This window comes from Macrotis lagotis, chromosome 1, assembly GCF_037893015.1.
Source record: "Macrotis lagotis isolate mMagLag1 chromosome 1, bilby.v1.9.chrom.fasta, whole genome shotgun sequence".
Taxonomy (NCBI): Eukaryota; Metazoa; Chordata; class Mammalia; order Peramelemorphia; family Peramelidae; genus Macrotis; species Macrotis lagotis.
This window is the reverse complement of record NC_133658.1, coordinates 799765351-799898811: the sequence shown is the minus strand read 5'-3', so window position 1 is coordinate 799898811 and position 133461 is coordinate 799765351. Positions and strand designations below refer to the sequence as shown.

Genomic DNA, 133461 nt, shown 5'->3' with positions numbered 1-133461 from the left:
GGGTTGGATTTCTGTTAAGAGGTTTTTTCATATGATAGATGGGGAAAGATCAGGAGACTTTAGAACTGTGCCTGTATTCTCTCCGCCATCTTGGCTGGAAGTCCAATAACCTCATTTTAAATGGATCAAACAAGAAATTATGGAAAGAATTATTTTATCCTAGATAATCACAATAATGAAATAACATACCAAAACTTATGAGATATGCTCAAGGCGGCTGTCAGAGGATATATTATATCTTTAAATGCTTATATGAATAAATTAGAGAAAGAGGAAATCAATGAACTAAATGTACAATTAAAAAAATTAGAGAAAGAACAAATTTAAAAAACCCTGTTAAATACCAAATTAGAAATTCTAAAAATTAAAGGAGAAATTAATAAAATCGAAAGCAAGAAAACTCTTGAATTAATAAATAAAACAAAGAGTTTGGCTTTATGAAAAAAACAATAAAATTGATAAACCCCTGGTCAACTTGATTTAAAAAAAGAAGAAAAACAAATTGCTAGTATCATAAATGAAAAAGGTGAACTAACCAGCAATGAAGAGGAAATTAAAGTAATAATACAGAATTATTTTGCCCAACTCTATGCCTAGAGAATCCCAAAAAATCATCTAAAAAACATCTAGAAATAATCAGCAACTTTAGCAGAGTAGCAGGATATAAAATAAACTCTCATAAATCCTCAACATTTCTATATATGACTAGCAAGATGCAGCATTAAGAGCTAGAAGAAGAAATCTCATTCAAGGTAACATCAGACAATATAAAATACCTGGGAGTCTATCTGTCAAGGCAGACTCAGAAACTTTTTGAAAACAATTACAAAATACTTCAAAATTTCAAAAAATTAATGAGTTAGAAAAAATTATAGGTAAATTCATATGGAGAAATAAAAAGTTGAGAATCTCCAGGGATCTAATGAAAAAAAATGCAAAAGAAGGTGGCTTGGCCCTACCAGATCTAAAATTACATTATAAAGCATCAGTCATCAAAACTGTCTGGTATTGGCTAAGAAATAGAGTGGTGGATCAGTGGAATAGACTAGGTGCAATAGCAGAAAATGATTATAGTAATCTTCTGTTTGATAAAATCAAAGAGTCCAGCTATTGGGATAAAAACTCTCTCTTCAATAAAAACTGTTGGGAAAATTGAATGTTAGTATGGAAGAAACTTGGATTAGACTAATACCTCACACCCTATGCCAAGATAAGATCAAAATGGATACAGGATCTAAACATAAAAAAACAATATTATAAGCAAACTAGGAGAACAAGGAATAGTTTACTTGTCATATATCTAGAAAGGGAAGCAATTTATGACCAAGGAAGAGGTGGATAACATAATTAAAAATAAACAAGATAATTTTTATTACATTAAATTAAAAACCTTTTGCACAGACAAAATCACTATCCCCAAGATCAAAAGAAATGTAGTAAATTGGGAAACAATTTTTACAACTAGTGTTTCTGACAAAGGACTCATCTCTAAAATATACAGAGAACTGAGCCAATTTTTTTTAAAAATACAAGCCATTTCCAATTGACAAATGGTCAAAGGGTGTGCAAAGGCAATTTACAGATGAGTAAATCAAAGCAATCCATAGTCATATGAAAAATTGCTCTAAATCACTAATTATTAGAAAAATGCAAATTAAAACATCTCACACCTCTCAGACTGGCCAATATGACCAGAAAGGACAATGGTCAATGTTGGAAGGAATGTGGGAAATCCGGGACACTAATACATTGTTGGTGGAGCTGTGAACTCATCCAACTTTTCTGGAGGGCAATTTGGAATTATGCCAAAGGACACTAAAAATGTACATAACCTATGATTCAACAATACCATTCTTGTGTCTATACCCTGAAGAGATTATGAAAAAGGGCAAAAACAGCACCTGTACAAAAAAAATGTTCATAGCAGCTCTGTTTGTGGTGGCAAATAGAAACTGAAGGAATGACCATCAATTGGGGAAGAGATTAACAAACTGTGGTATATGTATGTGAAATAACACTATTGTGCAATTAGAAACCAGGAGGGATGGGAATTCAGGGAAGTCTGGAAGGATTTGCATGAACTGATGCTGAGCAAGATGAGCAGAACCAGAAGAACATTGTACACCCTAACAGCAACATGGGAGTGATGATCAAATTTAATGGACTTGCTCATACCAACAGAGCAACAATCAGGCATAATTTGGGGATATCTGCAATGGAGAATACCATCTGTTTCCTGAGAAAAATTGTGGAGTTTGAACAAAGACTAAAGACTATTACCTTTAATTTTTTTAAAAATGTTGTCTTATGTAATTATGCCATATCTCATACTATATGTTTCTTAAGGATATGATTTCTCTCCCATCACATTCAACCTTAGATCAGTGTATACTATGGGAATGATGTAAAGACTAACAAACTACCTTCTATGGGGGGTAGGGGGAGGGAAGCAAAATTGGGGGGGAATTGCAAAACTCAAAATAAATAAAACCTTTCTAACCAGGCCAAAGTGTTAGGATTGTATTACTCTTACAACTGTCTATCCTGAGGGTTGGGAAGAGATGACATGGTTTTCTGGAAATCATAATCATTGGGAGCATTTATATAGTGATGTCCTTAATATCACAATGATATCTTTTTTAATTGAAATTTTATTTTATTTTTCCAATTACATGCTATGGAGTTTTTCATCCTTCACCCTTCCTTCCCCCCTTTCTCATGGCAGCAAATAGCCTGTTTAAAAAAATGTACATGTACATTTGTGTTAAACATATTTACATGTTAGTCATTTTGTGTAACAGGAATTACAACTAAGGGAAAAAATAAGAAAACCATGAGATAGGAAGGGAAAATATAGGAGAAGATTTTAAAAAGTAAGCACTGATACCAAAAAATAAAAAGGAAACATTGTATGCATTTTAAAAAAAGTAAGAATAGCATTTGTCTTCTCTTACTTTTCCAGTTCTGCACAATCTTTCAAAAACTGCTGGACATGGCTCAGTAATCTCATATATCAGTTCTATCAGTACTCTAGAATTTAGAGTGTTAGGAGGAGATGGGGAGATGATGGCACACAGGTACAAAGGGACTAAGAGGGCTAATCTGAGAAACCATGCCAAGCTATAGGACAAGCTATCTCAATCATCCATCAGTGTCACGGAGCAGCCACTGAAACCATTTGAACTGTGAGGTTGGTGATTCTTCATACTTCTTCATACTTTTTCCCTGAGAAAAGCATACCTCTTCTCTGTAGCTCTGATTTTTAAGAGTTGGGTAAACATAGACAAGTAACTATTGCTCTCCATCTCAGTTTATCATCTATAAAAATGGGAATTGTATGGGAGCTTATTCTCGACAATACATAGATCCAAGATCATCTAAAAGCACTAATGATGAAACATAGTTTCTGCCTCTAGAGAAAGAATTGATAATGCTTGAATACAGACTAAAGCAGGCTATTTTTCATTTTCATTCTTTTTCTTTTATTTGAATCTTCTTGTACAAAAGGACCAATATGGAATGTTTTACATGATTGCACATGTGTAACCTATATCTAATTGCTTACCATCTGGGGGAGAGAGAAGCAAGAGATAGAATTTGGAACTCAAAACTTTTTTAAAAATGTTAAAAAATATTTTGAGATGTGATAGATAAAAAATAATATATTAAAAATAAAATCTAAAAGAATAATAGCAGCTGTTTCACAAGATTACTGTGAGAGTCAAAGGATATATATGTAAATGCTCCAGAAAGTTCAGAGTACTATATAAATGTATGCTAATATCATTATTACACTGCTGAATTAGCTTTAATCCCCAGTCTCAATTAATTTGTAGCAAAAGCTCTTTTGACCCTATCCTTGCAGGTCTCTCTCTCATTTTATATTCATCTTCTATTATCTGCTCTTCCATTCATCTTCTTTGTTTTTCTTAAAAGTTCAATTTTTGTTTCCAATGTCTTATTTTTGAGACTCTTCTGATCTGAGTTTTCCTGAAGAATTTCTGAAATCTGCTTACCCCAAAGCTAGTTTGCCCAGTTTTCATTTTCTATTTTACAGTAAATTCTAAGATGGAGTAAAAATTTATCACCAAACTATCCTCCCCAATCCTGAATTACTGAATTTCATCATATAAGTTACCCTAGTAGAGAATCTCTTTATCATTATATATAAATATGTGGCTATATATATCTTTTCTTTGTGCCTATCCAGTTCCTTCTAAATAAATATATTCTTCCAAATCCATATTCACAGAATCCTGTATTTTCTGAGTTCCTGGGGGCCTCAGAGCCTGTGGTCAACCCTTAGTTGAATAAGAATCCTTTCTAAACTACCTGACTAGGATGCATCTGATTTTCCTGTAATATCTCTAGGGAGGTACGCATTACCTCCCAATACAATCCCTTCCCTTTTGTTCAGCATTATTAGTATATGTTGGCATCAAGCCCAAATTTATCTCTGCAAGTTCTGCTCATTTAAGATCTAAGATAGTAAGTCACCTTGATTGAAAACATTCCTAAATCCTCCACTGATCCTCCACAGAGACCAAAGACCACAGAGACCACCATGGATGCCCTCTTCTGGCTATTTTGCAATGTCCTTCTTAATATGTCAGATTCCTTTAACAGACCCCAAGTTAAAGTAATTATTCCTGTGGAGTCAAATTTTACATATTTTGTGCATATAAATATGAAACTATGGAAATTTTTTTAAAACCCTCTAGTTTCAAGCTCCATAAATCACATCTGACAAACTGACTGTTCTAAACAATAAGCCATCCTTCACTCTTTGTTGGAATCTTACAACCTTCATGACTGCCTGTGATAGGGAGGGAGAAGGGAGGTCATCTCCCTTCCTATGACATTGATGGTGGGCAACCAAAAAAAGATATGACTGCACAAGAACCTACCTTATAAAGCTACTGACCCTCACCTGCATCTCTGAGCATCCCTTATGAAGGATGGAAGACTCAAGCCCACAAACACACCAAATAGGGTAAGTGACAAAAAATCTGCATGATATGGATGGGCCATTGCAGTCTCTCAGGACCATCATGATCCATTTCCTCTTCCAACTGCTACTCAAAGAACTTCATATCCAAGTTGCACAGCTTCCCTACTTGTTTCCCTGATTGCCCCCTACACACCTCTGTGTGTCTCACAACCTTGTGCTACCTCTCAGGCAGGTTAAAATCTTCCTGTAATCAAGGTCTGTTACTTCAACCATTACCAACTGGTCTTCTTTTATGAAAATCTCTAAATCTCAAATCATCCACAACATACTGGCATGCAATTTGGTAGTGGGAATTAAGTTTATTTTGCAAAAGGTCAGCTGTGCCTACTTTTCCCATTCTTTTTCTCTGCCCCCACCTTTATCTAGGGCCTCCTAACATGTTTGCTGTTGTCTTGATCTTTCCCTTCCTCTTCTGCCTTTCTCCCTTCTTCTTTCTGCCCTCCTCTCTCTTTTCATACTTGTGTGGGTTCATTTGCAATTCTATGGTATTTCACAAAGAAAAAGCAAAGTTTCAGACCCTAATGATAAACCTTCCATAGAGAGTCCAGAGGTAATAAGTTTCGAGGTCTTCATAAAAGCTCCATTATAATGGAAACTCTGACCTTCTACCTTCAGTCTTCTTTGGAGTCTACAAAATGCAGTCCAAATATTGATTGCATAGGTTGCTAACTTAACAATGTTTATGGGTTGGGAGACCTTATTAGGTCTTTGCCTGGTTCTGATTTCTTTACATTCCTTTCATTCCCCTCTCCCCAACTCAGGTGTCTCCAAATAATTTTGTTTGGAAAAATGTAACATCTGCCAAGAATGGGAGCCCCAAACCTACTGGCAAGCAGGAAAACATAAAGTTTTGGTTCCTCTCTTTGTGATAAGGGTCTGAGTCACTGTCAACCTGATATTCTTGTAATATGAGATTTGGGAAAATACCGACTCTAGATGTTTTTTCCTCCCTGCTTGAAGAACTATGCAGAAGAAAGATCTTATTATGTAGAATTTATTATGCTTTTTGACTCTGGATTTTCTACTGGATTGGATACTTCTGTAGCACATGAGCGCATGGCTTTCTAGGTAAGCTGTTATCTGGGATGGGGTGACCACCTGTTGTTCCTCCTTTCCTTTGGTGCCAGATCTCATGAGACCTCAAGGTTAACAATTCCTTTCCCCAAGCATTTCAAGTTGTGATCTATCAGTTACTGTAGCAATTGCTGCAAAAATATGAACAGTGGCAAACATAGCGGAGAGGGGAAGGAGTTGCCAGAGAAAAAAGCCTACTTGATGTCTGTCTGTCTATCTTCAGTGAAAATGAGATGCAAATTAGCCATCATAAAAGAAACAGTTTGCAAATATTCCAGTGAGGGTTGAATTTTACCAGCCACTGAAATAATTGTAATTCTTCTATGATTTCTTTATTGTTTACCATTCCCTTTTGAAATAAAATAGCTTCCACCATAGCTAATCCATGTTTGTTTTCTGTATACTTTTTTTACTTCTTCCCCACCTTAAAAAGAAAGACCCCTGAGAGAAGAGTCAATAATAGAATATAAGGGCTGAGAATTCTTGGGAATATTCTTGCCTTATAGACAGAGGTACCTCCAAAGCAATGAGTGAACTCAGGGCAAAGCAGGTGAGCAAGGAGAGAACAGAAATTAGCAAAGGTCATCAGCCTCTGCCAGTATTAGGCTAAGGGGCTACCTCATTAACCACTGCACTAAACATCTACTTTAGTCACCTTTCTAAAGCAATGTGGCATGGTGGAGAGTCAAGCTCCAAGCCAGGTTCAAGTGCCATCTCTGATGCATACTGACTGTGTGATCTTGGACAACTATCTTTAATTTATCAATGCTACATCAAGTCTAAGCAACTTTGCTAAAGACGCATGTTGCAAATAAGATGCTAACTTAAATTGGTTAGAGATGAAGTTATTTCACTGGAGTTCCTATCTATGCCAGTGAAGTCAGACTCATTGCCCATTCCCAGGAAAGTTGTTAGGAATGATTACTGAAAAGGGAATGTGCTACTAAATCAGGTACAACTCCCTTAACCCTCACAAGGGGAAAAAGCTTAGTAGGCTATTCATTCAGTGCTTGTTGAACAGTGGTGGACAGAACATTGGGTCTGGAAGCCCTGACTCCAAATCCAGCCTCAAAAATCTCCTAGCTGTGTGATGCTGGACAAATCATTTAACCTCCATTTCTTTAGCTGTAAAATGGAAATCATAAGAGGATCTTCCTCCCAGAGTGGTTGTGAGAAACAGATATTTGTAAAACCTTTAGTTCATAGCTTAGTTCCCACTCAGGAAAGATATCCTGGACCTAATCTTTCACATTAATAAAAAAAAGCATTAAGGGACATTGAGGTCTTGTAACTACATTATTTTAAAGATCCTTGCAGCCATCTCTACAAATATGTCATCTTGAGTTCCAGGTGGCAAAGAATCTGACAGTGAGGGATGTTGCTGACCAACGCTAAGGTGTACCATGTGAGAATGTAGAGAAGTTTCAGGGAGGGATGGAGCAGCACTGAGGAGGACACTGAAGAACTACAGATTCTCCCTAAATATTTGATTTTTCTTCCTCTTCCTTGGTACCTAATCTCTGTGACTAAGAGGGTTGTACACTTGATCCCAATACACCAAAAATCAGTACTTGAAAATGATAGGAATGTTCCTGTTGGCTTTCCTTCCTGTCTTTATTATTTTTATATGGACAAGTTTAATATTATGGAGAGACACCTCCATGTCTAGTTAACCCCATTCCCCTGAGGATGAGGACTGGTTCTCAGTTTTGTAGGGTTGTCTTAAGACACAAGTATGTATAAGTGCCTACTATGAGTCAGGCAATGAGCTAAGCAAATTCTACTACAAATACATGTAAAAAGACAATCTCTGCCCTCAAGGAGCTTACTCTGGGATGGTCATTCAATGAGAATTTATTATGCACCTACCCTATAATCCGGACACAGTGCTAAGTGATAGGGAAACAAAGGTCAAAAAAGTCCCTTGCTTCAAGGAGTCAGAGAAGAATGAGAGTTTATCAGATGAGATGGAATGTGGTCATCTGAAAAACCTATTGTAAATGTGTATGGTGGGGGTTAGGATTTATCCATAAGCCTTGTGTGTTAGAGACTTTCACTGTAATATTCACAACTTTACTGCTTAAAAACTCCATGTTTGCAATCAACATCATCCCCTGATCCCAGTTGATTAATCAAACCTGGTCTTTTCCATAAAACTCTGACCCTTTCCCCTGACAAACTCTGAAGCATCCTTAGCTTTTCTTCAGCTTACCTGAAAGCACCATGTAGAAAATGCAGCAACATCACTGGCTGTGTCTTTTACCTTGTGCCTTCTTTTGCATTAGTTTAAATATGACCGTCTCAAAATAACCAGAATGATCTGAGGGCAAGAATGGGTTTCAATTCTAATTCCTTCCTTGGATTTTGTGCATCCCTACTGCTATTTTTCCTGCATGGTAGCTACTTTCTGTCTATCTAAAGCAGGTTTCTCCATTCCCCTCTCCTTCCTCCTCCATCCTTTTGATTTTAAAATCATTTTTATTAGATTTCACTTTTTTTTAATAGCCCTTGCTAATATTCTTGTTCAGGAGACCATAATGCCAATATTTTAAGCTATGATCTGGAATGCAAAAACCCATTCTCTGACACCATCTTACTAACCAGATGTCTGCTTCCCAAACCTAACTTTCTCTTCTTAAGTCCTTGCCTTTAATCAGCAAAAACTTCAAAGTCTTTAGTAGTGTTTTCTAGATTCATTGTGAAAGTGTAATGATTCATGATTCACCAGGTACCCAGAGGAATCAAATAGGAGGTTCTGTAATATATGTCCTGGAAAGACAGCAGACTGTATTTCAATATCACAGAATTTTGGAGCTTTAAAGGACCTCAGGGCATCTGGTTGGTCCAACCCATTCCTAAGCAGGAATCCTACTTAACATCCCTGAAGGTAGCCAGAGCTAGGGGATTTGTCACCTCCTGAGGCAGCTCATTGGTCTCTCTCTGAATTCTGAATTTTGTTGGTGATATTTTCCCAATAGCAATATCTACAATATCTTCCTGTTACACCATTGTAATCCCTTTCCCACATGAACCAGAGCAAAAATCAATGTGAGTCCCCTGGGGTTCTGTTTGGAAGTGCCAACAACCATGGGGCATACCTCCTTCCCACCTCTGCTGACCCTGAAATCACCTCTGTTCATCACTTGACTGCCATTTCCTTATCTAGTTACCACCATGCCCCTCTTGGGTACCCACCTTTTGCTAGCACAATTAGAAGACACTAAAGATCATGAGAAGTATGTATTTTGGGGGGATCCAGACCTCCACATCATTAATCAATTATCTCCCATTGGGGTCTTTATACCTCATCATAAAGTTGGACTCTGTTCCGGGGTCCCCTAGTGCTGATAAGTGAACTTTTGCCATTATCTTGTGTGTCCAGGCCTCCATAACTTTTCTGGTCATCACACTGTGCCCTCTAGGTATCCTCCTTTTCCAACCCTTTTGTAACACCCCCTTCTTTATGTTCATTCCATTTGAATGTAAATTACTTGTGGGCAAAAACTGACTTTTTTATTTTTGACTTTAGTGCTTAGAACAGCACCTGACAGTAAAAATATTGAATTTATATAATTCTATAGCTATATAGAAATTATATGATAGAATAGAAATAGAATAGATAATAGAATTTATATAAAATCCAGTCACCACCACCATCAAGGCACCAAATGTCCAGAGCAGCCACTACCTGGGGTATAGTACTCCTGTCGTTTTCCCTTTACCTGGGCTGCTTGACTGTTTCCAAGGCTTGAATGAGATGAAAGTCAATAATTCCTTTCTGATGAGATGTAGCCTTGCCACATCCTATGACCTGCCCTGCAATTCCCAACCCCAAAAGACCAGGTTGAGTGGTGCCTTTGGCAGGCATGTAGGTGACCAAACCACTATTAGACTTCTAGAGCTACAAGTTCTCTGAAGCAACTACTTGCTATATAACTACCTTTGAAAAGCAGTTGTTTAACTGATAGTCAGTAGCCCTTTAGTTGCTACTTAAGAAATAATGTATGGTCAAAGTGGCTCTTTTCATCCAAATATATCTCTTGTGAGTGGAGTGACGCAAAATGACCCTTCTAAAAATGTGGTTGTTGTGCTAAATTCTCAAAGATCATTAAAGTATCACTATGCTGAGGTAAAGGTCCAATGTATCTGATTGTGGTTGATCAGAACAATATGAGCTCAAAAGGCTCCACCACAGGTTAGGCACAAATAGTTCCTAAGAACATTTGGAGTGGAGATGGTTCTACATTTCCTTTGAGCTAATACAATTCTGCTTGTGCCCGCTTTGATGCAGATGATCCTGACTTGAGATGAAAATTGGTGACATGACTTTTATCAGGAGATTAATGTAAACTATTCCCAATATGGCATAGCTGGATGTTAGTCCTTAACTTTTCTCTCTCACATTATTCATCCTTAGTACTGCATTTCATCACTGCTTTCCTTCTACTTTACTATGTCCTGTGCCGGTCTTCTCACATCCCTGAGATCAGAATGACAACTCTGTGATTAACCAAAGGGATAATGTTTGAGTTACTGATAGCACATTCTAGTCACCTAGAGACTCACAGGCCCTGTGTGGAAAGTGATAGTCTTGGAGGATACCTTTCTTCAGTGGAAGTCCCCAAACCCAGATACATTTGCATATGAAGATGAGGACCTCATCTACCTGAACCAGTGCTATACCCCCTGTTGATTTGCTTCTCCTTTAAGTGACTAAATAAAACATTTTGTTTGAATCACAAAACTGGAAACCTAATCCCACCTGAATTAGGACTAGTCTACATCATATCATTTTACTTCCTGTAGCTTCCTGAAGGAAATCATTGTGGGTTGGATACCTCCTAGGTTAACTCACAAAAAGATAAATGCAGAGAAAATCAACTTTAAGGCTTCATGTGTCTTCATGTGAGAAAATAGTTCACCGAGTTACACTGTTTCTCTCTGAATATAGGTCATGTTTAACAAACATGAGAGACCTTAGAGGGAAGTAGGGGAGAATGTAAAAAAGCTGAAGTGACCCATGATTGGTTAAATTTTTCTTTTCTTTACCAGCTAATGCCTTTGCAGGGGCTCTTTTGCCAATTGAGAACTATCCTTCCCTTTTTCCCACCTCCCTCATTCTCCTCTTTGCTGCCTCTTCTCCTGACATATTGTTTTTGGGGAAAGAATCAAGAATCTCAGCATTAGCAGAGATCTCAAGTCACCTCATCTAATGCAGTCAGGTAGTACAGTGATTAGAGTGCTGGATCTCAAGTCAGGAAGACATGACTTCAAATGTAACCTTGGACACTTACTAACCAGCTATGTACTAATCCTGGACAAATCACTTAACTTTGTTTGCTTCAGTTTCCTAATCTACGAAATGGGGTAACAATAATAACACCTGGGGAGCATAAGGATCAAATGATATATTTATAAAGTAACTGGCACATAGTAGGTGCTTCATAAATGTTTGCTCCTTTTCTTCCCAATGCCTCCTCCTCCCCCAAAATCTCTAATAAGTGGTCATTCCATCTATTCCTAAAGAACTCCTGTGATAGGGTACCCACAGTAGCTCATTTCATTGATGTACAGCTCTCTTTGTTAGCCACTTTCTTTTCCATTGGGGCTAACTGCTTCTCTACAATGTCCTCCTCGCATGAAGTAGAGTATTTTATCCACCTAATGACAGGGCATCTGTGTTGCTATGGCAAAGACAGAACTAGGACATGAAAAAATGAGTCCCTCTATCCTCATATGGTCCTACTTTCCTTTTGACTTGGGGAGAGGAGTGGAGGGAGATGGACAAAACAATTTGTCTTATTTCTGCATGCTTTACAAGTCCCCACCTCTAGGCTGTATAGCCTGCCAAGACCCATGTCTTGAGCTATGGTCAAAGTCCCACTTCTGCAAAAATGGACTACCAGTTAGGGTCACCATGGGACTCTTTGGTGCTTTGGAATAGCACCTGGAGAAAATTTGGTGAGATAAGAAGCAATATAATCTAGCTTGCCATTGTACCTCTTTGACAAACACCTAGAAAATTTTACCAGACTGAATAATGATTGGGAAAGCTAAGAAAAGTCACAGTGAGTCATTTTTACAGACCCGGAGCAAAATAGAGAGGTCTGTAGTTGGACTCTAGGGACAGAAAGAAGCCAGGAGGCACTCACAGTAGGACAATTGGCAGGAAATACTCTGGTGTCCAGGGACAAAAAGGGGGCCAAGATAGGATGCCATAGCAAAAAGCATCAGGGCAGAAAGATATCAGGAGATCCCTGAAGAAGCTCTGCATACAGGAATAGGTGCCATCTGGAAGTTCTGTTGTCCAATATACAGTTCCAGTTCATAGATCCAGACTGAGAGAAGTGATTTATTAGCCCCTAGCTGTGTCCCAAACAAGGAACAGGATCCAGGGAGCAAACACTACCTTTGTAGCAATGATCCTTTCCAGGAGGATAATAGTGGTTGACTCCCAACAATAAGCAGCCGAAACTTTCAACCAAAAACAAGCTGATAAATTCAAACTTCAGTCAGAAACTTGCAGAATTAAAACCAAGAGGACACTGAACAGACTCCTCTAATCACACAACAAGGAGGCACTGAAAGCTTGCAATCTCCCTTTAAGGAGTCATGAAAGTAGCAGAAAACTGTAAAAGGAAAAAAAAATTCAGGAAAGAAATCTCTTCAGAAGTGCACATAGCTCAGTGCTAACAAAGTTCAAAGTCAAGAAGTCAACTGAAAGAATAAGTAAACAAAGAACCTGAGCAAAGAGCTACTAGGATGACAGAGAAATGCAAGACACACACACACACACACACACACACACACACACAATCTACAAACAAACTCTCAAAGAAAAATGTGTTTTGGGCATAGGTCCAACAAAAATTTGTAGAAATGTCAAAATTTTTTTTAAAGAACTAAAAAAAACTAAAACAAGTGAGAGCTGCAGACAGCAATAGAAAACATTGCAATGGATTCCTTTCCACAAAATCCTTAATCTTGAAATACATCTGACTGAATCTTGTTTGTAAAATTCATGAAAACTCAAAATGAGTCCTATGTCCAGCCCAGCTCTGCACAGATAAAGTCTGTAGATATTGAAAAAGAGTAGGGTCAAGAGGACACAGAGAATAAAGTACCCCAGCAACCAGGGAGCAGTTGTATAACAAGGCAAGAGGAACCATATCTGGGGACCCCCAGACCCTCAATTGGGGCACTGTGATAGGGGACTACTTAGTTCTAGGATGAAGATCCAGGACAAAGTGAAAGGGGAACCTGTACATGCTAGTGATGTTCTGGGTAGAGAGATCCTGAGCAGTGTGTGAAGAAAGGAAAAGGTTTGGAAACCACCACTAGCAGTGGTATAGTTCAGACCACAGGCGTAAAGTCTAGCCCAGGCTAAAAAGGAATAACTATAGAGTGAATCCCAGACCAAAAAGAACCCTATAATTCTGCTCTGAGCCAACAGAGCTTTTCAGTTGGCAGATCAGAGTGGATTCTAGTGGCAGTCTACTCCTACTCAGAAAGGAAGCCAGGTCAGAAGTTTGCAGTGTTCAGATCAGGGGAGTGCTGTAAGACTTTGCCCTCAAGCAGACTACTTTGAGAGCACTGAAAGTTTGCAGAACCCTACTCTGCTCCTGAGATCCTAGAAAAATACAACACTCAATATCTTAAGAAAGCAGCACAAGACCAGTCCAGACTTTCCCTCAAGCAGAGCCACATAGTTTAGTCCTAATATCAAGCCCAAAGTCAGGAATTAAGTTGGATAGGCAAACAAAAAAAGAACCTTATCATAATGAGATATTGTTGCAACAGGGATGCTAGATACAAATGCAAGGGAGAATGATGCCAAAACATCTATATCTATTACCTTAGAAGAAAACACAACTTTGGCACAAACTCAACTAGAATTCCGAGAAGAAATGAAGCAAGAGTTAATTAGGTTTAAAAAAAATAAATACATGGAATAGGAAATAATTGAAAAAAAATAAAGGAGATCTAAGAAAAAATTGGAAAGAGAATAGTTTGGCACAAGAATTGCAAAACTTAGTCCAAGCAATAAGCTCCCTGAAAATTCATATGGACCAAAGGGAAGCCCATGATTTAATTAGGCAATAAGAAATAATAAAACAGTCAAAAGTCTGAAAAAATAGAACACATAGAGACTTCCAGGGCAGAGCCAAGAGAGCAGTATGAAGCTAGCATGCTCTTGGAGCTTTCCCCTACACAACATTAAATAAAGTCTCTACACAGAAATTAAAGCTCAAATCCCACCAAAAACAGAACAAAATAAGTTCTCAACTCTAGACATTGTGGAGGATCTTCAGTAAAGGTCTGTCTCTATAGAGGAAAAGGGAAAGTATAGCCCAACTTAATGGGACAGGGGGAAAAACCAGTCCAGGTTCTGGCAGCTAGACAGCAGCTCAGGCCCCAGATCAGCTAGGCAGCAGCCCAGGCCCCAGCTCAGCTAGGCAACAGGCCAGCAGGAAGGTCCCAATCCCAGACAAAGTCTGAGTCCTGGGAACACTGGAACAACAGACAGTCCTAGGTAGGGAACTGTACAGGCAAGGCCTAGACATAAAGAAACAAATTCTGCATAGGCAGCACCTTGGCAAGTGATAAGCCAGGGACCAGACCCCAGCCCTAGCGCAAAATGCTCAACTATACTCCCTATAACCCAGAAGCAGAGCTCAACTATCAAAAGGAGGAGGAGGAGGAGGAGGAGGAGGAGGAGGAGGAGGAGGAGGAGGAGGAGGAGGAGAGAGAGAGAGAGAGAGAGAGAGAGAGAGAGAGAGAGAGAGAGAGAGGAGAGAGAATTAACCAAAGAAAACTATTAAGTAGATAGAGATTAAAAAAATGTCATCTCAGAAGAAGAAAGTAGTGACAAATTACCTACATGGGAAGCCTCAAAGGAGTTTATGAATTGGACTCAAATCTAAAACCTTATGAAAGAGCTTAAAAAAGATTTTAAAAACCAAAGAGTAGAGGAAGAAACAAATGGGAAAAAGAAATGAGAACCATGTAGGAAAATTATGAAAAAATGACCAAAGAAATAAACTTTAAAAGTAAGACTAACCAACTGGAAAAGGAAAACAACTTATTTAAAAGTAAAATTAACTAATTGGAAAAGGAAACACAGAAGTTAACTAAAGAAAATAACCCCCCCCATTAAAATTGGACAAATAGAAACCAATGATTCTATGAGACAAGATTTTATCAAATAAATTCAAAAGGCTGAAAAAAATTGAAGAAAATGTAAAGTACTTTTTAGGGAAAACAAACAACCTGGAAAATAGATCCAGGAGAAATAATACCTGCAGAAAGAGACCCCAGAATAAAAACTCAAAGGAATAGCACAGGCAAATACCAGAATTCTCAACTAAAGGAGAAAATACTGCAAGCAGCCAAAAAGAAGAATTTAATTACAAAGGAAGCACAATCAGAATTACACAGGACTTATCAGTTTCAACATTAAAGGATCTGAGGACCTGGAATATGATATTTTGGAGGGCAAAGGACTTTGGATTAAAATAAAAAATTAACTATCTTGCAAAATTCAGCATATTCTGTCGGGGGGAAAGATGGATTTCCAATGAAACTGAGGACTTCCAAAATTTTCTGATAAAATGATCAGAACTGAACAGAAAATTTAATCTTCAAATACAAGAGACAAGAAATGCATTAAAAAGGTAAACAGAAAGGAGGAAAAAAACACTAATCAAGAACATTAAACTGTATACATCCCTACAAGGGAAGATAATATTTATAATTTTTGAGAATTGTATTTCTCTTAAGATAGTTAAAAGAATGAATATAGTTGAAAGGATTTTTACTCAGAGGATATGGGTATAAATGAAACATGAAGCAATGCTGATTATGAGGGTGGTATTTCCTTTAGAGATAAAGGGAGCCTCCACACATAATTAAATCATGAAGTGACCTATTTTACTAGGTATTGTTTTTTTTGCTTTTGCTTTTTTAGCTTTTGCAAGGCAATGGGGTTAAGTGGTTTGCCCAAGGCCACACAGCTAGGTAATTATCAAGTGTCTGAGACCAGATTTTAACTCAGGTACTCCTGACTCCAGGGCTAGTGCTCTATCCACTGCCCCACCTAGCTGTCCCTACTAGGTATTGTTAAGAAGGATTGTAGAAATATAGGGATAGAGGGTGGGAATGTACTTAGAAAGGTAGGACATAAATAGATCAGGAAGTGATTTTGCCTTAATCCATACTTTAGGTAACAGGGTTAGAGTGCTATGATTGGAGTGCTAAAAAGACAAAGGAAGGTTGTGAGCTATGGGTAAAAGGAAAAATAAAGTTAAAATGCAAAAGATAAGTTAAAGGGGAAAGGAAGCAAAAGATTGGTGAGGAGGAATAAGAGGAAAGGAAAATGTATAAACGGGGAAAGATAGCATGGAGGAAAATACAGAATTAGTAATCTTAACTGTAAATGTGAATAGGATGAACTCTCCCATAAAATGGAAGCAGCAGAATGGATTAAAAATCAGAATTCTACAATATGCTGTTTGCAAGAAACACATATGAAGCAGAGAGATACACATAGGGTAAACATAAAAGACTGGAGCAAAATATATTATGTTTCAGTGGAAATTAAAAAATCAGGGGTAGCAATCCTGATCTCAGACAAAACAAAAGCAAAAAGAAGCCTCATAAAAAGGAATAAGGAGGTAAACTACATTTTTTTTAATGTTTTTGCAAGGCAAATGGGGTTAAGTGGCTTTCCCAAGGCCACACAGCTAGGTAATTATTAAGTGTCTGAGGCTGGATTTGAACTCAGGTACTCCTGACTCCTGGGTCTGGTGCACTATCCACTGTGCCACCTAGCTGCCCCTAAGAAAGCCATTTTTAGAAATAAACATTTTTTAAAAAGAATAAAACAAAAGTTATCATATCTAATTTTTAAAAATTACTGGTGTCATAGTGACTGATTTTTGGTAACTAGAAACTTAGGAGCCACAGAGAAATTAGAATAGTAATAGGAACATATCACCTCCACATTACCATTACCCCAGGACCCTGAAATGTAGTATATTTCTGCAATGAGGCACACCCACCCCTGGATACACTAGACCTGACAAAACAAATGCAGAATCTATATATCTATATCTATATCTATATCCACACACAAATAATTGTGATACAAGTGAAGGAGGAGTAAATGCAAGGAAGAAACCTAACCAAAGTATTATTTGAAAAGAGAGTATATTTTTCATTTAGAGAGCCAGGGGAGGCTTCATGGAAAAGGTGGTACCAGAGGCACACCATCTTAGTAATTTGTTGTGAGAACTAAATATGAGACTTTCTTGTTGGCTACATGAATCTGTGGCTTTGTACATTTTTTCTGAGGAAATAGACTTAAGAACTGCCCACTGGCACCTTACTGCTTTTGAAATAAAATCCAAACTCATTTGCCAGTCACAATCTGGTGCTACACTACCTTTCAAACCTTCTCTATAAAATGGATTACTCTTTGCTCCTAGAAACCACCTGTACTCTCCCACCTGGAAGCTTTGCTCATAGTTTACTGTGTCTTAAATGTCTTTCCTCCATTTCATTTGCTGAATTCTTACACATCCTTCTCCAGGAGGTCTTTACTCTTCCCTCTTCGTTAATGCTTTTCCCTCTAAGGCTTCCATTTATTATATATGTGTCCTTTAAGTACTTATACATGTTGTTTCCTCACATATACGTGTGAGCTTCTGGAGACTTGCAGGTAAAATAGTTTCTAAAAGTAAGGCAGATGAGGTCCCACATACTTAGTTAATCAAAAAACCTAAAAATCAAGACTGAATAACAATAAAAAGAACCCCAATGAAAAGCTTTCATTGGATATGTGATTTTTGAAACCCAGAACTTTCCTTAAAGTCAACCAGAAGCCTACAGCAAATAGAAAAGGAAGCCCAGAAAAATGAATGTCAATACAAAGACGGAAGCCCACCAGAGAGATCAGAAACACTAAAGGGCTACTGCAAGAACACCCCAGGTTAATAAGACACCCACAATGGACCTTGGAAATGAAAGGGTACAGCAGCAACCATTGAATTGCAGCAATGCTTGGACCGGGACCACCTCAGAGGCTCCAGGTTTTGAGTTAAGTTTGAGGACCCTGAAAATCTAGCACTCAAAGACCTCAAAGACTTAGGGAACCCTAACCCCAGGAGTGGAGATTAGTGCATGAACCTACATAGCTAAAGTCCAGGCAATCACAACTGATCTCCACACCCAAAAGTGCAGCACAAGACAGAGCCTGATGCTGGCATAAAGCCCTAATTCAAGAAATAAAATTGTAAAGATGACTAAGCAGAAGACACCAATAGCAACAAATTATTGTACATGCAGAGACACCAAAACTATCATTCAAAAGGAATTTCCATAGGGGGTGGCTAGGTGGTGTAGTGGAAAAAGCACCAGCCCTGGAGGCAGGAGTACCTGGGTTCAAATCCAATCTCAGACACTTAATAATTACCCAGCTGTGTGGCCTTGGACAAGCCACTTAACCCCATTGCCTTGCAAAAAAAAAAAACCCCTAAAAAAAAAGGAGTTTCCATAACTACCACAAAAACTGATGGGGGGGAGGGAAGGATTTTAGAAAAGGAGCAAGGAGAGAAAAGGAAGAATAGAAGAAAGAACAAAAGGGAAAGGGGGAAGGAGATGCAAGGAACTTTGGAAGAAAAAATGGAAGGAGAATAGCTGAGAACAGAAAATAGTAAGAATTATGCTTAAATAATGGACTACCTAAAATTAAAATAGATCTTATAGAAATTAATGACTCTAAGAGACAGCAGGAAATAATTAATTAAAAGTAGAGGGCTAGGTGGCTAGGTGATGCAGTGAATAGAGCACCCTCCCTGGAGTCAGGAGGACCTGAGTTCAAATGTGACCTCAGACACTTAATAATTACCTAGCTGTGTGGCCTTGGGCAAGCCACTTAACCCCACTGCCTTGCAAAAAAGAAAAAAAAGTAGAGGGCTGATAATGTAAGATACCTGATATAAAAAATAGCTAATGTAGAGAAAAGGGGGCTCCCTGAAAATCATGATTAAAAAAATATGAGACTATATTTCAAGAAATCACAAATGAAAACTTCCCAAATCTAGTGGAACTATGAATATATCATTTTGAAAGAAACTCCAAAAGGGAAAGTTTTGGAAATTTCATATTCAAAATTCAGTTTCATATCAAAGAAAAAATATTGCAGGCAGTCAGAAAAAGAGTCCAAGTACTTAAGATCATCATAAATAGCTTTCATCTAGAAAATACTACTCTAAAAGACAAAAGATATAGGCTTACAACTAAAGATAATTTACCCTGTAGAGCTGAATATAATCCAACTGGAAGGGGGAGGGAAGAGGCTTTTAATGCAATAGAGGACTTTCAAGCATTTCTGCTCTAAAGACCAGAGTTCCGTAAGAACTTTGAAATTCAAGACTCAAGAAAAAGTTAGGAATGTTTAATTTACTTTAGCAATCTGGGAGCTGTGAAGTGATAAAGTGCTAACATTGTAATAGGGATAGATAAAACAAAGTATCCCTTCAGAATCTTAATGCTGAGCTTCAAATGCCTTCAAACATAATCATCCAGAAAAAAAAGTTAAGGTAATTTAGTTAAAACAGTAGGTAAGGGGAAATATCTTTGGATCTATTCTAAGGGTTCATGGGGGGAAGATAAAGGATGATAAAAGAAATGCATTGATGGAGAAAAAAGAATTAAGGGAATTTGCTATTTCAAATAATTGGAGTATATGAAAAGAATTTACAAACATGGAAAAGGGGGAATGATTTAAAAAAAAAAACTAGAACCTCAATTAGAGAAAACTGCGACTGGTGCCCATCAATTGGAGAATGACTGAATAAATTTTGCTATAGAACACATATGCAATGATAACAAGAATTTATCAGATGCACTTTCAGAAAACCCAGCGTATAAACTGAAGAAGACTAAAGTGAACAGAACAAGGAGAACAATTTATAAAAGGACAAAAACACCAAAGAAAAACAACTTTGAAAGGACAAAAACACTACAGAAAAACAATTTTGAAAGATTAAAGAACTAAGACCAAAGTAAAGACCCACTATGACTTCAAAGGGCTGATAATGAAACATTTAAGATACAGAAGTGATTTATTCGAAGTGCAGAGATATTTTAGGACAAGGTCACTGTGTAGATTTGTTTTACTTATATTTATTAAGACTTTTTTCCTCTTTTTAATGGGAGGGGATGGAAGAGAGGAACAGTTGCAATAATGATACCAAAAGAGTTTTCTTATTTTTCAAATTTGCTCTTTGAAGGGGTTAAGGGATGATGGGGATTACATTAAAAATAATAAACTACTTTTTAAGTGGACAGAAGAGAGTGGAAAGAATTTTGAAGAGAAGCAGACACAGTACAGCTTTAAAAGTAACATGATGAATTTATAAAGTTTTTGAAAAGGAAAGAGATATAAAGCAGAGAATGATTGTTTCATATACAACCATCTTTTGTTTCTTGCTGTTATGTGGAAATGCTTATTTTTGTTGGTAATTAAGTTCAGAACAAAAATAAAATTTAAAGAATGTAAGCTATGGAAGGGAAAAGATTTTTGCTTTTTCTTTGGATCTCTAGCATTTACAGAGTTTATGTACCAGGCTCAATTAATGCTTGCTGTGTCCTCTGAGTGTCTCAACACTGTGAAGCAGGTATAGCTGATATAAGCCCCAATTTACAAATAAGGAGAGGTTTCCAAAATATGCATAATAGAGAAACTAGGATTTAAACACAGGTTGCTGACTCTAATCCAACTTGTACTTTTTGTGTTTTACACACACACACACACACACACACAGATCTGTAGATAGATAGATAGATAGATAGATAGATAGATAGATAGATAGATAGATAGATATGAAATGTAGCAGCCCTGGTCAGGAAATCCAAGAGAAAAATCAAAATGACTCATTTCCAGCCCAAGTAAAAATAGGGAAGCAAAGAGGTCTGTGCATACTTGGGGTGAAGGTCTGGTCAAGTCATGTTGAGAGGGTTATCCCAGAACACAGGAACTAAAAACACACTAAGGTGGTACACCATGGCAAGAAGAGATCTTTGAGGGAGGACCTTGAAGTCCCATTTTGGAGGATATGAGAATAGATGCCAACTGACCGTTCTGTTGCTCACTATCCATTTTCAGGTAAGATCCAGAGAAGACTGAGCAGACCTGCAACTAGGGATGGCATCTCCATGATGAGTGGTCAAGAGACTTGAACTATGTACTGAGCAAGGAAGAGCCTACAGGCTCTAACTGTAGGAGCTGAGTGGGGGTCTCAATTGTTTAATCTAGAATAAAGCTTGTATGGGAATCCTTAGTTCTGACTCTTTACATCAGTAAAACTTTCCAGTTGGCTGACAGTGGCTGAGGCTAACAGCAGTCTACTGGAAGTCCCAACCAGGGGCAAGTCAATGGGAGTGTTGGACAGACCCAAACTCAGTTCAGGAACTTATAGAGCTCAGATCAGAAAGGCAGTGATCAGACTTTGCCCTAGATCACTTTAGGAGTACTGAAAGCTAGCATCAACCTAAGTTGTCCCTGAGAATCTAAAAGATAATACTCAATACCCCCTAAAAGCAGAAGGACCCAAGAGGACAACTTTGCACCATCATAATGCAGAAATATAATTCACTGTTGACTTCTAAAATCTCAAAATGAAATCTCCCAGGAACATGATAGTCAAAACACAGTTTCCAAGTCAAAGAAAATAGTGCTAGCAGCTAACCAGGAAGACTAAATTCAAGTTCTAAAATGTCACAGTCATGATTACACATGATTTAGGAACCATCATTATAATGGAGAAGGGAACTTGGAACATGATATTCCAGAAGGTAAAAGATATAGGCTTACAATCAAAATAATTTATGCAGGAAAACTGATTATATCTGGGGGGGGGGGAGACAATGAAAAAAGAGGTCATCAAGCATTTCTTTTTTTATTAGGGTTTTTTTTTTTTTTTGCAAGGTAAATGGGGTTAAGTGGCTTGCCCAAGGCCACTCAGCTAGGTAATTATTAAGTGCCTGAGGCCAGATTTGAACTCAGGTACTCCTGACTCCAGGGAGGGTGCTCTATCCACTGCACGACCTAGCTGCCCCACTTCAAGCATTTCTGATGAAAAGATCAGAACTGAAGAGAAACTTTGAAAATGTTGGACAAAGGCCTCATTTCTAAAATATACAGAGAACTGAGTCAAATTTAAAAAAAAAAGCCATTCCCCAGTTGACAAATGGTCAAAGAATATGCAGACAATTTACATAAGGAGATCAAAAATGATCCATAGTCTTATGAAAAATTGCTCTAAATCATTAGAGTAAATGCAAATTAAAGCATCTCTGAGGTACCACCTCACACCTTTCAGACTGGCCAATATGACCAGAAAGGACAATGATCAATGTTGGAAGGGATATGGGAAATCTGGGACACTAATACATTGTTGATGGAGCTGTGAACTCATCAGACCTTTCTGGAGAGCATTTTGGAATTATACCCAAAGGGCAACAAAAATGTGCATACCCTTTGATCCAGCAATACCACTACTGGGTCTATACCCTGAAGAGATGATGAAAAAGGGTAAAAACATCACTTATACAAAAATATTTGTAGTAGCCCTGTTTGTGGTGGCAAAGAACTGGAAATTAAGGAAATGTCCTTCAACTGGGGAAATGGCTTAACAAACTGTGGTGTATTTATGTGATGTAATACTATTGTTCTATTAGAAACCAGGAGGGATGGGAATTCAGGGAAGCTTGGAGGGATTTGCATGAACTGATGCTGAGTGAGATGAGCAGAACCAGAAGACCATTGTACACCTAAAAGCAACATGGAGGTGATGATCATCTTTGGACTTGGTCATTCCATCAGTGCAACAATCAGGGACAATTTTGTGCTGAGATGGAGAATACCTTCTGTAGTCAGAGAAAGAATTGTGAGTTTAAACAAAGACCAAAGACTATTTAACTTAGGAAAAAAACTCTTATCTTTTTATATAATTTTGCTCTCTCTTATACCTTATTTTTCTGCCCAATTTCTCTCATCATATTCAACTTAGATCAATGTATACCATGGAAACAATGTAAGGACTGACAAATAGTCTTCTGTGGGGGTGGGGGGAGGGAAGCAATAGTAGGGGAAAAATTGTAAAACTCAAAATAAAATCTTTCTTTAAAAAATGGAGTCAAAACTATTTTCACCTAGATATGCAACCTAAAATATTCTAAAAATGAACCAATTATAGGATGCTTGTTGTGACATTTGAATGTCTCAACTTTGAAGCAGGTATTGCAGAGATGAAATGGGCCTCAAGATCATCCAATTCGAGCTTCTCAATTTACAGATGAAGAAATTGAGATGCCCAGGGTGTCTAAATGATTTAGTAAAGATAGTAAACATCTGAGACAGGATTTGAATCCCAGTCATTTGACTCTAGAACTAGCAGTATTCTTTATCTTTCTCCTTAAATTCAATTCCTGTCCCTAATTTTTCTGTTAATCTTACCACAAATCTCTCATAATTGCAAGCTCCAAAATTTGGAATTATCTTCAATTCCTTTCAGCTAACCTTTACTTCATAATCCCATTGCAACTGCATTACTTCAGGCCCTCATTTTAGTGTCTTTTTACTAAAATAGTAACTTTTCTGCCCATTTCTTCTGTGATGCAAACTTCATACTTTTTCCTAAAGTGTCTCATTGTCTTTAAAATGTAAATTCCTAACTGGAATTTCAGGTGTTTCATAATCTGATTCCAGATGTACACTTGTGTTTCCTCAACTGAACAAGATGATTAATTTCCCTCTAGTTCTATAATTCATCAATCTTCTTACATAGCCTACATCCCATATACCCTAGCCTACCTCATATCTCATTTTTATCCTGCCTTCTCCAATCTTTCTGCCTTCCCTCACAGTCTTCAACACCTGAAATGAACTTCTACCATGAATCTTCCCCATCCTTCACTTCAAATTAAGTCTTCCACCCAGTTACCTTAGGGCCTTCCTTCATGAAGCCTTCTTTGCTCAAGAAATCTTTAGTGCTTCCCCATTGCCTCTAGGATAACACAAACCACTGAACATGGAATTTAAGTCCCTATACAATCTGATTTACATCTATTTTTCAGCTATTTCATACTACTCCCCATTCATAAATTTTACCTTCTGGTCAAACTGAACAATTAAGTATATTCCAAACTTGATACATTTTTGCAGTTAAGTTACCCTGTTCTTTATCCTCCTGTAACTAGATTACATTATCTTCCTAATACCAGCTACTCAGAATCCTTAAGAATCCTCCTCCAAAAAAAATAACCACCCCCCCAAAAAGAATCCTCCTCCAAGACTCAGTTCAAATAAGCTCAATTGATCCATGAAGCCCTCCTAAATCCCTTCAGTTGTGTACTCTGCCCCTCTGCAATTTTCTTCACTATATTTAGGCATAGGTTGTAACAACATAGAGTTCCAGGGCAAAGACTTTTGCCTCTATGTACAATGACAACACAATGCCCAGTATCTTAAACAAAATTGGCACTTAAGATGTTTCAAAGAATAATCCTGCTCAGTTGGACCAAGTGACTCTTGAGGTTCCTTTGAGTTCAAATTTGTTAAACTGAATGGTAAAGTGATTCTTCTTTCCCCTCCCAAATTTCACATTGCATTTTTGCATGGCTCTTTTGCATTTCTCCCTTCCATATTGCATAGGTATTCATGGATTTATTCTTCCTCTCTTGGATTATAAACTACTCCAGTGAGTTTGTCTCATACTCATCTTTGTATCCCTCCACCCTTACAGACCTTTGCAAATAGTAGGTGTTTAATGGCTAAAAGTAACTCCCTGAGAGAAGCAATGTGGAGTAGCAGATAGTTAACCCTGAAGCCAGGAAAAACTTGGAATTCGAGTTCTGTCTCTGACACATCCTGCCTTCTCCAATCTTTCCAGCTTTCTGATCCTGGAGAAATCACTTTCCTTCCCAGTAAATACATGAACAGACATTGCAGTAGCTAATACTAAACAAAGGCTGAGCTGAAGAACAGAACTAAGAACCCATTTTCATTGTCCCTCCATGAAAAGCCTTGTCATGGCTGCCCCTGATTTGAGCATGGTTTGCTTTCAAGAGTTTGTTTTTCTAGAGTTTATTCAAGCCCATCCCCCAGCAGGAAAACAAATATTGAAGAATGTACTTTGGTATAGTTTGTATAAACAAACATCTTTGTACACCTGGTACTCTTGGACAAGGTCAACCAATTCTATTTCATAACCAAATTTCCCCTACAGAGTTGAAAATAGCAATGTCTGATTACCGATAGCAGAGACGCCAACTGTAGTTAGATTCTTAGTGACTGTTAAATGGGAAATGATTTGAACTGGGAGTCAGATGTCCCAATTCATCTCAACAGTTAACTGTAAACAAATGATCAGCTCCTCACATCTGTCCTCTGTGAAGAGAAAGTGGTAGATTTGATAGCCTTCTAAGGGTGGTCCTAGATCTAATGTTTAATGTCCTGAATTCCATTCTAACTTCAAAGTTATATTTTCTTCTAATTAGAGATATTCACCCTCTCAAAATGCTCATTTTGGTGGCTTACAAAGTAAGGGAATAGCATCAAGTGGAAGAGAACCAAAATTCTCTCCATTCCAAATTCAGGAAATCTGATAAAACTAAATATAGTTTTTCCACATTAGGGGGATGTAAGTGGGGGAAGAGGTCAGGAAGAAAAATGTGACATTACATTTATTTAAAAATTTGAGAATGAAAGAAAGTCAGGTAAGCAAAATTCCTTGGAGCTAAATAACTTCCTATAGTTCAGTTATTTCAGTCATGTCCAATTCTTCTTGACCTCATTTGGCCTTTTCTTCATAAAGATACTGGATTGCTTTGGCATTTCCTTCTCTTGCTCATTTTACAGAAAAGGGTTTAATGACTTGCCATAGGTCGCATGTAAATGTCTGAGACCAGATCTGAACTCATGAAGACAAGTCTAGGCCTGGCACTCTCTACTGTGCCCAATAATTGCTCCGAATTAACTTTTTAGTTATGTAGAATTTGAACTCAAAGGAACCTCAAGAGTCAGTCCAAATGAGCAGGAATCTTCTTTGAAACAACCTTTTTTCCCATTCCTTAAACTAAAAATCAGGGGCAGCTAGGTGGCGTAGTGGACAAAGCACCGGCCTTGGAGTCAGGAGTACCTGGCTTCAAATCCGGTCTCAGACACTTAATAATTACCTAGCTGTGTGGCCTTGGGCAAGCCACTTAACCCCATTTGCCTTGCAAAAAAAAAAAAAGCTAACCCCCCCCAAAAAAAGTAAAAATCATCTAATTTCAGCATAATTCAATACTAGTAAGGAAGACTAAGCTCAACAAAAATTGTTCAGGTCATTTTTTTTCTGAATGCTAAGAAAAACTTGAGTGGTTATTACCTCTAGCATCAAATAAAGTACCTTGTTGGGTATTAAAAGCTTTCTACACTAACCCTTGCTTACACTTTACCACTCTCCACATATTCTATGATCCAGTCATTCTATTTTACTTGCTGTTTGTATCAAAGAACATATTATTTCCGGGACTTTGCAATGGCAAATGCTCGCCTTCCTCACTTCACCCCTTAAAAACCCCATTAAAGACTCAATTCAAATATCACCTTCTACAGAAGGATTTTTTATCTCTTCAGGTGATATAGCCTTCTCCTCTACAGTTACTTTTAATCTATTCTATATGCATTTTATATGAAGCTATTTTTTTGTCTCTCCACTAGAAAGTGAGCTCCTTAAAAGTAGGGGCCCTTTTTTGCCTTTTTATCTATAGCATCTAACTTGTTGGTTGTATAATAAAAGGACTAAAGTTAAAAGAAATATTGATGACTAAATTAGAACTAATCGACTTTACTTGGCTATTGTTTCTTTCCCAAGTGGTATAACATTTGTGGGGGAGGGTGGCACTGGGGTGGGGGGAGAAGCCTGGGACAATGACTAATCATAGAGTTGATAACTAGTAAAAAGATAAGAGAACCTGGCTGCCCTCTATGAGTTCAAGTCGCTAGGCATAAAAGAACTGAAAGACTGGGCAGATGTAACTACAATATACAATCTTTGAAATATTGGAAACAACTGAGGTGCTTACAGATCTGAGGTTAGAGAAATATTGCTGACTTACAAAATGAGAAGAGATTGGAATCTGTAAGCTATAGACCAGCCATCCTCACTTTAATTCCTGGATAAAATCTGGTACATATTAAGAATAGGACTAACTTCATTTGTTTGGGGGTGGGGTTTGGTTTGTTTTTGACCAGATAATTGGTAGATTAAGAGGGTGCAAAAATATAGCTTATCTAGATCTTAGCAAGGCATTTAACTAAGTCTCTCATGCCTTCCTTATTGAGAAGAGGATTGTGAGCTACCAGACAATAGGACAATCTGGGGGATTTACAACTGGTCCAATGACCAGATTCATAGTAATCATTAATGCTGATGCTAAGTTGACAAAGTCTTTATAAATTTTCAGAATCCAATTCTTGATTCTGTGCTGCTAAACAATTTGTCAATAACTTGAATAAAAACATCAAGTTTATTCAATTTTCAGATATTTGGGATTCAAAAAGATCTTGACAAACTAGAGCACTAGCCAGATATAAGATAAAATCTATCAGAGAGAAATGTGAGATTTTATATGTGGATTCAAAAATCATGGCATAGATTATTAGAAAAATATTTTGAGTTTTAGAGAACTAGAAATTCAATGAGTTAATAATGAGATATGTCAAGTAAAAAAAACCCCAAAATTCAATTTTAAACTACATTGAGAGGCAGTGTCTAAAACATAGGAAGTGATGTTTGCACTTGAGACTGATTAGCTCATGTCTCAATATTGTGTTTAGTTCTCATTATTAATTTTATGAAGGACATGTATTAAGATGAATCACATCCAGGGAAAGGCAACAATGATAGTAAAGAGAACTGCCAAAGATTTGTAACCAATTTCTGATCACAGGCTGTTTACCATCTTACTACCTAGAAGGCTTCTTCTCTAGTTAGTTATTTTATAAGATGCATGACAGATATTATTGCATTTTATCCTTAAAACCTCCTGGGAAGTAGATGCTATTTTCCTCTCTTTTACAAATGAAGAAACTGAAGTGAAGATTAAGTGACTTGCTCTGGGTCACACAAGAAATATCAGGGCCCAAATTTAAATTCAGGTTTTCCAGACTCCAAGTCCAAGATTCTATCCATTTAAGTCTTGCTGGTGTGTTCTTATGTGTCCTAAAACAGCAGATTCATTTTAATACCAGTCAAAACTAAATATAACTGAGGGCTTAAAAGTCACACCCATACCATACACACACACACACACACACACACACACACACTCCCCAAAGGCAAAAGGACTTGGAGGGATAACCCAAGGTTAATCTAGCTTCTGACCTGTCATTCAACTGAAACTGCACTCTCAAAATTTATCAAGGATCTCTTAATTGACAAACCTAAATTTTACCACAAACTTCACCTTTTTTTGAGCTCTGTAGTCTCTGACATGGGTCAATCCTACTATTCATTCCTGGTTCTTCTTTTTGAGTGCTTCTTCTTGTCTACTTCACTTCATCTTCATTGAGGTTAAGGCCACTGATGGTAGGCAAGCCCTCTTCTCTTCCTTTTCACAACTAGCATACTCAGCAGCTCTCATTGATTCTGTGATCATTTTTGTGCAAATCATTTGCACATTTGTCTCTTTAACTTTTAGTCTCACATCTCCAACTGCTTTTTGGATACCTCAACTGAAACAATCTCCTATCCCCGCCCCACCCCACCCCCACCTTCCCTAAACCTTTTCCCATTAATTTCTCCCAAGGGTATCACCATCCTCCCAATCACCTAGGTTTGACATCTAGTTGTTATCTTCAGCTCATTTCCTTTCATTTCCCCTGGTACCAGGACCATTGCAAAGCCCTGTTGATTTTCATCTCTCACAACTGCTCCCTTCTTTGTTTTGACACAGTCACCACTGGTGCAGGTTTTCAAAACCTCCTGCCTGGGACTATTGGAATTGTTTGCTGATTGGACTCCCTGGCTCAAATTTCTCTTTACTCCAGACCATTTTCCATTTCACTTTAAAGCTCTTCTTAAAGTACAAGTCTGACCTTGTCACTCTCATCAACAAACCCCAGTGTTTCCTATCATCTCCAAGAGTGAACAGAAAAATGCTGTTTGACATTCAAAGTCCTTTTAGACCCACTCCCCTCCTATATATTTCATCTTCTACCTTACTTGCTCCCACCTACTGTGATCCACACTGCCCTACTTGCTGTTAGTTCCTTACACATTTTTACTGGCTGACCCCAATCCAAGGCTTTGCCTACACAGTAGGTACTTAATGCTTATCTAGTCAACTTTCATTTTTATCCCCATTGAATACATGGTAGGTGCTTAATCAAATTTTTTGAAAAGTTCTCTTTACCAGCAGAAAGTTTTGAAGGGAAATCACTTGATTTCTTCCATTTTTAAGAGGTTAATTATGAAATCTGAACCTGAAAATATGGCAGAATGAAAAAAACCCAAACTATTATTTGAGAATGAAAATTTTGATTGGCATCCTGGATTTACAATACATTGACTATGTGGCTCTCAAAGCCTTAGTTTCCTCATCTGCAAAACAAAGTGTCCAAAGGTTCTCTTCCAACTCTAATATTCCATGAGAACCAACATGTCAAAATTGACTGGAAGATCTAGATTTCAGGAAACCTGCTTCTCTTACTAGCTATGTGATCATGGCCAAGTCATTTAATGTCTCTGTTTCTTCATCTATAAAATGGGAGACTATCTATAGTACCTACTCTCCAAAACTAGTCATAAGTTCAAATAAGATAATGTACAAAAACTGCTTTGTTAACATTAAAGTGTTATCTATAAATGTCATCTGCTATTATGCTGAGGTCCTGCCCAGAACCAAGATGAGATCTGGGGTTGAGTAATCCCAAAGCTTTAACTGACAAGATGTACACAGATCCTGGACAATTAGGATAGCTTAGAAGCAAATCTCCATGTGAGTCAATTACTGTTGTAATTTTTTTTTTTTATGTTTTTGCAAGGTAAATGGGGTTAAGTGGCTTGCCCAAGGCCACACAGCTAGGTAATTATTAAGTGTCTGAGACCAGTTTGAACCCAGGTCCTCCTGACTCCAGGGCCAGTGCTTTATCCACTGCACCACCTAGCCGCCCCTGTTGTACTTTATTTAGCTGAACAAAACCAGGTTACTGGCTCACTATAATGACCCACAGAAATCAGTGACATTTTTTTTCCCACTCTCAACATACATATGAGACTTAATTTCTTACAGTTGAATGCCAAAGGAAGAAGTCAGGAGTTACATATAGATGACATAATGAAAAGATAGGAATAGGATGCCACTGTTATGGAAGCTATTCTAAGTTTTTGCCTTTACTCCAATATGTGGTCACTTGAGTCTTAAAATTCTGAAAACATATCATCAGTCCGGGGTTATTTTTCAACTATTTCTCCGAGACTTGCAAATAACTGACCTCACACTACTTGCCAGCTTCTTCTGTAGAATCTCAATAACTACCATGACAGATCCCACATGGTTCAGTGTGCTTATGTAATTCTCTTTATCAGACTTTACTGCAGTTCTTGCTGTTCCATTTTTGGAAGCCAACCTGTTAATGTAGCAATCCTCAGCAGTTTGGACAATACCTTTAAGTCATCTGAAGAAAAATTCCATTCTTTACTGAGAAAAGCACTTATAACACCAAGAGAAACTTCCAAATAAAATCAAAGCAAATATTTATTGTGCACCTACTATGTGCAAAGCGCCATTTAATGTCCTTAACCGACCCATTCAGGATCACTCCTATGAAAGAATGGACTTTCCCCTAAGATGATCCACAAACTTTCTCTTCATAAATACATTCAAAAGCTGAAGAGTACAACTTTCAGTCAGGCAAAATGTTGACAGTCTTATTTGTTGGGATTCAATTACACAACAATTAAGCAGCAATAATCAAAGAAGGACATTTTTTCTTTGGGTCCAATTAACACATCTGGAGATAGTATTTATAAGGAAATTTCTTTTCAGGGTATGAAGGAAAATCAAGCTGCTTCTTAAAGGTCTGCTTGCCTGGCTTAGGGAAAGAAAAAGTGGAGAGACCAAAGACTGGGCCGGTAACAGAACACCTAACTGCCTGATTCAATGCTAGCCCAACAGGGCCCTAAATGACTTTTTCCAACATATACAATCAACAGGTCATGGGCACTCTCCCCAATTATCTTACCAGTTGTGACCAGTGAGGCACCTTCTTATAAGTCTGGACTTCTAATCAAAATCATCCCCTACCCCCCAATCAGGAGCAGAGTTAATAGCAAAGGGAACAAATTCCTGTTGATGTGTACTTTTTTCATTTCTGGTTCATAAAGTTCCCCATCTTCTGATTTTTATTTTGTTAACTGAGAGTTCGGGGCAGCAACTCAATTTTGATGCAAATTCACAATAAACCAAATGAATGAGGGGCAAGTTTCAGAAAGGAAATAGTTCAAGCTTCAGCTTCCAAGGAATTTTTTTTTAAAGGTGGAGGGCAATATAAAATACAGACAATACTGAGACAGGGTCTCTTGGTTGTTGTGTTCTTCCCATATTCCCATCCCCCCCCAAAGCTAAGCAGATATAGGGAATAAAATCTGTTCCTCAAATGATACTGCTCTTCATACTAGTGGGGAACTCTCCTCAGTAGTTCTGTTTCTCAAACTGTGGATGGCCATAGTATTTCTAAGTACCAGACTGGGAGACCACACCAGGGCCTGAGGCATTAGCTTAACAGGAAATAGTTCTGCTAGCTATAGGCAAAACTATTATCTGTAGTCATTGCTATGAGATTTCTAAAAATGAGTGTCAATTCAGGGAAATATTGAAAATATATAGCTTTATCTATTAAAAATATTTTCTTTTTATCTTTTTAGTTTTTTCTCCTTTTTTTATAACAAAAGTGAGTCCCAACTGAAAAGTGTTTTCAGATTTTTGGACATATTGGAAAGAAGTGATAAAACGGAAAAATAAGTGTCTTTGCTGCTACCAACAGAGTTAACCTTCCATTAATATTCATAAATGGCAGACTGGAAGTATACTAATGGCAGTAATTGATGGCTTTTTTTAAGTAAATATGTGTGCTGGGGTTGGGAGTTGTAAGAGAGGAGAGAAGGGACAACTTTTCTGTACTTTCTAGACCATTTTTAACACTTTTGCTCAGGTAGTCATTAAAAAGGCATGTCATGAGCAATCAGTTGGACCTAGATCATACAAAGCATGACTATAAAGTAATAAACCTGAGTTAAAAAAAACCATTAGACTAGAATTTAGGCATCCAAATGAATAAGGTCCTTCAATTTAGTCCCTTTGGAAGGTTATATATACTTATTCCAATTAAATTGCCATGGCTCTTGAGTTTTTAGAGTTAATTTTCAAGCCACTCAAAAACATTAATCTCATTCCTTTCTACTGTGATTATTCAACTCTGCCACCCATCTAATCTATCAGATTTGGCTGTAAATGACTTTTAATTATTTCCAAAGATAAAATTCACTCTCTAAGAATGAACATATGGCAGCCATGAGAATGGGGGGGGGGGGGGGAATCTTCTATAGACTCTAAAGGCAATTTCCAGAAGAGTTCCATAAAATATTGAATAATGTCAGCATCTCAAAGGCTTTGTTTTAAAGAATGATAAAGACTTACTTGGATATGTTAAGTTTTTTAAACTTCGGTTAAATTACTTAGAAGTCATACCTTGTATGTAGATATGGAAAACAAAGTCCTCTGATGACCTGAAAGAACATACTAATCCCTAAGCTTGGCTGAGTCTTAAAGGGAAGAAGTACCAGCTAATATGAGGGAGGAAATCAGTACAATGCTTCAGAGAAAAAAAATCTCTAAAAGTTTACAGAGATCAGAAATCTTGGTTATATAGCCTAATCAACTTTTTTGTTCCAACAGTTCACAATGAGAGCTCAATAAATATCATTGTCTGATTTTGATGCAGCATTCTTATTTAAAAGTCTAAATTAAATCAACCTTGCAAAGAACCAAGTGTCATGGCTCTCAACTTACAGAATAACAACACTGGAGGTTGGGAATGCTGTGAGGCAGTATATTTTTCATATTTACTCTCAATGTTTAATTGTGAATGATTCTTAGCTAATCTTTGTTGTTCACTGGATGTTATGAAATCATCGTTTATGTATAAAGGAAATATCCAGCCCTACATGATTATAAGGGTCTTTGAGGGATAGGGACCATTTGTCTAAACTTTTAGCTTCCCTAGCCAAAAGACTGTGTTCTGTATATAGTAGTGCTTTAAAAAAACGTTTACTACTGATATTTTAGAATTAGCCAGAGCCAACACAATTAGAAAAGATATACTTTTGAGTATGGGAGGGAGAGGAGAAGTCTCAGGAGGGAGGGAAATTTTAAATTATGAGTTTCAAGATCAAATAGAAATAAATTATCAATTAACTGCTCAGGACAGCATTCATTCCATTTGTAAGATTGCTTTAAACAAAGCAGGGTTGAAAAAGGTTAGGTGGTCTGGTCTATAAGTTTCCACAAAGCTAACCCATTTTCTTTACTTGTTTTTGAGAGAGAGAGAGAGAGAGAGAGAGAGAGAGAGAGAGAGAGAGAGAGAGAGAGAGAGAGAAAGAAATTGGGGAGCATGGCGAAGGAGAGGATTGCAAACTCTGGCCACAGGCTCCTGAAAATGGCCAGCCCAAGGCTCAGACCAACCTGGCCCTGCCAGCTTTGGCCCCAAACACCCTCTGTTTACAGTATGGAGGGTATCCTACTTGAAAGGACTTGATCATGGAAGAGGGCAGGGATAAGGAATCCCTTTGACTGTGAACTATAAGGCCCTGGCTCAGATCCACAATCAAAGGTTGTTTTCATTAGCCAACCTAACTGAAGAAGCGAACTCAAGGATCTCTGATCGAACCTATTGGCCTCTAGGAAAAAGGCAACATTGTTCATAAGTGCTACTTGGCCCCTGTAGTGCTGTTGGATCTTAGGAGATACTGATCAACACCTCCTTTCCGCCTGCTTACTGTCCTACTCTCATTGTCAAACATGTGCTGGAGCTGAATTGCCAGCTGTCGATCTTCTTCTTCCTGTTGTAACTTCTGCTCCATCTCCTGAAACAGTGGGTCCCCAGGGGTCAGGCCCACCTCACCTATGCTTTGTCTTAGTTTCTTAAAGGAACCATTCTGCTCTAAGTGCTTGGTCTTACAATGTCTTTTCCGACCTCGGCGCAAGGGAGGGAGTGGTGTATCACCAAGAGTTTCCACCATATCACGGGTGCCATTAGGCAGCTCAAAATGATTCACTGTCTTCAACTGCTTTTTTGTGGTTTTGAGAACCACACCAAGAGTGTTGTTCTCAGGCAGTGTTGGATTAATAGTCTTAATTTTCCTGGTAGTGACTTTCATATCAGTGCTCATCCATGATTTGTCTAGGTCAGAGTTTGTGCTTGTCTCATATTCAAACCCCTGACTGTCCAAAATGGCTCCATTTGCTCTCCCTTTGGATTCCAAAGAATAGTCAGTTTCCAAGAGGATCTTTGCACTGCTCTTCTTACAAATTCCCCTTTCTACCTTTACTTGACTAATTGAGGGAAAGTATTCCGGCTCTGGGATGACAAGTGTTGGATGATCTGAATTTACTTGCTCGCTGAAGAGTCTCACATGTAAAGCCAGCCCTGGCTGCTCCTTGTTGGAATGGACAACTTCAGGAATGAGAAAGTCTTCCCCTATTTCAGAAGGCATGGAAGTGAGAGTTGCTTTTGAAAGGGTCTTTTTTATCTGCCGCTCCTGGAAGATCTGTTCCCACTTCTTGAGGATCCGTGGGCTAGCCTCATAAGAGGTCTGCTTCTGTAAGGTTCTGGTTAAATTTCTGGGTGTTGATTTGATGATCAGTGGGCTAAGTACTCTGCCATCAGGGAGTCTCTTGGGAGGGGTACATGGTGAGCAGACAATGGGTTTGAAATGATTCAGTTCTTCTGAGATACTGTCATTGCTCTCAGGACTAATAGATCTCTCTGGTTTATGCAAGGAGGACAGAGATGAGAGGGAGCTGAATGGTAGACGTTTTTCCACAGTCAGATCAGGGGCTGAGAGGCATCGGTTGTTTTGAGTTGACAAGAGAACACCAACAATGGGGTTGGAGACCGGAGTCACTGCTGTGGCCTAGAAATGAGATGAGAAGATTTTTTTTTTAATTCATGGTTGTGATTATTAAAAGTTCTGTATTTAAAGTCTTAAGAAGGGGTTTTAAACCTTAAATTTTTTTTTTTGCATCATGGAACCTTTAGGCAATCTGATAAGTCTATGGATCCCTTTTCCATATAAATATTTAAATGTCTTCAAATAGCTATTTGATAATTATAATAGATTAAATGTCTTCATAATACATTTAAATTTCTTCAAATACATATCTGATAATCATAATAGATAACCAAAGAAACTAATTATATTGAAATACAAATATCAACAGTTTTTTATTTTTGTTTAAATTCACAGCTTTCAGATTAACAATTACTCATCTATGGAATTTGAACAAAGACCAAGGATGTTAACCTTTAATTTTTAAAAAAATGTTATCTTATTATGTAATTCTGCTATATCTCATACTTTATTGTTTCTTCCTTAAGGATATGATTTCTCTTTCATCACATACAACTTAGATCTATGCATACCATGGAAACAATGTAAAGACTAACAGAATGCCTTCTGTGGGCATGGGGGGAGGGAAGTGAGATTGCAGGGGGATTGTAAAATTCAAAATAAATAAGCAAAAAAAAAAGAAAGAAAGAAAGAAAGAAAGAAAGAATTCCTGGTCTGTATCAAAATATATCTTGGGCAATTCTGAAAATTTGTACTCCTTGTCTCTTAATCAACATGTAATAATATAGATATCCTACTCTCTATGGGTCCTGTTCTATCATCCTAGAAGGCAGGAGGATCAGATGGCCTTCAATAACTGTTGTGGTCGTTGGGAACCAAGATGGTGGCATGATGGCAGGAACTCCAGGAAACTCATGCCTCAAAAAAACTCCAAAATCGTCAAATTATGACTCTAGCCAAAATTTTAGATGGGCAGAAACCACAGAAAGGCTGAATGATATAATTTCCCAGTCTAATACAACTTAGAAATTTCACTGGGGTGCCTAGGTCCATGGCAAAAGGGGTGGTTTCCAGACCTCTTAGCCCAGGGAATCATCGGGGACAGCCAGAAAGGGCGGTGAGAGAACTCTGTTGCACCAGATTGAGTGTGGAGCAGAGCTCCAGACTCAGAGCAGCCCTGCGGTGTGAACCTGAAGCAGGAGTTGACAGAGTCACCCAGCACATCCAGAGCTCTCAGTCTATAGGCGGTAAGGGGGTTAGGGGAGAATGAAGAAGTCTCTCTGCTCTCCCTGGGGCAAGACTCAACTGTTTGCCCACACCATCATAGCTGAACAGGGAACCTCACAGCTCTGGGGCAGAGAAAAGGGCCTGAACACAAGCAAGGGAATAGTCAGCGCTTCTCATAAGACCTTGGAGGAATTAAGGACCCTGTGGGTTGTCCCAAAAACTCCCCAAAGCCTTGAAAGTTTGGTAAATCAGTCACAGGCTGAGGAAATGAGCCAACAACAGAAAAAGAAGAATCTGACAACAGAAAATTACTTTGGTCCCATGGAGGATCAAAATACATACTCAGATGACGACAAAATTGAAGTTTCTGTATCCAAAACCTCCAAGAGAAATAGAAAATGGGCTCAGGTTATAGATGAGCTCAAAAAAGACTTTGAAAAGCAATTAAGGGAGGTGGAGGAAAAATTGGGAGAAATGAGAGTGATGCAAATAAATCATGAAAACCAAGTCAGCAACTTGGTGAAAGAAATACAAAAAATACTTTAGAAAATATCATTTCCATTTGGCCGGTTTAGGCCAAATGGAAAAAGCAACACAAAAGGCAAATGAGAAGAATGCCTTAAAAAGCAGAATTGGCCAGCTGGAAAAGGAGATCTGAAGAAAATAATTCCTTCAAATGAAGAATGGAACCAAAAGAAGATGATGACTTTGCAAGAACTTAGGAAGAAAGAAAACTATACAACAAAAAATAAAAATTAGAAGAAAATGTGAAATATCTCATTGGCAAAACAACTGGCCTTGAAAACAGATCCAGAAGAGATAATTTAAAAATTATGAGGCTACCTGAAAGTCATGACCAGGAAAAGAGCCTAGACTTCAGTTTTTCAAGAAATAATACAGGGCAGCTAGGTGGTGTAGTGGATAAAGCACTGGTCTTGGAGTCAGGAGTACCTGGGTTCAAATCTGGTCTCAGACACTTAATAATTACCTAGCTGTGTGGCCTTTGGCAAGCCACTTAACCCCATTTGCCTTGCAAAAACCTAATAAACAAACAAACAAAAAAATAAATAAATGATACAACAAAATTACCCTGAGATCCTAGAAGCAGAGGATAAAATAAAAATTGAAGGAATTCACTGCTCACTTCCTGAAAGAGATCCCAAAAGAAAAACTCCCAGGAATATTATAACCAAACTCCAAAATTCCCAAGTCTAAGAGAAAATAATAAAAGCTGCCAGAAACAAGCAATTCAACTACCATGGTTCTATAGTCAGGATTACACAGGATCTGGCAGCATCTACATTAAGGACTTGGAATATGATATTCCGCAAGGCAAAAGATTTTGGTTTAAAACCAAGAATCTACAACCCAGCAAAACTGAACTTCTTCTTTCAGGGGAAAAGATGGACTTTAAAACTCTCCTAATGAAACAGATCAGAACTGAACAGAAAAGTTTGAACTCTAAGTACAGACCTCAGGTGAACCACAGAGGGGGTGGATGAGAAGGACTAATTATGAGGAATTTAATGATGTTGAACTACCTGTATTCCTGCATGGGAAGAAGATACTGATAGATCATATGAACTTTCTCATTTTTAAAAGCAGTTACACGGAACATATATAGACAAGGCACAGGAAGGAGATGAATAAAATAGTATATAGATGGAGCCAATGGATGATAAAGCAAAGTACTGGGAGGAAGAGAAAGGAGAGGAAGAAGGGGCTAAGATACTTCACATAAGAGTCAAGAAAAGGTTTTTACAATGGAGTGGAATGGGGAAGGGAAGGGGGGGGGGAATGAGGGAGCCTTCATTCTCATCAGAAATGGCTCAGAGAGGAAATAACATACATACTTAATAGGGTATAGAAATCTATCTAACCCTAGAAAAAAAAATGAGAAGGGATGGGATAAAGGGAACAGGGGAAGGGAAGGGGGGAGTAGGTGAGAGAAGAGAGGGAAAATTGTGGGAGGGGGGTACTCAGATACAACACACTTCTGAACAGGGGCAAGATGAAAGGAGAGAGAAAAATGGAATAGATGAGAGTGGGGAGGAATAGAATGGAGGGAAATATAGCTAGTGATAGCAACTGTGGAAAAAAATATTGTTCCTTCTTAAATTCCCCCCGTTCATGGTCTTTGATCATCCTAACTCCATACTAGACCTGGGTTGTTTACTTGTCCTTCATACTGCTCTCTCTATTGCCCAACTCTTTTAAGTTCTCTTCATGCTATTAATGATCTCCCTCCATTCTGCTCCCCCCCCCCATCCCTACTATGGTCTCCTCTTATTCTACTCTCTTTGGCTTCAGGTAAGCTTCCTACCATTCCACTAACCCTGGTCTCTAGTGAATTTATTTGTTTATGTATAAAGTCCTTTTCTATCTATGATGCTTACTATCAGTAAGCATCAGAAAGACCTTATTTGAATCACTTAATTTCCATCTTTCTTTTTCTATAAACTGAATAACTTTAAATTAGATAATCACTCAAGCTAATAAATTCTATGATCAAAAGATCATATATTTGGGAACCTAATGAATCATCTAGTCCAGGGATGGGGAACCTTTTTTTCTGCCAACTGCCATTTAGATATTCATAACATCATTTGAGGGCTATGTTTGGTCAAATATTTAATTAAATTCACCCTTAAAAACCTGCTAGATTTATTGACTTTTGCAATGCCACACCATACAGTCCATTGGCCAGAAGTTTCTCACCTCTAATCTAGTCTAACCCCAGATTTTACAACTGAAGAAGGCTGAGGTCCTAGGAATGGAAATGCTTTATTCAGAACAAGTAGTAAGCATCAGAGGCAGATTTTGAACCCAGGTCCTCCAACTTCAGCATCATTGTTCTTTCCACTATAACACAAAGTTCTAGTCACAAATATCTGTTAATTCCCAACTTTTCCCCAGAAGGTCCACTTTGGGATTTAGCAGGTTAAGCAGAAGTAGCCACAAGTAGTTAAGTATACTCTTCTCATTTGCAAGTCTGGATCAACCTGTAGTTAGAATCTCTGAAGAATTCTGGGAATGTTTTAAGAGGACTGTGAAAGCTGAACTATAACTGCAAGAAACTATAAGAAAAATAGTGATGACAAAAAACTTTGAACTGTAGAAATAATGATGTATCTTCCTGTTTTTTATGTCTTCCTTCTTATCCTTTAAGAACATTAGTATTATTAAGGAGGAGAATGGAACAAAAGAACTCTGTGGGAGAGAAAGTGATGGAGACCCCAAAGTTATGGAGTTCTTCAAAGGGTTCTAAGAAGAGAGCATCAAAGAAGTCCTAGTTTAAGAAGGCACACTATATTTACAAGACTTAAAATATAACACAAATGAAATATATCTGGAAACAGAAGAAAACTGAAAATATATACCGAAACTGGAAGGTGAGGGAATAAATTTATACTTATTATGAAGGTCAAATAATACTTCTAAATAATGTTGCCTTTTTTCTACAGGACAACAGACTTGACTAGAGTTTCTTGCATTCTCTTTTTTGATTGGTTTAAATGATGAAAACACCCCGGAGCTAAAGTTTTGACAATGCAAATCAACTGATGCTAATTCTACCTACCTATGGACCTATCAGTCCATCAGAATGAGGTTTTCCCCCTCAACTGTCTGCTGGAATCCCCACCAAAGCTAGTATGAACAAGACATATTTTGTCTTTTTATGGTCTACCTCTTGCATATAGAAAAGATACATTCAAAAAAGAAAGCAAATCAACAAGTCATATTCAGAAGTGACCTGTTTTTTTTTTAAAAAGTGCTGACGCAGAAAGATGAGGCCTCTCAAAAGTAGTACCTTTGTTTTATTGGTGGGAACTGATCGAATTCTGCTTTTTGCTCTGTCCTGGGCTGTGTCATTACAACTCTGACTTCTCTCCACTCTGGAATTCAGGTTTCTAAAGGAAAAAAAGTGGAAACAAAAGTAACATTAACTAAAAATAGTACATATAGCAGTTAATAGTATGAATAAATCAGGAGTTTTAGAATCTGTTCTGAAAGGAGATTAAGAGTTGTGGAATGGATAATAGACTGGAAGTAAAATAAAGTTCTAGTCCCAAGTCTGTGATCTTGAGCAAGTCACTTTGGGGCCTCAGTTTCCTTGTCTATAAACACACATCACTTGAAGCTTCAGGATGATCTTTCTAAGATTCCCTCTTGTTCTTTTAATCTACCTGAATTTTTTATTTAGGATGAAATTACTAGCAACATACACTGGACAACATAAAAAAAATTAGTACAATTATTTTCTTTTCAATTAGCATTATAAGATAAAATAATGTAAAAGGCTGAAAGGAGTATCAAGAAGCCCTCTAATTCAAACTCTCATCTACCCAATTGAACTAGGCTTAAATGACCTAAGATGAATGGATGACTGTCTAATCCAGGTTTAAATCTTTAGGGGCACAAATTCTACTATTTCCATTACTTCCACATTTTAGGCTTTTATCCCCTCTAGATGCAAGAAGTTCTTCAAATGTCACACAAATTTCATAAGCAATTTGAACTCCCGAACTAATGATATCTGCCATTTTCAGGCTAGGAGATAAAAAATTCAATGCCATCCCTGATTTGATGAGACTTATAGTTTTAGTAGGGATCTTACCATCTGATTTAAGCCCACTGCTCCTAAATGTGTGCTTTGGGGGATGAAAGATAAATATATATGCACACAAAGATCTATGATCATCCTAACCAAAGGTTTTTAAAGTGGAAAAAAATATATAACTATCAAAAGAAGTTGGTATTGGTGGCACATTGGTTTTCACAGATCTGAGATGTCCAGTTATAAAAACACAAACAAATCAAAACAGTTTAGTCTGCTAGTTCTCAAAGAACAATCAGGGCTTTACTTCTTCCTCCAACCAGGATAGGCAGCACTAAATAGTGGATAAAGCCTAGATAACTTGGGTTCAAGTCTTCCTTTGACACATACTGTGTGACCTGGGGCAAGTTACTTAACCTCTCAGTATTCTAAGCATTTCTCTAAGACCCCAAGTTGTAGAAAAGGTATGTACCAGCCAGCATTGACAATATTATTCCTTCTCATTACTCTTAACTTCAGTCTCTCCCTCTACTGGCTCTTTCCCTATTGCTTATAAGCAATCATCTCTATGCTAATAATTCTCAAATCTATCTGTTTCCTCAATCTCTCTGCTGATTTCCTAACTCATACTTCTAATTGCCTTTCAGGTATCTAGATGTCCAATAGAAAGCTTAAGACTTAGATGAACTTTTGCAAAGTGAAATAAGCAGAACTAAGAGAACATTATTCACAGTAACAACATTATTGTAATGATCAGCCATTAAAGACTAAGCTTTTCATCTCGAGACAATGATCCAAGATAATTCCAAAGGACCTATGATGAGAAATGTTATCCACCTCTAGAGAGAGAACTGATAAATTTTGTATAAATATTTTATTTGTTTTCCAACTATATACAATAGTATTTTCTTCCTATCATTTCTTAGTAAGGTTTTAAATTTTACACATTTTCCCCTACCCTACCTTCCCTCCCCCCTCTTCCCACAGAAGGCAGTCTGATAATCTTTACATTGTTTCCATGCTATACAGGTGATCAAAATTGAATGTGTTGAGAGAAAAATCATATCCTTGAGGAAAAAATAAAATATTAGGGATAGCAAACTTATGTAGTACATAAGACAATTTTTTTTTTAAATTGATGGCAATAGTCCTTAGTCTTTGTTTAAACTCCACATAGCTCTTTCTCTGGATAAAGATGGTATTCTCTGTCACAGATACTCTAAAATTATCTCTGATTATTGCATTGATGGAATGTTGCTGTTAGGGTGTACAGTGTTCGTCTGGTTCTGCTCACCTTGCTCAGCATTGAGCTAATGAATTTTGAATGCAAACTGGAACTCTTTTTTTTTTAACTATTTCTCCTTTATTTGGTCTGTTTTCTTTTGCAATATGGCTAATATAGAAATATGTTTTACATGACTGCTTTCAGGGCAAGAATTCAAATGTCTAACTGATGGCAAATTGCTTCCCTTCACAAGGAAGGGGAAGGAGTGGGAGGGAGAGAATTTGAAACTCAAATGTTAAAAATGAATGTTAATTTTTTATATGAGAGAAATTAATGAAATAAATAAAACTATACTGAAAAATATTCAGGACTTTGTTAACTGCCATTTTTTTAGAACTCTATAAACTATTATTTTATTACTTTTATTTCTTTATTTACATGGACATGTAAACTTTTTTTTTAAGGTTTTTGCAAGGCAAATGGGGTTAAGTGGCTTGCCCAAGACCACACAGCCAGGTGATTATTAAGTGTCTGAGACCGGATTTGAACCCAGGTACTCCTGACTCCAAGACTGGTGCTTTATCCACTACGCCACCTAGCCACCCCTGACATGTAAACTTTTGAAGAAGATAAGGGTGGCTATGCTGATACAATAAAATCTTAAAGCACCAAAAGAGAGCCAATTTCCCAAATTCTTTTGGGTTGTAGAAGGAATGCTGATCTTGGATATGAATACTGGCTTCAATCAATTAAGCAGTAAGATACTAAACTCCTAATATGTGCTACTGTTGTTGTAGTTGTAGTCTTCTTTGACCATGACATAAGAGAGGTAATGCCATGACATGCATGTGAATTGAATTTAAGTGAGGGGTTGCTGTGCTAAGTCACCAGCCTCACTTTCTCCTGCAGAGTTATCTTGGTCCAGTAGCCAGATATGAATCAGAACAAGTGGAGATGGCCCTGGATGCAAGATAGTCAAGGTTAAGTGACTTGCCCAAGGTCACACAGGTAAAAAAATTGACATGGTTAAGACTTGAGAGTTAGAAAAAATCATTTTGACAGCTGAGAAGTGAAGAATGACTTTGAGGCAAGGAAACAAACAGAAGGCTAGTGTAATAATCAAGGAATAAGACAAAAGTCTTCACACTGAGGAAGTGACTATGTAAATGAAGATAGGTGACACATGCAAGAGATGTTAGGAAGGTAGAAATAACAAGATTTAGCAACAGCTTGAATATAGAGAGTGAGAGAAAAGATGAGGATGAAATGTCTAAAATAACGGTGTTCTCAAGAGTAAAACTAAAGTCTGAAGGAGAGAATTTGAAGAGAATAATAATTCATTTTAGAATTTTGCCAAGAATCAAATTTTAGTTCTGTAATTTATAGTTCACTAATGCCATATATTCTTCTCTTTTTTTGAAACTTGGAACATTTACCTTCCCCCAATGTCCTACTCTCCTTATCTTTCAATGATGATAGACAATAGCTCAACAATAGCATGCCAGTTCTATCAATGTCCTGATAAAATGAACTGGAAGTACAAGAAAGGAGGGAGTGAAAGAAGAGATGCAATCAGGTATTTCCTCCCACCATGTTCTCATGTGCCTTATTAGGTCATTTCAGTATTTTGTTATCCATTTCAATTTTGTCCTTCATCCCATACACCATAATACTTCTCTGATTCTGCCTTTCTTTTCCCTAACCAATGCTCCTGTAATTATCCTTAGCATTCATCACCAAACTCAGCTTACTGTGTGAGCCTTGAAGCTTCCAACACTGTTCTTACAGGATATATGCTACTTTTTTGTACATATTCTGTATTACTTGCCTCTTTGTCCGTTCCCACCCCACTCCCCATCTTCTATATGCCCCTTAAGAGGTAAAATCATCAATGACTTTCCTATGGCGTCATATGGGTTTCTTAAGATAGTTCTGTCCTTTTGCCTTAATTGAAATAATTTTTCAATGAATATATGTTGAGTTGAAAGGTATAATAGGGAAATGAGCCCTGGTGTATAAAGTAAAGGCTTGGCAGTTAGATGGCACAGTGGATTAAAGCATTGGCCTGAGAGTCAGGAGGACAGGAGTTCAAATTCAGTCTCAGATAATTGACACTTACTAGCTGAATGACGGGCAAATTACTTAACCCAGACTGCTTCACATCCAGGGCCATCTCCAGTCATCCTGATCCATATACTGGACCCAGATGATTCTGGAGGAGAATGCAAAGCAAAGCTGGACTTAGCACTCAAATCCAATTCATGTGCTTGCTGAGGCATCACCTTCCTGATTTCATGGTCTTGTTCAAGGAGGTCAATCATCAAATAGTAAAGGAAATATTCTGGCGTGGGAACAGGGACTACCATCACCCCTTGCAGTCTTTTGTTTACTCTGCCCATGGTTGATACCAGGCTTAGCTTAATGATCTTTTTTTTCATTCCCTGAGCATGCTATATATTGATTTGGTTGGACTAGAAATACTCTGAATAACAAAAGAAAAGGCAACAGGAAAATTACTGCAACATATAATCCTACAGTTGGATAACTGAGGATTAACAAAGAAGAAAACCAAACTGCATTTTTTTTAGGGTTTTTTTGCAAGGCAAATGGGGTTAAGTGGCTTGCCCAAGGCCACACAGCTAGGTAATTATTAAGTGTCTGAGGCTGGATTTGAACTCAGGTACTCCTGACTCCAGGGCAGGTGCTCTATCCACTATGCCACCTAGCTGCCCACAAACTGCATTTTCAAAACATGTCACTAGTTATATAAGGATGCCACTTTAAAGGATACTGCTATTAGGAGCAACTAGATGGTACCGTGGATAGAGTACCAGAATCAGGAGGACCTGAATTGAAATTCAACCTCAGATACTTGACACTTTCGAAAAAAAGTAAAAAAAAAGATATTGCTGCTGTTTTTGCTATTATTGTTAAATTACTATTTGCATAGTACTTTTAAAGATGTAATAGAAATCATGTAAAATAACACCCTTTTGTAGCTGATGAAATTAAGAGAAGTTAGATAACAAAGCCATAGTTACACAGCTAGTAAATTTTAAGAGTTGAGGTTTGAGCTAAATCCCCTAAACCCAATTCCTGGTTCCTCATATTCTAAGTGACCTCAGATATGAAAGCCATACTAACAATTAAGCTTTAGACTTTTCCAAAGTGATAGCACCTGAGAGAAAATCAGAAGCCAATTAACCCCCTACAAATATAGAACAAAGCCTATGAAGTTTAACTAGATCTGCCATATATCACAAGCTATCATCTGGAGACCACTGACAAGCCACAAAAATTTGGTCAGATCTCTTAATCTTTTAGTTGCATTCATCTGTAAAATAAGAAGGCTGGATTAGATCATCTCTCAAATCATTGGAGCATAGATTTAGGGATGAATGAAGCATTATATATATATATAGTCCAATTTCCCACACTTATAGTTCTCTCTTCTGACACTTTTAGGTCTCTTACACTTCTACTAGATGATGCCCTAAAATCCCTGAATCTGACGATTAGTTTAAGACCAGCATCATATCCACATTTATAAGACCAGAATCCAGAACAGTTATACTTGACCTTTGACAGTCCTGGAGAGGAATAAGAGAAGAACCCACTACATATCACTTAGAGGAAGGGTGTTGATAATGTTTCTATGGAGACAGGAGATGTGAATTCATGAATGCCCTAGTTCCCTAAAAAGCTCCAGTCATTAACATTTTGCTTCCAAATTACAGGGCTCTAAGGCAATTCTGGAGTTGGCATGACTCACTTGAGGACTGCTAGCATGGATAGGCTATAGCAGTGTCCTCCACAAAGTTCCCAAGAACCAAAAAGGAAAGATTTTCCTTCCCTCAAATACTGATCCTAAAGCCTTAGGGCAGACCTTGCCAGCTGCCAGGTTTCCATGCTAAACATGCAATAGGGCAGTACACATGAAAAAAAAAAATAAGCATTTTCTGAAAAATGACTGGTTGATATTTCCAGTCAGGAGACTAAATGGTTTCAGGGATGTCTGGTTGGGCTAAAAATACCCACAACCACAATAATGTGTCTGAGTCACAAAGGCATAAAACTGGGACTATGCTACTTAATGTTCAAAGCATAGCAAAGGGTTTTTCACTGTGAACACACACACACACACACACACACACACACACACACACACACACACGGCGGATAGGAGTATAATACACAGGATTTCTCTCTTCAAAACAAAAATAAGAAAGGAGATCTGAGAGATCTACATAAGCTGATATGCAGTTCATAGAATTTCAGAGCTGTAAGGGACTTTTTAAAAGAGAAAAAAAAATTTTCACAATCCTTTGACCAATGTAAGAATCTCTTCTGTAATATTAGTAACAAGTACTTATCTATTCTCTGCCTTAACATTTCCAGTGAGACTGTAATTCCTATTGTGTGAGACTAATCTAAAACAATTTTTACCTAAAATCATATGATTTAGAGCTAGAAGGGACTAAGTTCATGTGTACTTTAGTTTAGAGAGGAAGACATTTAAATCCAGAGACAGTATGTGACTTTCCTAATGCCATATAGGCAATAAGCAGCAAAGTTGGTATTCAAATTTAGGTCCTCCCAATCTAAAATCAGGGCTATTTCCAAGCATCACTTTGTCTCTTTTTAGTAAACTATTTCATTGAGCTAAAAATTGCCTCCTATGACTTCTTTCTATTACTTCTAATTTCACCCTATAAAACCAAACAGAGCATACTTGGCTCATTCTCCCTTCAGATCCTGCTCAGATCAAATACCTAGTCATAGTATAGCTAGATGCCCTGTCTTCTAGGACACTTACTTTCTTTTTCAACCTCTTTCCTTTACCTTAGTTGGACATTCAAGGGTCTTTGCAATCTAGCTCTAACTTAAATTTCTTTTTCCTCTATTTTTTTTTAGGTTTTTGCAAGGTAAATGGGGTTAAGTGGCTTGCCCAAGGCCACACAGCTAGGTAATTATTAAGTGTCTGAGACCGTATTTGAACCCAGGTACTCCTGACTCCAAGGCCGGTGCTTTATCCACTATGGCACCTAGCTGCCCCTCCTCTACATTTTTTAAAAAAGTTTTAACTTCACAAAAAAAAAAAAAAAAAGATAAGCATTTCCACTTACAAAGCAGAGCAGATATTCAATAAACATTAGTTATCATCCATTGTGCCAGGTGCTATGCTAAATAGGCACTGGGGATTCAAAGAGCCCCTGATGCCAGAGAGTTACAGTCTACTGGAGAAACAACCTAATAGTGTTGTTGAGTCAAAAGATCTGCGTGGGTTAAGGGGTAGACTTCCAAACTGCTTTCCATAAAGGCCGAACCAATTCACAACTCCATCAATAGTGAACTAACTGTCTTTCTCTAGTCCTTTCAACAGCTCTCACTTTCACCTTCTGTCATCTTTGTGAATCTGAGGGGTATCAGGTAGAACTTCATAGTTCCTTTAATTTTTTTTTCTAATCATTAGATTTGGATCATTTTTTTAAATATATAGTTTTTGTTAGTCTGAATTTCATCCTTTGATAAATGCCTGCTCAGATCCTTTGACCATTTACCAGCTGGGTAAATGAGGCTTTCATTTTTATACAGTTGAATCAGTTGCTAAAATTTCTTGAAAAACCTGCTGCAAAGATTCCCTCTCCCCACTACAAAAAACAAAGCAAAAAACCAACCCCTGTTCATTTTATCTTATATGATTCTCTCCACCTCTTTAGTCATGAATCTCATATTCAATTATAGCTCCAAAAGGCATTTCCATTCTTATGTCTCTAATTTGTTTTTTGATTTGATCTTTTATATCTAAGTCATGTATTCATATGCAGTTTTACTGGAAAAAGTTGTGAGATACTGATCTAAAACCTAATCCTTGTCAAATTGCTTTTTCAGTTTTCCCAGCATTTTTGTCAATTCAGTTCTTATCCCAGTATTTGGATTTTTGGGTTTATGGAACACTATACTATTATGTTTGTTTGCATCTGTATTCACCAAACAAGTTTACTAATTTGTTCACTGACCCACTTTTCTATTTTTTTAATAAATGCACATACTTCTGACAATTGCTTTATAGTATGGCTTGACATCTGGCACTGCTAGGCCCCCTTCTCATGTTTTTTCATAACTTGAGATTCTTGATCTTTAGTTTCTCCAGATGAATATTAATTTTCCCCCCTTGTCTAAAGTCACCCTTTGCTAGTTTTGACTGGTATTACATTAAGTAAATTAATTTAGTATAATAGATTATTATAGTTCTGAAATTTCAGTTCCAAGTGAATGTTTTATTGGATTCCTAATTATAAATTAAGTAATTTTGAAAAGAATGTCTCTTTTTATTTCTCCTTTCTGAGTTTTGTTGGTAGTATACAGAAAAGCAGATAATTTAAGCAAGCTCATTTTATGTCCATCAATTTTGCCAAAGTTATTGTTTCACTTAATTTAACTTGAATGCTTAGGATTCTCTTAAGTAAATTATCTGCAAAAAGTGTTGTTTTGTTTTTTCTATACTTATTCTTTTATCATCTTTTCCCTATGCTATTGTTACAGCCAGTATTTCTAGAATTACATCAAATGAAAATGTTAATAATGAAAATGCTTGCCTTACCATCAATTGATCTGTAAAGGGCTCTTGCATTTCTCCATTTTGTAAAACACTGGTCCTTGATTTTATAAAGATATTATTTACCATACTAAGGAAGGTTCATTTATTCCTATGTTTTTCAGGTTTTTAACATCTATGAGGCCTCTCCAGCATCCAATTATATTTGCCTATGATTTTTATTGCTATTGCTATGGCTTATAAACCTTTTATCAACAGTTTTTGTTATATAAAACAATGCATTCCTGATACAAATCCAACTTGGTCATAATGTATAATATTTTAACATGTTACTATGTACTAATATTTTATATTTACTATTTTTGCATCAATAATCATAGAGATATATTGACCCATTATTGTTGTTAATCAGTCATGTCCAGCTTTTCTTGCTACTGTCTATAGCAGTCTCTTCTATACTCCACTATCTTTCAAAGTCTGTCCAAACTCATGTGTCACTTCCATGACACCATCTTATAATCTCATCCTTTTGTCTTTTCCTTTTGCCTTCAATCTTTCCTAACATCAAGGCATTTTTCGATGAGTCCTGTCTTCTTATAATGTAGCCAAAGTATTTAAGCTTTAGCTTCAGTTATTGACCTTCCAATGAATAGTCTGAATTAATTTAAATATTGACTGATCTGATTTCTATGCTGTCCAAGTAACTCTCAAATGTCCTCTCCAGTACCACAACTCAAAAACAGCAATTCTACAGTGCTCAGTTTTCCTTTTAATCCAACTCTCAGTCATATGTTTTTACTGGAAAAACCACAGCTTTAATCATATAGACCTCTGTCAGCAAGTGATGTCTCTGCTTTTAAATATGCTGTCCAGATTAGACCTAGCTTTCCTTCCAAGGTTCAAGAGTCTTTTAATTTCATGACTGTAGTCACCATCTGCAGTGATCTTTGAGCTCAAAAATATAAGCTACTGCTTCCATTTCTTCCTCTACTTGCCAGTAAGGGATGAGAATGGTTGCCAAGATGATGTTAAGCTTCAAGAGTGCTTTTACACTCTGCTCTTTCACCTTCATCCAGAAGCTTCTTAATTCTTTGTTTTTCTCCTGGCAACCTTAATTCTGGCTTTTGATTCGCCCAGTCAGGCACATGATGCACTCTATACATATAAGTTAAATAAATAAGTCTTGTCATACTTCTTTTCCAATCTTAAATCAATCGGTTCTTCCACGTTCTGTTCTAACTGCTATGTCTTGGCTCACATACAGGTTTCTCAGGAGACAAGTAAGATGATCTGGTATTCCCAACTCTTTGAGGACTTGTCACATTTTGTGATCCATGTAGCCAAAGGCTTTAGTAAATCAATGATGTAGAAATAATATTTGCTTTTACCATAATTCAAATATTGGCAATTTGATTTCTAGTTCCTTTGCTTCTTTGAAATTCTCTACTCATATATTGCTGAAGCCTAGAATCTTTTAAGCAAAGCCTTGCTGGCATGTGAAATGAGCTCAATTCTTCAGTAATTTGAACATTCTTTCAAAGTAATCTTAACTGATCTTTTTCCAATAGTGACCATTATTGAGTTTTCCAAATTTATTGGCATATTGGAGTTTAATAACTTCATCTTTTAGGATTTTAAATAGCTCAGTTAGAATTCTGTTACCTCTACTGGCATTATTATTATCAACACTTACTAAGGTCTGCTTAACTTCATTTTCTAGGATGTCTAAATCTATATCAATAACTACTATATCATTAAGAACTTTCTTGTGTAGTTCTTATTCTTGTTACCTCTTGTTAATCTCTCCTACTTCTGTTAAGTCCTTAGCAAATGTATATCACAGAAGAAGTTTGGTAGAATTCTTCTTTTCATATTTTACAACTTTTGTAAAAATAGAAATGATTTTTCTTTGAATATATTTGATAAAATTCATTTGCAAATTCATCTATTCTCAAATTTTTTTCTTCAAGAGTTAATTTCCTATTTATTTCTTCAATGCTTTTTTCCAAAATTGATTTGTTCTACAACTATTATATTAATCTGGGTATTTTGTAAATATGCATTTAATTGGCAAAGAATTGGAACATAATAATTAGATAATTTCCTTTACTTCATCTCTAATTATTAGGAATTCTAAAATTTCATTTTTAACATTAGCAAATTATTTTACCTCTTAAAAAATCAGATTAGTTAGCAATTTATCTTATCAGATTTTTAATAAATAAAACTAGGAGCTTTTTTTAAATGTAATGTTTTTTCTTTTAACTTTGTTCTAAGATTAATTATAATGAATATAAGTTTTATTGCATTGTGGACAGTAAAAGATGTCAGTCAATAAATGTTTATTAAGTACCTACTGGGTATCAGATTCTGTGCTAAACACTGGGGATATAAAACAAGGCCAAAGACAGTCCCAGTCCCCAAGGAACTCACATTCTAGTAGAGGAGACAACAAGCAAACAAATATGTACAAACAAGCTATGCATTGGATAAGTAGGAAATAATTAACATAGTTAAGGCACCAGACAGAAGAGGGGTAGGGAAAGATTTCCAGTAGAAGAGGGATTTTAGTTGGAACTTATAGGAAGTCAGGGAGGGCATTATAGGTGAAGATGAGGAGGGACAGGATTCCAGTCTTGGAAGACAGCCGGGAAAAAATGCTCTGAACTATGATGGAGTGTCTTGTTGATGAAACAGCAAAGAGGTCAGTATCACTGGATTGAAGAGTACCTAGTGGAGTGTAAGGTATAAGAAGATAGGAAGGCAGGGGGCAGGAGGCAGTTAAATTATGAAGGTCTTTGAAAACCAAAGAGAAGATTCTATTTGATCCTGGAGGTGACAGGGAATTACTACAGTTTACTGAGCAGCAAAGTGACATAGTTAGACCTGAAATTTTAGGAAAATCATTCTGGCAGGTGAATGGAGAATGAATTGGGAGTGGGGAAAGACTTGAGGCAGGCAGATTCATAAGTAATTCAAACAGTGAGGTGATGACACTCTGCACCAATGTGGTAGCAGGATCAGAGGAAAGAAGAAGAGTACTAGGAAAGAATAGAAAGATGTTGCAGATGTGAAATCAATAGGTCTTGGTAAAAGAATGGATTAGGAACAGTGAGAGATATTGAGGAGTTGAGGATGTGCTTAATATTTCTGTTGTTCTGCATTTTATGTGAAGTTTTTAAATAACTTAAATGGATTTAATTATTGAAAAGGTGCCAAGAACAGCTCCTTTTTATCCCTCAATGAATATATCAGAGTTCCTATCCTACAGAACATGTCAAAATTCTATTCAGGTCTTTAATTTCTTTCTTATTTATTTTTTTGTTACCTCAAAGTCTGAAAGATGTTTGCTGAGATCTACAACTATTACAGTTTTATTGTCCTACTTCTCCCTATAAATCATTTCACTTTTCCTTTAAGGATTTAGATCTTATGTCATTTTGATGTATATCAATTTACATTCATTCACTGGCTAACATGCTACTAAGTATAATATAGCTTTTCCATTTACATTTTAATCATGCCACTTTTTTTCTTTTGCCTTGTTTGAAATCATCATCATCATCATTACTACAATAGCACACTATTTGACCTTGCTTCCTAAGCCATTCTTCCATCCTCTTCCATTTTATAGGTGAGTTCATCTCATTCATAGTAATGGTTATTATGTTAACTGTATATTTCCCTCCAATCTATCTCTTATATTTTTTCTTTCTTTACCACCCTCCCTCCCCGTTAGTCTTTACAAATGAAAGAATAGTGAGAAAGAAATTGTTTAACATTAGTGAGGCAATCTGCTTTTGCTCTATAAGCCTTCTCTCCCCTTGCCCAGACACTGATGATAGTTTTTGATAACCTTTCTTTCTTTCCTTTTAACTCACCACTTTCCCTCACAATCTATCCCCAAAGTTGGGGTATGTTTTACTTATAATTCACTCTCCTTTATTCTCTCCTTCTTAAATCTCTTCTTTTCTATGCCTATTCTCTACTATTTCTCTGCTGAGTTTATTGTTTTTCTATCTATAAGCTCTATAGGCATGTGTGTGTGTGTGTGTACCTGTGTGCGCATGTTCCGTTGATCTTTCATATCATTTCATTTATAACTCTTTTTTGGGGGGGGTGCAAGGCAATGGGGTTAAGTGACTTGCCCAAGGCCACACAGCTAGGTAATTATTAAATGTCTGAGGCTACATTTGAACTCAAGCACTCCTGACTCCAGGGCCGGTGCTCCATCCACTGCACCACCTAGCCACCCCCTCATTTATAACCCTTATTGGAATTATTTCTTTCCTAATTTTTATTATGGTTTTATATGTGTGTGCCTTATCTATCATACTAAGTCATGAGGGTAGACTTTTTGATTCTTATCTTTGTCTCCTTCAGAGAATATAGGACAAGGCTCTATCTACGGGAAGAACTTGGTAAATATTTCACTGCAAAGAGTCATAAAGTCTCTTCAAAGTCCTATGGACACTGAAAATCAAAACATTTATAACGAAACATTGACATTTTTTTCCCTTACTGATCCCTATTGCTTTAGTCTCTCATTTTCTCTACCTCATACAGAATTTCAGAATAGGAAGGGGTCATAGAAGTCAACTGATTCAACTTTTCAGCTAGTATAAGAATGCTCACCACAGCATCCTTGACAAGAAAATACCCAGTATCTGCTTTAACATTTTGAATAATAAAGAGATCATTCCCTTTATAGAGGCTACTTACAGGTTAGCTCTAGTAGTTAGAAATCTTTTGGCCTATTACTGAGGCCAAATCTGCTACCCAGAAACTTGGACACAGGTCTGCTACCACTGTCCCATCATGATGATACTTTAGACATTAGAAAACAACCTTCTCATTCTTCTAGTCTATTCTGATAAAACCTTAGTTCACAGAACAGAACCATGCAGGCTGGACTACCTGAGACAATGCAGCATAAAAGAATGCAAAACTAGAGTCTGGACCTTAGTAAGTATTTAATATGTTTGTTGATTGACTAGGAAGAGACTCAGGTGGTAGAAGTTGTTCTTCATCATCACCATCATATTCTTTTGTAGTTAATGTGCTGTGGATTAGAATACTAATGGTTAGATAAATTAGCATAATATAGTAGACAGAAATCCAGCCTCTGACATATATTGGTGAGTAATAGCTGATTTAGGTAACATTACTCTACATTGCCCTGAACTCAGACAAACTAACTGCCATGAGATGTAGTCTAGAAGCATCCTAGAGAAGACAGAAGAAAGGAAATGGGGTGAATCAGGGGAAATTTAATTATATCAACCACTAGTAACACATTATCTATAAAGTAGAAAATTCATACAATGAATAACCAAAAGTTGACATGCTTGAAATGAGGAAATCTTAGCAGTGTAAAAGACCTTAGTGGATAGTTCATTTTCCCATTCAATGCATTAATTCCCCATAAAACAGTCTTTAAAAAGCAGCTGTCCTACTTCTGCTCAAAAACTTCTTTCTAGAAACAGTTCATTTTATTAATTAGCAGGGATGTGGAAAGGATGGTGGGAATTAAGAAAACCCATACCATTTGTTTTCTCCCACAAAGAATTTTACCTTTTTTCACTTTTAAAAATTCGGTACATTCTCACTTAACTACTTCTCAAATTCATGCTTGACCCCAATTCTTCCCTTTCCTTCCCCACATTCCCAAAGGTTGCAATAGTCTGTCTTTTCCATGTTCCTTTTGCTTTCCGCATCCCATCCCCTACTCCCCAAATAAATAAATCCAGGCTGAATTTGGTATGGTCTCTTACCCTGCCAGGAAAGCTAAGGAGTAAACGCTGCTCTTGGAAACAAATGCCGAACGATGTGTCATCTTGCCCTGGGAAGGCTCTTCATTTTCTGAATCTGAGAGGCGCTCAGGACACTGGGGAGGAGACAACAAGGAAGACAACACTTGTCCATCTGCGGTACCCATGGAAATTTCCCTATGATTACAGAGAAGGTATACATAGATTTTTAAGTGTAAAGGACACAAATCAAGCTCAGACTTTTAAAAGAATTATGTCCTATTAGATAATGATACCAAAGAGGCAGCTAGGTAGTGCAGAGCACCAGCCCTGGAGTCAGGAGTACCTGAGTTCAAATCCAGCCTCAGACACTTAACTCCATTGCCTTGCAAAAAAAAAAAAAAAAGATAATGATACCAGCACATTGGTTAGAGAGAATCTCTATGAAGGATTTACAGAGGAACATGTATAGGAATTACTGAAGAAAAGGCACACATATATATGAATTGCTATATGCACTACTGAATATCTATGCCCAAACAAATGAGATTACATATCCAAAAGGAAAAAAAGTGTTTTATTATCCTAACTTTGCCTATAGTCACAAAGCTAGGAAGTTGTAGAACTTGGATTCTGGTCTAACTCTAAATCCAAATATCTTCTATTAAATTTAAGCTGCCCCTCTAAAATAACAATGCAACCCTTTTGTATGTGATAAGTATTCTTGTTAAATGGAAATCTAGATCACAAGACACCTCCTTAATATAATGAATTGCTTAAGAAAGTGAGTAGATTCTCATCCACTAAATGACAAACTCCCTTGTGGCTTCATCCTTTACAGGTCACCATCTTAGTGTTTTTCTCTTACACAAAACATCTTTGAGTTACTAGTTCTCCTTTCTCCTTCCAGAATAAAATGTCAAAAAGCAATGGCAGAATTGTAAAGGTATACTTTTTTCCCAAATCTGGAAAAGAAGCATCACAGAATTTGAAGGTCAGAAGAAGCCTGAATACCCTTTGATCCAGCAATACCATTATCAGGTCTGTATCCCAATAAGATCATTAAAAAAGGAGAAAATTTCCACACATACAAAAATATTTATAGCTCTTTTTTGTAGAGGCAAAGAACTGGAAATTGAGGGGATGGCCATCTGTTAAGAAATGACTGAACAAGTTATGGTATATGTATGTGATGGGAATATTATTGTTCTATAAAAAAATCTTGAGCAAGTGCACTTCATAAACCCCCTGGAAAGTCTTGTATGAACTGATGTTGAATGAAGTGAGTAGAACCAGGAGAACATTCTACATATTAATGGAAACACTGGTTGTTCAGTGATCAAAGACACTGAGACCTGTTATGGAAAATGACATCCACATCTAGGGAAAAAAAAAACAGATAAACAGCAACTATGGAATTTGAATGCAGAACAAAGCACACTATATGATCACTTCTTAAAATTTCTTTTATGTTTTTTTCTTTCTCAAGGTTTTTCCCCCCCTTATCACTAAAAGGAAAACAAAAACAGTTCCTACTCTTACGGAACTCAAAAGCAGTTATAGTCCCCCAGTCATCTTGAATCTATTTTGCATATAATTAAATGTTTGCTATGTCCCCTGATCTAACATAAGCTCCTTTGGGAGAGGAATAGTTTAACTTCTGAATCTGTACCCTAAGCATAGTGCATGTCTTATAGTAGTTTGTTAATAACTGCCTCTTAATTGACTGACTAGCTTAAACAAAGGACAATATGGCAAATTTCTTATCCTCAGACATAGAGGAAGTGGAAAGAACACTGGAACAGTGGAAAGAACAAATATTGTGGAAAGAACACAGGACTTGGACATTAGATGGCATCTCAGGCACATGGTTCAAAGAAGGCAAAATGACTTCATAAGTTACAGATCACAAAAGAAAAAGTAATTGAGCCAAGGTTGTCTTCTGAACCTAAACAATTCTTTTCAGGATTTCCACTGCCTATAAGGCAACAGATAAAAGATGAAAGAACAGACCACTCACATCTTTCCTTAGGGTTAAAGAGTTCCTGGAATGCAACAAAACTGTCTAAATGAACAACTTGAAATGCACAGAGTAGAAAGAACACTACTCAAGATTATTATAAACAGTCTTATTATGAGGATTAAATGAATGCAATATATAAGACTTCTGAAAATAAAAGCATTATTTAAACATAACCAATAATATTAAGAACTTTTTTATATTCTATAGAAAAGACAAAAACAAAGTACAGTGGCAAAGGCACTGGTTCTGGAGTCAGAGAAACTAAATTCAAATCCTGCCTTTGTCAATTCCTTTTATGTATGAATTTAGGCAAGTTAATCTGGGACCTCAGTGTCTTCACCTAAACACTTTTAAATTAGTAGTCTTACTTTCCATCTAGATCCCAGAACCACACTTTTATAGTAGTCATGGATAGCCAAAATAGTGACATTTGCATAAAATTTGTAGGGACCAAAAAATATTTTTTCAGATTAACTTAGTAAGTGGTGAAAATATAATATGCTCCTTAGAAAGAAAAAAAAATGAATTATCACAAGGTCTATAGTACTAATTTGTGTTTATTCAAACATCAGTTTGCAAAATTGGAGATTACTAATAAAAACAATGTGGAAAATAACCCTGGAAAACTTGTGTTTTTTTGTATCCAGTTTAGGAGGAAACTGAATTGATTTCCATTTGAACAGTAAAGGGGAGAGGGGGAGGGAAGACTGCTTATAGGGCATTAAGAAACTGAGAATAATTTCTGAGGCTTGACAAAGTACAGAGCCAGATGTAAAGTCTCTGAGGACCTCTGGATTTTTAACAAGATCAGAAATAGTAAAAACAACATAACAACCAAAAAGTACTTTGCATTTTTAAGGAGTCTCTTCTTTCTCTAGTTTTTTTTTTTAATGCCACTAGTAAATTACTCAAATGGAAAGGTTTGGTCAGTTCATTCATTTGATAGTTCTCCAAATGAGTGAATATTTGGAAACCCAGCATCCTCAACAGAGAAGGGAAAAGGAAAAGGAAACCCACAAGAATTATACAGCTAAAAGATTTACTGAAGAATGTCCTTTACAGCAGATTAGAGGAAAACAGTGAATGCTGTGATCCAGTAAATCTGCATCCAGATTGGAGAGACATGACATTATAAGTAGCTCCAAAGACAGTTTATCAGCTTTCCCATTTTGTACAAGAAAAGTTATCTGCTAACCTCCATACTTCCAGACATATGTTTTGGAATATTTGAATTCAGCACCTGTTTGAGGGGAGTAAGAATTTGATATCAGAATATTTCCTGATTTATCCAATAATAGTCAATAACTTTGATGCTAGGTGCTGTGGGGTCATTTGGAACCAGACAGTCCTTTTATGGGTGGTTTTAGGAATGAAAACAAGAGAGTTAATACTACTATGCAAAGAAATTTACATGGGCATGATTCTTCTTACAGATGAGTTTTTGTTTTAAACTGGCTGGCCAGTACTAGAATGGAACTGAATTATTATTCTCTTAGGGTAAGGATCAAAAACTTTAAGAGATACTTTTTGAATTTTTCCCCTCAGGAATCCATAAGGGAGGAGGGAACAGACTTCTAATAAACAAAGACCCTACCAATATTTTGTAGCAAGTAACATCAATTTTATTCATATGCCCCAGAGTGAGAAAGGATAGCCCAGTTATAGAATTCTAAGAAGCAAATATATCCTTAACATATATCCCAAAAAATGGTCATAGAAACCACAAATCAGACATTATGAATGAATAATGAGACTCGGTTTAATAGATATACAATAGATGGACCTTAAAATCATCTAATCCAACCCTTTCTTTGTAACCCTCTCCTCCCCAAAATAGCCTCAGGAAAACAAAGTAACTTAGTTGAGATGATACATCTAAATGTATCTAAATGATACAGCTAAACCTAGAGCTCAGGTCAGGTCTCCTGACTTCCACAACAAAATGTCTCCAGAGTGAACCTTAGCCTCACTCTACCTGGTATAAAGATGCAACTTTATTCCCTGTGATTTACTTGGAATTAGTAATCTCAAAACATTTTTGTAGCTGAGGAATGTTACTGTTAAATTCTAAGATGGAAACTGGACTTTATCATATATGCAGTTGTCTATGCACCACGAAATCCCGAGTTTTATAATGTTTTAAATGTTTCCTATATTTTTCTGGACATCCCTCTTAGAAAACCTCTGTACTGTTCAATTTTATTATTTTCATTTATTTATAATCCATTTACTCGCACATTTCTTTCTTATGGCTGGAAATAATCCTAATGAGTCATTCAATTGGGATGGAAAGGACCTAAATGGGCATGAAATCCATTCCATACCTGAATAGGAAGTTCCTTTATAACACCCTCCACAAATGGTCATGTAGTTTATTCTTGAAAAAATTCCCAGTGGCACACAATTAGTTACTGGCAGTCTATTTTATTGTAGGACAATTGTAATCGTTCTTCCTTATACTGAGTTTAAATTTGTGTTTAAGTAACAGGGTATCTTAACATTTATTCCAACCACATAGCATTTTTAGTTTCAGAGGCTGCATGGCTCAAAGATGAACAAAGGATAGAATGTGTGAATACAAGTAGCCAACAAAAACAATCTGTATGAGGAAGTAACTTGCTTGGTGCCAAGGAAGACTGAGAAGATGAACTAAGTAGTCAGGGAAAACATGAAAGGAAAAAAAAATCCCCTATTCAGACTGACCTTACCTAATAATAAAAAATCATATGCCTCTGAACTTTGAAATTTATAAAACTGTTTTACTCATAACAATCCCAAGGAAAAAATTTTAAAATTTAGTCTAAAAGAAAGAAAGTGACTTGTAAGTGACTTGTCTAAGATTGTGTTAAGTAGCAACTGCCCAATGTTATGCCCAAATTTAGGGTTCCTGACCACCTTTTCTATAAGACTATATTGCCTCTAATTTTTGCTTCAATTTATGTATATCATCTACAAAGGTCAGTGGGTTTTTTTAATCCTATAAATAAAACCATCTCAGAGGATGCTCAGTAGATAAAGGGCTGGGAGCTGAGCATGATTTTCTGCTGAAGTCACATAATGAACACATATTGACATATCAGAACAACAATGGCAGCAGTAGTATTATTTTCTAAAGATAAAAGACAAAAAAAGTCTGTTGATTTGGCCTATTTCAAAGGGGAAGCATGGACACATGGATATTGGAAAAGATAATGCTCCAATTAGCATTTTTGTTATTATGCATTAAATGAAAAATATGTACCTACCAGAAATATTATGTAAAATAGTCTTAGCATGAAAATAGACTTTATTCCTCTTTTTCTTTTGCTTCACAGTTTCTCCAACCTTACTATATTCCAGGGTACTCCATATCTTCAGCTTTTATGGATTCTGCAAATACATTTCAAGCTCAAAAGTCTATGGCCAAGTGAGTTTGATAAACACCATTCTAGAATGCTTTTCAATTGTTAGTTCTACATCAAACTGTTAGTGGGTCACAAAATTTTTAATTATCTAAGGCCCTTACTTCTTAAATTCTAAAAACTGATTAATCCTTTTTCTTCATTTCCAGACACTTCTAACTGACAGTGACAATAGTTGAGTTGAGATTTCAAGGATGAAGCATTATAAAATGCAAAGCTTTAGCCTCTTAGAAAGTAGCTCCCCCTTCAGAAGGACTTCTTCTCCCTGTCCTACTGTTCTTTTACCCTTCTATTTTACAGCCTGTTCCTAACAAAAATTTGTACAAATCATCCAACATGGCAACTGATGAGTTGCACAATAGTGCTTTTTCCTATCTTGAGGAAAGAGGAAAGAATCCTGATACCAATACTGTGAAAAAGGGACAATTACATCAAAATCTGCTAGAAATTTTGGGTGCAAAACATCACATTAGAGAAGTATAGGATCTGTGTTACACCCATAGTCAAGTTTTTAGCTATATGCCATTTTACTGAAGTGACAAAGGAGAGAAACAGGAGGAGGGTTGAGGCAGTTACCAACTTTAACTTAGTCTTGAGTTCTCTCAACTTTGGAGTAATAAACATTCCCAATAGGGAAGCCCCAATAAGCCACGGGGAAAATATTCAAAGTATTGACAATAATCACAGAAATGTAGAGTTCTTTTAATTAAATAAAAATTTCCTCTACAATAGCCCTGACAAGTATCTATCATCTCTCTGATAGAAGATGTCCAATGATAGGGGAACCACTGAAAAGGAACTAATCTGGGTCCTTGATAATTTACAGAGGGAGACCCCAGGTCAAAAGATACATTTGTAACATTTCAAACTCCAGTTTGGAATGAAATTAACAATTCTATCTCTCTTAGTCAAAGAGAATCTCTAAGTTTTAAATGTTTACATTGGTATATGAGCTCTATTCTACCACAAATATTGCCAGTCATCAGAATTTCCTCCTCTTAAATTTTTTTATTTAACTTAGCTAAAGCTTAATTTTCGAGAGAAAAAAATATGGCCATGGTTAGAAATAACTTCAAAACGAAGGCAATTTCAATGTTAAGTCATATTAAAGAGGTCAGGAAATGTTAAACTTCCCCAGGTCAAACTAAAAATAATTGTGTACTCTGCTGAAAAGAGACTAAGACTAAGAGCTAGCCTAGCATTTACTCTTTACTGTAGGTCCTAAAAGCACATTACTTTCCCTCTCTGTCCCTCAATTTCCTCATTTATAAAAATCAAAATAATATCCAATCCATTTCCATCACAAGGCAAAAATATAAATGCATTGACATTTTAAAAAATGATCTAATTGAATTTTCTACCAATTCCTTACAATGTGTCCAACACAGGAAACAAAATCTTCTGACAATTTAAATTGTTACTCCTTTTTCCCACTGTCACATCTTATTAATCAACCAATGAACATTTTTTTCAGTCTCAACTCTCTCTGAGGCACTGATAACAGACACAAAGACAACAGATGAAACAATCCCTGCTCTCAAAGAGCTTACTTACATTCTACTGGGAAAATATATGTACATGGCATTAGGATGAGAAGAAAAATACAGTGAAGTCTTGAGTTTTGTTACAAAGATACAAACACATATACTGCCTGTTCCTTTTCCTCAGTTCAGGCTGGGGGCTGTTGCAGCACAGAATGTTGCCATGTGGCTCTTGCAGACTGAGCAAATTTCTATTGGTGGAGTTTGGATCTCTGTGGCCTGGGGGAAAAGGGGACTGTGGTGGTGTTGAGTTGTATTCTATTGTAAGCCTGAAGGCTGGCTTGTACAGCCCTGTCTACCACAGCATGAAGGGAAAGGGGGTGCTGAGTAAGCATTTATTAGGAATTAGGGAATATTGGTTTGCAGTTATTAGTTCCTGAAGTTTTTACTTTGTGCTCACTTATATACACCTTACAAAGTTGGTAAGAGGGAAGCATCCCATAAACCATAAAGTATCATATACATATGAGCTAATGTTATTGTTGATAATAACAGCAATATTTAATACTATAACTAGAATGGTAAACCCCCAGAAGTAGCTGGCATATAATCCCAAGAATTGATCTTCCCAAAATTCAAATCATTTACTTTTCTTTTTTATTTATTTTTATTTATTTACGGCAATGGGGTTTAAGTAACTTGCCCAAGGTCACACAGTTAGGCAATTATTAAGTGTCTAATGCCACATTTGAACTCAGGTCCTCCTGAATCCAGGGCCAGTGCTCTAATCCACAAATCATTTACTTTACAAGAGTCAACAGTGTAGAGTCCTGATGCCATAATCAAATCCCTGTGTCTACTCATCTTAGAATCTTAGACAAATTACTTCAATTCAATTGAATTGGCATTTATGAAGTTATCTATTATATACAAGATACCACAATAGGAAATCCAAAGACAAAAAAGGTGCAAAAAAAGTCCTTGCTCTCAAAAAGTATACACTCTACAGGGACACATCTTAAACACTACAAATGATTTGAAAGAACACTAACAATTGAGGGATCAGGAAAGATTCAGCCTTGTAGTTAAGGTTCAACTCTGAATCCAAGTTCTAGGAGGTAGAGATGAGGAGGGAATTCATTAGAGACAAGGAGATTAAAAATACAAAAGCACAGAGATGGTAGAATGTAATGAAGAGTTCAGGGAACAACAGAGCAGGCCAGCTTGGCTGGAAATCAAACCACACAAAGGGAAGTAATGTAAAAAAATCTTGAAATGACAGACTGAGTCTGATTGTAAAGAGTGGTAACACACACACACACACACACACACACACACACACACAAACACACAAGCACTCACATTTCATGTCTATCCCCTGCCCCCATCAAAATCTTGGTAGCTGTTGTCCAAAGAACCCTAAGTCACTTCCCTTTTTTCTGCAGAGAATTTGGTGCCCAGATTAGTTTTTCTTTCCTCCCCAACTCTTGCCCTCATACCAAGGAACTTATGCTAACTCTACCTTATATACCCCTAATCACTTTCTCAACCAACTCTTCTCCCTTGAGCTGTACCCTTTAACCCTACCTCAGTCACACAAAGATGATCATACCCTTGATGCTGCCACCACCTACAAATGTTCCACCTCTATATTCAAAAATTCCAAAAATCCCCTCATCTAATCATAATCTACTGTTCTTCACCTCCCCCTCTGTCTTCCCTTAAAAAAATCCTACTCTTCCATTCTCATTGTGACTTCCAATCCTTTGACCCCCCCCCAATTCTCTCCTCTGCCATTAACCAACCATTTCTTGAAAATGAAAACCCTCAGGAATATTTGAGCAAAAATTCTGAGCTCTCAAGTTAAGAAGAAAATACTGCAAGCAGCAAGAAAGAATGAAATCGAAATGCCATGGAGTCACAATCAAAATGACATAAGACTTAGCAACTACACCACAGGGGAGTGGAGAATTTGGAATATGAGATTTCAAAATGCAAAAGAGTTACAACTATAACCAAGAAAAACCTAAGTATAATCCTACAGCAGGAAGCATGAACTTTAATAAAACAAGAGGATTTTCAAGAATTCCTGATGAAAAAACTTGAGTTGAATGAAAAATTTAATATTTAAACAAGATCATAAGGGACTAATAAAGAAGGTTATCATAGGACAATTAGAAGAAGTCTACTTGGACAAAGGATGTGAGTGTGTTTCTATAATGTTAAGATGATCTCAAAAGAAGAATGGGTGAGAAAGAAGAATGAATGGAAAGGGTAAGGGAGAAAAATGAAAGGGAAAATACCTCACATTAGAAATCAATTTTATTTTTTTCAAATACCAACAAGAAATAAAAGTACCCTTAGGCATGTTTTAATGAATAGATCATTTGTAAGTAGTTGAATACATTAAAAGCAATATTTCACATGAGCTAGCATTTGGAGACTATGCTTTCAAAGTTTTTTAATGTTTTTTCTTTCTCACAACATTGAGATGCAGACTGGTGGGTTCTTATCCCCATTTTATACATGATGAAACTGGGACCAAGAGAGATTAAGTGGTTTGACAAAGGATACATAGACATTAAGTGTTGAAGTCAAGACTTTTAACCTAAGTCTTCTGAAATCAAGTCCAATGCTGATCACATGCTGATCAATCAGTTATTGTTTCCATGTTCCTTTGATTGTTCACAAGACACTTAGACACCTCCTTTTCTAATTTCAGGATTTACACCTATTTAAAACCATAATCTTTTACCAAATTAGAAATCAAATTACCTAAATGTTTTTAATGTATTTAGGATCCAGGCCTAAGCTGAGGAGATCTGGACCCCCTTTGTTATGAGATTGGTATGCTTTGCTTAATAAATCAATATGCTCAGAAGATTGAACCTTTCTTTCCTCAGTCATTTCATCTTTTATCCACTACAAAGGAAACAGTTCATAAATGGTACAGTACTATATAAATCTTAATTATTGTCATTATCACTATTATTATTATTTAAAAGGGATTACTTACAAGAACTAATGGCTCATCTTTTTTCTGCAGTTCTTCCATTCTCCGTTTTCCTGCTTCAGTGTCCTCTAGTAAGAGCTTGTGGATCAGATCCTCAGAACTTTTCTCTTCTTCTAATTTTTCTTCCCTCAACTAAAAATACAAATTACACAAGAGACAGAAGATATTAAATTCAACTCTAGAATCAGTTTTCCAGTAAGGACTTGATCACAGCAGATCAAGCCCAAGTGAGTGCTTTGAGACCTAACAGATCTAAAGACCCTATAATCTTTAAGTAAGTTTGCCATACTAAGTTCCTGCCAAATCATTTCACTATGGCTTAAAAGTTCAATTGCTCTGCATTCTTTAGCAATCCAAAAACCACATAGCTAAGAAAATATAAGTAAAATCAGAAAAATAAGGCTTTTTCACATAGTCAAGTCTAGTACCTTCTGAAGGCCAGACTGAGAGGCAAGTCACTTAATTTAGTTTCCTTACCTGGTGAAAGTAGAGATTGAACTAAATGATGTTTAAAGTTCATTTAAGGTCCAAAACATAGTTGTCATAATTTCTGAGAGAAGGAAGATCATTTCAATGTACACTATACCACATACCTCTCTACAGTAAAGTATACCATTTGCAGAAAAAAAGTAAAGCCATCTCCAAGAATTTAGGTGGCTCAGTGAATAAAGCACTAGCCCTGGAGTCAGGAGGACTGGAGTTCACATCTGGCCTCCGACACCTAATAATTACCTAGCTGTGTGACCTTGGGCAAGTCACTTAACCCCATTGCCTTGCAAAAAACAAACAAAAAAATTTAGGATCAATATCCTAATTTTGATTGGCTGTCTTAAAGCTTTTGTTATATTTAAGGGTGAAATGAGAAGAACATGCAATCCCATCCTTATTTCTTTTGGAATCTTTCCCTCTAACATGCTTAAACATGTTTTTAACACATAACTCTTAAGTTAAATATAGACAAGGCAAAATAATTAACAGTACAATACAGGAGATGATGAAACAAAAGTACCCTAATAACAACTATCCTCCATTCCAACCTAGTGAAAATAAAAAGCAAAGACCCATCTCCCAAAAAATTTCTATCTGAAGCCTATCTCAATTGATTCCTTTTTATTTGGGAGATCTAACTATAGAATTATCTTTATTTTTCAAGTTACAGAATTCTAATTCTAAAAAGATAGGAAGAAGAGAGTTACGACCATGAAGACAACTGAAGAAAATGCAAGCTAATATGTTAACTTGTTGGTGTTGTTGCTGAGTAGTGTCCAACTCTTCATGACCTCATTCTTGGTCTTTAATTCAGGTCTTTCTGACTCCAGGCCCAGCACTCTATTCACTGGGCCAATAAGCTGCCTTCATATGCTAGCTAGCTCTTCCCAAATGTGACACCTTATAAATTGACAAGCACACTATTTCCATATCCATAAAAATCACATTGTCATAAAATTATTGGATTTAGAACACAAGTTCCTTAGTTTTCAGCTCGTCCAATAAGAACAGATTCTGAGAGGTTAAATGATATTCTTAACATTACAGAGATAGTAAGAAGCACCCCCTCCCTAAGATAGTAATCAACTGGATGTAGATTATACATGTTCAATCTTATAAATCATATCACCACCATGACCATTAGTCATGCTGTGAAAGAAGACTCAAAATCAAATTTAAAAAAACATGAAAAAATACAGAAAGTGAAAAATAGTATGTTTTGATCTGCAATTAGATTCAACAGTTCTTTCTCTGGAGTTGGATAGCATTTTTCATCACATGTCCTTTGGAATTGTCTTGGAACATTGTATTGCTGAGAATAGTTAGGATATTCACAATTTATCACTGTACAGTATTATTACTATGTAATGTTCCCCTGCTCTCCTCTATTCTACCTCAGTTCAAATAAGTCTTTCCAGGTTTTTCTGAAAACTGTCTAACTCATCATGTCTTAAAGCACAATAATATTCATTATAATCGGGTGGCTAGCTGGTGCAGTGCATAGAGCACTGGCACTGGAGTCAGGAGTACCTGAGTTCAAATCTGGCCTCAGACACTTAATAATTACCTAGCTGTGTGGCCTTGGGCAAGTCACTTAACCTCATTTGCCTTGCAAAAAAAAATTCATTATAATCATATATCACAACTTGTTCCATTTCCCAATTGATGTGCATCCTCTCAATATACAATTCTTTGCCCCCCAAAAAGAGCTGCTATAAATATTTTTGTACAAATAGCTCCTCCCCACTTTTTAAAATTTCTTTAGGATACAGATCTTATTAATGGTATTCTTGAATCAAAGGATAGGTATGCACAGTAGAATTACTTTGGATACAGTTCCAAACTTGTCTTCAAAATGGTTGAATCAGTTCAGAATTTCATCAATACATTACTGTTCTAATTTTCCCACATCCCCTCCAACATGAGCATTTTTCATATTACTATAGATAGCTTTGATTTCTTCATCTGAAAACTGCCTGTTCATATTCTTAACTGGGAAATGACATATTCTTATAAGTTCAACTCAGTTTTCTATATAATTTTTGTGAAATGAGACTTTTATCAGAGATATTTCCTGTAAAATTGTTTCTCAGCTTTCTGCTTTCCTTCTAATCTTGGTTATATTGATTTTTATCTGAGTAAAATCTTTTTAATTTAATATAATCAAAATTGTTCATTTTACAACTAGTGATGCTCTTCACCCCTTGTTTGAATATAAATTTTTCTCTTCTCTATAGATCTGACAGTTAACTATTCCCGCTCTCCTAATTTGCTTATGGTATTACCCTTTATATTTATCTTGGTATATAGTATAAGATATCGATTAAACAAAGATCTACAATGCTTCTGAGCTATAATAATGTCCACCCTGAATCTCTTCTTCACCAAGCTGAATATTCGCAATTCCTTCAACCTATCCTCAATGACATAGATTCAAGGCTCTTACCTGCCTAGCTACCCTCCTCTGATCACTCTCTAATTATCAGTTTCTTTCCTAAATTGTGATGCCCAGAATTGACCACAATACTCTAAAAGTAGTATGACTATGGCAGAATTACCTGATTCCTCAAAGGATGCTTCTCTTTATATAGATCAAGACCACATTAGCATTTTTAGCAGCTACACTACCCACTAATGACCCACACTGAACTTAAAATTCACTGAAACCCAAATCATTTTCAGATAAACTATATCAAAATGTTCCTACCTTTGATACAGAAGTTGGTCTTTTTACCCAAATGTAATTAATTAATTTATCTTTATCAAATTTCCTCTTGCTAGATTCACTTCACAGTTTTCTCCTGCTGAGATTACTCCAGATCTTGACTAAGTTAAGTCAAAAAGCATTTTGACACACTTGCTATGTGTACAATTCTAAGCGCAAGGATACAAAGGCAAATAATCAGTCTCTGCTCTCAAGAAACATCCAGTTCAATGGGACAAACTATAAAAACAATTATCATTAAATCAGTAAACAAAAACAAGGGAAAAAACAAGATATCTACAAAATAAACTGAAAATGATCTGAGAAGAAAGACATTCAGATTAAGAGACCTAGGACAGTCTCTTGCAGAAAGGGAGGCTTAAGCTGAGACAGAGGATAAAGGTTAGGGAAGGAGAGTTCTGATCATAGGGGACAACCAATAAAAATGCTAATGTTAATCATCTCCTCCCAAATGTGGCATCTGCAAATTTGATGACCATACCATATTTACCTTCAAAAACATTATTAATAAGAATATTAGACCATACATGGTCAAGCACAGCTCCCTAAGGCACCTCTGGAAAACCATCAAGTCAACCCTGCACCATTAATGACTAATTAATCTAGTCTTTCAACCAAGTCCAAATGTATATAACTGTATTATCATCTAGTTGAGTCAAGTAGCATTAAGCATTTACCACTTGCTATAAATATAAACAGAAAGATAGTCCCTACCCTCAAGGAACTTATATTTTAATGGGGGGAATGAAAACACTCCACACCCCAAAAGGAAGCAACATAACAGAGAACTGAGGAGGAAGGTTATGAAGATACCCAGAATGGGGGCACAGCAGAGAAAGCCAGAGAGTTCTAACTGCAGCCTGGAGAAAAATGAAGACATGGTTGGCCTAGGTAGCCTTAAAATTGAGTGTTGAGGTAGTCAAAAGAAGAAACTGAAGGGACAGAGGATACCTCCAGTGTGACAAGTAGTTTAGGGGATAGAGTGAGATTTTAAGACAAAGATGTTTCTAAAGTATGCAAGAGAAACTCAGAGCATTGGACTTGGGAGTCAGAAAGACCTGAGTTTAAATCCCTCCTCAGAGTCTTACTTAGACATATATCCCAGGGCATGTCACTTAACCTCTTTCAGCCTTAAGTTTCCTCATCTATAAAAGGCAAAAATAAAAGCACCTACTTCACAAGATGCTATCATCTTATGAGAATCAAATGAGATAATATATACAGCTTTGTAAAATTTAAATATTTGTAAAATATAAATGCATTATCTAGCATTATTAATAAAAGGTTAGTCTGGCATGATTAGTTCTTTTTTTTTTTTTAGATTTTTCAAGGCAATGGGGTTAAATGGCTTGCCCAAGGCCTAACAGCTAGGTAATTATTGTCTGAGGTCGGATTTGAACCCAGGTACTCCTGACTCCAAGGCCAGTGCTCTATTCACTGTGCGACCTAGCCGCCCCTATGATTAGATCTTGATAAAGCTATGCTAGCTCTTTGTAATCACTATTTCTCTAGCTGTTCACAAAACATTTTTAATGATTTGTTCAACAATATTTCCAAGGATCAAGGCTAAGTTCAGTGGTCTATATTACGCAAATTCCATTCCTTTTCCCACGTTGAAAACTGGAACATTTATACTCCTCTGGTTCTATGGTCCCTCTTTCATTTTTTCAAATGAACCTCTCAAATATCGCTGAAGATAGTTCATCTATCACACCTATCAGTTCTTTCAGTAGATTGTTCATGAGCCACACAATCTGAATTCATCAATAACAAGAGTTCTTATGCAAGATAAGTAAGGAGATCATTTCAACTTCCTCTTCTATTGTCAGGTACATAGCAGAGGTCAGTTTCCTTGGAAGTAAAAATTAAGCTTCCAACAATGCAAATGGAAATGACAGCAAACAAAACACTGTACAACTATGAACAAGTGTAGCTCCAAAGAAATGAAAATATCTTTTAAATAATAATTAGTGACTTGCACATAGTAGATACATAATAAATATTTGTAGAACTGAATCAAAATTTCTCAAATTGAAGCTGGTACTGTTTTTCAGGCTGCAATGAGTAATTGCATTCTTCATATTATTTAGGGATATAAAAGAACAAAAAGATATCTAGCTAAACTCTATAAAAATAAATGAGAGAACTGAGACATCAAGTGATTACAGTCACATAGGCAAGTAAGTAAAGGTTCCTTATTAGCTCACACACTGAGTTGCTTAATGTTGTGTTGAATTGTACTTTTAATTAGTTTTGTAACTTATATAAAGGGTTAATTTCTACATTTAGGAAAAACACAAAAGCATAGATTTGTCATTTTTATTTGAACCAAATACAACTGAAATTGACTGCAGGAAAAAGTCATCATTCAAAAAAAAAAGTCATCATTCCTCTAACTTGAATTCCAGGTACCTTTCAGTATTTGAATATTCACTTTTTTGAAATATGCTCCAATCTCATTTTGTTGTGGCTTCTCAAGAACTTAACCAAAGAACCTTGTCTTTTCTCTCATAAATCTTACCAGATTGCAAAGGGATAGGAGTGCAAGAGGAAGGTCATATGAAGTTTTGTAGGAAAACAAAAATAACCATGCCTTTGATTAAATTAGACTTTAAACCTTAGATTCTTTGTTTTTTTCAGAAGCATCCCAATTTGATTTTTTTTTAAATCCATATATAAGAAGTTTAGAAGTAGAAAAAAAATATGAAGAGCATATTTTTAAATTCTTGTACAAAACAACTGATAGAACATTCACCAAAAAAATGCTTGTAACAAAATGATGAAAACTTATTTATCTGTAGTTTCTTTTCTTCATGTTCTTTAAGATAATGCCTGGGCACTACTCCTATAAAGTAAGTCTCTGGACTACTCCTAATCCTCAGAAGAATGAGCACCTACCAGGGGTGGGAATTTCCTTATGAATTAAATATACCAGAGGAGAGAAGAGCAAAAGTACAAAAATAAACCTATCGACCTACAGTATAATAGAGAGTCTTGGATTTAAAGTCATAGAATTCATTTTATTCCAGTCCTGCCATTGATTACCTCTGTCATCAATGCATTCAAGTTCCAGGACAAGATAAACCACATGCCAAGATCCTATTATTTAACTGCTGTTTATAATCCCTCAAAAACATAGGGAATGGGAGAAGTGCCACAAGGTTGAATTCATTTAGCTATAAATCCTATGACCTATAAATGAAGGGAAAAAAGGTAATGTTTGAAAAGTTGTACAAGATGGATCTGAAGAGAATTAAGGGGCAGCTACAGTACTGGTCCTTGGGTCAAGAGGACCTGGATTCAAATCCAGCCTCAGACACATAATAATTACCAAGTTGTGTGATCTTGGGCAAGTCACTTAACCCCACTACCTTGCCAAAAAACAAACAAAAAGAATCTAACCTTTCTATTTGAGATAGTAGAAGTAGTAGCAGTAAGTAAGCTAGCAGTAAGTAAATCAATACATGCACTTTCCACTATACAACATGATGATGAAATTCCAGTCCTTCATCCTCAAAGAAGACAAAGAAATCAGGGAGGTGATTTCATATTGTGCAAGTGAATTGGATTTAAGTGAGGGGGTGCTATACAAATTCAGTAGTTTCACTTTTTCCTTTGGAATCATCTCGGTCCAGTGGCCAGAGAAGGATAAGAATAACTGGGAATGGCTCTGGATGCAGTAGGAGACCTTGGCTTTTTAAAGCTAGATCATTCCTAGGTCACAGTTTGAGGAAGTTATGAAAAGGATACTTATACCTAGGAGTAGCATTCCAAAGTAAGAAACAATCAAAGGTCCTAGGCTGTGTACCAATAGAGCAGCAACTTCAGCAGCAACTGTAAGGCTCAGATCACAGGAACAGGGAAGGGTCTCAATCACAGCCTCCAACTCAAAGGAAGGCCTGCAGTCCTGTTACTGTAAACCCGAAGAGATTCCAAAATGGCGTAAATGGGAACTGAATACAAAAGTACACTATTGCTTACATCCAAATCCAGGTCAGGAGCTCAGAACAGGAGGGCAATAATCGAACTTTATCAAATAAATCTTGGATCAGATCAATATAGGAGTGCTAAAAGTCTAATAGCTCCTAGTCTAACCCTGAAATCCTGGAAAAATGCTACACTCAATACCCTAAAAAATAGCAATAAGGTCACTCTACACTTTCCCTCCAGAAGTGCCCAGAACCATCCCTAATATCAACTTTTTAATTAGAAAGTAGGTTGAAAGAATAAGCATACAAAGAAGGGAAGAAGCATGATTTTTAAATGTTTTCATAAATGACAGTGCTAGAGGAAAAAATGGAAAATAATGAGAGTTATAGAAGAAAGAACTGGGAATTAACCATTTGAATTGGGAATTACCAGAAAGCAAAGGGAATTAAAAACTTGGCACAAGAAATATAAAACTTTGCCCAAGCAACACATTAGAAAATTAGAATTATTTACATAGATGCCAATGATTCCATGACACAAAAAGAAAATATTAAAATAAAGTCAAAATACTGAAGGGGAAAAAGGTATCTCACTTACCAAAAAAAAAAAAAAACAAAACAGAAAACCGTCTGAGGGGGAAAAAAATTTAATAATCATTGGATTATCTGAATGCCATGACCAAAAATTGTGCCTAGACATCATATTTCAAGAAATCTTTAAACTACCCAGATTTCTTAGAACCAGAGGGTCAAATATAAATAGAAAAAATCTACTAGTCAGCTTCTGAAAGAAGTCTCAAAATGAAAACTACTGGGAACATAAAGATATAATATATATATATATATATATATATATATATATATATATATATATATATATATATATATTTTCAAAATCCAGAGCTCCCAGGTCAAATATACTGAAAGTAGCTAAAAATAAAAAAAAAAAATCAAGAATCCAGGACCTACAATCAGGATAACAAATGACTTAACAGCCATCATTATAAGACAGTAGTGAATTTAGAATACAATATTCCAGACTGCAAGGAATATATAGACTTAAAATCAATAAATAAGAATTACCCAGCAAAACTGAGTATAAAGACCTTTAGAAGCTAACCCTCTCTTCCCTTTCCAGTCTTCTAACATCTACTCCCCGTCATGTACTCCAGTTGGACAGTCTTCTTGCTGCCCCCCCCCCCCAAAATACACTTCAACTCTCTGTTCAGGATATTTTCTCTGACTGTACCCACAGCTGGAATGTTTCCCTTACCTATCTCCATCTACTGGCTTCCTTAAGTTATAACTAAAATTGCATCTTCTACAGAAAACCTTTCTTTCTAATCTCTCTTCATTTTTAAGCTTTTCTTTCCAACCCCTCTCTTATTTCTAGTGTTTTCCCTCTATTATGTATTTATCCTGAACATAACTTGTTCATAAATTAGATGATAAGCTTCTTGAGGCCTCTTTTTATATCACTAATAATGAGCACAGGGCCTGGCACACTACAGGTATTTAATAAATGTTTATCAATTTAACTGAAAAAAATCTCAACATAATTGGTATACACAAGTTAAAACATGTAAATGAGGAAAGGGTGAGGGGGAACAGTTTAATAACTTGAACCTCATTCTCATTCAAATAGGTCAAAGGAAGTAAAAATGCTTAACATTATATATGCTATACATATTAACATTGGCATGTTATACATATGTTATACATATTAACATTATATGTTATACATATGCAAATACATACACACATACTTAAAAACAGCTGAACAGAGAAATATATGTCACAAGACAGGGAAATAGGAGAGAAAGGGGATCGGGGAAAATCAGTTTTAAGCAAAACAAATTCTAACAATGTACAAAAAAATTTATACCTCTTTATCAGAATGCAAAGAATAGGAATATGAGGAATGGTAAACAAATATAATACATAAATGTGATGGTGATATAGCACCACAATGCTATAAGAAATAACAAAGGGAATAGGTTCAGAGAAAATGGTTTAGACTTCTTATGAACACATGGAAAATGAAGTAAACCGAATTAGAACAATAAAATTAGGGACTGTATTCAGAGATTTCAAAAAATAAATGATGAAACATGCTACTACCTCCTGATGATGTTAATCCTATGCTCTTGAAGAAGACCATGACATCAAGAAGGTGATGCCATGACAAGCACATAAATTGGATTAGAGTAGGGGGTGCTGAACTAAGTCACCAGTTTCACTTTCTCCTTCTGAGCCATCTGGGTCCAGTGGTTGGATATAAATCAGGATGACTGGAAATGGCCCTGGATGGGAAGCATTCTTGCCCAAGGTCACAGAGCTAGTAAGTGTCAAATGTTCTTTCTTCCTGAAGGAACCCCTATGCCAGGGTTCTAATCACTGTACTACCTAGCTGCCTAGGCTGGATTTAGATTCAGGAAACTTGTGTTCAAATTTGGCTTGGATACTTAATAGATTTCTGATCTTGGGAGTCATTTAATGTTTCATTTTATTACTTGTAAAGTCAGAAAGACATTAGAATTACTGTTATATATTTAGCATGGTTATACATGTACAGTTTAGAGATTGTTTTCTGTCGGGGGAAGGTGAGGGAAAGGATGGAGAGAGAGGAAAATGTTAAACTCAAAACCTTGCAAAAAATGTCAAATATTATTGTCACATATAGTTGGAAAAACAAATTTTTTAAAAAAAATTATTGTTAGAAAAATGCTTTTAATAAATTTTGAATATTAATGAAATGGAATACTATTATGCTGTAGGAATTATAAGCAGGCAGATATCAGAAAAACCTTTCAGATTTACATGAACTAGTATTGAGTGGGAGAACACTGTACACATTAACAGTCACAATGTGTGATGATCAACTATGATAGACTTAGCTCTTAGCTCTTCTCAGCAAAAAATGATCCAAAAGGAAAGCAGTTTATGACTAAGGAAGAGATGGAGAACATCACTAAAAACAAACTAGATGATTTTGATTATATTAAATTTTTAGCTTTTGCACAGACAAAACCACTGTAACCAAGATCAAAAGAAATGCAGTAAACTGAGAAACAATCTTTACAACTAATGTTTCTGACAAAGGATTCAGTTCTAAAATATACAGAGAACTGAGTCAAATTTAAAAAAAAAAGCCATTCCCCAATTGACAAATGGTCAAAGGATATTCAAAGGCAATTTACAGATGAGATCAAAACAATCCATAGTCATATGAAAAATTGCTCTAAATCATTACTTATTAGAGAAATGCAAATTACAGCTTCTCTGAGGTACCACCTCACACCTCTCAGACTGGCCAATATGACCAGAAAGAATAATGATCATTGCTGGAAGGGTTGTGGGAAATCTAGTACACTATTACTTTGTTGGTGGAGTTGTGAACTCATCCAACCTTTCCGGAGAGCAATTTGAAAGTACTCCCAAAGGGCAACAAAAAAGTGCATACCCTTTGATCCAGCAATACCATTACTGGGTCTATACCCTGAAGAGACGATGAAAAAGGGTAAAAACATCACTTATACAAAAATATTCATAGCAGCCTTGTTTGTGGTGGCAAAGAATTAGAAATCAAGTAAAAGTCCTGCAATTGGGGAAATGGCTTAGCAAACTGTGGTATATGTATGTCATGGAACACTACTGTTCTATTAGAAACCAGGAGGGATGGGAATTCAGGGAAGCCTGGAGGGATCTACATGAACTGATGCTGAATGAGATGAGCAGAACTAGAAAAATCACTGTACACCCTAACAGCAACATGGGGGAGATGATCAACCTTGATGGACTTGCTCGCAACAATCAGAGACAATTTGGGGCTGTCTTCGATGGAGAATGCTTTTGTATCCAGAGAAAGAATTGTGGAATTTGAACAAAGACCAAGGACTGTTAACTTCAATTTAGGAAAAAAAAAAACCTGATATCTTATTGTCTGATCTTGTTATCTCTTGTAATTTATGTTTCCTCCTTAGAGATATGATTTCTCTCTCATCACATTCAATCTGGATCGATGTATACCATGGAAACAATGTAAAGACTGGAAGATTGCCTTCTCTGGGGGAAGGAAGATAAAATTGGGAGGGGGGGGTTGTAAAACTCAAAATAAATAAAATCTTTAAGCACCAAAAAAAATGATCCAAGACAATTTCAAATGACAAATGATGAAAAATTTCATTCACATCCATAAAAACAACTAGGGAGCCTGACTGCAAATCAAAGCATGCTATTTCAATTTTTTTGTTTTTCTTTTCTTTCTTGTTCTGATTCTTCTTTCACAACATATCTAGGTGGAAATATGGTTAATATTAATATGACTGCATATGTATAAACTATAACAGATTGCTTGCTGAATTGAGGACAGAGAAAAATTAAATACTATTAAGTGAGGGGGAGAAATGAAAAAAGGAAAATGCTTCTAAATCATTAAAGTAGTATAGAAATATCTGTTTTTGACATTGCCTATGCATTTATCACATTCTAAATGAATAAAGAACTGGTCTTAGAGTCAAGAAGATGTGAGTTTAAATGCCATTCATATCTGACCCAAACTGATTGGGTGACCTGGTCAAGTCACTTAAGCTCTAAGTGTCCTAGGGAACTCTCTAAGATTCTAAGGTGCAAAAAAAGGTGACAATTTGGATTGACAGAGTAAGTTTCTCACATGGCACTACCTATAGTGATAAAATTATACGGGTCAAAATAAGGTTAACTCTTCTTGTTACATATTTCAAAAAAATCTTGTATAATTCTGACAAGTATGGGAGGCATCTTGCTAGAAGGAGTAATTTGAAGGCAATTTTGTTAGATCAAATCAAATGCTTTTTATTGTTAAAAAATAATAAGCACTGTGGGATCTTGCAGTTTTTACAGTTTTCCAATATCTCTGTGGCCCAGAAAGAAAGCTATTTGTAAAAGTCCACACCTTCATGGAAGATTATCCTTAATATGTACCAGAGACTGATATGCAATAGGCATGACAGGAATTTGTGATATTTTGTCAGTTGCCCTTTCTCCCCCCCCTTGTAACAACAAGATTTAAGATACAAGTATTATCATCCTCATGTTATAAATAATAAAAATGAAGCTGACACTAAAGAACTTGCCTGAAGTCAGCAGGCAATTAAACATCAAAGGCAGAATTTTAATCCAAGTCTTCTTGACCCAAGTTCAATGCTCTCTCTACCATGACAAGCACTCAAAGGGTCTTTGTATCTCATTCTCCTCATCAATAAATAGCTTCCATGTTCATTTTCAGTTTTAAGTACTATCCCCAGTCCAAGATTTTAAGTTCCTTGAGTATAGGAACTGCTCCACCTTTGATCTTTATATGACTAAATGGGCATGCAGTGGATAGGCCTGTCAACTGGAAGGCTCTTCTTCCTAAGTTTAAATCTTATCTCAAGAGATATGCTAGTTGTGTGACCCTGGAAAAAATATTTCACCAGGCATGCCTCAGTTTCCCCATCTGCAAAATGGGTTGGAGAAGGACAAGGCAAACTACTCTGCAAATCTCTGCCAAGAAAATCCTAAAAGGAGTCATGAAGAGTTGAACACAACTGAAATGACTGAGCAAATAGCTAAGTGCCAAAGCATCTTATATAGAGAAGGTTCTTAATTTTTATTGAATTGGACGGCAGGAAAAAACTGAACAAAAAATCAAGAGCATTTCAGTAAAGAGAGCTTTCAAAGAAGCTTCTATCCTCTATTTGGGTTTAATTTATCAAAGGGATTTTTAAAGGTACTATTATGACCCTAAGATTCATTTAATTCTTTTATTAAATCTAATTACTGTTTATTTGCTGAGGGATTAGAATCCCTTCCCACTACTTCAGTGATTCATTCGACTATGAAGAACAAAAGATTACTCCAAAACTAACCAGTGAGAGAAGGAAGAAAATAGCTGGGCTTGCAAATTTATTAGTTAAAAATTCAAGGACCACTCTAAATCATTTATATGACATGCTTAATTTAAGAGTAGCTTTCTAACAGCTTTGTTTCCTGTGGAGAAAAGGAATCTAGAAATTCAGTCTTTTTTTTTCCTTTCCACTCATCCTCTTAACACAGTCACAGAATCTCAGAGCTTCAAGACATCTTAGGAGCTATCTAATCCAACTCACATATGAATCAAATGATACTAAAAGAAAATGAATAGTTAAGTACTAGATCCATGAATTCAGTGGAATAAGTAACTTCTGGTGAGAATGCAGACTGTGACCTTCTCTACAACTGACAAGACTGAAAGAGTAACCTGAGCACTGAGAGGAGAAGTGCTTTACCCAGGAACAACACACAGTCAAGATGTCAATGGTGGATCTTGAACCTAGGTCTTCCTAGTCACTAATTCAGATCTCTATCCACTGGGCCAGGCTCTATCTCAACAGAATAATCACTCAGATTTAAATACCTGCTTACTGTTATATACAGCATCTAATTTTGTACATTGCAGCCACTTAATGTTTATTGCATCAATTATAATAACCTCTAGCATTTATATAGCACTTTAAGATTTACACAGCAATTTACATACAACATCTCATTTGATCCCCCTCACAATAACCTTGGGGAGGTGTTATTATTCTCTCTATTTGACATTTAATTAAATTGAGGCTGAAAAAAGTGAAATGACTTGCTCAGGATGAAACAATAAGCATCTGAGGCAAGATTTGACTCCTGTCTTCTTGCCTCCAAGACCTGCTTTCTTTTTCACTTTTTCTTTTTTCACTGTGACTCCTAGCTACTGCATAAGCATGATCTGATTTCATCTTCAAAATACGCCTGGTGAAAAAGCAGTGCCCTGCTGTCATCTCCATTTTCTAAAAGAACTGACTTGCTCAAGGTCATACACCTGGTGAGTCACAGACCAACTAATCAAATACTTTTCACTGCACCTCATACTTTATCTGAAGGACAATAATAAAATAAGCAGCTGCCTTAAATTTCTTTCAACTCTAATAAAATGCTATTAAAAATGTGCTTATTTACCTATTTGTTCATAAAGATGATGACAAAAAGCTCAGTCTTACTGCTGAGTAGAACTTTTAGAACTGAATTAATTCTTCAAATTACAAAGATGTTGGGGCGGCTAGGTGGCGTAGTGGATAAGGCACTGGCCTTGGAGTCAGGAGTACCTGGGTTCAAATACGGTCTCAGATACTTAATAATTACCTAGCTGTGTGGTCTTGGGCAAGGCACTTAACCCCATTTGCCTTGCAAAAAAAAAAAACCTAAAAAAAAATTACAAAGATGTTACAAATGGATGTTCTTTTATCTAGGAGGGAAGAGTTCAATTATTTCCACAGAGCAATAATACTGCCAGCCACAGAGTAGGTAATTCACTTTCTACATAGGTAATGTAAATAGGAGGCAAAGTACTCTGGAAACCATTCATTTAATCAAAAACATTTCTTAAAACACCTTTTCTGTGTAAGGCACCACACTAGACCCTGAGAATACAGTGCTTTACATATATTACCTCATTTCATCCTCAAAAGAGCCCTGTGAGGAGGGTGTTATTAAAATTTCTATTTTAGAGGCAAAAACTGAGATAAAAAGAGATTAATGATTTATCTAGGGTCACAGAACTAGTTAAGAGTCTGGGGCAAAATTCAATCTCAGGTATTCCTGCTCCAAGTCCATCCTCTATCCATTCTAATACCTATTATGGGTCATAAGAGAATTCATTAGAGAAGGCCTCAAAATCTCATAAAAGTATGAGGCAAGATTCCCTGTTTAAAAAATAAGAAGTTAAGGTAACAGTAGGCATTTAAGGAGAGGTGAAAAGTCTGGAAAAGCTGTGAAGATGATTACAAGGGTATGTGAACTATTTAGGTCATGGTAAAAGAAACTTAATTGACTATTTTTTACATCTATTTAAACAACATTCAGTATGCCATATATTCTTGCTACAAACAGGATTTGGCAATACGTTCATAAGATTTTGACACCTATTCTTTCATTCTTCATCCTGAAACCATACTTGTATCACATTGGATATTAAGTGTACAATTGATGAAAAGTTCATTGGGTTTCAGTGTTCGTGGGTTTCAATGGGGGAGGGGGGCTTAAAACAGTCAAGCTTTCAAACTACTAAAGCATATATTTTTTCCATCTTGGATATGTAATTTTATGTACAGTACAAGGTCAAAAGTATTTTTTTTGCATGTCAATGTTTTACTGTCTTATGAAGATACCCAGATCTTATAGCTCAGCCAACTAGATTTTTAAGAACTATTCTGTCATATAGTCTCACAGATTAATAACCTCAGCATTATCCTCAATTCCTCATTCTCCCTCACTCGCCATATAAAATTAGTTGCCAAAACAACCTTAGGTCCTACCTTCATCACCTCTAGACTAGAATATTACAAGTCTCCTGTCTGATTGGTTGTCTTGCCTCAAGGTTTTTTCCCCACTCCAGTCCATCTTCCACTAAAGAATTTTCTTAAAGTATAGATTTGACCCTGGGGATTAGGAATGAGAGGAAACCTTGGAAACTGGTATTGAACTCCTTGGGAAAAAAGGGAGAATGACCTTGAAGCTGACACACTGTAGCAATGAGGCTCTGAACTGTATGTCAGAAAGAATTGGAAAACCTAATTCCATCACTTACTAATCATCTGCATATGAATATAATTTAATTTCTCTGAGTCTGTTTTTTTTAATGTAGATAATAACTGCAAATCATACCTTAGAGTTGGAAGTGATCCCATAGATCAGCTAGTTCAATACCTTAATTTTATAGATGAGATCCAGAATGGAAAGAATCTCAAAGTGGAATGATGACAGTGGAATGAGATAGGCAACAGAGAGAAATATCCCTTATTTTCAGGGTCAAACTCTTCTTGTGACAAGCAGTCTCTTCCCTAGATAACCTTTCTCTTATGTACAACAACCCCAGCTAGCCAACTGGATTGGAGAGTCAAAGTCAACATCTAATATGCACACAATGTCTTCTATATGCTATAGATTTGTAAGTTGAAAAAAATAATTAAACGAGTGCTAGGAAAAGCAAAGACTACATCACAATTAGTGGTTGCCTACTCTACCTATACAACTATATCAGATATTAAGGTTGTTTGCTCATATAATAGCAATACTGTCCTATTTTGGTTAAGACATTATCTAGTTCAAGATAGATAGATTTCAGCTTACTAAAAAGCTTCAGGAAGAAAAGGATTGAGATTTATTCTTTACAGGTTTATAAATAAATAACATTTTACATAGTGTCAATAAAAACATAGTGAAAGGGGCATCAAACTAGGAATCCAAAAATCTAATCCTACCACTTATTAAGTGAGTATAGGTAAATTATTTAATTTTTCTGATTCTGCTTTTTTAATGTGTAAAATGGGGACAACAATTATTGGGTCATACCTCAGATCCAGAAATGATCCTAAAGATCATTTAGTTCAAACCTCTTACTTTAATTCATGAGGGAACTGAAGCCCAGAGAAGATAAATGACTTGCCTGAGAGTAAAACAGTTAAAACTGTTGGAATTCAAATCCAAATCTAAACCTAACATCAAATCAAAACATTTTCCCCCCTCACTTCCACTTCTTAGAATTCACAGGTTTCTTCAAAATTCCACTCAGGAATCCTATATGTGACCTTTTCTGCTTGTGTCTTCTATGAGAAATAGCCAGGAGGTTCAGGGATTGAAGAGTAAAAGGCAGAGGGGGAGAAGTAACAAAGGAGCAAGATGTAAGACCTGAAAAGTGGTAAGAGGGCCAGACAGAAGGGCTTTAAAGCTAGAGGATTATGTATTTGAAAGCAGGATTCACTAGAGTTTAAAGTTAAGATAGTTACAGATACACTTTAGAAAGATCAATTTGATAGATGAGTAGATAGATAGATGGATGGATGTGGGTGGATGTGGGAAGAGACTCAAGGCAAGGAACTGCAGTAGTCTAGGAAGTAAAGTGAAGGACCTGTACTAGAATGGTAACAGTGTCAGGAGAGAAAGGTCATATACAAGAAATGTTACCAAAGTCAAATCAATAAGACTTGGCAATAGATTAGGAGTCAAGGATGATACCCAGGTTACAAAGTTGGGTGACTGGAAGGATAACAGAGCCCTCAACAGTAACAGACAAGTCAGAAAGAAAGGACTATGGGGAAAATTTAATGAGCTCAGTTTTACATATGTTGAATCTAAGATGTCTACTAGACATCTAGTTTGAGATGTCTAAAGTAACTTGTAGATTAAAGAGAAGACTGAAGGGAGGTGAGGAATATAGAAGTAGATTTAAAAACCATCAATTCAGAGATGATAACTGAATCTATGGGAGAACTGATGAAATCAACAAGTCAAATAATACTGAGGTGAAGAAAAGAGGAGTCAGTATAAAGACCTGGGGGACATCAAATTTCTGTGGTTATGACCTGGATGAATATTTAGTGAAGGAGCATTCAGACAGGTAAGAAGAGAACAGGAGAAAGCAGTGGCCCAAAAAAACATCTAAAAAGAGAATAACAAGGAAAAGAGGGTGATCAAATGCTACAGAAAGGTCAAAAAGGATTAAGACTGAGAAAATATCATTAGATTTATGACTGTAACTTTGGAAAGAGCAGTTTCAGTTGAAGGTGAAGTAAGAAGTGGAGGCACCAACTTATATATGGCCTTCTCAAGTTTAGCCACAAAAGGGAGGAAAATAGAGATGGTGACATCGGGTGATGGTTTTCTGAGAAAGAATTGTAGATCTGTAGATAAAAGGAAAGTAGAAATGATAGAATGATAAGAGAGGGAAATCTACTAGAAAAGACAGATAGGGATGGGCTTGTTTGTGCATGTGGAAGAATTCAGTCTTGGCAAAGGGGAAAACTATCTCTTCACTTGAGATGGGATAGTAGGGAAAGATGTGGAGGAGAGAAAAGGGAACTACTGGTTAATAGCTTCAATTTCTATCACCTATGAGGCAAAGCTCTCAGTTGAGAGACTGTAGGAACAAAGAGCCTAGGGAGGTTTGAGAGGGATGAAAAGGCTTGGATTTGATTGACAGCCTTGGATTTTATGTGATCAGCCTGAAATTAAAACCCGAAAATGTCAAACAAGAATCCATAGTTGCAGGGCAACTAGGTGGCACAGTGGGATAGAGCACTGGCCCTAGAGTCAGGAGGACCAGTTCAAATCTGGCTTCAGACACTTAAAATAATTACCTAGTTGTGTGGCCAAGGGCAAGCCACTTAACCCCATTGCCTTGCAAAAACCTAAAAAAAAAAAAAAGAATCCATAGTTGACTCTAGATTAGAATAACACTAAGGCTTCTTAGGCAGGGGAGTGTGACATGATCAAACTGGTGCTTAAGGAATGCCAATTTGCTAACTATGTGGAAGATGGAATTGGAGAAAGAAAAAGACTGAATGGAGAAAATGAGGAAGTGACTATATAGTTCAGACAAAAAAAGCAATGGGTGAGTAAATTAAAGATAATTTAAAGAAGAGATAAAGGAGACCAAAGATGTAAACTCCATGAGAAAAAAGAAAGGGACAGGATGAAGGGTATTAAAACAGAGTAATTGAATTTCAGAAAGTAGCTACCAACTCATCAGAGATCAGAATGAAAGAGGAGAAAATAGCGGGTGTCAAAGTAGTTGAACCACAGAATAGCCATCTGCTAAAAGGAGAGAGGAAAAGGCTGTTGCAGGAAGACTGAAGAAAGGAAAGAAGAGAAACTGGAAGATAAAAAGAGTTAATCAAAATAGAAGAAAAAAGATTGCCATGTAGCTTTTAAATTAGACTACAAATCTGTAGTTGGATTCAATCACTAATTGTGTGGCTTTCTCCATGATCAAGAGCACTCAAACAAAAATGAAGAAAATGAATGATGCAGATTAAGTCACTACAGTTTGGTAAGGTATGAGCCAGAGTAGGACCAGGGGGTCAAGGAATTCAAGATTAGTTGTACTTTTTAACCATAAAGTCAAGACTGAAATCAGAGACCACAGTAAAGGCAATAGACTGGGAGAGCAAAAAACAGGTGAAGTCACTGTAGATTACAGTGAAGATGAATGTCTGGTTTGAGAGATGTGACTCAGACAAAGAAATGCAAGGATAGGAAGTTTCAATTCAATACTGAAATAGGAATTTCTCTAAGCAATGCAAAGATCATGGCTTAGGAGCCAACAGGTCTAGATTCAAATCTTGCTTCTAATTCTACTTGGGAAACTTTGGTCAAGTCACTTAAGCTCCCTGGTACCCAACTTCCTCATTTGTAAAATTAGGGGGTTAGACCAGATGACCGTAAAATCAAGGATATGAAGAGAAAAAGAATTCTGTGGAGCCAAGTAATGGTTTGAAAAAGAAATAAATTTGGAATATTATCCAGAGAATAATCTGGAACCCCTGTAAATGATTATAGGAGAGGTCTGAATGGAACAACAGAGATGAAAGAAATGAACCTCATAGGAGGAGAGATTTCTGAATGACAACATCAAAGGGAACCTTTGTAAGTGTCACTAAGAAACAAAAAATATGGCTACTTTTCTTCCCTCTGTTCCAGTGTGTCTCTAAATAGGAGAGAAGATGTTTCCAATTCAAGAAAAAGAATAGCTAAAAATAAAGTGTTTTGTGGTGACAGTCAAGTTCCTTCAAATCCAAGAAAATGAAAGATGTAGAAGAGGAAGAAGGCTAAGCTAAAGGAAAGTCATTAACAACAGAATAGTGATTCCAGAAAGCACAATAAAATGGAAAAACATAGCAGGATAGAGACCAGAAATTAAGAGCAAAGATGGATATGGATGAGAGACAGTAGGGAATGGTACTTGTAAATATACATTTTTACCCAAACAGTCAACTATTATTGCTAATAATAAATCCAAATTCTTACCAAGCATTCATTACCATTACTATTTCAAGTTACTTCCAAGAAAATGAAAATCAAGGTTAAAGTGAATACTATACCTTTCTTAGGCTCTCATACTCCTCTCGAAGTTCCCCTGGTTTACTTAATTTGATTGGTGCTCTGAATATAAAGTCTGCAGATAAGAATAAAAGGAAAATACTTGAATGTACTTTTCCAAGTAGGACTTCATATTCAAATGAATTCAAATATTTATTATGGACTTATGTAAAAACATTATGATGCATAAAGCACTTCAATGAGTTCTGGAGAAGCTATGAAGATGAAAAACCAGTGCCTAAGTCTTATGAAATTTACAGTCCTAGTAAGAATGTCAAAGATACAAAGATAACTATAATACAAAATAGAATAAGCTGGTCGGCGTTGTGATTCCCACCTTCGATCTCTAAATAACACTACCACAATACAAGATTTTCTACATAGAATTTCAATAGTTGTGTCAATGAAGAGTGTATTTCATGTTAAATTATTTGAAAAACCATTAACTCTTAGACTAGGTCTAGTTTCATTAGAATGTTAGAAGAACACTTGAAGTATTACATAAAAAACTGCACAGTTGGAAAGGACCTCAAAAGACAGACTAGAATCGAGCCATTAGATTATTTCTTATAATCATTTAGGACTCCGAGTCCATGAGACAAGGTCAAGGGTTTAAATCAGAAGTCCTGAGTTCAGATCCTAGTTCTGTCATTTACTATCTGGGCTACTGTGGGCAAGTCACTTCACCTTTGTGGGCCTCAATTTCTTAATCTATAAACTGTAAATTGAACTTGATGGCAGCTAGGTGGTACAATGGATAGAGCACCAGATCTGGAGTCAAAGAAGTCTACTAAGTTCAAATTCAGTCTCAGACACTTACTAGTTGTGTAACCTTGAGCAAGTCACTTGACCCTGTTTGCCTTAACTTCCTCATCTGTGAAATAAACTGGCGAAGGAAATGGCAAACTATTCCAGTATCTTTGTCAAGAAAATGTACAGTTGGACATAACTGAAAAAAAAACTGAACAACAAAGATTCTAAGATCTCCTATAGCTCTACCTAAGAAGGAATCCCCTCCACAATATTCTTGACAAGTAGTAATCAAATCTTTAACTCAAAGATGTACATTTTAAGCTACTTCATGATACTTTAACTTCCTACTCTTGCCAAAATGAGTATATGTGAAAGCTATACACAAAAAGGAAAACAAACTTAAAATTCTTTTTGAAGAAGTCAAATTTCCTATAAATCTGTCCTTAAGTTACTTCAAAGGTCTAAATTAAAATATTACTAACCTTTCTAGCAATTTCCCATTCTTTTTAGGTAAATAAATATTTGCTTTGAAATCACCTTCAGGTTCTAAAAAACTGTGTTTTTCCTTTTTTAGTTGAATTAGTTATATTTAGAAAGCAATGCTTCTATTTGTTGTGTGGTAACACTTAAAGAATGTAGAAGACATTGCCATTGCACACATTCACCCTAGGTAGTAAACAAACTCAGGGCTCAATGTGCTAAAGACTGATTAATCACCAGATTTGAGCAGAAAAAGTTACATCACCTTTAGTCACTAAAAATGAGAAAAAAAATTCCTAGTGATTATTCTGAGAATTTCATCCCTTGTGCACATTTCAAGCATACATTATATTTCAAAGGATTTAGAAGTAGATAAGACCTTCAAAATCACCTAATCCAACCATTTTAAAGATGTAGAAGCTAAAGTCAAGACAATTTAGGTAATGTGGTCATGGTCATAAAGGTAGTAAACAGCAATACCAGGTCCTTTGATTACAAATAAAGGATTTTAAAAATCTGTACCATACTCCCATCATGAACTTTTAAAACAGCTAATAAAAAGGTTATAGATTATTTGGGGGGGGAGGGTGCAGGTTTAAAGCAACATTTTAATTTTAGTCCATAAAAGTAAAACTCATTCACATAAAAGCTACCTTCTTTTTCAAATGCTTTGGTTTGATGAATGAGTATTACAAACAACCTGCTAATATCATATTCAGGCAAAGAGAAAAATATATCAAAGACATGATGAATTAGGAATCTCCAAATGCAGATATCCATCAGGCAGGTGTTATTGATGTAGGGCTGAACCTCAGAAAACTAGGGCTTCACAAACACACACGCACGTATGTACACATGTAAATACACATATTAATATGTATGTCTAGCTATATTTGGGAATCATCTACACAGAGATAATTGAATTCATGGGACTTAATAAGACCATGAAGAGTATTTAAAACAGAAAAAAAGATCTAGGATTGAGTCTTCGGAAATAGTCATGGTTAGGGAGGCAGGATGGGATCTAAGACAAATAAGGGAAGAACTAGTAATATCCAGGAGGAAAGACAGTCAACAATGTCAAGTATGCAGAGAAGTAAAAAAGGATTAAAATGAGAAAAGACCATCAGATCAAGCAACTGAAAGATAGTTGGTTATCTTAGAAAGGGAAGTTTCAACTGAAAGAGGCAAGGTTGGAACAGTAAAGAATAAGATGAGGTCTTCTGCTGAGAGGGAATGGAAGAGATAGGAAAAGAAAAAAGAAAGCATGGAACTGCTATGGGAATGCAATTGAAAATCAATTAAAAAGGAAAAAAAGAAGTCAAACAACAATGAGAGGCCACTTGAAATTAGAACATTATATAAATTTGTAGTGGATGATGTGTTTTAACTTTTTCCAACATTGTTGAGCACAGATCAAAAGTATAAGCAAAGAAGGTGGATGGTAGAGGATGATCCAAGGGTTGTGGACTAGCAAAAAGTGAATGGTAGTAGCACAAGAGGGTAAAATACTATGTCAATGCATGGTTGGTCCAGTATGACAATAAAAGAAGCAACCAGCACCAGAAAAGGTAATCAGGGTTGCAGCAACCTATGTTGAAAGCCAGATTTCCATGAGTAGAAGATAATCAAAGACTGAACAGAGGAGATAATAATAAAAAGATTTTTTTCATGACTGAGAGATTCCAGAGGAAACAATGGAAAACAAGGGTAGAAGAGAAAGAAGACTTCAAACTGGTAGACAAGACAAGATGGAGACAAGACTTCAGGGAAGAGAAGGGGATTTTTTTCTCTAGGAGATGGTGACTGATCAATTGGAATGGTGTACAAATCTGCCAATTAGAAGTATGAACTGATTAGAGACTCCTTTCAAGTTCAATGACGATGACAAGACAAATGTTCTCTCTCCAAACTTTGAGAAGGTGGAGATAGTTGAGGGTAAGGTAAAATCAGATTAGAATCTTGTGTCTCTTCCCCAATTGACAAATGGTCAAAGGATATTCAAAGGCAATTTACAGATGAGGAGATCAAAACAATCCATAGTCATATGAAAAATTGCTCTAAATCATTACTTATTAGAGAAATGCAAATTAAAACTTCTGAGGTACCACCCCACACCTCTCTGGCCAATATGACCAGAAAGAATAATGATCATTGCTGGAAGGGTTGTGGGAAGTCTGAGACACTATTACATTGTTGGTGAAGCATGAACTCATCAGACTTTTCTGGAGAGCAATTTGAAACTACGCCCAAAGGGCAACAAAAAACGTGCATACCCTTTGATCCAGCAATACCACTACTGGGTCTATACCCTGAAGGGATGATGAAAAAGGGTAAAAACATCACTTGTACAAAAATATTCATAGCAGCCCTGTTTCTGGTGGCAAAGAATTGGAAATCAAGTAAGAACTGGAAATCAAGTAAATGTCCTTCAATTGGTGAATGGTTTAGCAAATTGTGGTATATGTATGTCATGGAACACTATTATTCTATTAGAAACCAGGAGGGATGGGAATTCAGGGAAGCCTGGAGGGATGTGTAGGAACTGATGCTAAGTGAGATGAGCAGAACCAGAAAAAAAAACTGTACACCCTAACAGCAACATGGGGGAGGTGATCAACCTTGATGGACTTGCTCATTCCATCAGTGCAACAATCAGGGACAATTTTGAGCTGTCTGCAATGGAGAATACCATCTGTATCCAGAGAAAGAACTGTAGAGTTTTAACAAAGATCAAGAACTATTACCTTTAATTTAGGAAAAAACTGATCTCTTACTGTCTGATCTTGCTGTCTCTTATACTTTGTTTCTTTCCTTAAGGATATGATTTCTCTCATCATATTCAATTTGGATCAGTGGTATACCATGGAAACAACATAAAGACTTGCAAATTGCCTTCTGTGGGGAGTGGCAGAGGGAAGTAAGATTAGAGGTTAAACTCAAATAAAATCTTTAAGTACAAAAAAAAAAGAACCTTGTGTCTCCAGGAACCCAACTCAGTTCAAACATTTAGTAATTATATCCCAAAGTAGGAGATGTGGCAGAATTCAGAGAGGTTATCTCATCATCACTTTGAACACTAGGAAGTGTTTAAGGAGCTTATGCTCACTGTATCTCTTTTGACTACCATGTCATACAGCTAGAGTAATCTTCCAGTTATTAAAATTCCCAGGTATTTTCACAAAAACTACAATTAAGTCAAATTGCTTTTCCTTATTCTGTTCATTTCATTCAAAGTATAGAACTTTACTTTTATAATTATTAAATTCTATATTTTTATAATCCAGTCAAGGCAGTTGGAAGATGTAGTAGATACAGGGTTAGACCGGGAAATCTCATATTCCTATGTTTGTTACATGTGTCCCTAGGCAAGGCACTTAGACCAATTTCCTCAGTTTCTCATCTGTAAAATGAGCTGGAGGAAGAAATGGCAAACCACTCTACTATCTTTACCAAGAAAACTCCAAATGAGGCCAGAAGATTTGGGCACAACTGAAACAACTGAATAACAACAATCCATTCACCATTTCAGTGAGATACTTTAGAGATTGATTGTTATCCAGTTTCTATCAGGTTTATGTCATATAAATTTAATACTAATGTTGCTAATTATTCAGATGAGTCACTAATGCAGGAGAACTTAAGGTTGAGGACAGAGTAGGAGTAAATAGATCAAGAGTTATGGAACAGGAATACTTTTTATAGTGCATTTAGCACTCATAGCAAATTTCTTTTTGTTTGAGCTATACAGATATGTGAGAGAGGCTGGAAAAATTGGAAAGGATTTCAGAAATTATCTATACCAACCCTCACTTGAAACATGAATCTCTACTAAAGTATCACCAAGTAGTCATCCAGCCTCCACTTAAAATATTGGTGACAGAACTTACTACACAAACCAAGGTATGCAAAGACAGACAAAAAGTTCTTTCTGATAGTGAGTCCAATTCTCTTTTATCAGTCTTTGTATTGATACAATTTTTACTCATCTTCTTACCTGGAGCTAAATATTTCAAGAGAGCCATCAGGTCTTCTATCCCTAATACCATTCCCAGAAATATTCTTTTCTCCAGGCCTCTTTTCTTCCTGTACTTATCATTATTTACAGTAGCTTTCTCATTTCTGATTGTCCTTCTACGAACATACTTTGATTTATAAACATCTCTCCTAAAATGTGACATTCAGAAAAGGTCTAGTGAAGATTTATCCACATGGATGAGCAGGAAGAATTATCTCAATAAGTAAACAAAAATAAATATATGTGCTCTGACATTAAATAAACAAATTCACAAAATCTTAATATGAGCACTAAATAAGTTTGCCTATTACTAGGCTTCCTGGACTTTTCAAAGAATGCACTTTTACAATTCTCAGAAGTTTCGGTCCTTTACCAATGACAGCAAAAGCAGGCAACTTGTCTCTTGGGAAGAATTAAAAAAAGTAGCAATGTATTGCCTAAATGGCACAAGCAAGCTTCTTGGCTAGTTCACACTTTCTGGATATCACTTGGTCAAGTCAATGATCTCACACAGAACTTCCAAAATGCTTTGTTGTCCACATCAAAGCATGTTCCTTAGGAACACAATGTTCTATTACCTGAGGCTGAAAATTAAGCTTACTATTTTCCAACTAGTTTGATCCTGTTAAGGGAAAAGAATCCTAGGGTCCTGCATGAAATTTTATTGCACACTCTCATAGTCAGCACACATTTAGAATATAATGTTCAAGTCTGAGTTCCACATTTTAGGAGGGATAATAAGTTAGAACATGTCCAGAGGACAACAATCAGAACGGAGAAGGCATTTGAATAAAACTAAATCACACAATGACTGGTAAAGAATAGAAGGATATTTAATTTGGAGAAGAGAACATTTTAGTAAAGTGCGAAATATGAATGCTGTCTTCAGATATTTGAAGGCTTATAATGGAAAGAATAGGGATCAGACTTAGTTTGACTCTAAATGACAGAACTAGGATCAATGGATGAGAGTTTCAAAGAAGCAGATTTGGGATCAACAGAAGAAAATCTTTTAAAAAGGGCTGAACAAATTGTGGTATCTGTGTAATGGAACACTACTGTTCTTTAGGAAACCAGAAAGGATGGGATTTCAGAGAAGCCTGAAAGATTTGCAAGAACTGATGCTGAGTGAGATGAGCAGAACCAGAAGAACATTATACACCCTAACAGCAACATGGGGTGATGATCAACCTTAACGGACTTGCTCATTCCATCAGTGCAATAACCAGGGACAATTTTAAAGTATCTGCAATGGAGAATATCATCTGTATCCAGAAAAAGAACTGTGGAGTTTAAACAAAGACCAAAGATTATTAACTTCATATTAAAAAAAAGTTTGCTTATGTATACTACATATTTTTGCCTTCTCTAATATTTTATCTCTTTCTCAAGGAAAAAATAATTGAGGTAGTTCATCTTCTCTCAACACATTCAATTTCGACCAATGCATAATGTGGAAACAATGTGAAGATTATCAGATTGCCTTCTGTGCAGGGGAAGGGGGAGGGAAGGGAGGATGGGGAAAAAAGTATACAATTCAAAACCTTACCAAAAAATGGTAAGTAAAAACTACTATTGTATATAATTTTCGGAAAACAAATGTGTGTGTGTATATATAATTTTAAAAAATAAAAAGGGTAGCCAAAAACAGAATGGGTTTCCTAAGAAGATATGAACTAATTTCCTTTTAGAAATCTTTAAAGGAAAGAACATTAACAATTTATGGGAGATGCTATGGAAGAATTTTAGGTAAGGGTTGTTCTAAATGACCAGCAAGGTCCCATAAACTTAAAATTTTCTATTATTCTATAAACTACTGTGTTCTAATCAAAGAAATCTCCAAAGAAGAGAATATATTTATCCAACTATATTTTCAACTAAATCGTTAATTTTATAAGTAGACATTTCTATACAAGTTTTCACAGGAGTTCAAATACATATATATATATATATATATATATATATATATATATATATATATATATATATATATATATATATATATATATATATATATTGCAAGGCAATGGGGTTAAGTATCTTGCCCAAGGCCACACAGCTAGGTAATTATTAAGTGTCTGAGGCCGCATTTGAACTCAGGTGCTCCTGACTCCAGGGCTGGTGCTCTATCCACTAAGCCACCTAGCTGCCCCTATGGAGTTCAAAAATATTAAATAAAGTAACAGCCTTCAATAGCTAGAATAATTCTATTGTAAAACATATCAAATCTTTTAGCAAATAAAGTGGAATCCATAGGTTCAAAGAACAGAAATATCATACATGGTAAAAAGTCTCATTAAATAACATCAGAGTACTTAAATATTTAAAATCTCTGCTCCCCTTTATCCTCAGATATTAGTCACAAGAAGTAGAAACCAACTCCACAACCTTGTGTTTAACAGGCTCTTACTCTGAGGGTCTTGGCTGGAAGTGAGGGAGGGAGAGAGGGAGGGTGGAAAGAAGGAAGGAAGGAAGGAAGGAAGGAAGGAAGGAAGGAAGGAAGGAGGGAGGGAGGGAGGGAGGGGAGGAGGGAAGGAGGGGGGAGGGAAGGAGGAAGGAACCAAGTACTTATTAAGTTTTTACCATGTGCAAAACATTGTTGAATTAAGTTCTAGGGAGACAAATACATTTCCTGCCATCAAGGAGTTTACATTATAATGAAGAAGACAACCCACAAAAATAAAAAGAAAAGGAATGCAAGGAGAGAGATGATATTGAAATTCAGAAGTCAGAAGCAGAGTCAGACAGGAAATAAAGACTATCCAGCCTGAACTTCTAACATAGGCAGTACAATTTGGGTGGAAGGAATGAAGTAAATGACAGAGTAGCACAAAACTGGAATTAAAAATCTATCTTCTCAAACTACTCTCCATGGAGTTTATTTTGAGTAAAGAAGAAGCTAGGGTCCCCATACCCTCCAAATCAAAAAGTCCAAAGATCAACTACCTCAAATGTCCATATAGGTCAGCCCCACAGTAAGTGAAGAGAAAGGAATCAAAGTTGAAAGAAAAAGTCCAAGGCAAACTTCTGAGAATGAGACAAAGGCTAAAATACAAAAAGCCTGAGAGAAAAAGATGGATACAAAGCAAGTTCCCCCAAAAGTTAAACCAACAGTGAAATGCAAATACAGAAGAAAAAATTATTCTGAATATTTTAAAGTTGACAACACTGAATTAATAGCACACTCTTAAGGAAACACCACCACTACCACCCCCAGCAAAAAAAAAAAAAAATTCTACCAATTCTCCAGAAATCATGAAGCAGCATGAAGAAATTCCAGAATAGTTCAAATTAAGTTGGAAAGCAGAGCTCTAGAAATCATTTTAATGAAGGAATATATAATAGAGAATTTCCCAGCAAAGGGTGTTTCCTGGCCTGGATGCTTCCTTCTCTGCAACCTAAGTACCTAATATATAAGGCTTCAATCTGTTTCTCCTTATCCCTCAATGGAGGTCAACACAGAACCTGAATTTCTCCCTCTGTTTCCCCCCCTTAATTCTAACCTCAGTGCTGTTTCGGCCCTATCACACTGGATGTCTAATACTATCAAAAAAGTTTTCATCCAATCATCCATATATTAAAACCTTAGGCAAATCTCTAGTGTACAGACTCTGCTTACTTTCTCAGGGATCTTTCCTGTTCATGACCTCTATCAGCTCCTTTCCCAAATCCTGGAGTTGTTATGCTAGAATAGCTCTTTGTAATTTCCTTTATTCCAAAGGGGAAGCTAGTCTAGTAAAACACTCTCATCCTATTATAAAGACCAGGAAACTATATATTTAGAGAGAACCAGAAATGTCAAAGTTGAATATCCCAATAGGAAACATACACAACTAAACAAGAGTCCACAGAGTTTTTGAATTTTTCAGCAGTCTAGAAATGAAAAATTCTTACCTTTACTTTTGGAAAACAGATGCTGAAAATTGCTTTAGGTGACCAAGCTGTCTTTACACATTTTGAGCCATTAAATCCTAGGACCACTCCATTTGTTAACTTTTTTCTCCAATTTCTAACCAGGTGTGTGTTTAAATCAAGAGACCTCTAAGGAAATGATATCTTAAACAGGATGTCAAATAACCACATTCCATAACCTGATCCACCAATCTAAGCCAGGAATTACAATGAGTTTAGTCAGTAAGTAGTAGGATTGCCACAACTCAACATTAGACATTAACTAGGTCCTTCCCCCTAAAAAAAAAGGTTTCTGTCTGGGGTGTGGTAACAGGTTATTAATAAAAACAAACCAACCAACCACAAGACAAGTATTATGCCATCTACATCAAAACCCTTCAGGAAGAAATTGTCATTGTCAGGACATCCACACCTATCACAGATGCACAAACAAACCCTCTCTCATCTTTATATAGACTGCTACCCAATCACAATTCATAATATTAAAAAAACACTGAACCAGGAATCTGGAGACTAGTTTTGGTTCTTCTAGACAAGTCACTTTCCATGACTTTATCTGGGCTTCCCTTCTTCATCTGTAAAATGAGGAAGCTGAATTTGATGACTATTAAGACTTCCTTCCAGTTTTATGATTTTATAAACCTTTCATGATTTTATAAAATTTGAAGTATTTGGTTGTACCTCTATTTTGTCACTAAAATGAGGGCAGATATCCTTTCTAGTTTCCTTGTCCTCCTTCAAGTCTCAATTCAGAACTTTCCTTCTACAGGAAGCCCTTTTTCCCTGCTCAGATGCTTATTCCTTCCCCTGGGTTTATCTCCCTGTTACTCCATATAAATCTTGCATATACCTAAATATACTTATTAATTTACATGGTGTATTCTCTAATAGAATGTGAGCTCCATGAAAGCAAGAATTGGATCTCCAGCATTTAGCACAATGCCTGACACAATATCATTCATCATTATTACCACAAGGAGATCAAACAAAGAGGAAAAAGACCTATTTATGTGACCAAGTTATCTTAACACATTTTGAGCCCTTTAAATCCTAGGACCACTCCATTTTTAATTTTTTTTCTGAAATCTCTTACCAGGTATAGCAATATTGTAGAGATGATCAATTTTGAAAGATTTGGTAATTCTGATCAACACAAATACAATAATTTCAAAGGACTCATAATAAAATATGCTATCCACTTTCGAGAGTAAAGAAAGACCGAAGCATTTTTTTTACCTCGTCCTATCTTTGGGGGTTTTGGGGGGGGGAGTGGGGGCAGAGAATTTAAAACTAAAAAAATGAATAAAAAATGAGTGTGCTTTAAAAAAAAGTGTTAACTATTTAAAAGCTTTTTTGACTGATCCACTGTAATACCCGCAATGCATTCTAAGACAGGAAACTAGTCTAGTTTGAAAAAATAAAAAGCATTGAAAGAAGAAGGAAAAGTATGATGATATCAAATTGTAAAGGGCCTTGAAGGAATCTAGACTTCACAGCAGTGAAGGGCAAGACAGATTTCTGAACAGTAGAGAGATTTCTGAACAGTAGAGTAACAAAGTCAGAACTATTTTTTAGCTGGTGAAATGTAAGGAGGGGAGGAAGGCAGAAAGATCAAAACAAGAAGTGTTAAATGATGAAAGTTGTGTTTTAAAATTGATCTACCATAGCAAAAAATTGGAAAAAAGTGAATGACCATCAGTCAGAAGAATGATTAGATAAACCATGGCATATGAATTAAATGTACTAAGAAGTGATAAGTATGAAGAATTTGTAGTATGGGAATATATGTACGAATCGATTGACATAAAATGAAATAAGCAGAATTAAAAATATGATCACGGGGGCAGCTAGGTGGCGTAGTGGATAAAGCACCGGCCCTGGAGTCAGGAGTACCTGGGTTCAAATCCAATCTCAGACACTTGATAATTACCTAACTGTGTGGCCTTGGGCAAGCCACTTAACCCAGTTTGACTTGCCAAAAAAAAAAAACCTAAAAAAAAATATGATCACAAAAATAATCTAAATTAAAAGACCATTAAGAGCAAAATGCCATACACATTGCTAGACAGTCAATATATCTGGTATTTTTGCATAACTTTCTTTGTTACAAGGGCTTTCCCCTTCAACTTCAACAGGGGTAGAGAGATAAGAATTTCAAAATGACTGGGATAAAAACAAAAGTCGTCAGTATAATTTCTTTTAAAATATCCACTGAGTAGTGGCTATATGGGATGCGCTATAGGGTACACAAGATGGAAATAGGTAGATTAGCTAAGATATGAAATTAGGTGTGAGATGACAGGAATGATAGTAGCAATAGATATATTGAGAAAGTGACAATTAAGGAGTAAAGCAGAAAAATTGGACATTTGGAGTGAGAGGATTTGGACTCAGTTTCTGGTTTTGTCACATACCACCTACATGACCTTCAGCAAGACATGAACTCTCTAAACCTCAGTTTCCTTATCCACAAATGAAGAGGAAGGATAAAATGACCCCAAGGCCTCTTTCAGTTCTGAATCTAAGGTCACATTGATTCACTGGAAGGCCAAAGCAAAGAAGATATTATTTTCAAATATGGAATGAAACAAAGACAGGTAATAAAATGTGCAAGGTGAAAAAATATTGGGACAAACAGATGAGTTTCCATTATCCTGGATAGCCCTTTCTAATCTACTATGTGCCATAAACTATTAGGCTCTGGGGGTTAAAAAGACAAAAATGAAATGCTGTTCATTCTAATGGGGTGTTCTTTCTAATACAGAAACACAAAACATATTCAAAGGAAATGTAAAGGAATTTGGCAGGGAGACACTTTCTGATGAGAAAAGCTAGAAATGCCTAGTAGAACGTAGTAGTAGAATTAAGCTATATAGAAGATAGAAATGCTAAACAGCAGAGGTGAGAAGGGAATATCTTTCCCTTCTGGGGAAAGTCTGGAGGACAGACTTTACAAAGACACAAAGGTGGTAGATTTAAGATTGTTCATCAGAGACAGCCAATAGGTCAATTTGACTGAACTACAAAATAAATGGTGTAAAACTGAAAGGTGAGTTAGAATCATATTTATAAAAGATTTTCAACAAAGGAATTTGCACCTGATCCTAGAAGCAAAAGTAGTCTACTAGAGTTTCTTGAACCAACGAATGGCAGTCAGATTCCTCTGCTTTAGACAGCAGTAAAAGCAGTAGTTGTTTGTCAGATGGATCAGAAAAGGGAAAGATTAGAGGAGCATGACCAATCACATTATTCCAACAATCCAGGAAAAAGGCAGTAACAACTCAAAATGAGAGGGTAAATGTGAATTCACAGAGAGATATTAGAGTAATTGTAAAAGTAGAATAGATAAAACTTGATGACTGGGTGGCATAAAGAGATGAAAGTGAAGAGATGGTTTCTAATAATCTTGGAGTCTTCATCTCTTCACTCTATCCATAAAAAAAGGTAATTTTATTTAGATGTCTAAGTAAAATCCTAGTAATTAAGAAGGGAACATATTTTGAAATATTATCACAATTATTCTTACATAGAGGTAATTGTACTATTATACTTTCCCTTAGCAAATCACACCTGGTACACTGTATTCAGTTTGGGGCACCACATTTTAGTAAAGACAGTAAAAAGCTGGACTGTGGCAAAAAAAGTAAATCAGGATTATAAAGACTGTGGAACATGACATATTATGAATTAGTTGAAGAATCTAAGAATGTTTAGCCTAGAAGTGTTTACAGCTTTCTTCAAACACCGTTTGGTCCCAGAGGGCAGAATTAGGAGCAAAACAAAGTCAAAAGGGCAGTGCTTTTTTTGTAAAAAAGAAATATAAGGGGAGAAAGTTCATAACAAATAGAGCTAATTAAAACTGGAATTGGCAGCCTGGAGTAGTAGTGGAAACCTCCTCATAAAATCTTTAAGTATATGTTAGATGACCACTTTGCTAGGGATGATATAGAAGGGATTTTTGAATAGAGAATTATCTTTGAGGTTCATTCTAGCTATGAAATTTGAACACAACTGGTTTTTGTCTTATTTTGATAGAACTTCTCTCCAATGGTACAGATGAGAATTAACTACATGCAAAAATAGCAGACCATTTATAAAGAAGCCTGAGGAAGTGAAAAGAGCACAAGATTCAAGTCAGAAGACAAAGGCTCAACTCCAAGATCAGAAAAATTCCCATCTTTGTGATTTGCTCAAATCACTTAACCCTTTTTTAATATTGGTTTCTTCTCATATAAAATATAGGTAATCTGAGCCAAGATGGCGACAGGAGGAGATCTTCTCTTAGGTGCTCTCTCTCAAAACTTATAAAATAAGGACTCTAACTAAATTTTCGAGAGACAGAACCCACAGAGGGATCCAGTGAGGCAGTTCTCCAGCCCAAGGTAACCTGGAAAATAGTGGGAAGGCTCTGCTCCATGGGGTTAAAGGGGCAGCCCCCAGAGTGAAGGAACTTCAGCCTCCTGGAGGCAGCCCTAGGGTGCTGGGAGACACTGCTCAGGGCAGCAGGGGCAGTTTCCTGACCTACACTCAGAGAGCAAGATCAGCAGGGGGGCCTCTTCCAAGGTGAGCTAGCGAAGCCCAGCCCTCAGGACACTCAGTGAGGAGCGTGGCTGTGGCAGCCTAGATCCAGGACCAGGCAGAGCCTGTAAGCAGGAGCCCCCAGGCAACTCAGCCTTGAGTGCTCAGCCTAAGTAGGGGAGTAGAGAGAGACTTCCGAGGTCTGTCCTCTGTCCCAGGAACAGGATTCTAGGGCTCTAACCACATTCAGATACTGATCACACTCTAGGCCCCCTATAGAACAGCAGCCCCCCTCCCATCTCAGCCCCGTGGCAGAGGGGTATGTTTGTGGTCATTCACAGTCCAGGAGGGAGGACGGAGCTTCACATACTGAGACCCTTGTGGTGGGGGGGGGGGGTATGGTGTCTCAGTAATACCCAAAAGCTCAGGAAGCACCCCAAGACCAGGCACAGGCTGGGGAAATGAGTAAACAGAGAAAAAAGAGGAACACCATTGAGAAATACTTTGTCTATGATTCCAAGAAGGATCAAAATACTCAATCTGAAGATAAGAAAGTACAAGCTCCTATATCTAAAGAAAACAGAAATTAGGCTCAGGCTATGACAGAGCTCAAAAAAGATTTTGAAAATCAAGTGAGGGAGATAGAAGAAAAATTGGGAAAAGAAATGAGAGATGCAGAAAAATCATGAAAAAGAAGTTGGCAGCTTAGTCAAGGAGAACCAAAAAAATGCTGAAGAAAATAGCATGTTAAAAACCAGCTTAGGTCAAATGGATAAAACAGTTCAAAAAATTGAGGAGAAGAATGCTTAAAAAACAGAATTGGCCAGATGGAAAAAGAGATAAGAAAGCTCTTTGAGGAAAACAAATCCTTCAGATCTAGAATGGAACAGAAGCTGCTGACTTTACAAAAAGCCAGGACACAATACTTCACAACCAAAAGAATGAAAAATTAGAAGAAAATGTGAAACATCTCATTGGGGGAAAAAAAACTGATCTGAAAAACAGATTCAGGAAAGATAATTTAAAAATCATTGGGATACCTGAAAGTCATGATCAAGAAAAGACCCTTGACAACATTTTTAAAGAATTCATACAGTAAAATTACCCAGATATCCTAGAAGCAGAGGGCAAAATAGAAATTGAGACAATCCTCCAATCTCCCCCAGAAAGAGATCAAAAAAGAAAAAAACCAACCCCCAGGAATACTATAGCCAAGTTCCAGAACTCCCAAGTCAAAGAGAAAATATTACAATCAGCCAGAAGGACACAATTCAAATATTGTGGAACTACAGTCAAGATCACACAGGACTTAGCAGCAACTATATTAAAGGCTCACAGAGCTTGGAACATAATATTTTGGAAGGCAAAAGAGCTCAGAATGTAACTGAAAATCAACTACCCAGCAAAACTGAATGTCCTCTTCCAGGGGAAAAGACAGACTTTCAATGAACCAGAAGAATTTCAAATGTTCCTGTTGGAATGAATGGCCAGAGCTGAACAGAAAGTTTGATCTTCAGGTATAGGAGTCAGGTGAATCATAGAGAGTGGAGGAGAAAGGGAAAATATGATGGACTTAATGATGATGAACTGCATGTATTCTGGCATAGAAAAATGATACTGATAATACTCATAGGAAACTTCTCATTTAACAGAGCAGGTAGAAGGAGCTTTTATGGATGATGCACAGGAGAGAGCTGAGTTTGAAGATATAATATATTGTAAAAATGGAATCAATGGCTAAAAGGGAAATGTAATGTGAGTAAGAGAAAGGAGAGGTAGAATAGGATAAGATATTTCATATAATAAGGTTTTTTTAATTACAATGAGCTATTGCAATGATATGGAAGAGGGGAAGGTAAGGGGGAATGAGGGAACCTTCACTCTCATCAGAGGTGGTTCAAAGAGGAAACAGCATATATACTCAATAGAATAAGGAGGAGAGAAGGGGGATGGGGGAATGGGGGGGATGTGAGTGATGGAGGAGAGGGTGGACCATGGAGGAGAGTGGTCAGAGATAACACATTTTCTTTTTTACTTCTTGCAAGGGGCTGAGATTGGATGGCCTGTCTGGGACTACAGGGCTGGGTGGTTGCTAGGCCTTAGGGGTGGTATGTGGGCTTGGGGCCTCTTGTCCCCAGGGCCAGTGATTAGTCTGCTGTGCCACTCAGTACCTTACAGCACATTTATGAAGAGGGACAGAGTGAAAGAGAAAAAAATATAGTGTATGGTAGTAGGGAAGTATGAATAGAGGGAGCTGCAATCAGCAATGGCAAGTGGAAAATTATGAAGTAGCTTTTGTAATGGATTTATCCTAAAGAATGTGATCCACCCACAACAGAGTTGATGATGTAGGAACACAGACTGAAGCATAATTACTATTATTACTATTATTATTATTATTATTATTGGGGGTTGTGGGACAGATGGGGTTGGGTGGCTTGCTGGGGGTCACACAGATGGGTGATTGTTAGGTATCTGAGGCTGGATTTGGACCTGGGTGCTCCTGACTCCAGGGCCGGTGCTCTGTCCACTGCGCCACCTGGCCACCCCTACTATTATTATTATTATTATTATTATTACCATTTTATTTTATTTTGGTATTTTTTTTTTTTTGGTTTTTGCAGGGCAGTGGGGTTGGGGTGACTTGCCCAGGGTTGCACAGCTGGGTGATTGTTGGGTGTCTGGGGCCAGATTTGGGCTCAGGTGTTCCTGACTCCAGGGCCGATGCTCCATCCAAAATGTCCTATTAGCTGCCCATATTATTTTTATTATTTTTTAATTTTAATTTTTTCCTTTACTTTATTTTTATTGCTCATGAGGGTCTATATTTTTTGGGGGAGGGGGTATTATATTTACTCTTAGACAAGAATATTTTAATAATGTATTAAAAAACATCATTTGTACAAAAATAAAATAAATATAAATTTTAAAAGTTAAAAATATAGGTAATCTTTGCATTTGCTACTTCATGGGGTTATTATAAAAAAGTACTTTATAAATCTCTAAGTGTTACAACTATGAGCTATTATTAATAATGATGACAAACAATACTAATAAGTAATCAAAAAGATCTGAAAAGGGAAGCTGTGCAATTAATCATGCTTGATTAAAATTAACAATAATTTATACTTGATTGTTTTGCCTCCTAGGAGACAACAAAAGACTGAAAAAAGAAAGCTTTGATAATCTGATTCATGATTTTATCAATGTGGATTCCACCTCCATTAAAACAATTCTAAACCCCTGCCTAATATTTTATATACATTAAGATTTTATGAATGACTTAGGGGGAAAAAACTGATCCTTCAGTGCCCAGCCTTTTGGTAACAGAATTCTCCATATTTAAGCAAGTTTAGTCTTTGGACAAAAGAGACAACCAGTCCCTTGGCTTATACTTACAACCTCCCTAGCTTCTAAGATTTTCAGAGTTTGTGCCCTTCTCATTTTGGCTACACAAAGTCAGGGTCATTTCTGGACTTTGAGGCATCAGAGGAAGCCTTTAGAAGAAAAGAGAAAAATTAATGTACTATAAATTTTCATATTTATTTCAACAGTCAACAAATAAATCTATTATGTATAATGTAGGGGGGACTAGAAGAAAGGAAATAAGGGTGCCAGCACCTATTATGTGCTAGATTCAGTGCTAAGTACTTACAAATATTATCAGAATAAGCTAAGATCTCTTCCCCCAAGAAAGGCTCTTCCTTCAGAGAGAGAAAATCTACACTAGCACAGAAGTAGGAAGACCAGGGCATCTAGGCCCAGCTCTGATATTTACAAGCTTTACCTCCCAAGTCTCAACTTCATCTGTAAAATGGTCATTGTTGCAGCACTTCCTTCTACATACAGCTAATGAAAGGGAAACAGTTTGCAAATCTATTAAAACTGTATTACCAGGTAATGTAAGTCATGTCTCCATTTTACATAGGAAGATAGTGAAGTTCAAAAAGATTTCATAATGTCACAGATTGATCTTCAACCAAAGCCCACATAACTGGGTAGCTTCAGGAAGGTAAGGAAGGATTTATTTATCAAAGACCTCCTCTGTGAGCTCAACAACCCTGGGAAGTAGGTGCTACTGTTATCATCCGTTTTAACAGTTGAGAAAACTAAGGCCAGCAGAGGTCAAATAACTTATCTGGGGTCAAACAACTAGTTGTCTGGAAGATGAATATGAAGTCAGCTCAACATGACGTCCAGTGTACCTTTCAGGTTTCGGAGTTCACAATCCCAATAACAAACTTAATGCAGACATTCAAATGGTAGTTTACTGCAACTCAGAAATCCTGAGCTCTAAAGATCCAATAACCTCATTCTCCCTGGGAGTTAGTATCAGAGACTTGTTCTCCTTCATATATACTATTTTCTAGTTAATACAGTATATGCTTAAAAAGTATTATTTGAATTGCTTTTAAAATGATGATCCTTTTAAAGTTTCAGAGAAAATGTAAAGACATATGTAATCTATAAATTCTCAAATTCTGCCATAATCATCTCTTTGGAGAACTCAATACTATAGCAACTAAAATGAGCTACCATATAAAATGCATCAATAAATTTCTAAAGAAATTAGGTTGGGCTGACTAACAATCATTAATTACTTGGCATAAGAAAAGCATTTATTAAGTGCTCACTATGAGGTAGAAATAGAAAGACAAAGTAATGTTTTAAGTTCTCCTAGCCTTCAAGTTGTTTACATTCTCCTGGTTCTCAAAAGCAAACTTCTTTAGATCAAATATATAAAAAAATCTGATTGTACATCAACAAAATATGTTATCTCTAAATTCTAAATATGTATTTTGTACTATATTAACATTATATATAAATTTACTCATAAAACTGTACTATTTTGAACAATATAAAACAATTGCAAAAAGATAATAAAAATGGAAGATAAAGATGAAAGACAACATATTAATTTATTTTCATTTTATTTAATGATAAAGAATCTCCTTGCACTCACCAAAAATATTTTTAGTGATAAAAATTAGTATTAACTACGAATTAGAATGAGATTAAATGTTTTATTTTGAGGGGGAAAAACTCCCTGTGTCTATCTTAAAGCATTGGCTTCAATGCAGCAGCAGCCCTGAATGCAGCCAAAACCATATTAAAATGTGGCGGGGGGGGGGGGGGGGGGGGGGGCAGAGCCAAGATGGCGACGAGAAGGGATCCAGTCTTAGGAGCTCTCTGATAAAACTCATCAGCTAAGGACTCTAACTAAACTTCCAAGAGACACAACCCACAATGGGACCCAGTGAGGCAGTTCTCCTACTCAAGGTAACCTGGAAAACAGCAGAAAGGCTCTGCTCCCCGGGGTTGGAGGGGCAGCTCGCCAGAGGGGGGGCCCGCCAGAGCGAAAGAACTTCAGCCTCCCGGAGGCAGCCCCAGAACACTGGGAGCCATGCCTCACAGCAGCAGTGGAATTTCCTGAGCTACGCCCCGGGGAGCACCGGCACAACCTGGGGGAACAGTGGGGGGGGACCTATGCCAGAGCAGACACCTGAAGCCCAGCCCTCAGGGCACACAGTGAGCAGCATGGTCTCAACAGCCCAGATCCAGGAACCAGAAGCAGGCGGAGCCAGTAAGCAGGAGCCCCTAGGGCATGAGCCCATTGAGCTGAGGGAGGGGAGTGAAGAGAGACTGCAGAGCTCTGTCCTCTGCCCCTGGAACTGGACTCTGGGGCTCTGACCACATTCAGATCCTGATCGCAGTCTAGGCCCCCCCCCCCCATAGAACAGCAGCCCCACCCCCCTCGGCCCCGTAGCAGAGGGGGGGTCGCTAATGGTCATTCACAGACCAGGAGGGAGGGCAGAGCCTCACACACTGAGACCCTTGGGGGAGTGTGCCAAAAGCTCAGGAAGCACCCCAAAACCAGGCCCAGGCTGGGAAAATGAGCAAGCAGAGAAACAAAAGGAAGACTATTGAGAAATATTTTGCAAGTGAGCCCAAGAAGGATCAAAATACTCAGTCTGAAGATGAGGAAGCACAAGCTCCTGCATCTAAAGACTCCAAGAAAAACAGAAATTGGGCTCAGGCTATTACAGAGCTCAAAAAAGATTTTGAAAATTAAATGAGGGAGTTGGAAGAAAAACTGGGAAAAGAAAGGAGAGAGATGCAGGAAAAACATGAAAATGAAGTCAGCAACTTAGTCAAGGAAATCCAAAAAAATGCTGAAGAAAATAGCATGCTAAAAAACAGCTTAGGCCAAATGGATAAAACAGTTCAAAAAGTTATTGAGGAGAAGAATGCTTTAAAAAGCAAAATTGGCCAGATGGAAAAAGAGATAAGAAAACTCTCTGAGAACAAATCCTTCAGACAAAGAATAGAATTCAGGGAGATTGAAGAATTTACCAGAAATCAGGAATCAATACTTCAAACCAAAAATAAAAAATGAAAAATTAGAAGAAAATGTGAAATATCTCATTGAAAAAACAACTGATATGGAAAACAGACTTAGGAAAGATAACTTAAAAATTATTGGAATACCTGAAAGTCATGATCAGGAAAAGAGCCTTGACATCATTTTCAAAGAATTACTACAAGAAAATTGCCCTGATATTGTAGAAGCAGAGGGCAAAATAGAAATGGAGAGAATCCACTGATCCCCCTGAGAAAGAGATCCCAAAAAACCAACCCCTAGGAACATTATAGCCAAGTTCCAGAACTCCCAAGTCAAAGAGAAAATATTACAAGCAGCCAGAAGGACACAGTTCAAATATCATGGAGCTGCAGTCAGGATCACACAGGACTTAGCAGCAACTACATGGGAAGCTCGTAGGGCTTGGAATACAATATAACCAGAAGGCAAAAGGGCTTAGAATGCAGCCAAGAATGAAGTACCCAGCAAGGCTGAATGTCCTCTTCCAGGGAAAAAGATGGACTTTCAATGAACCAGGGGAATTTCAAATGTTCCTTTTGGAATGGCCAGAGCTGAACAGAAGGTTTGATCTTCAGATACAGGACTCAGGTAAAGCATGGAGACTGGAGGAGAGGGGGGAAATATGAGGGACTTAATGAGGATGAACTGCATGTATTCCTGCATAGAAAAATGACACTGATAATACTCATATGAAGAGCAGGTAGAGGGAGCTTTTATAGTTGAAGCACAGGAGAAAGCTAAATTCGAAGATAAAATATGGTGTAAAAATAGAGTCAATAGGAAAAAAGGGAAATGGAATGGGAGAAAGAAAAAGGAGAGGGGGAATAGTCCAAGATATTTCACATGATAAGATTTTTTTTATTACAATGAAGCTATTGCAATGATATGGAAGGGGGGAGGCAAGGGGGAATGAGGGAACCTTTGCTCTCATCAGAGATGGCTAGGAGAGGAAACAGCATGTATACTCAATGGGGTATAGACATCTGGAGTAAGAAGGAGGGGGGAGCAGGGGGAAGGGGTGGGGATGTGAATAAAGGAGGAGAGGATGGACCATGGGGGGGAGAGTGGTCAGATATAACACATTTTCTTTCTTACTTCTTGCAAGGGGCTGGGATTGGATGGCCTGTCCAGGACCATAGGGCCAGGTAGATTCTGGGCCTAAGGGGTGGTATGGGGGCTCAGGGCTTCTTGGCCCCAGGACCAGGGATTTGTCTGCTGCACCACTCAGCTACCCTACAGCAAAGTCAGAGTGAAAAGAGAGAGAAAATATAGTACATGGTAGTGGAGAAATAAGAAAGGAGGGAGTTGCGATCAGCAATGGCAACGTTGGAAAAATATGGAAGTAACTTTTGTGATGGACCTATCATAAACAATGTGATCCACCCATGACAGAGTTGTTGGTGTTGGAACAAAGACTGAAGCACATTTTTTATTATTATTTGGGGGAGGGTGCAGGGCAAGTGGGGCTGGGTGGCCTGCCTGGGGCCACATAGCAGGGTGATCTTTGGGTGTCTGGGGCCAGATTTGGACCCAGGTGCTCCTGGCTCAAGGGCTAATGCTCTGTCTGCCACCCAGCCACCCCTATTATTACTATTTTATTTTATTTTGGGTCTTTTTTTTCTTCTTTTTGGTTTTTGCAGGGCAGTGGGGATCAGGTGGCTTTCATGTCACACGGCTGGGTGATTGTTGGGTTTACGAGGCTGGATATGGGCGTGGCTCCAGGGCTGGTGCTCTGTCCATTGTGCCACCTGGCCATACCTACAATTATTACTATTATTTTTTTAATTTTAATTTTTTTCTCTCCCTTTTACTTTTTTCGCCCAAGCAAGTCTATCTATATTCATGGGGGAGGGGTATTTTGTTTACTTGTAAACAAGAATATTTTATTAATGTAAAAAACATTTGTACAAAATGAGAATAAAAAATAAATTTAAAAAACAAAAAAAAACCCCAAAATAAAAAAATATAGCTGGTAAATATTTAACAAAATAAATATAAATACAACAGAACATATATAGTGTTAACTTGTGGTTTTCTAAGTCAATATGTGGTTGCCAGGGATGCTTGTGTATAGCTTTGTGCCTCCTCCCTTTCTATTTGAGTTTGACTTCACACCCTAGAGTATAGGGAAAACTAATGGCAACCATGGAATACCTAGAGTTTACTGGATAGAAGGGACCATATGGTCAAACTTGACTATGAGAAAATCACCTTGGCAAGTATATGGAGTATGGATGAATGAACTGGGAAGAAACTTAAGAGAGAGCACCTAGAAAGTCATGATAATAGTCCTGGCAAAAAATAACGAGAAGCTAAATTTGTTAAGAGAGAAAAGAGGATGAATTCAAGATATGAGAAGGTAAAAATGCCCCTTGGGTTGAGTCTGACTTCAAGAATGTTGATGCCCTCAAAAGAACTAGGGAAGTGTGGAAGAGGAGTACATTATAAGGAGAGAAATAAAGTAATGGGACTTGTAGTACAAAATGCAACCCACCCATGCTTGCTCATTCTGTATAATTCATTTTGTTTCACTTAAGATGAAAAGGTGGTGAGAGGGTGAGGGGGCTCTGACTTTACAAGACACTGCCCTGAGCACAAAGCTCACTGATGAGAGCCTGATGTAGCCTCAAGTTGTTCATAGGAAAAGAGGGCAAAAAGAGTGCTTCAGGGCACATTTTCTCAATAGCATAGCTGATGCTGTGTGTGGGGAGGTAGGTGTTGCATTCTATATTGTGGTCAGGCTTTAACTGCACCAAGTCCAAGACAGGTGCAAAAGGGAAAGGTTGAAAACTAGAACAATGGGAACAGCTGAGGGAATAGAGGGAAGGTAGTAGAGGAATGTTAGGTGATGATGGATCAATAGTGGAGGCAAGCACTATAAATAGCTATAAAAAGGAAGATGAGGTGTGGCCTGTCATCTCATTCTCCAAAATGATTGCCTATATATCCCTTAGGATCATGTTGGTTACAAGTCTGGAAACCATGGCTCTGAAGAATGTGTATGTGATGCAATAAAAATTATGTAATAAAAGGCAATGGAAAGATAAATCAAAAATTATTTGGAGGGGCAGCTAAGTGGTACACGGGGCAGTTAGATGGTGCAGTGGATAGAGTACCAACCCTGGAATCAGGAGTACCTGAGTTCAAATGTAACCTCAGATGCTTAATAATTACCTAGCTGTGTGGCCTTGGGCAAGCCACTTAACCCCACTGCCTTGCAAAAAAAATCTTTTTTTTTTTAGATTTTTGCAAGGCAAATGGGGTTAAGTGGCTTGCCCAAGGCCACACAGCTAGGTAATTATTAAGTGTTTGAGACCAGATTTGAACCCAGGTACTCCTGACTCCAGGGCCGGTGCTTTATTCACTGCGTCACCTAGCCACCCCATAAAAAAAAAATCTTAAAAAAAAGAATAACAAGGGAATTAATGAAAAAAATTGCAAAGGAAAGTGATTTAGCAGTCCCAGAGCTAAGATTATATTTATAAAGCAGCAGTCGTTAAAATTATTTGAGTCCGGAGTACCTGAGTTCATTTGTGACCTTGGGCAAGTCACTTAACCCAACTGCTTTGCAAAAACTTTTTAAAAAATTGGAAACTAAATAATCTAATTTTAAAAAATGAGTAGACCAAATAACAAATCATAGAAATAATCAACAATTTCATCCAAGAAAATGACAACAATGAGACATCATACCAAAATTCATGGGATGCAGCCAAAGCAGTTTTTAGAGGAAATTTTATAACCCTAAATGCTTACATGAATAAAATAGAGAAAGAGACCAATGAATTGAACATGCAACTAAAAAAGCTAGAAAAATAACAAATTAAAAATCCTCAATTAAATACCAAATAAAAATTCTGAAAATCAAAGGAGAAATTAATAAAATTGAAGGCAAGAAAATCACTGATCTAATAAATAAAACTAAGAGCTGGCTTTATGAAAAAAAATCAATAAAATAGATTTTGGTTAATCTAATTTAAAAAAGAAAAAACCAAATTAACAGTATCAAAAATGAAAAGGGTGAATTTATCACCAATGAGGAGGAAATTAATTAGGAACTATTTTTACCCAACTGTATGCCAATAAATTTGATAATCTGAGTGAATTGGATGAATATTTATAAAAATATAAACTACCCAGATTAACAGAAGAAAAAATAAAATACTTCATGAATACATTTATAAGTAAAAGCTCTTGAATCTCATTTTGTTTTGAACTGATATATTCATCAATTAAAAAACTAGTATGGCAAAAGATCCCTACTGAATTTCACATGGTTGATACTGACAATTCATTATCATCTGAGGAGAAAACAGGCCTAAATATACTTAGTAAGGTATGATTCAAGAACAAGATAAAGTCCTAAATTACTATTATGGATGCTATTTGCCTGATTTATAGATATGAGAATGGACCCCTTAAGTAATCAGGTTTTCTACTATCTACTACCAGTAGTTATCTGTTCTCCCATCTGAGTCATCTTTCCCAGAGACCAGTAGTAGGGTTTGGGATTTAGGAAGTTTCACAGATGATTTGATCTGCCCAGTGAAGCTGAAAATAATTGGTCTTTATTTGGTTCTTTTTAATTCAAACTTAAATGCTAAGCCAACATAACTGCAAAGGAAATATGAGGGGCAATCATAATCAGGGTGCTCATCTAAATGTAGATATGATCATCCCAAAACCAAAGCAGGAGGAAGAGATGGGTTAAATCACGGTTCTGGGGAGAGGTTATTGCTTGGATACTGAGAGTTAAAAGGGACCTTAAATGTCATCATTTTACAAATGAGGAAACTGATGTCCAGAGAGGTTAAATGATTAACCCAAGATCACAGAGGAGGCAGGGGCCCTGGAAATCAAGCGCTGCTTCTCTGACTCCAAGTTTAGCACTGTTTCCCATGCATCAAGCTAGTTTCTTATCCCTTTCCTCTAATATACCTGGCTTAGTCAGGACACCATCCCCTACATAGGGCAGAACAACATACTGAGCACCTCATCTTTGCTGTAATAAGTGGAGCCCTGATTAAACAGGTATTGACCACAAGAGCCTACCCTAGCACTCCCCCTTCAAGTACAGGGAATACAAGTCTCCAAGATTCCAAAATGGAAAGGTTGGAATTTCATGCTGGAGAAGTGGTCATAGCCACACTAACCCTAAATGTTATGACAGGCTAGGCTCCAAAAAAAAAAAATAAAAACAGAAGATTGGGGGGTTTTTTTGTTTACCAATCTTCTTTGTGTTTACAAAGAAGTTTACTTTCATTTTATGAAGTCATGTTAATGTATTTGGTCAATTAAACTAACAACACTGTTAGTGAAGGTATGTTTCTGGTACATCCATTCTGGAAAGAAAATTGGAATCATACAAATAAAAGTCTATAAACTGCCCACACTATTTGATCTAGATTTCACTACTAGACATATGACCCAAGAAGTTCAGTGACAAAGAAAGGTTCTACATACGTCAAAAGTATTTAAAGCAGTACTTTTGTGATGGCAAAGAACCAGAAGTAATGTAAATGCTGGTCATGAGGAATGGTGACACAAATTGCAACATATAAACATAATTGAATATTACTGCTCTGTAAGAAACAAGCATGATGAATACAGATAAGCAAGAAAAGGCAGGTAAACAAATATAATGACTATAACAATGTAAACTGGAAAGAACAACTACAAAACAGAAATTGAATGTTACAAAATTATAAAGAACAAGCCTGGTCTTAAAGAGTTCTTTTGCAGAGGTTGGGGGTCCAAGACTGTTGAACATTGTACACAATGTCAGATTTTTGTTAATCTATTATGCTTAAATTTTTTTTCTTTCTCTTTTTCCTTTTTAAAATTCTTCATTATAAAAGATGGTTCTGGGGCAGCTAGGTCACACAGTGAATAGAGCACCTACCCTGGAGTCAGGAGGACCTGAGTTCAAATGTGACCTCAGACACTTAATAATTACCTAGCTGTGTGGCCTTAGGTAAGTCTTAACCCTGCTGCCTTGCAAAAACTAAAGGAAAAAAAAAAAGATGGTTCTCAGGGTTGGAGGAAAATACAGGGAGAATGTGAACTATGTAAAAACAAAAAAAGTCAACATATATTAAAAACAAGAGAATTGAATATATGTATGCATATAAGAATAAACTAATAATAACAGTTTTTATATAGCACTTCAAGGTTTACAAAACATTTTCCAAATACTGTGTCATTTGATACAACAACTCTGGGAGGTAGCTGCTTATTATTATTATCCCCATTTTGCAAATAAGGAAATTGAGGCAGACAGAGGTTATGCACCTTGGCCAGGGTAACACAATTAGAAGTGTCTGAGGTTCGTCTTCTTGCTTCCAGGCCCAACATTGCACCCACAGAATCATTTAGATATTTCTCATGTGCATGTGCAAACACAGAAAACACACACACACACACACACACACACACACACAACACACATCAGGCCAGCCCTATGTATCACTTTACTCCCCTGTCTTTTCATCTACCCTGCTGCAATCTTCTTCCAGTTTCATAACCATAATCAAATCAATACTGTCATCTATTGGAAAGGATATCAATATCCTCCCGTAAGGTTCTACTTACCATCCCTGGAACTCTTCTCAAAATACATCTTTTCCTGGTCACCTCTCTCTGAGGTACTGTCTCCCCCATTAGAATAAAAGTTCATTTAGGATAGGGGCTATTTCCACTTTTTTTATTTGTATTTGCACAACTTAGAACAATTCTTGGTACACAGTAAGTGCTTAATACTTTTTTCATTCATTCATTATTATGCTGAAAACACTGCCTTGCTGATAGTGAGGTTTGTATTAAAAGCCTGCCTAAAATGACTGAACAAATTCTCTAGAGGCTGGTGAATTTTAAGATCATAGAATTTAAGAGCAGGGAGCTATTGAAGATTTTGAGGCATCAGAGGAATATGCATGAAACATATTAAGAATGGGGCAGCTTGGTCACCCAGTAGACAGAACATCAGCTCTGGAGTCAAGAAGACCTGAGTTCAAATTGGATCTCAAAAATGAACCAGATGTGTAACCCTGGGCAAGTCACTTAATCCCAACTGTCTCCAAAAAACAAACAACAAAAAGTATATTAAAAGCTAGAAAAGATTTTAAAGATTATCTAGACTACTATTCTCACTTACAGAAAGAATGAACTTGAAGTCATGTCATCTAACTTTAAATCCAATGTTCTTTTCACTATGCTACAGAGACAAAATTTTTAAGACAATTACTTCATTGAAGAAGCATAGTTTAATAATAGGTCTTATTAGGAGAGTTTGATTTAGAAGCCTGGCTCAAATGTGAACTAGATTAGCACTGAGGTTCCTTCTAAAGCTAAGATTCTATGATACCAAGTGACTGACAGAAAAATTTTTTAAAAACAGAACTTTAAAAATCAATAATAAATTTGTTTAGAACAATTAATCAGGATGCCAATGCATCACAGCACAATTCAATAATACAACTTGTTAATGAAAAACCTAAATCATGAAAACAGTAAACAGCATTCACGATCTCTTGTTTAAGACACAGCAAAGAATTTCACACATTTTAGCAAGATGTCCGTCAAAAATCTTTGTTGAACGTGTATCCTTATATTACTGCATCTTTCAAGGAATAATTTATGACTTTATATAAGCATGGAGGGGGTGTGGTATAGCTTTTAAAAAAACTGATACATACAATGAGACATAAGCTTTAGTAACCTGCAAAATTCGCATATACCAAATGCCTCCATTCTTTGCCTTCAGATGTCAAATAAAAAAGGTACAAGCTCATGTTTCTATAGCACTTCAAGATTTACAAAGTACTTTCTCCACAACAGTTCTTCATTGTATGCAATTTTAAGTATGCATATTTTAAAGGCAAGGAAACTAAAGCTCCAAAAGGGTAATAATCTATCTTTCATGCAACTGCCAAAGTAATATGCTTTATGCATCAATTAAATCATATCATTCTTAGAGCCAAAAAAAATCTTCAATGGCACTCTACTGCAAAGTAAGATCCATATTACTTTGTCTGACATTCAAGGACCTCCACAATATGATACCAACCTACCCTGTCATTCTTGTGTCCTATTTCTGTCCTACATAGACACTTAAGCTCCAGCCAGCATGGACTCCTCTTTGTCTACTCCAATATTTCCCAAATCTGTTCTGTATTTATTGAATTTCTTTTCATCTTTTAAAGTACAATTCAATCTGACCATTATGATGCTTGCTGTAATTCCCCTGGGGTGAAAAGGGTTCATATAGCATTTTGAAGCAAACCAACCTCCTCGAGGACTCAGTTTCCTCATCTATAAAATGAAGAGATCTGGAAAGATAACCCTAAGGTCCCCTCCTGCTCTAAATCAATCTAGATTTGCTCATTTGGTACTCTAAATACATGTCTCCAAACTTTGTTGCTCAAGCACTTCTGTTAATAAAAAAATTTTGGGGCATGCCCCAAATGCAGGAATATTTACTTATTATAGACATGTACTGCTATACTAATATATTACAAAACTCACATAAAAATAGATATAAAAAAGATACATTTTTGATACTAGAGTTGTAGGTAGGAGTGCCATATCAGGTATGCTTAGGAAAATCATTTCAGCAAATGAACTGGAAGACAGATTTGAAAAGGGAGAGATTTAAGGCAGAGAGACCAATTAGGAGGTTATTGCAATAGTACAGATAAGAGGTGAAGAGACCAAACTGAACTTGCACTGATGTGAATAGAGAGAAGAAAATTATATTGCTAGAAATAATACTTGGCTGCTGCATGGATATCTGTAATACCAGCACTGCAAAACTGGGTAACTAGAAGAATACTGGTATTGCCAATAGAAATAGAGCTCTTTGGAAGGATAGTGGGTTGGGACCAACTGCAATGAGTTCTGTTTAAGACATGTTGCATTTGAGCTGTATATTGTACATCAAGCTTGAAATGTCCAACAGACATTAGAATTCAGTTCTGAGAGTTGAACTATATTTATAGATCTGTGAATCATTTACATGGGGATGATAATTAAACCCATGAAATCTAATAAAGTCACCAACAGACAAGAATATATGGAAAGAAAAGAATGCATAGCATGCACGGTTTAGATTATATACACAGCTGTAAAGAAATAATCATCTAACAAAAGTAAGAAGTTAACACATTGTATCCTTGCTGACACAGGAGAAAGAGAAATCCAATTCAAAAGCCAAGAGACTCCTGCAGCATCCAGACCATCACCAGCTGTCCTGTTTCCTACCAATCAGGTCATGAGGAGGAATGATTCTATAAAAGATAAGTGCAAGGATGTCTTTCTATGGTTTTGGAAGGAAAGTGTAGAAAGAGCAGTATCACAACAATACAGAGGAGAAAATAAGATTGTAGTCAATAGTGTCAAATGCTACAGGAAAATCAAAATGGATAAAAGACTGAGAAAAGGCTATCAGATCACATTGACTGACCCTAAAGATTGATGACACATGTTTGTTCCTTGTTATCGAAGACAGCCATGTCTTCCTATATGTGATGACATGATTTGTGTTTATTATAGTGAAGGGAATATGTGTGAAGACATACTCCTCATTGTCTTTTTCTAGAATCATTCCACCTCATGACCTGATTGGAAAGAAATAGGACAATTGGTGATGGTGTGGATGCTTCAGGAGTCTCCTAGACTTTGATTTAGGTTTCTCTTTCTTTTCTCCCGTATCAGCAAGGCACCTTGCTACACCATCAACACTGGGCAAGAACCAACATATGATTTCTGGAGACAGAATGCTATAACCCAAGATATCCAAACCCGTCTCTCAATTGACTAATCATCAGTAGAGTCTTTCCTCTCAGATCTTCCACCCTCAAGACACAACATCATGATATGATGGCTTTAGAATTAGGACAGTTTCAGCTTGCCATTCATAGGTCTATGCTGCTCTGCTCTGTTTGAAAATTCCCCAGACCATGAACTCATTGGGTACTGTTGGAACAAGAGGCTTTCCAAGGTATGGAGCCCCTCTCTCAAGGGAACCCATTTTAGGGTGCCCTGCCCTTCACAAAGAGAATTCTGCTTGGGGCTCCTGCCAGCTTCTCTGGGATCTCTGCCACTCTGGATTCGGGGATCTGAACCCAACTCCCTTTTGAGTTATCAAGGGCAATGGAGGCCATAGCCTGTCCCCTCAGAATGGCACTTGCCCATCTCTCAGGACCAGTAACCCATGTTCAACTGTTGTTCACATGGAACCCTTCTCCACTTCAGCCATCAAAGACCTCGTTTGAATACTGATAAAAGAATATACCTTCTCTCACTTCTTTTGCACATGTGGGATGCCCACAGATGTGAAACAATGCACATAATGTGAGACTTCTACAAAATATTAATCTTGCTGAACTTTATTCTCCGTCTTTTGATTCTGCTATAAGGGAAGGTAGGGGAAAGAGAATTGGGAGAAAGCTGTTATAAAAACCAAAAGAAATCAACAATTTTTAAAAAGAAATTATTGGTAGCTTTGAAGAGAGCAATTTCAGTTGAAAGAGAAGTATAAGATGAGGAGAAAGCTGAAAATCTGGAAAACTTGATATGATATCTAAACTGGAAAGAGGATAGGTTTGAAAGAAAAGATCAAGTACCTACAATTCACCCATGCCTCTTCATCAAGGGCTACCTCAACCTTTTCAACTATCAGCATCTACATTTCCTCTGGTAGTTACAACTTCACACTTAAGAATGCTGAAGAAAATGCAGGCTGGCTTAAAAAAGATGCAGGGATAAAAGCCTTCACCTATTTCTTTATCCCATTGACCTTTAAATAGCAAATAGAGCTAACTTCAGGGATTGCAGTCCCATTAACCACTTAGAAGAGATATGAAGCTAATTAAGGGAAGTATATTAAATGGCATGTTGCAGTGATAACACAATGATGCCAAATCAAGTTGGGCTTTTAGGTTATATTTCCCAAAGCACTTGACAGGAAAAAAGAGAGTAAAGGCAGCCAAGAATGACCTCATTAATAAAAGCACTAAAGCCCAGGAAATGGTATGCTGAATTCTGGGATCTGTAGTTTACAGGATTGGATTTTTTCATAACAATATTCTCCCCTTTATGAAAATTGCACATGCCATGGCTCCCCAGCATGCTAAAAGCAGTAGCAGTATTTTATACCCTGGTAATTCATTCCATAAGTTAAAGGAGGTTAAGTCAAATTAATTTTGTCAGAGCGAAATGAGTATGCCTCAACACAGCCCTAGGACAAGCTACAACAATGTTTTAGTTTCTGTTTGTTCTTTACACTTGCATTTCAGTCTACACTTTTCATTTCAGGAGACAATCACTACGGCAAGAGATTGAATTCAGTGAACAGTGCGGGGGGTGGCATACAATGAGAAGAAGGTATAGTAGGAAACTAGGTCCCAAAGTTGTAGCAATAAACTGTACCAAAGTTGTACAACAACCTAGGTACTCTCCTTTTAAAACTAGAGGGATTTAACAGTTCTCAATAACAAAGTTCAGTGTTCCAAGTCTAAAGAAGTTTCTTGATGTCCTCTCCCCTCTTCCATCCTCAGACCACCCATTCCCCATTCCCAGATCCATCTTTGGCCTAGAATGGATTCTACCACCAAATTCAATCTTCTTTCCATCCACAATGAACCCATCTTCTCCCAAATTCAACCTGTCCTCAACCTATTCCAAGTCTACAAACTTTCTTGCATTTCCAACTTTCCTAGATCAAAAAGATAAGCTGCCTCATTCCAAATCCACTTAATCTACTCCTTCCAATTCTAACCTAGTCCTCCAGTCATCCTAAACTCCAGAACATTCCCTCTTTTCTCAAGTTCCACCTTTCTGTAGCCCATCTTGCATTCCTATCCAATCTTGCCTAGCTAAAGCACCACACTCTTCCCCCCACCCTAATTTGCTCCAGTCCAAGAGCCCCATCTCACTCCCCAACCCCATCAACTCACACATGTCACTTTAAGCACAAGGCTAAACAGCTCCTTGAAACCTCAAGAGCCTCCAGAAACTCAACTCAAATTCCATTCCAAGACCAAAAACCTGGCTCAGGGTCACTCTTCCTCTAAATCCAGATAGTACCCTGATCCACAACTCCTGCAAATTCAAGCTGCTCCCTGACCCATGACATCCCTCTCTCCTCCCAAATCTGCTGAAGACACCTCCCCTAGAATGTCAGTTTGCACGAGGGGTAAGAAAAGAGATGGTAAGAAAGAAGGGGGAAGAAGAGGAGGGAAAAGAGTAGTTAGAGCAAAGGAGGAAAAGAAAGAAGAAGGAGAAGTGAAGGCAGAAGAAAGAGATAAAAGGAGGGGAGGGAAAAAAGAGAAGGAAGGGGGTAGAAATAAAAGAAAAAGGGGAGAAGGAAAAAAGGAGAAGGGTTGAAAGGAGGAAGGGAGAAGTAGGAAAGGGGAAGGAGGAAACTGAGAGGAAGGAAAGGAGGAAAGGGAGGAGAAAGGAGAGAAGGAAAGCTGAGGGAGAAGGACCAAGGAAGGAAGGAATGGGGATGAGGAAAAAGAAAAGGAAGGGGATGGAAGAAGAGAGAGAGGAGGAATGGGAAGGAGGAAGTGGAGGGGAAGGAAGAGAGGAAAGAAGTGAGGGAGAAGAGGAGAACGGGGAAGAAGAAAAAGAAAAGGAAGGGGGTGGAAGAAGAGGAGGAGGAGGAAGTGGAGGAGAAAGAAGAGAGAGAGAAAGAAGTGAGGGAGAAGAGGAGGAGGAAGGAAGGAACCGGGAAGAGGAAAAAGAAAAGGAAGGGGGTGGAAGAAGAGGGAGGCGGGGGAATGGGAGGGGCGGAAGTGGGGAGGAAGGGGAGGAGGAAGTGGGGAGGAAGGAGGCGCGGGAAGGGCAGAGGAGGGCGACACCCGGAAGAGGGGGGCGCGAGAGGCTGCACCTTCCTCGGCGGCCGCGGCGCGCTGCTCCTCGGCGGCGGCGGCCCCGGGCCCGGCCCCGGCGGGGCGCCCGTCCGGACGGCGGGGGCGGCGGCGGCGGCCGCGGTGAAGCCGCTGCCACAGCTCGGCTTCGGCCGGGCCGCGGGGCCGCGGGCGGCGGCGGGCCCGGCCCGGGGGGCGGCTGCTCGGGCCGCCGTGGTCGCCGTGGCTGCGGCCGCCGCAGCGCGGGCAGCGGGAGGCCCTGGGGGGCGGCCCGGGCCCGGGGCCCGGCCCCGCCTCGGCGGCCAGGGGGGCGCAGGCCCGGCCCGGCGAGTGCCCGCGCCGCAGGGTCGCCGCCTCGGCCAGGCACCCGGGGCAGGCCGCCGCCGCCGGCCCCGCCGCTAGCTCCTCCCCGCCGCCCCGCCGGCCCCGCCGCCTCGGAGCAGCCGCCGTCGCCATCTTGTTTCGCGTTTGAAGGGAGGGACGGTTGGGGGCGGGGGGCGGGGCCGGCGGGGCGGGGCGATGCGGGGGCGGGGCGGCGCAGTCCCACGTTCATTGGCGGCCCGCGCGGCGCCTCTCCCGGACAGAGAGCGTCGGTGGGCGGGGCTCATCTGCATATTCAGAAGGGGGCCGGGCCGCGCTCTGCGAGTCCAGCCGCGAAGGCCAGGAGGCACGAAGGAGGCGGGGCCTCAGCTGGGGGCGGAGCCGCGTCCTGGCAGACCAGAACCAAGAAAAACATGGGCGAGCATTTGGGCGGCGCTGAAGTGCGCATTCGCGAGCTGGCCCGGCAAGAGCCCCCCTATAGGCCGGGGCTGGCGCGGATGCTCGGAAGGCCCCTCCCAGGACGCGCCCCCCCCTTCGCGCCTAGCCAATGTCTGGCCAAGGCTGGACCTTCCCGGGCAGAGCCCCGTTAGGGCTGAGAGGAGTCCTACCGCAGTGTCGTCACCTCCCGGGACCTGGGGGCCGTGCCAGCTCCGCCCTCCCCGGCTGTGGGGGTGCTTCCAGTGAACCTGGCGTTCTCATCTGAAAAATGGGAACAATGATCCCTTCCATGGCAACTCTGACATGAGGGTAGTAGAGGTCTCCGCCTTTATTACGGATTGAGGCAGTCCTCTGAAAGACGCGGATAGGAAAAATTAGCCAGGGCAGTTGTCGGTGACTACCTTGAGGTATTGTTGTCTCCAATGACTTCCTATTCAAATCAACTAATATTCATTAATTCCTAGATTACGCAGAGGAAGGGTCTAGTTTTGATTTAAAAAAATGGAATTCTACATCTGAAAAGGGGATTGGTTAGTTGTGAGAATTGGCTGTGATGATGTAAATATGTCAATTGTTTGTAACTACGCCCAAAGGGCAACAAAAATGAGCACAGCCATTGATCCAACCATACCACTACTGGGTCTGTGCCCCCAAAGAGATCATGAAAAAAGGGTTAAAAACATTATTTGTTCAAAAATATTCATAGCAGCCCTGTTTCTGGTGGCAAAGAATTGGAAATTAAGTGAATGCCCTTCAATTGAGGAATGGCTTAGTAAACTGGGGTATAATGTATGTCATGGAACACTATTGTTCTATTAGAAACCAGGAGGGATGAGAATTCAGGGAAGCCTGGAGGGATCTGCATGAACTGATGCTGAGGGAGATGAGCAGAACCAGAAAAACATTGCACACTCTAACAGCAACATGGGAGTGATGATCAACCTTGATGGATTTGCTCATTCTATCAGTGCAACAATTGGGGACAATATTGGGCTATCTACAATGCAGAATATCATCTGTATCCAGAGAAAAATTTGTGCAGTTTGAACAAAGACTATTACCTTCAAATTAGAAAAAAAAACATCTTATTATGCAAGTTTGCTATCTCTTATACTGTAGTTTTCTTAAAAATATGATTTCACTTTCATCACATTCAATTTAGATCAATGTATGCCATGGAAACAATCTAAAGACTAACAGACTGCCTTCTGTAGGGGTTAGTCTGAGGAAAGCAACAATAGGGGGGAAATTGTAAAACTCAACATAAATAAAATCCTTCTTTTCCAGTCTTCTTATATCTTACCCTTTGACAATTACTCTTCAATCCAGTGACACTGGCAACTGTTCCATTAATAAGACACTCTATTTTTGGCTCCTGGCATTTCCGTTAGCTGTTCCCCATGCTTGGAACATTCTCCCTCTTCAGTTCCCTCCAATGACTCCCTTGGCTTCCTATAAGTCCCAACTAAAATTCTGCCTTCAACAGGAAGCCTTCCCTATCCCCTCTTAATTCTAAGAGCCTTCCCCTCTATGAATTATTTCATATTTATCCTGAATATAGCTGGGTTTATATGTGAAATGTTTAATTTGAGGAATATGGGGGTGCTTGGGTCCCACAAGAATGTAAAGGGGGAATTGTTAGTTTATGCTTCAAAGACTGGGGTCTGCCTATATTGTTGCCTAGGGGCAGGTATGTGAGTTAAGACAAAAGACTTAGCCTCAGTCTTATCTAAACCTGAGATTAGGTTAGATCTGCCCAACCTAGTTCTGAGTTAATTAGGGTCTACATCCTTCTCCTTTGCCCATGCTCAAGGAGGCAGCTGTTCTTGCTCATTAGTATAATGAGCAGGGGCTACAAAAGAGGAATGTCTCTTAGGTGCTCTCTCATAAAACTTATAAACTAAGGACTCTAACTAAATTTTCAATAGACAGAACCCACAGAGGGATCCAGAGAGGCAGTTCTCCTACTCAAGGTAACCTGAAAAAGAGCAGAAAGGCTGTGCTCACCAGGTTGGAGGGGCAAATGGTCAGAGGGGTGGCCCGCCAGAGCAAAGAACTTCAGTCTCCCGGAGGCAGCACCAGAACACTGGGAGCCGTGGCTCACAGCAACGGGGGAGTTTCCTGAGCTATGTCCCAGGGAGCACCGGCACAACCTGGGGGAACAGTGGGGGGAACCTCTGCCAGAGCAGACACCTGAAGCCCAGCCCTCAGGGCACACAGTGAGCAGCATGGTCTCAGCAGCCCAGATCCAGGAACCAGAAGCAGGTGGAGATGGTAAGCAGGAGCCCCCAGGTCATGAGCCCACTGAACCTAGGGAGGGGAGTGAAGAGAGAGACTGCAGAGCTCTGCCCCTGGAACAGGACTCTAGGGCTCTGACCACATTCAGATCCTGATCACAGTTTAGGACCCCCATAGAACAGCAGCCCCCCCCCCTCAGCCCCATGGCAGGGGGGGGGGTGCTTATGGTCATTCACAGACCAGAAGGGAGGACAGAGCCCACACACTGAAATCCTTGTGGGAGTGTCCCAAAAGCTCAGGAAGCACCCCAAAAACAGGCTTAGGCTGGGAAAATGAGCAAGCAAAGAAACAAGAGGAACACCATTGAGAAATATTTTGCTTCTGAACCTAAGAAGGATCAAAACACTCAGTCTGAAGATGAGGAAGCACAAGCTCCTGCATCTAAAGACTCCAAGAAAAATAGAAATTGGGCTCAGGCTATGACAGAGCTCAAAAAAGACTTTGAAAATCAAATGAGGGAGATAGAAGAAAAACTGGGAAAAGAAATGAGAGAGATGTAGGAAAAACATGAAAATGAAGTCAGCAGCTTAGTCAAGGAAATCTAAAAAAAATGCTGAAGAAAATAGCATGCTAAAAACCACCTTAGATCAAATGGACAAAACAGTTCAAAAAGTTATTGAGGAGAAGAATGCTTTAAAAAGCAGAATTGGCCAGATGGAAAAAGATAAGAAAGCTCTCTGAGGAAATCAAATCCTTCAGACAAAGAATAGAACTCAGGGAGATTGATGAATTTACAAGAAATCAGGACTCAATACTTCAAAACCAAAAGAATGAAAAATTAGAAGAAAATGTGAAAAATCTCATTGAAAAAACAACTGATATGGAAAACAGTTTTGGAAAAATAATCTAAAAATTTTTGGAATACCTGAAAGTCATGATCAGGAAAAGAGCCTTGACATTATTTTCAAAGAATTACTATAGGAAAATTACCTTGATATCCTAGAAGCAGAGAGCAAATTAGAAATGGAGAGAATCCACCAATCCCCTCAAGAAAGAGATCCCAAAAAATCAACCCCCAGGAATATTATAGCCAAGTTCCAGAACTCCCAAGTCAAAGAGAAAATATTACAAGCAGCCAGAAGGACACAGTTCAAATATCGTGGAGCTGCAATCAGGATCTCACAGGACTTATCAGCAACTACATTAAAAGCTCGTAGGGCTTGGATTATAATATACCACAAGGCAAAGAGCTTAGAATGCAACCAAGAATCAACTACCCAGCAAAACTGAATGTCCTCTTCCAGAGAAAAAGATGAACTTTCAATGAACCAGGGGAATTTCAAATGGTCCTGTTGGAATGGCCGGAGCTGAACAGAAGGTTTGATCTTCAAATACAGGACTGAGGTGAAGCATAGAGAGTGGAGGAGAAGAGGAAAATATGAGGGAATTAATGATGATGAACTGCATGTATACCTGTATAGAAAAATGACACTGATAATACTCATATGAACCTTCTCAATCAACAGAGAAGGTAGAAGGAGCTTTTACAGATGAAGCACAGGAGAAAGCTGAATTGGAAGATACATTGTGGTGTAAAAATGGAGTCAATAGATAAAAGAGAAATGTAATGGAAGAAAGAAAAAGGAGAGGAGGAATAGGCTAAGATATTTCATATAATAAGATTTTTCTTTATTACAATGAGCTATTGCAATGATATAGAAGGGGGAAGGCATGGGGTAATGAGGGAATCTTGGCTCTCATCAGAGGTGTCTAGGAGAGGAAACAGCATATATACTCAATGGGGTATAGACATCTGGAGTAAGAAAGAGAGGGGGGGGCAGGGGGAAGGGATGGGGATGGGGATGTGAATGAAGGAGGAGAGGATGGGACACAGGGGGAGAGTGGTCAGATATAACACATTTTCTTTTTTACTTCTTGCAAGGGGCTAGGATTGGAAGGCTTGTCTGGGACCATAGGGCCAGGTAGATGCTGGGCCTAAGGGGTGGTATGGGGGCTCGGGGCCTCTTGGCCCCAGGGCCAGGGATCTGTCTGCTGCACCACTCAGCTACCCTACAGCAGAGTCAGAGTGAAACAAGAGAGAAAATATAGTACATGGTAGTGAAGAAGTACAAAAGGAGGAAGTTGTGATCAGCAACGGAAATGGTGGAAAAATATGGAAGTAACTTTTGTTATGGACTTATAAAGAATGTGATCCACCCACGACAGAGTTGGTGGGGTTGGAACACAGACCGAAGCACATTTATTATTATTATTTTTTGGGGGGTGCAGGGAAAATGGGGCTGGGTGGCCTGCCTGGGGCCGCATAGCAGGGTGATCGTTGGGTGTCTGAGGCTAGATTTGGACCCAAGTTCTCTGGGCTCAAGGGCCAGTGCTCTGTCCCCCACCCAGGCACCCCTACTATTATTACTATTTTATTTTATTTTGGGTCTTTTTTTTGGTTTTTGCAGAGAAGTGGAGTTGGGGTGGCTTGCACATCACACAGCTGGGAGATTGTTCGGTGTACAGGGCCGGATATGGGCTTGGATGCTCCTGGCTCCAGGGCTGGTGCTCCGTCCACTGCGCTACCTTGGTCATACTTACAATTATTACTATTTTTTTTATTTTAATTTTTTCTCTCCCCTTTATTGCTCAAGCGAGTCTATATTTTTTGGGGAGAGGGGGTATTTTGTTTACTCTTAAACAAGAATATTTTATTAATGTATAAAAACATTATTTGTACAAAATGAGAATAAATAAATATTAAATTAATCTAAAAAAAGTATAATGAGCAAGGCAGAGAAAACATATGGGGTGAATTATATCAATTAGATTGTGACCCCAGCCAATGATTGGCACTAAGGGGCAGGAACAAAGCCTTTCAAAGTGCACATAACACCTTGTAGTTCTGGATTGTGGGACACCCTCCCTTTAAGAGAGGTGTGCCATTTATTAAGATGTCTTAATAAAAAAAAACATTTATATCACTCTAGACAAAGTATTCATGAGCCATTTATAACAATTTGGGGGCTCATTCAGGATATGATGTAAATCTTTTAGGTATTTTCCTGAAGAACACAAGAAAATAATGTATACAAACACTTGATTTCAAGCACACTTTCTTGATGTGCTCTGCAAGGTAAATATCTCAAAGATTCCTGGGAAGACTGTCCTGGGGTTTGGAGCCATGATTAAAATGTCTAGGAGTAAGAACTATGGTAATGGGCAATTTCCAGAGTAGTGGGGTGGTGGCCAGGACTGCCCTGACTGACTGAGAAGTCCTCTGGGTGGGAGATCTATCCTGAAGGAGAGTCCAGAGGATAATGGGGTGACCCAAAGGGAGAGAGGGGAATTTTGGGCTCCCTCTCAGGAATTTCCCAGAAAGAAGCTTAAAACCCACCACGGGGAAGGTGGCCAGCAGACTTGGGGGGCAAGGGAGCCTTGTGGCTAATAGCCAGAAGCCAGAAACCAAAAGCCAGAAGGAAGCCATATGAGTGAGTTTGAATGTTCCTGTGGGGTGTGAGTGTGTTTTGTGTGTTCATATGTTCTATATCCTGTCTGTGCCAATGGTCTGGGTTAGTTATTTCTGGGTTTGGGGACTCGGTCTAAGTTTTAAATTTGGGGAACTGGGAGTTGGATAAAGGAGTTTCAGAAAGTGGGGGAGGAGGAAGTAGATCTGCAGTGTCCCCTTTGTGGAGCTCAGCTCCTCCCTCACTGGGCATTGTTCTGTGGAGTTAGAGAGAGAAGGGTGGAAGACTCTTAAAGAAAAAAAGCTATGGTTCTGGGAGAGTTTAAGAGAGAGAGAATTTTTAAGGGAAAGATTGAGAAGTCATAGGAGGGAAGATTTCTTATTTGTATGACTGTCTGGGAAAAGACCCCATGTTTTCTCCCTGTGTTGGAGGAAGGGACTGGTGGGTTGGACATGTGATAGTATTGATCCCATCTGCCATCTTGTTAAGACTTGAACTCTAAACTGAGTTCAGCTGAGGAGTGCCCATGGCAATAGGGGGTGGGGGTAGGGGGTGTAGGAGATTTCAAGAGCTTAATACTTAAAGAGAAAGATCCAGCCACAGGTGGGGTGAAAGGAAGAAAATATAAAAACTAGGGGATGGGAAACACATTTATTGAAAAGAAATCATATTTAATGAATATCTCTGCTTTAGCCACATAGCCTGAAAGCTGACTCTTACTCCATTTTTAAGGTTGACTCATTTCTGAACTGGGGTTTTGGGAATCATTCTGAGGATTTTCATAAGAGTGGAATTAGTAGTGTTACATTCTGACAAAATGTGTACAGAATGGAAGGAATTAAATAATCAACATTGTTAAAGTGGTTTCAGATTTTTAAATTCTATTGTAACACCTTTGAGTTAAAGAAAAGTGATATTATGCTACTAAGAAGAAAAATACATAATTATGTTATTAGGGATATTTACTGATTTCTTTTGGAAAAAAGTTCTAATTCATTTTAATATTAAGTCTAATAGTGATAACAATTGTATTTTTATCTTGGATGGAGTTTTTGGAATGTGAGTGCTAGATTCTATGTACAAGGTACTCTAAAACCTTTATCAAATTAAATTGTTGGGAAGTTTAGTTGTATAATTGACAGAAAACTAAATGAACTGAGGTTTCATCTAATGATTTAGTCCTTTGCCTTTGGATTAACCATGGCATAAATGACATTGCATTGGTGTTTTAAATGTTTCACATATACGAGATTAGATTCTTGGAGGATCTGGATACAACTGATATGGGGGGTTCTGACTGATAACTGAACAAATGGCAATTGTGTGGTCCCACTGCAAGATAACTTATTGATGAGTAAGATGTATTTTTCAGTAATGTGATATTCTTTTGTAAATGCAGAGAGATTATATTATCTCTTGTGAACATATAAGCTATTTGAAGACTGGAATGTTAAAGCCTGGAATTAACTTATGATTGTTTTGAAGGGAAATATCAAAAATTATGACCCCTTTTGGGATAATCTGTGGGTTCATGCATAATGTAATAATGGAAGTATTTTTTTGTACAATCTGGTAATTTATGTGGTATTCTTACTGATGTTTTGTTATATTGGAATTAATAACATATGTTGGGAAATTTGAAGTCATCTTGTTCTAATGGTTTCAAAGAACTCTGAAAATAATGATTTGTATGGCTAGTAGTTGAACAAGTTTAGGTAGAGAAATTTTCCAGTTATATATGTAAACTGGGACTATTTATGGTATATATATATATATATATATATATATATATATATATATATATATATATATATAATATAATATATTCCAAAACTGTGACTGTTTGCTTTGAAGTAAAAGCACCCATGTAATATGAGAAAGATAAACACAAGAAAGATAATTTGAGATTTTTCTGTGACAATATTTAGCTTAATTGTTATGTGAGATTTAGGAAATTTAGAAAATTTAGAAAATGTGAGAATTTTGGAGATTTAGGTAATCTCCTGGCCAAAGGAGGTATTTAGTTGTTGCAAAATACAGCAGGTTAGAAGGAGGGCTATCTAGCCAAAGGGAATCTGATACATCATCCTTATATAGAAATAGAGTACAGTAAAAGGTAGGAGATGAGGCATGTAGGGCCAGTCATAATTATAATTCCTGGTTTTAGCAAGGACCAAGGAAGAAGAGTAAGTAGGGGGATTCATTAATGGGACTCCAGTAAGACTATAATTGGAATTTAGTGAATTGGACTCACTCGAAGTTCTGAATAGGTAAAACAACTATTTTAGATCATGGGGCTTTTAATCAATATTCTCTTTTTATGTCGGATATCAGGATGATGAGCAAAAAGCAAGTGTTACTGGGTCAATGTGTTCTTGGAGCCAAGGAAGCCATTGGCCTGAAGATTTCAGGTGACAGGGATATACAGTTGAAAAGGTGACTTTTCAGTGCAGCTTGAAGTTGGCCCTTTTGACTTTACTTCCTCAAAGTTACATTTGTATAATGTCTCACCTGGCAGGATAAATCTGGCCTAAGACATTTGACTATCCACATGACCTCTGCCTGATCACTGACATTCAAAAACTATATCTATAAAAGAATTTTCCTTTGATGCCCTGGATCTTTATAGAAGGAAGTCTTACGTCAATTGGATTTAATAGGTTGGGTATGTGGTTCTGACATTTGCTGTCAGCTACATGTTTAGATAGGAATTAAGATTCCTTGATTTTTACATTAGAGGGGATATTTAGGTAAGAAGAAGAAAGGGAAATTTTTAGGATAATTACAGTTTCAAGATCTATTTTAAGGAAAGGAATGTGAGTCAGATAAGTATATCAGGAAAAGGAAAATCTATGGTATATTTGGGAATATTTTGGGGAAAAATTCATTTTGGTTAAAGATGTTTGAGACATTATTATAATGAGAGCAAAATGTTAAGAAATGAAAATTCTACAAACTTAAGTTAATGTGATAATTCTCAGTGGAGTTTACTCTTGTAGTGAAACAGTTATGGAAGTTTATTGTGTTTTAAGTCTTTTTTTGGGGGGGAGTTTATTGTGTTGAAGTATGTATATCAACATGACAGTGAGCAAGGCAAAATGTAAATTGTAATAAGCCACAGAATCTCATTGCCTTGTGATGAAGACATGTGTTTTCATCTGAGTAAAATGTTAAGCAGTTTCTTTACCAGAAGAGATTTCAACAAGTCACCTGAATTGGAGAGGAGTTTTGTGAACCAATTCAGAAGATGTAGAAGGACATAGGATGTCTCCAGGGGAGAAGAGAAGAGAGAAGGAGAGACACTGGACCAATTCATCTCCACCTTTTTGATACCTGTAACTTCCTCTTGATTCTATAAGTGTGACACCCCTTCCCTCTCCTTACAGATAATGAAGGTTTTGATGAAAAAACCTGTAGAGTCTCACTTTCTGGACTCTTTCAATTTTCCCCAGGCAGGAGACAAGGATTACAAAGGAGACAAGTATGCCATCAGTATCTCAAAGTGCTCCATTTATTTACCAGAATAAAAGTGCTTAAATACCCCTCCAGTCTCTAATCCACTCCCACTCCTGTGGTACTTAGCCAAACAAGTTTCTGATGCTCAAAGGCATCAGGTGATAGTAATTTACAGTATTCCAAATACACAATGGTTCCCAACAAAAACCTTTGATGAAAAGCAGGAGGAGAGGCAGGGTGAAGATGTTCTCCATTGAGAGAAAAGGAGGTCGAGATTATTGGGTGGCAGGATTATATCCTACATGAGTCTGTATGTCCTATCTAGGGAGAGTCCTATCTCTGGTTTAGAGAATAGGATGTTAGTAATGGTGGGAGGAGAATCTAGCTGACAGAAGTCAGTCTTGTGGTGTGACTAACTGTTGACTTTTGTGTGGTGGTCCACTGAAGTTTGAGAATTGTCCTTGGGTGCCATTTCCCCTGAGTCTGGCCTGGATTCTCAGTTCTTGGTCAGAGGTGCACTGTGACACAGGATTCTGGTCCAGAAAAAAGAAACACCAGTGGCAAATGACTGAGTCAGTGCAGGGTGACTATTGTTTATACCAGTCTGGCCAGGATATTTTCCTGGGGAGTAGCAAATGGCTGTGGACATATGTCTGGAAGCAAGGTACACATATTCTGGATTGTACAATTTACAGAGTTAGGTAGACTGAGACTCATGTGAGATGTATTGATGGTACCTGGATCAGTATCCATTATGATAAAGAAAATTGTGATTACTATAACATATACCCATCTGCCAAGGATTGTTCAGGGAGTTATTATCCAGATTTAAGGACCTGCTACCTGGGCACAGGATGGGAGTTGGGGCTATGAAGCCCCAATTTATAACCTGATTGGGTTCTACGCTGTAGTGAAAACAATTCCCATTTAGACAAGCTAGGGCCCTGGACTTGCTAACTGGCTAAGTCATGCAAACAAGAGAAAGAGTTTTTCAACATAGAGTTGTATTAAACAATCTATTGATTGGAGGAGGAGTTTGTGGTAAATTGAATCTATCAAGTTGCTGCCAAAAGATAGATGATAAGAGGAAAACAGTAAAAGACATTAGAAAGTTGACATGTGTTCCCACATAAACCTGGAAAATAGGATGGGTCCATGTGTCTGATAATGAGGAAGTAAAAATCTTGATAGAAGAAAAAGTCAGTAGTCATGTCAATGACATGGATTGTGATCTAAGAAAGAAATCACTAATAAGGTGTGGAACCCAAATTCTTATTAAAAAAGAAAAGGGGTAATTATGAGGAATATGGGGGTATTTGGGTTCCACAAGAATGTGAAAGGAAAATTGTTAGTTTATATTTCAAAGACTGGGGTCTGCCTGTACTGTTGCCTATGGGCAGGTATGTGAGTTAAGACAAATGACTTAGCCTCAATCTTATCAAAAACCTGAGACTAGGTCAGGTCTGCCCAAGGTGGTTCTGAGTTAACTAAGGTCTCCTCATTAGTATAAGGAGCTGGGTGGGGAAAACATGGGGGTGAATTATATCAATTAGATTGTAACCCCAGCCAATGATTGGCATTAAGGGGCAGGAACAAAGCCTTTCAAAGTGCATATAACACCTTGTAGTTCTGGATTTTGGGATCCCTCTCCCTCAGAGAGATGTGCCATTTATTAAGATGTCTTAATTAAAATGCTTTTTAATCACTCTGGACTAAGTATTCATGAGCCACTGATAACATTTAAGTATTGTTTTCCTCAAATAAATGATCTTACTATTAATGAAATGTTGATTGATTCATTCTGAATTTCCTTATTATTGAAAAGAGTACCACCATCCTCCCAATAATCCAGGTTTAAAATTTTTGTATCATATTAGACTCCTCCCTTGCAGTCATTCCATATAGCCAATCTGTTGACAAATCTTATCAATTATCATTTTCATCTACTTCTCTCCATTTGCATAGCCACCACCCTAGTTGAGACCTCTTGCCTAGACCATTGCAAAAACCTCTTAATTGGACTCCTTGCTTCAAGTTTCTCCACCACTGCACTCTACACAGCTATTAAGTAGCCTAAAGTAATTAGCTTTGACCTTATTCCCCATTCCCACACTCAATAAACTGCAGTGGCTCCCTATTACTTCTATTATCAAATATAAAGCCTGTTTGGTATATTTAAAGGTATTTTCAACCTAGCCCCTTCATAATTTTTCATCCCCCCCCCACTTTACTTACCTGAATGTACTCTATGTATAGTGACATACAAGTCTTCTTGCTATTCTTCCCACAAAACAATTCATTCCTGTAATTCATGTCTTTCCTACTTCTGTCTTTTAGGTTATTGAGCCTACTTTCCTATTCCCCCAGCTGGTAGAGACTTCCCCCACTCTCTCTTATGTGTACCCATTTATTAATGAATTATATCCCCAGTAGAAGATCAGCTCCTTGAGGACACAAACATTTTTACCATTCTTTGTATAGCTAGATTCCAATTATTGCAGAAAACACAAATTCATCTGAAGTAGTGGTACATTATTCAAATTCAAATGCATTTTTCCACTGGACTAGAACTGATGATCATATTTTCCATAAATAGAACTTTGAATATTGCAAATTTGAAGCTTTGGACCACTTCTGGGAATTCATAATTCACACTAATTGGGACATAGCTATGTTCCTACTGCTTTTGATGGTATCAGATACATAGAGATGCTTAATAAACATTTTTGGGGGCAGCTAGGTGGTGCAGTGGATAAAGCACCAGCCCTGGAGTCAGGAGTACCTGGGTTCAAATCTGGTCTCAGACACTTAATAATTATCTAGCTGTGTGTCCTTAGGCAAGCCACTTAACCCCATCTGCCTTGCAAAAACCTAATAAAAATAAAAAAGATAAACATTTTTGGCTGGCTTTCTTGAGTACTTGTCATTTTTCAATGACTGGCTTTTTAAGAATTTTAGGCTAAGATTCTTGCCTTTTATGCCTATAAACTCTTTGACATATGCTCTCTCAAGACCTGGAATATTTGTTAGACTTTCCTCACTTTATTTTTCTGAATCAAAAACAATTATATGGAGCTTTTATTTCCATCATTTTCACCCCAAGCTCTATTTCCTTCTCCAAAGTGATAATCAGATCCATTATAGACTTTCTCTTTTGAAGGCCACTACATTTTTAAATGGCAAAATTATCATTATTAGGGCATATTTAAATTTTTTTAATTAGCTCTTCTGTTTGGAAGAGAGGAAGAATAATGTAATGAATAGAGAAAACTAGATATGAAGTTAGGAAAACCTGGGTTCCAGTTTCTATTTCTCACATAAACTGACTTTTGATCATGGGCAGATCGTTTAACCTTGAGGTTCTAAACAGCTCTAAGTCAATCAATTGCAAAGAAGGCATTCCATTGATAAATGGAGCTTCCTCATCTGGGAGTCCCTATACTAATGAAGTCACAGGTTTAGTCAGTGAACACACATCAAGAACCTGTGCCAAACACTGAGGAAGACACATGAATACAATGTCAGAGGAAGGTAATGAAAATGGTATTTGAACTAAATCTTGAGAAGAAGGAAGTAGTGACAAAAGAAAGTGGTCTAGACAAAGGAAACAGTCCTGCAAAGACAAGGAATGTGGAGCTTGTATGTATTTAAGAGACAACAAGAAAGCCAGTGTAACTGTTAATAGAGAATATGACAGTAGAACAGATGAGTCAGTAAGTCAAGAAACATATATTAAGCACCCACTAAGTGCCATCTAAGAGATTGGGGATACAAAGAAAGGTAAAAGACAGACATTGCTCTCAAGTAGCTCAAAATCTTATGAGGGAGGGACAGCTAGGTAGCGAAGTTGATAGAGCTTTGGCCCTGGAGTCAGAAGGACTTGAGTTCAAATCCAGTCTCAGACACTTAATAATTACCTAGCTCTGTGACCTTGGGTAAGTAACTTAACCCCATTGCCTTGCCAAAACCCAAAAATCTAATGAGGGAGGCAACATGCAACTAATTATGTACAAACAAGCAAATTACAGGATAAATTGGAAATAATAAATAGAGGGAAGGCACTAGAATTAAGAGGGATTGAGAAAGGTTTCATGTAGAAAGTAAAATTTGGGGGTAGCTAGGTGGCGCAGGAAGTGAATAGAGCACTGGCCCTGGAGTCAGGATAACCTGAGTTCAAATCCAGCCTCAGACACTGAATAATTGCCTTGTGATCTTGGGCAAGTCACTTTACCCCGTTGCCTTAAATAAAATATAAAACAAAAGAAAGTAAAATTTAGTCTAACTTGACTTGGAAGTCAGGGAAGCAAGAAGAACTTTTCAGACATTAAGGTATAGCCTATAAAAATGCTCAAAGTCTGAACATAAAGGAAGGAAATAAAGTGTAAGAAGACTAGAAAGGTAGAGAAGGCCAGGTTGTGAATAGCTTTATTTTTTAAAATTTATTTTTATTAAAGATATTATTTTTTTACAATTTTCCCCCAATCTTGCTTCCCTCCCCCCTCCCCCCCCCACAGAAAGCACTCTGTCAGTCTTTACTTTGTTTCCATGTTGTAGCCCAAAATTGTTCCCGATTGTTGCACTGATGGAATGAGCAAGTCCTTCAAGGTTGAACATCACTCCCATATTGCTGTTAGGGTGTACAGTGTGTTTCTGGTTCTGCTCATCTCACTCAGCATCAGTTCATGCAAATTCCTCCAGGTTTCCCTGAAATCCCGTCCCTCCTGGTTTCTAATAGAACAATAGTGTTCCATGACATACATATACCACAGTTTGCTAAGCCATTCCCCAATTGAAAGACATTTACTGGATTTCCAATTCTTTGCCACCACAAACAGGGCTGCTATAAATATTTTTGTACAAGTAATGTTTTTACCCTTTTTTCCTCATCTCTTCAGGGTATAGACCCAGTAGTGGTATTGCTGGGTCAAAGGGTATGCACATTTTTGCTGCCCTTTGGGCATAGTTCCAAATAGCTCTCCAGAAGGGTTGGATGAGTTGTGAATAGCTTTAAATGATAAACATTGATTTTTATGTTTGACCTTGGAGTTAATAGGGAGGCACTAAGTTTACTGTGATGGGCAGTGACATCATCAGATATGCTTTTGGAAACTAAATTTGGCAGCTGAGAGGAAAAAGGAATATAAGAAGGGAAAATAGAGGAAAAGAAGATCAATTAGAAAGTTATTGGAATAGTCTAAGGTATAAGGGGATGATTGTATAAGGGTGGTAGCTATGTGAATGAAGAGAAAAGGAAACATACCAGAGATATCATGGGGAGAGAAATGACAAAATTGACAAATGTATCGGACATAAGGAGTTAATATAAGTGAGGAGTCAATAATAACCACAAAGTTGTGAACCTGGGTGATTAGGAGAATGGTGGTTCTTTTGAGAGTATGATGACAATTCCTGATTTTTTCATCCACTCAATTACATTTTGTATATGTCTTTATTCTTAAAATGTGTTTCTTGAAAGCAACAAATATCAGGTTTTATTTTCTTATCTAATCTATCATCCTTTTTTTCATTTATTTGATTGTTTAATCCATTCACATTTGAAGTTATAAGTTAGTTTTATATTTTCCTTGCTCTTTAAGGTGGCTCTGTTCCCACTGACTCTCTTCTTCTCATCCCTAATCCATTCTTCTCATTTGTTACCCTTTTCCCTTTAGAATTTTGTTTATTAATTCCTCTTTCCTGTTTTTATCTGGTTATATATTTCTTTCTCTTCTTTTTTCTTCTCATTTAGTCAAGTATGTTGCTGATGAAATTTGGGGTGACCAAATAAAGGTGGCGATAAAGGGTTACTGAAAAATGAAGGAAGTCTCATGCTACAGGATTTTAAAATTGCTCAGTATTTTTTTATAAAAGGCTTACAAAGTTTACAGCTTAAAACTCCTAGAAAAGCAGTAAGCACTTTGAGGACAGGGCTAGCTTAGTCTGGCCACATGGCATGGGAGCCCAAGGGGAACCACCAAGGGTTAGCTTGGGAGCAAATGGCCTAGGAAGGGAACTTCTGTAGTGTGTTGGGGGGTTGGTCCAGGACCTGGGC

At 37.4% G+C, this 133461-nt stretch overlaps 1 protein-coding gene across 1 annotated transcript; it reads right to left on the bottom strand.

Moving 5' to 3' along the window:
• Nucleotides 1-30877: 30877 nt before the first annotated feature.
• Nucleotides 30878-117945, bottom strand: RNF169 (ring finger protein 169). The gene is made up of 6 exons (XM_074216869.1): nucleotides 117510-117945; nucleotides 84560-84633; nucleotides 64509-64637; nucleotides 54612-54724; nucleotides 40307-40406; nucleotides 30878-35331 (listed from the first exon to the last, which is right to left on the bottom strand). Exons 1-6 carry the CDS (start codon nucleotides 117943-117945, stop codon nucleotides 34126-34128), a joined length of 2058 nt encoding a protein of 685 aa, XP_074072970.1. The 3' UTR covers nucleotides 30878-34125.
• Nucleotides 117946-133461: the final 15516 nt, after the last annotated feature.

Excerpts from the sequence above, each read along its gene's own strand:
- RNF169 (XM_074216869.1), bottom strand. The coding sequence starts at position 117,945 with ATGGCGACGGCGGCTGCTCCGAGGCGGCGGGGCCGGCGGGGCGGCGGG. Across the intron at positions 84,634-117,509 it reads CGCCGCGGCCGCCGAGGAAG|ACTTTATATTCAGAGCACCA; the intron begins GTGCAGCCTCTC and ends TCTTATCTGCAG. Across the intron at positions 35,332-40,306 it reads TTCCCACCAATAAAACAAAG|GCCACAGCAGTGACTCCGGT; the intron begins GTACTACTTTTG and ends TCTCATTTCTAG.